Below are 144,179 nucleotides of genomic sequence, written 5' to 3'. Positions count from 1 at the left end.
CAGTGAGACAATTTTCGCAACAATGATGCCTAAATAGATTACATTCAGAGGCACTCGTCCCTTCAACAGTAGTCCATAATTCTAGCATTATTCCGGATTAGCGAGGACTACGGTAACGACGAGAAACGAATGTGTATGACTTCTGCAAGTTGTCGTCTGCAAAATGCGGGCACTGTCTTCGAGGACGAGAATTACGCTATCCGCGCATAAGTTTAACTGGGCCATGGACGGGCATGCAGATGATCCCAGCCATGCGGCAAGATCGTCGGCGCCGTCTTCCGTAAGCCCATCATTAGGGGAGAAGACGTTCAAGCGCCGTTTAATCCCTCACAGAGCGAAGTAGTGCGCGGCGCCTAAGTACTTCGTATGCAAATCGACCGGAGAACGTCCATCCAAGCCAGCCGCGTCTGCCAGTGGCACGCGAAGACTTTATTAATAGTCCGGCACTCTGCTTTGAAAAAGCCCACTCGACTACTGACCGATATTTCCCCACGAAATCCCGGTCGCCGCGATGAGAATATACTACGCTAGCTCCGTCGGGAAGCTGATACGATGAGCGAGACTCGAGATGATAACAGCTGCACGGGGACGCATTGGCACGAACTCTAGCCGCCGCGGAGTTTTAAAAACTCGGTCCTCACCACGCGGTATCTTCTGGTTTCGTGTAACTGTCTCACCGAATCTGGCTTCGCTTAACAAAGGTGTTAGACAACCAATTTAATCAACGATCACTGGCGTATAAGTACACAGTGGCGATAGACGTTCGTAAGAACCGTGCACACGTTTCAAGAGCGTTATCTTCCAATCTGATCCATCAACCACAACGAAAACCAGCACTGGGGTTGGTCGTACATAAATATCACGAAATTTGACCCGTTATTGACAATTGCAGCGACGCGCTTTGCATAACTGCGGTATAATGACAAAAAAAAAATGCGTTTCGTACGTTCGTCTCCCCGTATCTTTCATCCATCTGTTCTCTGGAAAGTGACAGTAATAGCGCATACTTTATAACATTGGCTATTATAACCGCAGCCTGCGACTCAACCCCATTTGTCTGTTGCGCTGTCTTACACGATGTCTCACGCCCGAAAATGCCACAGACGCGTTATTAGTTATTTTTTAAGTATAAACAAAACACTTAAACACCGATGAGGTGTTAACCATGGCTCTCTGTTGAGCTGACTTAGGAGGGAACATTGCAAATGTTTTTCGCGAACGCGAGACACTCATCGCGATAGAAGGCGCACTCCAGAAACAAAACGTCAAGGGCAAACACTTCTCGAGCAGCACCGCCACATGCGTGCGTAAGTACCAAGAGCACGCTTCCTTTGTTTAGAATCACTTTCTCTCTTTACGATTTTTTTCTTTCTTTTAGCAGCGCATGCGATGAGGGAGAGAAGCATTCAGCGAGGAGTTCGCCGTGAGTCAGCCAGCGTGTCCGGTTTGTGGCGGACGGTCTATAGCTTGCCTCGCCCAAATACAACGCGCCGCCGGCGAGGCTCTGAAAGAGCAGCAGCAACACGTTACGCCTTCGATGCGAGCACTTCGTGACACCCGGCCGCCTGTACGGCTCATAAAAGCAACCGCGCCTGAGACATCGTATAGACTCCGCGATCTACTAACGCGACCGATCGAAGCGAAAGAAGAAGCCGATCAAACTAGCCGTCACCTTCTTCCTGCGCCGTCTCTTCAATCTAATTCTCATCTTTGAGTTTTACTCTCATTCGGTTTAACGGACTCACTGACATCACTCACGTCGATGATATCTACATGAGTTCTACTTTTTCGTTTAGTTGGTTTCGCCTGTTTTTTTGTTTTGTTTTGTTTTTTCTCCGGTACAGGCGTCGCGCTATTTCGTCGTCTGCCAGCGTGGTAACCGAGAAAAGCAGACGACGCCCCAAAAGCAGAAGACTTTATCGTCGTCTGCGCGGTGAAAAAGCAGACGACCAAAAGCAGACGACTTTTTATCTCTTCGGGTCCCGCAGGCGACGAAACACATGGCCAGTGCAGCTGACAACTCGCAATTTGGACGCCAAGACGCGCAAGCTGGGCTGCCGCTGGCGCGAATCCAAGGCGTGTGTACCAAAGCGAAGCGACGTGCGCTGGCGTCGTCGCCGCTAACGCTGGTGCGTGTCCACCGTCAAGCGCAGAGCGCCCAAGGAAAATGAAACGTGTGTGGTCGCTGCTCACCGGGCGCTTTCCGGAGCCGTCGTGTCCAAGAAGAGCCTGTGGTGGCCCTCGTGCTGTTGTTGGCTACCAGGTTCGGCCATCGTCGTTTCGTAAACCGCTCGTCGAGCCCGAGACACTCCTCCTAATCGAGGCGACCCTTCCCAAAGCAGCACCGCACGTCGTCCACTTCCTATTCTACCTTGGCGCCGAAAGGTTTCGAGCGCTTGAGCGCCGGATCCACCGACAACGACGCGCGCTGCCGCAACTCTCCGCTAGATAGAGGTTTCCCTCTCGTCCTCGAGGCGGCGCCACCACCGCCCGCTGCTGCCACCCCCACCATCGTCGCTCGAAGGCGTCGTCTGCTCGCGAATCGGGGGGCGCCTCTGCGGGCGGCTCTTCTTCAACAGACCCCGGGCCGCACACTTAACTTGGGAAGCGCAGCTAATGACGAGGTGTGCGGCACATTAGGCTTGTTAGCAAAAGAGCGGTGCCGGTAGGAGCAAATCAATCGATTTTGTGTGCGTGTGTGTCGTAAGACTAAGGTCAGCGGAGAAGAAACAAGGGAGGTGAAAGTGGCTTCTGCAACCTACGTAGCAGACGACTCACGGCAGCGGCGGCGGCGGCGGCTGACCTGTTTTTTTCTAGAGGCGCTGGAATCGGCTCAAGGGCGCGTTCGTTTCTTGTGGGACGGCTTGAATGCGGCTCGCCAGGCGCCGTTATTGTGTATAGAACTGTATTGTGTCTAGAAATAATCTCATGGGTGGCGACAATGGAAAAGAAACCTGCCATGAGTAACTACTTAAGAGGAAAAAACGAAATCAGGAAAGAAACCATTTATGACAACTCAAACGGAAGCTCATTACCTTTCGAAGTGAGATCAGGACACCTTAGAACAGGCACCTATAGAGCGACATATAAGAACGAAGAAGCATGTGCTCGCTGCGGTTAAGCTAGGGAAACGATGGAGCATGTTTTATTACAATGTGACGACAAATGCCCAGCAGTCGATTTAGGCTCCACTGGACTCCTTGAAGATCTTGTGTTCAGAGAGAGCAGGGGTAAAGTAAGCATGTCCGCACTAGAGATTAGTAAGAGGCGATTGGTAGATTGGTGGAAGAAAAATAGGGAAACGACAAAAAACGGAGACGTACACAAAGTTCACAATAGTGGATCAGAAAATTTGGTCATGGGAATTCATCGTGCGTTTTTTTTTCTTTTTTAACCTAGATATGACATTAAACAGTATAACAGCAAGACGTTGATGGCGCAATCCACCACCCCGTTCCAAAAGGGGACGCTCATAACATCCATCCATCCATCTATGCTGTAAATGCGCGAAGTCTGCCGCAGACTTCATTGTTGGTTCTTGCTGTGTTCACGTCTTCTTCGGGTCGAAAGGATAGATCGACAGACGAGCATACTTTACAATGTCCTTAGCTAAATCTTATTACTAAGCCATACGACACGCTGCCGTCGTAAACGTTGGCTACTTGCAGTTTCTGCTTGAGCAAGTTAGGTGAGCACCGATGAGATCGACGTTCAAGATAATTATTTTGCTTGGCGATCATTTATCTCCTTTACTGCGCACACATGGGGTTGTTAGGAGCTCAGTAGGCTTGCGAGCAATGCTATTAATGCTATTTTAGATTTCGAATTACCGAAAAATTCCTTTCTCAATTTTAGGAACTTTCCGATTTAACGAAATAATTCGAGCGTCGTCATCCCTTCATTAAATGAAGTTTCAACTGTGTATATATATATATATATATATATATATATATATATATATATATATATATATATATATATATATATATATATATATATATATATATATACTTCCAATTTGTTTTCAGCCTCGATAACCATGTAGTTCCAATGCTTAGTTATGATTCGCTAACTAATAAATTAGGCGATATCGTAATAAGTTCTGATGGCGTGTTAAACCTAATCTTGAATCTCGACACTAAAAAGTGTACCGGTTCAGATGGTATCCCGAATTCTTCCCTTGTAAGATACTCCCTATGGACAGCTCAGTACCTTACTGCATTCTTCCAGAAATCCTTAGACTCGGGTGAAATACCAACTAAATGGAAGAGAGTCAAAGTGCTGCCTTTGTATAAATCAGGGGATGAACAACTTCTACCTTCAGGCCGATATCTCTCACACCGCAGTCACGAAACATGTCATAGCACATTATTCCCAAACATATGATCGAATGCCTTACCTCTAATGACGTTCTAACATCTGCCCAGTATGGTTTCCGTCGTGGTTATGGCACTGTAACGCAATTAGTCCATTTTATTCATGACATCGCTTCTAACCTAGACATAGGTTAGAAGTGGATGTCATCTTTATTGATTTCTCTAAAGCTTTTGACTCTATGACTCATATTAAACTACTGGTAAAATTAAACGCCATATTGAATAATCCCTGTCTTGTTTCTTGGATAGCCAGTTTTCTTCGTTGTCGCACACAATTCGTTTCTTTTAACCGAGTGGAATCAACTCCTGACGACGTTACGTCAGGCTTTTCTCAGGGATCCGTATTAGGTTGTTTATTATTGCTAATGTACATCAATGATTTAACTCGTAGAACCTCAAATAAAATCACACTTTATGCGTAGGAGTGCGTATCATACTACTCTATTAACCTCATTGGTGACCACCACCGTCTTGCCTAATCCCTATGTTTTTCTATGCTTGCTGCAAAACGTGGCAAATGGACATCAACTGTAGTAAAACAGTCGTGATGTCATTTGCCAATGGTCAGAGCCCCCTCTCGATCGATTATTCTCTGGATAACATTCAACTTAAAAGTGTGTGTCAATATAAATACTTGGGTCTCCACTCTAACAGAACCTATTTCTTGGCCTAACATATTGAATATGTAGACGGGAAAGATCTGAAAAATTTAGGTTTCGCTCCTCGAATAGGCAGGACATGTGTCGAGTGAACTCTAGGACAACACTTTGCCATGGGGTGAACGAAGTTTAACTCACGGATCCCGGACCTCAAGAAGTTGAGACGTAATGTAAACGCATTCCTCTCCCATTTACCGCTAAATCGGCACTGATATTTTTGTTGTAATATTGTTTACGGACGCTTACCTAGCATGTTCTCGCAGACCGATGTTCAACTACCTACCACAGTGAAATGAAAAAAAAAAAAGAGCGGCAGTATGTTTCACTCCTGTAATACGTAAAGACGAAAGCCTGCTGCAAACGTGGGGATGTATTAAGTTGTACGGTAGGAGTGGTCACACTTTTTCAAGACATAACGCTACGCAGTGAGAAGTCAACGTATGGCGCTGTAGGTCGACCTCCTCAACGACACATGCAAGCACCCTATGCACTATACCTAAAGGTTCTCTCGGTTTCTTTTTTGTTCGCTCTTTCCTTCCTTCTTTTGCTTCTTTGTTCGTTCTCTCTTTCGTTCTTTCTTTCGTTTCTTCGTTCATATTCAGCCATTGCACCTTTTCTTGCTTACAGGGATATGAGCCATTCCTGATGATGATATTTTTGCTTCCCTGGAGCCATGGAAACGGGCCACTTAAGGCTCTCGCCTCAATGAGTAAAGCATGACGTAAAGCATGCTGTTGTGGTCGTTCGAATATTCTGATGTCCGAGAATAGGTCACCCTCTATCAGTGACTGTCCTCGGCCGCGGCTCTGGACAGCGCGTTATCGCTGTTGCATGCCGAGGCACCGTCTTATCAAATGTACGGGCGTTGTAACACTCATTATCGCGGCAGTTATCGTTCATGGATTACGCCTCATATTGCCTGCAGCGAAATAATGGTCGTCCCACTAGAGGTAAAAAAAACAATGCGCGTCGCGACACAAATTATCTTTAACGTTCCTACATAACACATTCGACGGAAGATGTGCTGTTTTCCGGTGGTCCCTACAGCAATTTAAATGACGTTCGTTCAAGCTAGCTAAACGGATGCTAAGGAGCAACTTACAACAGGTTGCAGTCTATATTTTGTACCTGACGATCGCGATCACCATTGAATTTTTCGCTTGTAATCTGCCATTTGATGTTTTTTGGCAGTCTATAGTCACGAGTCCATGAGTCGCCATTCGTTTCACGTCGAATGGCATTCATTTGACGTCAAACGAACGGCACGTCGCCATTCGTTTCACTCAGTGCAGGCTTCGTGCAGGACGAATGCACAGCGTTCCTCGCACTCGTAGGAGAGGCATAGCGCAGCGTTCCTGCAGGAGGTGCCGTGCCGGTTCTCCACGAACAAGAACTGGCATTGAACTGGCGGAAACCATGTCCTCCGAGATTGGCGCTTACCGGCTGATTTTCCAGCCGGCGCGCGAATATCTCTGAGGCCATACGGGAACCACAGCGTTTCATGCAATAGTTACTGTAGTAAGATACAACTTTTAAAAAAAACTGCAGTTGGAAACCAAGGCACAGGGACCACGCGGTCTTTTTACCCCGCCAGCCAACCACAGAAGCAAACAAATCGTCCTCAAGCGACCATTTTAAAATGGGGTCGTGCTTGCTGCCTCCGAAGCGTCTGCTGTTCTTGAAGAGTATTTTCATCAGCGGAAGCGATGAAGTGTGCAACAGATATAGACAACGTGTACGGAGTGTGAACATTTCACTCTTCAAAAGTCCGCGGCACAGTTCGTTTCACTGCTGACAACTTTTTACTCATGCAACTTCACTTCCAACTGAAGTGAATCTTGACAATAAATACTTGCAGCGAAGCGTTTTATTTCAGTTTAATAAGAAATTAGGCTTCCACCGTTCCACTATCGCAGACGAGTGAAAACGCATAAAATTACACACCTGCAATTTTATTTTTGTGGTTACCGTTTTATTTAAGTTACAGAGAAAGTTTGAAGTACGAGCCATTTGCAGCCTCGCGCAGGAACAGTGGCTGGCGGTTATGAAGGCGTGGGCGGGGTTTCACTGCAGACTCATGTTGTGCCAGACTATAGAGGGAACTCCGGGACTAGCGTCTATGGGAGCTGCAAGCGAGGTGGGTCAGCCGGCGTGGGAATGACGGGTAGCACACGAATTTGCCTCAACTTCGTCCTTCTGGCTTCAGACGGCTTCGTGACTCTGTAATCTCGTCATTTTCAACGAAGCAGTGTGTAATAAACTACTGAACAAAGATCGATCATTTTGACATTGTTTGACGGCAGGATTCGAACAGCGGACCTCTAGCACCGAAGCCCGCTATCGAAACCATTGCGGGGTGGACGCATGCATCAATAAGCGGTATAAAACGCCCTTGCGAACTCGTCGCAGGCTGGCCAGAGAGCTGAGACGCCTGGCACGTTTCGATTCGGCAACCTCGACAGGCTGAACCGGCGCAATTAGTAGCGATTGTGCGTGTTCAGTTTTCCGCACTTAGAAAAGTATTCGATAGCTCTAACATTTAGGACAGTGAAGACAGGCAAAGCGCAATAAACAAAGCCACAAGAACGTCTGAATCCGCAAACGTGGAGATCGGACAAATCCATGTACTTCCCCATCCTTACCATGGTGGCTGAACGACAGCCAGCGCCAGGGTTCTTTCCAGTAATTATTGTAGGAAACTCTATGGCGAGAACTAGTTCTCGAAGTGCAGGGTGAATTGAATGGACCGCAAGATATTCGGTGAGACACGTGATTTCAAGAAGCGAGTGAAACAGAACAAGTACCCCATCTGGCGAAAGACGTCCAGTAGCATATGCCTCCAGATCGCTCACGGAAACAGAGCAGAGGTATTCACAAATCGAAAAGGAAGCGTTGGCTTTGACCTGGGTAGCATAACGCTTCGGCGAATTTCTGAGAGGTCTCACGCTTTCATTTGAGACGGACCACAAGCTCCTCCTTCCCCTACTGGGTCGCGATCCTCTCGATTCTCTTCCACCAAGAATCCAAATGTTCATAATGCGTCTTATGCGGTACTCGTTCACACTCACACACGTCCCGGGTAAAACCATCGCTACAGTGGACACTCTTTCTCGAGCCAGTGTGATGAACACGGGACTGTCTCGGGGAACTGTCCGAATGTGACACGTGACCTCTAGTGCCCCTGCTGAACATGCTTGTCTACAGGTCACACTATCGACTGGGCAAGTACACGTGTTATAGCCAAGGCAATAAAAAAAAAGAAAGTTCCCGTCACGCCTGCATATAGAATCCCTGCACGTTCAGATGATGGCGCATACGCTGAATGGAAGTGACAGGACACTAATTAATTCCGACGATGTACGTTCACTGCTTCTGTCAGGTACTGAAGCGAACGTAACTACGCTGTGCCTTTATCACTGTTTTTCTTAACGTGATGTTTTTTTTAACGTGAGGAACTTCGCTCGCACTCCTGCTCACACAACTTACTTAGTGCTGCCTTAATGAACGTGGTTGCTATGTCTCTCTTAATCAATTTAGCATGAGCATGAATGCTAGCGAAGTTTTTTAAATCAAATAACGCGATTACAGAACGCAGGTTTTCCCCGTTCTGTCATCACTTCAGTATGCGAAGCCATCTTGCGGAAAGAAAAAAAGAATGAGTTCCAAACCATCGCAGAAAGAAAAGAATAAAGACAAGAGACCAGCGCACGTGGTGCCATACTTGCACAAGTTGTCACACAATCTAAAGGAAGTTTCCCATATGCATAAGGTTAATTTGCTTTTCAGTGCCCCGTGCAAGCTTTCGTCGATATGTAATCGTATGAAAACGAGCGAAAGACCCCTGTGCACCACAAATGAGAAATATCGTTTCACTGTTATCTATCAGATACCGCTGAGCTCTGGAAAAATATATATAGGTCAAACGGGACAGTGTTTCAATGAAAGAGCTCGTCAGCACAGCAGTAATCTCAAGAATGGCTATGGGAGTCATATATCAGGACATTGTAACAAGTGCCCCTGCACTCCCATATTTGAAAAAAAGAAAAGTGCATTCATAGGGAAATGGAAAGGTAAGAGGGAAAGGGAAATAATAGATTCGTATTACATTAGAAAGGAAGGAGATAATTGTGTAAGCACTCCCTCTCCTGCCTTGCCGGGAAAAGAAATAGCTCTTTTGCATGGAATATTGTGACGTTGCTCATTTGCAGGTGTGTTTGCGACTGGCGTACGCATGCCTATGGGGCAAAATGGTATAAAATGGCTGGAGAATTTCAAATAAATTTCCAGTTGGCAGTCAGCTCTTGTTTGGGGTATTTGTTTCGTCGTGTGCTTGTTTTTATTCGCGCTGTTCCACCTCAGTTCTATATACACGCAAGACGCCGCGTTTCTATACCACAAAGCCAGCCTTCGTGCATACCATTAGCAGCCAGCGATTCCCGCTAAACATTACGGTTACATACGCTGCAGTTGCCGGTAAGAATGAGCAGCAATCGGGGATCTTTGAATGCTATCGCGTTCCACTCTTAAAGGCGAAGCTTAAACGTCGTTCAATTCTTTTTTTAATTGTGAACGAGGCTCCCTCGAGCGCTAGCTGAAATGTCATTAAATATCAGTTCTTTCTTGGTCGGTGCACCAGTCTCCGTCATTTCAACAGTTCAAGGAACACTCACATGATATTTTAAACGTGTCATTTTGGTTTACTCTTGTTTAGTTTGTTTTTCTGTAAAATATTTAGAGGACGCCTAAAGTTCGCCTTTAAGAGTGGAGCGCGATAGGATTCAAAGATCCCTAGCTGCTTTTCATGCTTCCCGGCAACTGCAGCTTATGTAGTCGCAACGTTTACTGGGAGTAGTAGTAGTAGTATAAAACTAACGCGGGCGGCGAATGCTATGCACGAAGCCAAGCTTTCTGGTAGAAACGCGGCCTCTGGCGTGGGTCGATCTTCCGTTCTTGTTTCGCACTTTTAATACTTCAGTCTGAGAAGAGCTAACATAAAGGATATGCGCTGTCGGTGTTTTTTTTTCCATTAAATTTGTTTATGGGTCGCCGTTCACAAAATTCCGAGGAATAACTTTGTAAAGAATTTAAGACAAGGTGAGAGCAACTTTGGTGGTGGATGGGTGGTTGGGTATTCGTGATTCAAAATTTGGTCCAAAATTACTTTTCCGAGGTGACGTCCGACGCTGGGCGGCGGACGCCGACGCCGGATTTTCTGCGACACGGAGTCCTTAACGCTGTCGCGTTAATTTAAGTTCTCGACCTCGAAATCCCTGGAAAAACAAATACGCGCAAGCCCTGCGGTGTCCTAAATAATTTAGTCTAGTAGCTTTTCTACTAGCCACTACTGGTTTCGCTTCCCAGGAGATGACTTGTGTAACGCAGAAGATGGTCACGTGGGAGCGGGACGTGCCGACATTTTTTTTTGGCACTCACTCCAACTCACTCGGTCGCCTACTACGCTGCTACATCGTGCGGCGCAAACAGTGGCAGCACAGAAGACGGCCGAGCCAGCCACATCTAGCGCTAGAAGGTCGCGATGCCCCGCTACCACGTGACAGCCTTCCGCGTCATGACGCAAGTCATTTCCTGGGAAGCGAAATCAAAACTGGCTCCTAGAAAAGCTAATAGAGTAAATTACTTAGGACGTTCTACTTCTTGCCAGTGTTATTGAGCAGGCTTCCGGTGTATGGGACCTTCATATAACGCAAAAAGAAAATGGAACGTATACAATGTTATCTCGGTACTCCTTTAAAAGCGTTTCACCCATTGAATCATGTTTAGTTTCACGCTCATTATCTGAGATAATAATCACGCCTAAAGAGAGCGCATGATTCCCTGTTAAGCGTGACTCTCGAAACATGGCCTTCTTAATATATTGCAAGGAGGGCATCATGTGCTGCGCGGAAGTAGTGTGTTCTTTTACTTTTATTTTTTCTGTGACCTAATTTCATAGTACTGACGTGTGTAGAGTGCTAAGTTATTGAGAGAGAAAACAGCGCCTAACAAGAGCTATATATATATATATATATATATATATATATATATATATATATATATATATATATATATATATATATATATATACATAAAAGGCAACCAATGTGGGGTTTTCGACGACGTACCTATAAATTAGGTGAATTATTTCGCTCCGCAAAAGGCAGAGCAGCAAGTTGTCGTCACAGTGAACCGGCATCCCAATTGGTTGAAGGGAACCAGTCGTTTATAGTGTAATGACTGAGCAAGGCAGCTTCTTCGTAGTGAGGACAGGCCTGGACATGTCCACAGCAGATGGTCTGCCATGGCTGGCTCAGCCCGTGTCAGCAATTGAAACGCGCGATACGCCGAGCACGCCACTGCTTGGCAATATTTTTGCGCCACCGGCGAGTGGTACCGGGGATCACGAACGGATGAATTTTTTGCATCCCCTGAAAGCGAGAGTGATTGCGACGCATTGCGACACGCATTCGGGCCACCTCAGTGATCACCAGCGCTCACCGGTGACGAAATTAAGTTCCGGCCGCAACGGCGGTCTGAGCATCGCGTTTCAATCGCTGAGCCCTGCACGTGCTCAAATTTCTTTTCTTTTTTCACAATTTCGCACTCAACTGTGGCATTGCGTAGTCCATTCCTCGTTTCTTTTTCATTTTTTTTCCCTCGAGTAATTCTCATCACCCATGGCACCTTAACCGACATCGAAGTTAAATGGTGTAGCGGGAAGCACACGCTTCCGGCCTGTCCAGTTAATTTCCCAGGCTTAATTAAGTCTAGTCACGCTTACACGACTGCATCTCTCACAGAAAATGGACTTAGTACATGCGCAACAGCACAGAGTGGTGTGCGAGCGCCGTTTCGATTCTAGTAATTAATAGTGAAACCAATTATTCGGTGGCCATGACATTCTGAGCCATAGTACGAGGGTTCCTGTGCCGGTCAAGGCGACTCCGGTTAGGAGGAGGTGTAATGGAAGAAGAAATACGAAGAAAGAAAAAAAGAAAATAAAGACAACGGTCGTATTTTCTGCTTTGGGAGCACTTCGCTTAAACGCCTGCTATAGCACCAGTGTTGATTTGAGAAGATACACACAACCCAATCGATCAATCGATGAAATATTACATGAACATTAAAGAGCTTAAGCTGTATTTGCAAATTATGCTTTTGCACAAGCTAATGGGCCACGCATGACGTGAGAGGAAGGTAAGTATGCCAGGAAGAACAAAAAATGCAAAAAGAGAAAATATAGCTGCCGAAGTCATGCAGGTTGCCGTGATGAAACGAAATTCCGCAGCTTTACTAGAGTCTAGCTAGTTGTATATCGATAAGGAAGCAGTACTTTGCGTACTAGAGGAACCAAAGGTTTCTACCTAGCAAGTTGCGACAACTCTCCCGGTGCCAAAACTGACCAAATACGGGAAAATAACCCGAAATCCCTGATGTCGCCACCAGCATGGAAGTGCCTGCGTTTATTTGAAGATAAGGGAGTCGGAACTTCATTTCATCCACTAGAGTAACCAACCTTTCTACCGCAAGAAGAAAGAAAACGGAGCTTTGAAAATATTTCACCAATCTAAGATTACTTAGCGTCGTTCTTTAATGTCTCGTAAAGAACCCCTGCGTATCAATATTACTCCGGAAGCAGCTCAATAAATGATTGGACGTCCCACGGTGCTTCTGTGTTCGGCGACGTTAAGCCTCATCAATCACAATCAAGTATAAGCTACCAAAATATATGACACAGTATCGAGCAAGCACCTAAGCTGAATTATAAAAGCGTTGCAGTTACCTACTTTTTTTTTCGTATATTCCGAAAATGGTCACACTGTTGCTAAGAAGGGGGAAAAAGTAATTACTTCTTTTCTTTTTTGGAGTTTGAAGCTTATTCTGGCTCTGCAACTTCCCGCAGTGCGAGATCTAGAATGCGTTTGATTACCACACGGCCTTCCTAGATATTCTTCTTTCTTTCTTTGGTGGTATTTATTACAGGGCACAAATGACTGACACGACAAAATTGCAGTCTTCTCCCACTTGCATGGAGGCAAAAAAAAAAGAAAATAAAACTACGAAGAGTATTAGCAAGTTCCTCCTCCCCATTTGTAGCATGCTCCTTAGGCGACAAGCAAACACAGCCATGGATTTAAATCAGGGAAGGACAAACACTTAAAAAAAAATAGCAGTGTTACGCGACCTTGCGCAAACACAGTCCACTTTCTAACGAAGCTGTTTCTTTTGAGCAGTTGTAACAGCAATTTCAGTTGCCTGTAATTGAACCTATGTACTTTAAAACGTTGCCCGCATATATGACTGATTGGTTTGAAACCTTGTCCGCATATGATGTTTTCGTGCACTTGTTAAGCATTTTTTTTTTACAAATTCGGTACTTCATTCACATACGTTTTACTTAGTGGTAGCGTTGGGCATATTTCCCCCTCTCCTCGCCTCCGTTTTCTCTAAATCTAATATGAGTTACGTTCATAGTTCTCCAAAGGCAGCGATGTAATATTCGCGTTGTTCGTAAAACACACACATAACACTTTAGATCGCTCGCATATTTAATTACTCCACATACTCTGCGCTTCCCATAGACATTACGCATAGCCCGCCGCTAATATTAAAGAAATACAGACGAGGGGTCCTGTTTAGTTCACCGTGGGCACCGAGAAAACTTACCACCGAACCTCGTACAACGCATAGCATAAACAAACAGAAAAAAAGAACGAGGGTTAGGTAATTATTTCCTACGCTTCTGATCCGGGCCAGGAACGCTAATGTTTCTCCACGCATTACTACTCTGGGTCCTTTTCCAAAGCAAGCAAAGTCGGGCTATCTCTCGATAAACTTGGTTTAACCGCGTTCAACGACGGTAATTCCTTTTTGGCGAAGGCTGTATTTCATCCCCAACCGTTTACCATGGCACGTGAACTTGCAATAGCGTTCGCCCCAATTTAGCTCAATTAATTTAGGTGGAAATCGTAGCTCTGCCAGGGCATCGAGCTAACTTCCGCGCCGCACGTAATATACATTCCTAACACTACGGAGCACTTGCATGCGTAATTTATTCCAAAAGACAGCAAACAACCCGCTGACTTTGAAGTTTGCCTACACATCACCCGTAACGTGGCCCTTACACTCACCAAACGTAAACAAGGTGCCTCATTTAGTCCTCCGAGGACACCAAGGAAGCGCATGTTGAGAAAAATAGAAAAAAAGAAAAAGGTCGTGTAACGCATAACAATACCAAAAAGAGAACGAAGGTTGCATAAATATCTGAAACGGTCTTAAGTAGGCCAGAAACGTTATAATTTCGCTGCACATTACACTTGAGATGCGGCCAATCGCCACCAAATTTAAACCTAAAATTAAAACAACCAAATTACTGGTTTTTCCGCGCCAAAGCCACGATCTGATTATGAGGCACGCCATAGTGGGGGACTCCGAAAATTTGGACCACCTGGGGTTCTTTGACGTGCACCTAAATCAAAGTACACCGGTGTGTTCGCATTTCGGCCCCATTGAAATGCCGCCGCCGTGACCGGGATTCGATCCCGCGACCTCGTGCTTAGCAAACATAACCTTGGTGTAACGTAGACCTATTGCGGGACACTAGAAAAAAACGTAAATTGGCCATATTACGCATTCGTACACTTGCGAAAGGGGTGGCCTTCACGAAATCTTACTCGTTTCGCTTTGTAATGGCCTACAACGCTCTCTGCAATGCCTGTCTTTGCGAGGAGACGCTGGAACACATTCTGTGCGACTGTCCTGAATATAATGTTCAGCGACAGTCCCTGGCATCCGTTCTAGCGCACCTTGACAATAGACCATTGTCAGTTGCAACTATTTTCACATATTGCCGACAGAAGACATCGCAGCTGAAGGCGACGAAGGCACTACTTCGGTTTATGAAGGAGACAGGCTTGTACAAGCGGCTGTGACAGTTATGTGACGTACCGTGCATGAGTGACAGACTGTAACTAACGATGTGTGTGCCGTGTTATGTGCTCGCTATCTCTTCTCCCCATCTTTCATCCCCCCATCCCGCTCCCATGTGTAGGGTAGCACACCGGTTAGGCTAAACTGGTTAACCTCCCTGCCTGCCTTCTCCACTTCTTCCTTCCTTGCTAAAGGCTTCTTTTTTTTTTTTCTTTTTACGAAATTGTGTTTGTTCCACATGCATTTACCTTCCAATACCGATTTACATTAGTTGTCCACATAGTCGTTTTGCGAAGTTTGACGCTGGTGGAACTTGTAGTTATGCCATAGGACATCGGGATAATCATTGCGCCGTTCGTGAAACACGCTGACAACGCTTCGGTGCATCTGCGTGCGTAAGTTATGGCACAGGCCACAATTAACCCACACACTTTGAACGTTGCCTACGCCTTACCTACAACGTTCTTCTTTCCGGTAAATGTGAAGGAGGAGAAGGAGCAGAAGGGAAAAGTAAGTGTGCATGAATAAAAACAAGAAAGAGAGAGAGAAAAACTGTGGAGAGAGAGAGGTGGGGATATAAGGAAGGCAGGGATGTTAACCACTCAAGAGTCTGGTTGGCTGCCCTACGCTGGGGTGAGGTAGAAGGGGAAGAGAGAGAGGATATATATATATATATATATATATATATATATATATATATATAGAGAGAGAGAGAGAGAGAGAGAGAGAGAGAGAGAGAGGGGGCATAGAGACGTGCATGGACACTCATTCAGTCAAAGCCACCCATACAAACCAGACGCTCTCAGAAAGCACAAAAGTGCCTTCAGGGCCTTCTGAGCCGATCATCGGTGGGCACAATGCTCTAGTACTGTCTGTCCACTGAGAGGACGATCATCTAGTGGATCAACTGTGGAAACACCTATTACAGTCGCATATCTAGATCACTTTGCCTCAAAAAAGCCTCAATAGCCTTATTGTCCTGACGCGCAGACTATTTCGGTCGTGCGGCCCAAAAATAATACCTTTAAAAAGCAGCCGTTTGTCAAATGCGATGCGTGCCCAAACTACAGCCACTGATTTCGTCTCTCGCGAATACAGCAGCCACCCACAGCTTTCACTTGGCCGTATAGTGTTGCTAAGAAACATGCGACGCGTGGAAGTATTCGATGAGACTGAATACTCAACAGTTCTTTTTTCCTTAATGCGACGAGCAAAAAGAGAACAAGGCAAAAGCGGCAGCAACGTTTTGACAAGTGGACTTGTCTTTTTCAGGAAAAAGCCTTGAAAAAGACAAGTTCACTTGTCGAAACTTCGGCCCCCGCTTTTACCTTCTTCTCGTCTTGCTCGTCGTCTTGAATTTTCAGCTCCCGCCTTCCCCGTGTTTTCACTTCTGTTCCTTAATGGAATATTAAATTAATTGCTGGAGGCGCGGTAGCACAATTCTACTTCCTGAGCTCGATTGCTGGATGTAAGAGACGGACAATTTTTATACGAGAAATTGAAATTATAATCGATTAATTACCGTACTTTCTCTTGCGACTCATTAGTTCAGCGGCAGGTGTTGCAAATTATCTATTGCAGCCGGCAAGATTGCAAGGCGCTATCGCTTGGAACGAGCATTGCACCAGTTCTAAGATATGTGTTTGCAAAAAGTCACATCACACACACTGGCGTTCAGGGTATTCTCGCGCTTCAACGCATAAAACGTATTTTTTTTATAGTAAGTGGAACAACCCTGCATTTTTATCGCAATATATGAGAGCGCTTATCTCAGAACTGGTTTCAAAATTCCCTCCGAGTGGATGTGCCTTGATAGCCCACTGACCTCAATTTCGCAAATCGGCATACGGGCCTTAAGTTAATTTGCTAAAAAAGATGTTGATTAGTGAAGCTTTTTTTACCGTTTCAATCACATCTTTGTTTTATTTCTTGCACTAGTAATGTCCCCTTGGTCTAGTAATCAAGCTCAATGAGTAGATTCGGGCTATATGCCACCGCCAATCGTTAGAAATTCAGGTAACTCAAGAAACAAGTAAATAAGACCGTGGTAGTTTAGCGGCTGCGACAGTCTGCTGTTGAGCACGAAGTAACATTTTTTGAGACCAGGCCCCGGTGGTCGCATTTCGATGGCGCGAAATGCAAGAACCGCTCGTGTTCTTCGATTCTGGTGCACGTTGAAGAATACGAAATCCACTACACCCCACTACACAGCGTCTCTCAAAGCCCCAGTGTTGAAATCAATCAAACAAAAGGGGAGGGGGGGGGGGAGGACAGACACCTGGTAAACGTGGTAGTAGTACATAAACGCATCACGTTCGAATTAGACCATGTCGAGTAATTTTTTGCGCAGAAAATCCGGCAGGACCCATCTCAGGATGGTGCTCCTCGACGTTAATGCGATTAGCACTCAAGCAATATATAGCGACATACCCGTATTGCCGTATCCGAAATGCCTCATGTGCGAGTCGTCTACTGCACGGGGGCTCCTCCGCGCGCTTTTCTTTGCACACGCTGTGTCGTCCGGCGGCGTGGTCGCAAAGTTCGTGCGAAGTCTCCCCCCCCCCCCATTCTTTTGCGTGGCCTCCGAGATGCGTGGTGCGGTGGTGCTTGATAACGCTGAGCATCAATTTTTAGCTGGCCGCGGACATTCGTGGCGCAGACAATAAAAAAAAAACGTTAAAAATGTGCATTCGTAAAGAGCAGCGCTAAAAGCGTCGGGCTGCTGTGCTTGAGTATAAACCGTGTGACGCGGCCCCGATTCCGCCAAGCACCTAATAAACTTGTAATAAACTTAATTAACATGTGACTCCATACCCCGTCTCAGTTAGTGGACGCACTATCACCTACGGAAATAATCGTCGATTCTCAGATGTAATAGTCGACTGAAATCTTTCCTGGTGTCCTCATTGCAGGTACCTGAAGAAAAGGAAACCATCGTCTATTGCCCAGGTGCTGCGATTTATGCGCGGGAAAACATGGGGCACAGCTCTGCGCCACATGCTTCAGTTGTACAGAGCTCTATTCCTAGGGTATCTACGCTACAGCCTTCCAGTGTTGTCCAGCACGTGCAAGTCAAATATTCGCTGATTGAAGAGCTTACAGAGCCAAATAATGCGCACCAGTTTAGGACTTCCTCGGTGTGCGTCAACAGCTGCAACAATCGTGCTCGCCAGACATCATCCCATCCAAACACACGTTGCTGTGGATTGTCTCAGGACGCATATCCGTCATCTGTCCCGCCTCCCCGATCGTCACTTGGCTGAGGTTTTTTTAGCGCACGAAAAGGGACGAAGACAGTGGCAAGACGCGGACATAGCGCTGTGTCGGAGTGTTGCCACTGTCTTCGTCCCTTTTCGTGCGCTAAAAAACCTCAGTTATGGAATAGCAGCACGCCCTAGCCTACGCTATTTCACGTCACTTGGCGTTCTTGCCATCGCAGAGACCTCGTGCCACGTTTTCTGAAGTTATCATCCCCCACACAGATTGTCTCCCATCAGGATACACACCAGTTGCAAGGCATTCATTCCCCTTGTGACATCTCCAATAGCCTCAGGTGCGCCCAAGAACTCCGGGTGTAAAGAAGAAGGCCAACCACCCAAAAATAGCTCTGAAACAAATGGTGCTGCTATTAATTAATAAGACGTACGGGGATCGAATACACGCGTATACCGATGGTTCGGACTCATCTATCAGCTATTCAGGTGCCGTTGTCATTACGACTGAGAAAACTACAATAAAAATTCAAACTGTCACACGTGACAACATTAACGGCGGCAAAGCTTGCTGCCTTGCGTGATGCTGTCAAACGCCTCCGGCAAGAGACACTTCAGAAATGGGTGATCTCTGGCGACTCTAAGGCTGCACTTCAGAGTCTGAATTTTGCCCTGCATCACCAGACTCATGAGCAGCTGACATATGATATGAGAGAAAACAACTATCGAGCCATCGCTAAGGGGCGTGAAATTATATTTCAGTGGCTACCTGTACATACCAGCATTGCTGGTAATGACATCACCGACAAAGCAGCCCGGTCTGCCCATCTGGAAGCCCGACCAGTTCCAATCCCATCATGCAGAATCGACGCTGCAAGAAAGCTTCATATCGCGGCTAAAGCTATGACACACAAACACTAGCCCTTTGAGCATGCCAAATTGCTTGCGATATGTTCTACTCCTTCCTTCTATCGTCATCGTCACCCATCATGCACCTCTTCCCTCTTTCTTTCCCTCTTCCCCTTCCCCCAATGCCGAGTAGCTGGCTAGAGGGATATACCTCAGGCCGACCTCTCAGCATTTCATATCATTAAACTTCTCTCTCTCTCTCTCTCTCATTCTCCCAACCTCCCGAGGTGTCATCTTGATAGGCTGGATCCATCCCAAAAGCTACAAGTGTCATCGAAGGTTTCCTGCTCTGAGACGACAGTATTGTGCCACCTCTGGCCCGAGGTGACATTTACGAAGGTCTACTCATCCCGCAATGGAAATGGGGACATGCGCATGTGCGACTCTTGTGGAACTACGGAAACGATTGAACACATCCTCTGCCTCTGTCCCCAGTACGACGTCGAACGGGAAGCTCTCCGGACAGCACTGAACCGGCTGAATTCCAGGCCATTTTCGGCAACTGAAGACCCTTGGACCATGACAGTATGTGTCGATGGCACAGAACACCACGAAAGCGCTCTTGAAATACCTCAAGTCGACAGGTCTTGGGAACCGCGTGAAGACTCGGTGCGAACCTTTAAATGTGCGCGAAATCTTGCTCTCTCTTCATCCCTATAGCCATTTTCCCGGTGCAGGGCAGCAAACCGGAAGCGCGTCTGGTTAACCTCCCTGCCTTTCCTCTCTTATCACTCTCTCTTTAATATATATATATACATTGAAAAGCGGCGCCAGACGGCCAGATAGATCCAAATTAGCATAAGTATTCTAAGAGCGCTATTCGCGTCAAAATGAATTCGGTGTTCCGGCTCATGTACTGCTCACGACCGCACGTTGAAGGCAGAGTGCGGTTCACAGCGCTTCCCCGTACGCACTCAGCTCGAAGCTGCGGTCCTCCCCCCTCCGGGCAAATGAGGCGGCCGCGGCCTCATTTGCGCGAGACGCCGAAGAGAGACGGCCAGAGCGCGTACAACGCAACTAGACCCTCTCGGAGATCAAAAGGAGCCGATGCTGGGGCGGGGTACATGCGCACCGTATTGCCACGTCCCCCCCTCTAGTAATGAAGGAGGCGCGGATCTCTCCCAATCTGATCAGCGATCCACTGGCCGCCGAGCTAGACGCAGGCCTCCCGCCGACACACCACCACTGGTCGCACGCGATGATAGACGGCCACGACACAGACTCGAGAAGTCTGCAGCAAAGAATGAACAAGGGCTCTCGCCGCAACTGCGAACGCCAACAACGGAATTATGCGCGCGCCAGTCTACCGACGATATACATATAACAAGGCCTTCTGGTCACTCGCCGATGAAGATTTTTTGTGTGTGTGTGTGTGTGTGTGTGTACTAGAATGCTGCTTTCCCTAAGTGGCCACGTCGTCTCCAGTGACCCCTATATTCCCGAAAACGTGCAGTTGGCTATCATATCATGTTGTAGCCACTTTGGTCCGCAGAACTTGCGCTGTCTGATCACCCTCGAAAAAAAAAAAGGAGTATTTCTAGGCCGTATCTAGACGGTGCTGCATAGCCTGCACTGCATGCATAGCCGTAAGCATCCCCATGCTTACGGCTAACGGCTATTACAGCCGATTGGAAACATCTGCAATGGCGATGTACTTATCTCTGCATTTGTTGGCATGTCTATATATATATATCCGTATGTCTGTCTATCCATATCCATTTGTGTGTGTGTGTGTGTGTGTGTGTGTGTGTGTGTGTGCGTGTGTGTGTGTGTGTGTGTGTGTGTGTGTGTGTGTGTGTGTGTGTGTGTGTGTGTGTGTGTGTGTGTGTGTGTGTGCGTGTGTGTGTGTGTGCGTGTGTGTGCGCGTGTGTGTGTGGGGGGGGGTGTAACAAGGAGAGCCGCCCACCAGCATTGCATGAACACGAGGCATAGGAAACACAGTCCCCGGCGTTACTGCTGACGACAACCGGCGCGAACAACCAGAGGTTCCGAATAGCTAGCTAGACAGCCCTACACGAAGAGACTCAAGCGGTCGGGAGGAAGCGCTGCCGTTCATCAAAGCAACGCTTTGTCCTGTCCGCTTTGTTGTCCTTCGTCTCGCCTCGCAGCGCGAAATTTATTGCGACGCGTGAACTAGCTCTATTGCCGTAGGCGGAATCGTATTCGTGTACGGACTGGTATGCATTGTGGCAGTGTGCGCTTGCACGCTTGTACGCTTGGTGAATAAAGGTCGACGCCAATGCACGAGAGAGAGAGAGAGAGAGAGAGAGAAAGGAACACAGGAAGGCAAGGACGTTAACCAGTCAATAGTCTGGTTGGCTACCCTACGCTGGGGGATGGGAGAAGGGGAAGAGAGAGAAGGGAGAGCACGGGTGTCAATTAGGCCTTGGAGTTCTCGGCTGAAAAAAAAGGAAACAAAAGAAAAAAATAGGAACACTCGGGAAGGAAGGACTGCCCCTGATTGATAAATATAAGGAAAGTCGAGAGAAAATGACAATTTCTATTTATTGTCCAAGAGAAAGATGGAGAGGGAGAAACAAAGAAAGAAAGGATAGGCAAGGTTTAATTCTGGTCTCATTGATTCTAACCTATTTTCAACTGACGGTTAATTTCTTTTGCATTTTGCATAACATATTCTATTACATTTAGCTATCCGAACTTTGACAACTTCCCAAATGGGTCATATGTACCTTTCACACATAAGGCGCTACTACTACTGCTAATTAAGGCCGTACCCATTTGGCTACCACGATATGAATATGAAGAACACGGTATAATGGGGAACTCCGGATCACTTTTGACCATCCGGGGCTCTTAATCACGCGTCTAAATCCTAGTGCACGAGCATATTAGCATTTCGCTCCCGTCGAACCTGGGATGTCGATCTTAGCAGCGTAAAGCCGAAGCCACGAAGCTACCGTCGTGGGTTCACAGTCATGTTTCGACAGTAAAAAGGTTCGCATGCACAATGTAAAAAAGAAGAAGAAAAAGAAAATGTAAGAGCGAGTGGACACAGAATCAAACATACATCAGCAATTTCGTTTCGTAGTAGTGAGAGAATTGAGAGCGGTACTTCGTCTGTTTATGAAACCGAGATATCATCTGTATTTCTTATGTCTCTTTTTGCTGTATGTTGCATAATGCCGCTGCTGACTGTTTTGTACAAACGTAGCTGCACGCCTTCGTCAAGCTGCCTCTACGGAGAGCAGCTTTTACCTACAGCTTCCTTCATCTATGTGATTATTATTATTATTATTATTATTATTATTATTATTATTATTATTATTATTATTATTATTATTATTATTATTATTATTATTATTATTATTCAAGCGGCGTAAGAAACGGCGTAAGCACGCCGAACGGCAACGGGAATATGGGTGTCGCCCAGAGGAACAGCACCGACGGGAATCAGAGCATGAAACAGATGGGAGGAGGCATGCAGAAGCAGATCGGTAACGACGTTATCGAGCGACACTCAATAAACGTCGCGCTAAGGCCATTAAAGAATGGAACGTGGAAGAAAACCGCGAACAGACAGCTCAGCTTCGCCAAGACGAAGAGAAGCAACGTAAAGTGGCCGGTGATAAGTACTTCAAGGTCTCAACTTCGTAGATGACCGATTTGGTTCTTCTTGCTCAGTGTGTGACAGACTGTGGTTTCGATCGGACGTGAGTAACGTGTCAAACATTGCACAGAACGCAGCGAAAGAAGATTGTAATCCGGTGTAATCCGTGTAATCTAGTGTAATCCCGGAATCGGATTGTGCTTGGAACGTCACGATGTGGTCAGATCAGAATAGACCTGATAAGCAACTGAAACGCTACAAGAATTCTGAGAATTGTCTGATACTGCGTAAGCGCTTTTTTAGCTCCCGAAAAGCGATGGGTAGACGTGCATAAGCTAGCTAAATAAGTAAGTAAAAGCGACGTAGGAGCCGAGTTAAAGAATGCTTGCTTACGCATTGGAATTTCTGTAGCATTTCTTTTTCCCCACTAATACTCTAAACGCCTCTTGCTTCTGGTTTGCTCGAGCGACTCTAACTGAAGTGCTGTCCGTACACGTATCTACACCTTCTCTCTCCCTTCTTTCTCTTCCCCTTCTCCCATCCCCCAGTGTAGAGTAGCCAACCAGACTATTGACTGGTTAACATCCCTGCCTTTCCTGAACTCTCCTCTCTCTCTCTCTCCCTCTCTTGCTTATCTCGACTGCTGAGTGTTTGATGCCCTTCCATCCACTTTAAATCCAAGCTCTTCCGGAAGGTGCACGTTACCTACAGGTCTCACCGGGCGAACACCTCATTCCATAAGGATGTGCCGAGTGGTGCCCAGATTTTCGCTACAGCAGACACATGCTTCATGTTGTTGAGAGTATCTACTACGCTATGCCTTGGTTATTAGGCAACCAGCTCGATCCTCAAATACCAAGACACTGCCCTTTGTGTTATGGAACGGTAGGCTGTGCATCAGCAGCCGTAGCTGCTACCTCGCGGTAGCTGCTAGGTTTCACGTATGTTGTTCCTATAGACCATTGACGGACCAGGCAAGCGGCATGACCATGCGCGATTTCATGGGGTATCGGCCTGCGTTCTCTCTTTTTTTTTTTCTTTTTTGCGAGAGATGGGGGCCAACTCAGCCAATGTGCGATTCTGTCTGTACATGCATTTAGTATTCGTATGCATCCTATCGTGCGCATGCATTTATATCATGCCCTCCATTGTTGTACATGAAATGACGTAAGCGTTTCTTTCATATATTGCGCCACAGTCATTTATTCAACTTTGGGTTGAAATGTACAAAATGTGGCCACCCAGTAATGGCCAAGATAGCCAGGAGTATCAGCGAAAAAGAATGATGCAGATCCATTATACAATTGTTGGAGTCGACATTGGGCGAAGCTCTCATACAAGGGCAAATTAAAATCTATACAACAAACTTCAGTGTCTACAACGGTCCTTATTTTCATCCGATGTAACACTGACTCTTATGCAATGTTTGCTTATGAACCGCACATATCGCAACCTTAATGCCATTCAATGCATGCATAGGTCCGTAAACTCACTCGAATCAGCTCATGGACCGATCAGTTAGGCTGAGTTTGTATGAACACTCCTGAGTAGAAGTTTGGTGAATGCGAACTCGAGTAAGCTCGGGTGGGCAGAATTTGGTGAGCCTGCACACACATGAATTTAAACTGGCATGGCGCTCTTTGGCCATACTTGGCCCTTGCGCCAATAAAAACCACACATTCATTTATTCACATGAATTTACATCACATCATGTGATGGATCAGTCGGGGAGCTGCATCCCACAAACTAACAAAAGAAATATTCAAATACACAAATATGATAGTTTCTTTTGTATATCTTACAAGTTGCACGATACTTCAATTACAGAGGTAGTAATGACAGCGTATGGTTATATGAGTTTATGCAGTAATAAATTTCATTTCAAACTCACGGGAAACTTCGCTTATCTCTTGTTGGGCGTGGCTTAGTCCTCGTGGTACGTCTTCGCACTTGATTAGCTGTGGACCTGCAATATCCGTTCGCTCTTGAAAGGATGCTATCCTTCGCAGGAAGGGATGCAACTGGCTGACTTCAACGGATGATTTTGATGGATTAGCTTTTGTTTAATGTGTCGTCCACTATATAGAGAAACCATTGGTGTTTGCCTGCTTTCCACAGGGTTGCGTGTGTTTTACAGGAGGTAGAGGGAGAGAAGCAAGGAAAGACAGGGATGTTTACGGCGAAGCGATTTCTTGGAGTATTGTGATATGCTGCAGCCAGCATCAATGAAATAATTTCAATGCACCGAAGTAAGTGCAATACGCAATTGCCTTTTAAAGTGAGGCGTAATACAGCTGCAGCAAGGATGCGCAGTCTGGAACACATGGAAGGTTTATTTATTTCTGGGCAGGAAAAGAAATGATACATCAGGAAAAAAGAAAATAAAACAGTTTAAATGATACTTGTCGCGCCTTAATGCTTTGATAGCAAATTGACGATGCTGCTTATTAGTCAAAGCGTTAAATATGCTATTGTAAAACAAATCGTTACAAAATATAGTTTGCCCGTTCGCTTTGCGAGCTTTTTAAGCTGTCGCGTCTCGCAGCGGAAGTAACCGAATCTTTAAGTGAGATGATTCACGGGGCACAATACGCGCGAAAGCCGAAACTAACAGGCTACAACTACACGGTCGCGCGTACGGGGCAGTGTTGGAGCGTCGGATGCTACGCTGTCGTGTCACATCCCATCGACACAGCCGTCCGACCGTAGTCGCATATTCCTTAAACTGCTCTTTCCGCAAAACCATACCGCGCTACAGCCGTGACGGTTTTCGTATACCACTAGCGAACTGCACGCAACAAACCAGAAAATTGGGAAAACATCTGAACGTCACGTCTTCTCGTGAGGGACACCACGCACTATTTACAACTCGCAGGGCGCGCGAATAAGCAGAAGGGCACGCGAAACTACGTACTATGAGCGCTCTAATCCAACGTAAAAGAAAGAAAAAGAAAATCGGTCGACTATATCAACTTATAGCGTGTCAATAAACGCATAGAACAGAACCGAATCTGCACTACGAACTTTCATATGCACTGTTCGCGTGTCGGTGCTGACGTTTACGTACAGTTTGCTCAATCGACGGCTGTGCTCAATAAACAGCAGTTTCCCGGATTGGTTTGGACGACACACACTTCCCAACAGCCTCCGTAACCGAAACAACAAACCGCGAAATAGCCGTCGCCGCAATCTCGACAGTTCTCGTCCCCTCCTTGTCTTTAATTTTAGTTTTGTCATTTAGATTGGTCATCGCACCGATGACCAATCGGTTGCTCGCAGTCGTCCGTATGCGGAGAGGAGAGAGTGGAGGGAGGTGGGATTCTTCGACGGCAATTTTCGTCGCTTGCGACGGAAAGCGAACTTCTTGTACTAAGAAAAAAAAAGTGGTACCACGTGAAACGGGCTTAACGCCTTCTCTACGAAATTCATAGAGCGGGACACGGGTGCACACAGACTTAAAAACAATAAAGTTCAACAAAAAAAATTTTACAGCGATAACGAAGCCTAAAGGCCGAAACGCGGTAGTTACGTAAATGTTTCGTCCAACGAGAATCAATTAGAGGCGCCGCCGACTTCGGCAATTGGTGTCTCCGCAGAACCGATGTTGTTCACCCGCACTGGCAACACACTACTCTAGAATAACACCCGGGGGATTCGAAGAAATTGTTTGTTTGTTTGTTTTTTTCGCATGAGTACACGCGTCGGTATACCTGCTATACTGAAGTACTAAATCGCCAAACAGACGACACAAGAAGCGACACGTACGCTTCTTGTGTCGTCTGCTTGGCGCTTCAGTAATTCAGTCAGTGACATGTGCCAACTAGCCCAACAAAAAGTTCTGCTGGTATACCTGCTGTCGGGAGGTGATACAGGGACGAGCACGCGTCTATACACGGACGTGGAGTCCTCGCAAAACAACTCCGCATATACACTTTGTCTCTAGTGCGCAACAGCTGGCGGTGCAGCTATAGGAGCGTGCCTGTATAGCGTGTAGTGCTGCATATGTATGCCGCAGTCTCCCGGGGGTTGTCTCGCTTCTGGGCGTTCGCTTCCCAACACGCACTGTGGCGTCTGGTATGACACTAAACAGTCGCCCATTGTGTAGCAGAAAAAATAAATAAACTGTTGGTTGCATTGGAAAGTAAGCGCGCAGTAGAAATCGGTTCACGGTTGTTTTTTTTTTTTTTCAAATGTCGCATAGCAATGCTGAAGAGCCTGTGAGAGACGTGCTTTAACAAGGTATCTTGCTTTTTTTTTGCTTTGTTCCTTTCCTTTTATTTTGCTTCTTTTTCCTTTTTGTGGTCTGCCCGATTTTCACGTGTATTGTTCATCTGAGTTTAAATTATGGGCGCCTGTGAAAAAAATAAAAAAAGAAAGCACTTGGAGGACGCATAAGCTTCGCCTTCGAGAGTGGAACGCAATAGCATTCAAAGATGCCCGACTGTTTCTCACGCTTACAGGCAACTGCAGCTTACGTAACCGTGACGTTTAACGGGTAACACTGGCGGCGAACGCTATTCAAGAAGGCGAGCTTTCTGGCAGAAACGCGGTCCCTTACGTGGACCGCTCCCGGAGGTAGTGCTCAGCCGCGCCAAGAAATTACATCGTTTTCAGGTTTCCACAATTGTTTCGCACTTTTAATATTTAAGGTCTGAGAATATTTAACATAAAAGGCATCCGCTGTTTTGTTTCATGACACTTGTTTTTGAGTTGTCACTTTTAACATTCCGAGGAATGACCTTGTCAAGAATATCATACGAAGGAGGAAGGAGAAAAGCAGAAGGCAGGGAGGTTAACCAGAATAACGTCCGGTTGGAATATCATACGAAGCCAACAAACGCAGACACCAAGGACAACATAGGGGAAATTACTTGTGCGTAATAAATGAAATAAAGAAACGACAAATTAATGGAAATTAAAGCGGGTGAAAAAACAACTGTGATTCGGACTCGACGGCGTGCCACTGCGAAGACGTGCAGCGTATTTAACGCAGCCGCGGTACACGGCCACGTGGGGAAAAAGCAGGAAACGCACACAGCGCTGTGTGTGTGTGTGTGCCTGTTCTTCCTCTTTGCCCTCTTGCCACAGTGTAGGGTAGCCAACCAGACTATTGACTGGTTAACATCATCTGCCTTCCTGTGTTCCTCTCTTTGTTCTCTTGTACTATAGTCGCGCTACACCGAACACGTTCCCAATTTCGTCGCACTGCATAACGTCGCTTAAATGTAAACGTACAAAAAGAAAATAAAAAAACTACGAAGACGCACTCGAGAACGATTTTAACGATCGCCGGAGCAGTGCCGTACCTGGCACCGGAAGCGCGGGATCCCCGTAAAACTTGCGGTCGCTCCACTGTTGTTGTTGTTGTTGTTGTTGCTTGCATTCTTTTTTCGTGTTCTCGCTTCGCGGGCCGCAGCAGTCACGCCATCTCCCACTTTGACGTCGTCCTAAATGAACCTGCGGGAAAAACCTCGACTAGATGCCGCTGTTGCCGTGCAGGAGCCCGGAAGGGCCCGGCGGAAGTTTAGGGACCGGAATTTGCGGCCCGGAAGTTTCCCCCGCGGGAGCTGGCTTGGAATCAACGAAAGTGCTCTATTCAAGAGGCGCGACCTTGCAGGTTCTTTTTTAACGACCAGGCGCGCTGGGAGTACCTGCTACACGTCCGGCGACTGTGTGACGGAACCCGGCCGCGAGGCGGGCGACATTTCGCTGCCTGAATTGAACACAACAACATCACATTGTTGTTGTCGTTGTCGTCGTCGTTGTCGCCGTTGTTGTCGTTGTTGTTAATGCATCGGTTTACACACGGCGCATTATACAGTCTTTTAAACTACAGGGATTTTTTTATATATAAAGAGGCAATAAGTACATGGTCTTGTTGCAGAGGGCTTGTAAGTTGAGGCGGGGGTACTTTGCTGTCATTGACCGGTGATTTCGCGGACCAAGTAACGAAAATTCGTTAATTACCTTTTCTTCCTCGGAAGTTGATTAGGATGGAGGTCTAACGCAGATTCGCGTTCCCAGAACTGAAGGAACACAGCGTCGTGGCCTGACACGGCTGCGCCAAGCCTGTCCGCCTATAAGAGCGAACGGCTCATGGAACTTCTTACAATAATTACTAGAGAGAACTTTGGCGCTGAGGAAGCTCAGCCACCATGGGAACGATGCTCTATCTATGTGATCGTTAGCCCATGGATGTGTCTCGTCTTCGCACTTGTGGCTTCAGACGTTCTTGTGGCTTTAATTACTGCGCTTTATCGTACCTATATCGGCCTGAATCTCGAAGCAATCATAGTTTTTCTTTTTTCTTAATGCAGATGGCGTTAACACTCCGCGCGCATGCGCATTCGTTGCAAATTGTGGCGCTTATAACCCAGCGTTTTGTTGAATATGATCAGCTTGCAAAATCACAAATCCGTTCGAAGCCAGTAGGACGATGTTCAGTCAAGTTCACGTATACTATAACCATCCTTTCCAACGCTGTCTCAACCGCCTTGCTCGCAGCACCCCTCAGGTGTGCGCTAACTCCAGAGTTCCTTCTGTAGTAAGTTTCGCAGGAAACTCTACGAAAGGGTCGGTAGCCATTTCTGACCCATTTGCTCCTTAACATGGATGGAGTACACTGTTCTGAACATTTGCCCAAGTTGAACCCATATATCGTCGAATTTGCCATCTTTTCAATTCCGTTTCGCCCACAAGGCTGCTACGGTCTCTGTGATTCGTTAAAGATGCCACCATTGCATAAATTTACAATATGACGGAATTCAACAAAGTCCAGAACAGCATATTCCCTTGAAGTGAATGGTTCAAGCATCAATCTTGCTTTGAACTAGTTGGTCCCGCTCATGTCGAATGGGCACGCGTCCTTTTGCTCGTGTTAGTGTGTTCGTTATTTCGTGCCACCTTATTTCTCCACCCCCCCCCGCCCACTCTCATCGCCCCACTCACGCCCCGCCCCCTCCCCGCCCACTCTCTTCAAGAAGTTAATCGTGTCGTACATTTTCGGCACCCTTCATCTCACCTCGGCAGCTAAGTTCGCACGTTATCTCGGAAATGTTAGAGCTGGTTCTCACTTTCGGCGTACGAAAGCCTAGCTTACGTTAACACGTACGCAAGCCGCTTGCCCTGCCACTGGCTTGGATTGTAGTGGCTTCAGGCGGAAAACCCTCTTTCCCTCAGTGTTAGCTCGCCCCTCGAAACAGATAAAAATTGATTTTTTTCCAGGAAAAATTCTCAGTGACGTTATTGCACCTTACGCAATACTTCGGATTGTATATCGATATTTCTATTGTGACGTTTTTTTTATCCTTCTCCTTTGAATGTTTGCATTTCATATCAATACCAGATTAACAAATCTACTCCTGTCTGGTTCACATGTTGGCCTGCAGTGTTGTGTTAACAAAAAATAAATAAATAAAACGCTCATTGACATACTCAAACACAGGAACTCGAAAGGCTAATTTTCTTTTTAGAATCTTAGGACAGTTTACGTGACAAATTATGAGAACAGTGTTATTTTATGCGCCTCCGTTTTCTTAGAAATCCTGAAGATCGCGCTTAATTCCATAAATTTATAATTAAATTTCAACGCTCAACCGAGGCAATATTGAAACCGAGAGGACCATAAACGCAGCCCGGCTATTACGTCGGATGGAACCGTCCCGTGACGAGGTTCCTGACGAAGTTTAAATGACGACCCGCCATGGCAGATGCTTGTCAGGCAAGAGAGAGAGACAGAGGAAAGGGGAAAGGCAGGGAAGTTAACCAGAGGAGAAGATCCGGTTTGCTACCCTACGCTGGGGAGAGAGGGGAGGGGGAGGTAAAGTGATAACAACGTAGATATAAAGAAATGAAGATGAAGTAGAAATGAAGATGCAGTTGAAATGAAATGAAGTAGAAAAAAGAAATAAAGATGACTTGCCAAGCAAAGCGGCAAGTCATCTTACGGGCACGAGTGAACTATTTCCAAACATCGTCACACACTTCGTCACGAGACATTTTCGTCTGACATTATAGCGGGGCTGCCGTAGTGGCGCTCTGGAACGCTCGGTTTGAATATTGCCTGGATGGAGTGCTGAAACTCGTTGATGAATATCTAGAATTAGTGTGATTCGGGAAATTAAAAAAAAATAGAAGTCTCGATAACCTGACTGCCTTTAAATTTGTCACATAAAGAATGTCCCTATAAGGCGCTAATGAGAAAGTTCATAATTTTTAATTAAATATATATGCTGGGATTTCTTCTTGCCAATACCTCAATTTGATTATGAGGCACGCCATAATGCAGGACTCCTGATTTCTTTCATCATCTTGGAACCGTTAACATGCATTCAATGCACGGTACACGAGCGTTTTTTTACGTCATCAGAACGCGTCCGCAGCGTCAGGGATCGAACCCACGACCTCGAGCAAAGCAGCGACTGGATAGCAAATTAGCGGACAGCCATACGAAGTAGGGAAAGTAGTTTTATTGGCCGTATAAACTCGTAAACGTAGGCGTACTAACTACATTAACAAGCATGGTGTCACGCGCGCGCAAGCCAACATGAACGCATCTCACTCGATGACCGCGGAAACTCGCTGTCAAAACGCTGCAGCGAGGAAACGCGGCAGCAGCAGCGAGCGAAGTGACCTTCGTGCAGCTGCTCGCATCAACGCGAACTACACCTTCAAAACACACTGCAGCGCGGACTCTGTACCCATCGCAGATGGGTTTCAAGATACGCCCGGGACGCCCGGAGTAGAACGCTCCCCCCCCCCTCCCGAAGAGTTGCGCGCGACGGAAGGCGGCGCGCTTCCTCCCCGCTTTCCGCCGTTGCGTGCGCGAGATTGAGCCGCGATCGCGAGCTCACCCCCCAAGCTTTCACTCGCACGTACAGCATACGGCGCTCGATGATGATTTTATCGCCCTTGGACTTCACACGAAACCTCACGGTTACGCCAATTCGAAGACAAGAAGTGCGCCAGGAGTGTACATATTGCTACGGTATGGGCCGGTCGAGGAGAAGAGGAAGAAGACGTTAGCTGGTGCAGCCTCGGGACGCCATCTTGACTTTACCATCAATCTCGCTCCTTAAATAAAGCCGGTTCAACATTAACCATAACAGTTTTGTGGTGCAGGTGCGGTGTACTTCGACCAAGACGACGGAGCTGCTGCAGCAAGTACCACGCCGGAGCCGAGCCTCGCTCGACTGCGTCCAACACCACTTGAGATCCCGATGTCCCACAGCGGCAACCAACAGCCTTCTCTGGCTGCTCCAGTGCGAACAACCGGCGCCTGGATGCATCAGATGGAGCCCCGCCCTTTCTCTGGAAAATTCGGCGAGGACGTGGGGGAATGGCTCACCCACTACAAGCTTGTGAGCAAGTACAACGGCTGAAACTCCACGGCTCAGGTCGACAATGTGGTTCTGTTCCTTACAGACACTGCGCTAGTGTAGTTCGAGAACCATCAAGATACGTTAACAACGTGGGACAGCTGCGTTACTCACCTCACAGAGTGCTTTGGCAATTCCACCACGAAAAGGAAGCGAGCGGAGCAGACATTGCTTCAGCGCGCTCAAGTCCCAGGTGAGACCTTTACTACGTACATAGAGGCTATCCTGAAGCTTTGCAAGACGATCAATCCTCGAATGTCCGAAGAGGACAAGGTTGGACACCTTCTCAAAGGCATAGCCGAGGATGTTTACAATTATTTAATTGGAAAGGAGAGTCTCGCCTCGGTCGCCGACCTCATCAAGCATTGCCGCACATTTGAGGCCTTGAAGCTGCGCCATATCACGCCAAAGTTCGGCAGGTTAGCAAATGTCACAACGGTGGCAAGCGTTGACGAAAACGACTACAGTTTTCAATTTGACCTTGCGGCAACTATAAGACAAATTGTCCGCGAAGAACTTGAGCGACACACCAAAGGGGCAGATGTCGAACAGCCTGGTTGCGCTTCCAACCAACCTCAAGAACATGCATCTGCTGTGTCCGCATTGTCTGCCATGCCAGACATTCCAGGCTGTCGAGTCGATCAGCTGCGACAGCACCGACGTACCTTTCCCGACGACATGATGCACGATCAACGAACTCGTCGAGCTACCACCATGAATCGGAATTCGGAAGATCGCGTTTATTATACGCAGCGTCCAAGGGTTGACCTCGAGGCTTACAACGTCGGTCGCGCATCGCCTGTGTGTCACAGCTGTGGCCCCTCAGGACACATTGCTCGTTTTTGTCGCCGGCGCCGACAGACAACAACATATGGCCGACCACCAACTGGGCCTAATTTTGAACGTGACATTTATGACGACCGTTGGCCGACAGACCCTGATACTGCAAACACCACAGGCGTGCCACCCCGGAATATCTTCCGTCAATATAGTAGAAGAAGTGGCTCGCCAGCTTCAGACCGCAGCCTGACGCCCCCAACCAGTCGCCAACGCCGTTCACCGTCACCACGGCGACGTGCTGCGTCACCACCGCCGTCGGGAAACTAGCCGGCGCGGCCGATGGAGGTAAGGTCGCCGGACAGTCTGCGCCTCTGCGAAATACTCGTCTGCTTATTATGATGGTGAAGAACAAAGTGCGTGTGTTAATTGATAGTATACGTGCAACAGCATTAGTGGATACTGGTGCTACCGCTTCCGTCATGAGTGTGACTTTCAAAGAGAGGCTGGGTCGGAAAGTTATGTTCCCGTGGAATGATGGTGTGACGTTTCGTGGTGTCAGTGGAGAGTGCCTAGTTCCTCTTGGTATTTGTGTTGAAAGTGTTTTATTCGGAGGAGATCTTAAAACAGAATTTCTCGTACTACCGCGGTGCACTCGCGATGTGATTCTCGGGATTGACTTTCGTCAGGATTTTGGTGCATCCGTTAACTGTGGCACAGGCGAAATTACTTTGAATAGCGCGCTTCTCGCCACGCTTGCCGACACATCCCTACCAGTGAAAAACTATTGTGTTGTTTCCAACGATTTGCTGCTACCGCCTTGGTCGCTGTCACGTATCCCTGTCAACTTCGCTGCTGCCGACCTTTAATCGTTTGACGCGCAAGTCCAGCCACTTACGTCGAGCTACGCAAAGAAAGATGTACTTGTACCACGCTCTGTCGTGAGAGTAGTGAATGGCGCCTCAAATTTGTGGACTTTCAATTGTTCTTGCGCCCCTGCTGTTCTCTCGCGCGATATGAAGCTCGCTGAATTCGACGAGATTACTTACAGCTCCATTACAGTTCTAAGCGAGGAGGAGCAGTCTCATACTAGCGATCCTCACCAAAGCACTTCTGAAGAGCAGATCCTACGAATGATCGACAAGGCACTGCCCTCACATGAGCGCCACGCTCTCGCGCAAGTTTTGTGGGAACATCTTTCTGTGTTCGATTTCACAGAAGGCGACAAGCAGGCTTCACTCCCGCGTTCTGGTGCTCGCCACAGAATTGACACCGGATCTGCGCACCCCATTCGGCAAAAGCCTTACCGCGTTTCTTCAACAGAGAGGACAGTTATTGCTGAACAGTTGAAAGACATGCTACGGAAAAGTGTTGTTCAAGAGCCCTCTAGTCCATGGGCAGCACCAGTAACCTTAGTAAAGAAGAAGGATGGATCGTGGCGGTTTTGCGTCGATTGCAGGAAACTGAATGCGGTCATCAAAAAGGATGTGTATCCGCTTCCTAGAATTGATGATGTCATCGATTGTCTACATTCCGCTGCCTACTTTTCATCACTGGATTTGCGATCAGGGTATTGGCAGATACCCATGCACCCAGACGATAAGGAGAAAACGGCCTTCGTGACACCAGACGGTCTTTATGAATTTAACGTTATGCCGTTCGGCCTTTGTAACGCGCCAGCAACATTCGAACGATTCATGGATACTATCCTCCGAGGACTTAAATGGGAAATTTGTTTGTGCTACCTCGATGATGTGGGGATTTTTGGCAGCACATTGAGTGAGCATAACAGCCGTCTCATTCTTGGTCTGTATTGAACAAGCCGGCTTGATCCTAAATTCCAAGAAATGTCGTTTCGGAGAAATTAAGGCGTTAGTACTTGGGCATCTGGTCGACAAAAACGGTGTGAGGCCAGATCCAAAGAAGACTATGGCAGTCAGCTCCTTCGAAGCACCGAAGTCAGTGCGGGAGTTGAGGAGTTTCTTGGGCCTGTGCTCGTATTTTCGTCGCTTCGTCCCAAGATTCGCCGACGTGGTGTACCCCCTAACATGTCGTCTCCAAAAAGCCGTCCCTTTCAACTGGACATCGGCTTGCGACGACGCGTTCCGCCAGCTAAAATTTCTACTAACGTCAGGGCCCATATTGCGTCACTTCGATGCATCCGCACCTACGGAAGTGCACGCTGATGCCAGTGGCATCTGCATCGGTGCCGTACTAGTGCAACGTCATCAAGGAGCTGAACACGTTGTGGCTTATGCTGGTCGCTCTTTGACTAAGGCGAAATGAAATTACACTGTCACCGAGCAAGAATGCTTGGCGCTGTTTTCGCTGTCCAAAAATTTCGACCCTATATCTACGGACGCCCGTTCACTATCATTAATAATAATAATAATATTTGGGGTTTTACGTGCCAAAACCACTTTCTGATTATGAGGCACGCCGTAGTGGAGGACTCCGGAAATTTTGACCACCTGGGGTTCTTTAACGTGCACCTAAATCTAAGCACACGGGTGTTTTCGCATTTCGCCCCCATCGAAATGCGGCCGCCGTGGCCGGGATTCGATCCCGCGACCTCGTGCTCAGCAGCCCAACACCATAGCCACTGAGCAACCACGGCGGGTATTCACTATCATTACTGACCACCACGCGTTGTGCTGGTTGGTGAATCTCCGTGACCCGAGTGGACGACTGGCACGTTGGGCTCTTCGACTGCAGGAGTACGACTTCGTTATTTCCTACAAGTCCGGGCGTCGCTACGCAGATGCGGACTGTCTCTCCCGCCTTCCTCTAACGACGACGGAGTGTGACGGAGACAATTTTGATGACTGTTTCGCTCCCATTTCTTCTGCATTCCCAGAATCGATGACTTTCAAAGCAGAGCAGGAAAATGATATTAGTTTGGAACCTCTATTTGTAGCCGCATCGCGTCCTGGAGCCACCGGTCGATTTTGTGTCCGTGACGGCCTGCTTTACAAGACCAATTATTCGGCTAAAGGCGCACGCTTCCTTCTGGTGATGCCGCAGGGTCTGCGAACGGACATACTGAGAGCCATGCACGACGATGTGACCTCTGGCCATCTAGGATTTATCAGAACTTTGAACCGGACACAGGAGCGTTATTACTGGCCCAGAATGCGGGACACAGTCAAGCACTACGTCGCCAGCTGCGAACAATGTCAACGCTACAAGCGCCCTACGACCACTCCGCCAGGTCTTCTCCAACCTCTGCCGCCGCCTCGCCTGCCATTTGAACAAGTGGGTATCGATCTTCTGGGCCCATTTCCCCGATCATCTAACGACAACCGATGGGTGATCGTATGTGTCGACCATCTGACCCGTTACGCGGAAACGGCGGCCATGCCATCTTCAATAGCTGCGTCCGTTGCAACGTTTTTGCTTCAATTCATTATTCGTCGACATGGTCCCTCTCGTGTCATCATTAGCGATCGAGGTCGTCAATTCGTTGCGGACGCCGTAGAAGAACTGCTTCGTCTCTGCAGTTCGCAGTTCCGTCATTCAACGCCTTATCACCCTCAGACAAATGGGCTTGTAGAACGTACGAACAGAACTCTAACTAACATGCTGGCCATGTACGTATCTTCCGATCACAAGGACTGGGATGACGTACTCCCCTTCATCACCTATGCTTATAATACTGCAAAGCATGAGACGACCGATTACAGTCCTTTCTATCTCCTTTACGCACGTTCACCGCTAAGCTGCATTGACACTATACTACCGTTTGACTTTCACAGCGAGTACTCTGTTGCCAAGACGCTTTATCTTGCCGAAGAAGCCCGGCTTATCGCTCGTCTTCGTACTGTGGCATCGCAATACCGATCGAAAGAGCGCTATGACAGACGACACCAGTCTGTCTCGTACGCCAAAGGAGACTTTGTGTGGTTGTGGACTACGGAACGTAAACGCGGCTTATGCGAAAAGTTTTTACCCCAGTACACGTGCCCATTCGTCATTGTAGATCGCTTGAGTGACTTGACGTACGTGGTGGCACGCTTGACGTCGGCTGGTCGTCGGTCTAGCCGGACCCAGTTAGTACATGTTGCCCGTCTTAAGCGGTTTCACCCTACGCTTTCCGAGTGATTTGGACTTGCCCAAGCGGGCATCGTCTGGCAACCGGGGATTGCTACGGCATGAGCCGGGCGAGAGGAAGAGGAAGAAGACGTTAGCTGGTGCAACCTCGGGACGCCATCTTGACTTTACCATCAATCTCGTCCCTTAAATAAAGCCGGTTTAACATTAACCGTAACAATATAATTGCTATCGCAGTAAAGGTATGCCCGCTTCACCCACAACTCCTCTACAAAAACTTTCAGCCCATACACGTTATTTTTTTCATTTTAAAAAGAAATCTGTGAAGCCAAAAGAAAAAAAAAGAACGACCTCTACTTATAAAAATGCGTGCGTGCCTTCTTCTTAAGAAAGTTGCATAAGTGGCCTGGGGCACCTAAGGGCCTTAATTAACCGTTCGAAGTCCGGGCGCTGGTAGGTCCGCATTCCCTACCTGGAAGCACTTCCTCTCGAGTGGCTTTTGTCTCTCTACACAGTCTTATACAGCGCCTACGTCATTACCTAATTAAAACTTTCCCGGGAATCCGTGGAAGCCCTAATGGCCTGAATGCGGCACCTTTTATTCACCTAAATATGAGTTATGCTGGAATGAGAGAGAGAGAGAGAGAGAGAGAGATAAAGAGAGAGAGGACGGGATGAAAAAAAGCGCTTATAAAAATTTCAGTTGTTGAAATATTGAACTTTCCCAAGCAAATACGAATACTCTAGAAATACTTACGCTTGAATATTGAGTCGAATATCTTTCCCACTTCTAAGCAAAATGAAACGTAAAGATTGAGTGAAATTTTCAAGGTAAAATAAAAGTAAACAAGGTGTATTTACATTATTTGATAGACGTATGTAGCGTCGTTCGGAACTGGAAGATTTATCAGCTGTGACGACCGTAAATGAGAAATGATCGCATCAGTTGTCTACCGAGCCATGACAATGATAGTAATACCAGAAGGGAACGGTAAGCCGCCAGAAGCACGCAGATCTGCTCCTTGAAGATGAGTCTGATACGTACAGTGCCACGCACTTTTTGAAAGGAGTGTAAGCAGTCTTGAGACTGGTCAAACGATTTCCTTCGCCTATATCCAGAAAACATGCAAATTTTTATATAGGCTTGCTCAAAACGAAGTAACGAAGTATTTTTTTTTTTACGTAGAATGGCTGGAAATTACTGAGCAGAAGTCGTCTGCCCCCGTGCGTTCGCTCAGGAACTGCAGCTTCTGCAAGATAACCGCCGGCTCTCAGGCCGCACAATCATTCGGAACAGTTCTTACTTGCGACGTTGGTCCCTCTTTCTCGGGACTCCAGTAGGTCTCGTTAATTTCCATATGCACAGAAACGAATATTAGGCAGTTGCGAATGAAGTTCTCGAACTGAATACACATGGGAATAGCAAGAACGGTTCGATTCGTGTTCGAAATTTTGAATATTGCTGGACCCAGATTTAAAGTAAACAAAATTAAAGCAACCCCTGCCGTGCTTCCGTTGAGGTCCCCATATTAAATGGGTTGCGTTAGCCTTCGCAGCCAGTTAGGCCTCTGGCAGGTTTCCAAACCTATCAGCATAATAGCGAGCTGAGCAAGTTGGCTTCTCTGCAAAGCTTCTGCGCGATGCGGCAGCTCCGTGCGCAAGTTTGTACTCCGCACCGTTATAGATAGACTAGCTAGACGAAAGGCCCTCCAAAGACATTTCGCTGAACAAGGTCTCATTGGTATCATAACCTCGCCCACCGCAGCTGCCGTGGAGGCCACAAGGTACTGCGATTCCTGGAGGACATGTGGGAGCGATGAACACATTTTGAGAATACATCGGCGTCAGAAAGCTCTTTGCACCTCGCACACGTTTAGTCGTCATCTGCGACTCTGTAAGGAATCGTAAAGTAGTGTAAAATATTTTTTTCTAGCGTTATCCAAGCCGCAGCAACCGTTCCAGAGCGCCCGAAAGTCTCTCGGCTACGAGCGCCGTCGTGCGGAGAGGGAGCGAACCACGCCCACAGGTGAACTTAACGCTCTCTCCGTCCAAGTGGTACAGCCGAAGCAACAAAACTCGCAATCCTGAAGGCCATGGGCACAGCATAGAATGTTTAAAATAAGTTTATCAGAGAGTACCAGGGCGCCAGCATCTACGCGGGCTGCACGCATGGTCACTCAACCCGCATGACCCTAGACACATGATATCTTTTACACTAGGCGGTTTTTCTCTCTTCGTTGGAAGCAAATAAGCGCGCCATGTTTACTTGACTAGAAGCATCTCACACTTGGTGTCTCTTACGATTATTTACGACTCCCTAATTGGCATCTGACAATTGGGACAACAATACAAAAGTTAGTCAATTATTTTCCATTAAATGATTGAACGTAAGAAACAAAAATGCTTGCGGTTTCTCGACTGGACTCCGAATAACATGCACGTGATTTTACTCGTGCTATTTTACGAGCTCCGTTTTTATTAGCCTTTCTTTAAAGCTCCGTGCACGACAGCTGCGACCCTGTACAATTGCTGAAGTGAAGCGCTTCTTAGATGGGCGGTCGCTTTCGATCCCACTGGTTTGTGAACTGATGTAAAGCGTGATAAAAACAACGTAATGCTTCCGACGTGTTCTTCCACAATGTTATTACTAGAGCTCAGTAGTGTTTTCACTCACTCACTCACTCACTCACTCACTCACTCACTCACTCACTCACTCACTCACTCACTCACTCACTCACTCACTCACTCACTCACTCACTCACTCACTCACTCACTCACTCACTCCACAATGTTACTTTTTTTTCGACTACTTACAGCCTGAAGAACGACACGTCTACCTTCTTCTTCTTTTTAGTCTTTCTGTACATGTGAGGAGCACAGTCGAGTGCTAGGTATGAAATAAATTGAAGTTGTTCCCCTGTCATTATTATTCGGTGATGCAAATGAACGTCAGCCAGTTCAACCTGTTAAATTCTCGCTCCGGTGTTAAGCAGTAACTGAACCATTTTCTCATTACTAAAACAAAACTACTATTTCTACTACTACTACAAAACAAAACTCCTACTTAAATTCAGAAGGACGCAACGAGCTATGGAATGAAGAATGGTAGGTGTAACGTTAAGGGATAAGAAAAGACCAGATTGGGTGAGGGAACAAACGCGAGTTAATGGCATCTTAGTTGAAATCAAGAAAAATAAATGGGGCATGGGCGGGACATGTGATGAGGAGGAAAGATAACTGATGGTCATCAGGCGTTACGGACTGGATTCCAAGGAAAGGGAAGCGTAGCAGGGGGCGGCAGAAAGTTAGGTGGGCAGATGAGATTAAGAAGTTTGCAGGGACACCATGGCCACAATTAGTACATGACCGGTGTATTTGGAGAAGTATGGGAGAGGCCTTTGCCCTGCAGTGGGCGTAACCAGGCTGATTATTATTATTATTATTATTATTATTATTATTATTATTATTATTATTATTATTATTATTATTATTATTATTATTATTATTATTATTATTATGAAAACAAAACTATGAACGAAAAAATAAGTTCCAGAACGAAAATCTCATTTTATGAAGTGTGATGCGTTTCTTACGAGCTAAACCTCTCTAATAGTGCTGTTTCCATTTGAACCCTCAGGCTTCTACAGGGGGGAGACAAAGGGGAGAAAAGACAGTGTGGTTAGCCAGTGTAATTAGCACCGGATAGCTACCCTGTACAGGGGAAAGGGGTAAAGGGAATAAAAGGAGAAAGAAGAAGAAGAGGGAAATAAAGGAAACTGGAGGAAAGGCTTCTACAAGTAGCAAACTGCGTACAGTCAAATTCCTTTATAACGCAGGGCTCGGGACCTCCAAATTCCTTCGTTATACAGGTGCCTTCGTTGTAAAGGTCGCCCACCGTACGGTTCTCAGCAGAGAGAATGTGGAAGTCATTCAACAAAATAAAATGCTTATTTAACATATATTAAAGCGAGACACACTAAAATAAGTCTCACTTTTTTGCTCACACTTAGTCTGACATAATGTGCAACTGCAGCCAAACATTTTAGCATCTAAGGTTCACAGCACACTTGCTCAGCGGCGAAAAGCAGGAGCTGCTGGCAAAGTAATGCTGGTGACTGTCGAATCGCCTCCCTTACCGTCAAACTTCTTGGTTCGTTTACAGGATCTCCATCACTGTTGCCTTCTTTGACAATCGCGTCCTTTCCGCCCTAGATGGCGCTGAAGACGTAGTGGGTCTTCGGTTAGGATTACGTCATCGCGTCGTCATCAACTGCGACTTTCCATCAGCCGTCGCACCCCCTGACGTGTTACAAGTAGCGTACGAGTAGAGATATTCCCTGCAGTAGTGCAGCAGGGTTGATTGTGACGTCAACACACTCTTCAAGTGCGTCGCTAACGAAGCGTTACTGCTAGCGCTGAGATATCACTTCAGTGAGATCTGTAGAGGGCAGGGGTGGCAACGCTACGTGTTATTCGTGGTGAAGCAGCAGTCGAAGCCATTGCAATCATGGGGTTTTCGCAAGATGAATGTGTCGCCGCGCAGCAAAACAACGAGCAACTTCAACACCTAAAGGAGAATACCAAGTGGACCTGCGGCATTTTCCGAGCAAGGACGACGCACTCCTCCACTTGTGACGTGTCCATTGGTCGTTATCGCCCTTTCGTTCCGCATCATCTCAGACGCCGAATACTTGAACATTTACATTCTCTCGCTCACACTGGAATCAATGTCGATCTTCCGGCATGGGCACACACTTGTCTGGCTTGCCAAAGAGCGAAGATACATCGCCATATCCGAAGTCCCCAACAGTAATTCATCCCGCCCAGTGAATGTTTCCAGAAGGGTCACATTCATTTCATCGGATCTCTTCCTCCATCAAAACAAAATCTTTATGCCTTAACCATGGTCGACCGCTTTATTCGACGGCATGACGTCACATGACTCCCAGATATCGCAGCACAAACTGTCGTAGAGGCTCTTACAAGCACATGGTTATCACTATTCGGCGCCCCATCCGAGATTACAACTTACAGAGGTCGACAGTTCGAGAGTTCACTCTTCCGACAACTTACTCACCGCCTCGGAATACACACACAACACAAGGCGGCACTCAGGGCCAATGACGACTCGGCAAACTGGGTTGATGTCCTTGCAGTAGTACTTCTCGGTCTCCGTGCTGCTTTTAAGGAGCACTTGCAGAGTTCCCCGGCCCAGTTCCTTTGTGGCACCGCCCTGCGTCTTACGGCCGAATTCGTCCAGCCTCTCCGTCTCTGCAACCTGGGATGCACCCTCACTACTCCAACGAACGGCAACACTCGTTCACCGCGCTTCGACCCGTCCAGCTTCTCCAAAAGACCGCAGCACCCTTCACCTTCAAGAACATGAATACGACTGCCCATGTTTTTCCACGGACCAACGCCACTCGGCGGTGACTGGCACCTCCATATGCGGAACCCTATCTTGTTTCAGACCGCAAGCCCAAACACCTCACAATTAACGTCAGTGACAAGCCAACAGTCGTTTCCGCTGACAAACTCAAACCTGCCTCCATCGACAACACCACCATTCACAGTATTGCCATTGCCTCATCTTCTCCACTTCCTACTCCCTCGCCGTCACTGTCTCCAGCCCCTCGGCGTTACAATCGGATTCACTGGCAAGCATGATTCCATCTCTCCAAGCGCGGGCCCCTCTGGCGCAGCCTGGGCCACGAAGCACGCGGTGCCAGCAAAGGAAGAAGAGAGGGGAGAGGCGCGAACTTGTCGTTCGAAAGAAAATGAAAATCAGTCTGAAGGGTTAGCCTTGCAAGAAAGTCGCGTCTTAGGTCTTGCCGGTTCATCGCCAGCGACAATGCAAAACGCTCACATCGGAGAATACAGGTAGAACCAACTACAGAAGTACAAGAAAATTACTTCTTAAAAGCAAGACACAAAACTAAACGGACGACGTCAGTTAGAACATCAAATGCCCCTGCCACAGAGGTCAAAACAATTGCAAATAGTTGCGCGTTTATTTAGCAGTATCTTGGTCAGCGAAACAAATGGGCTCAGGGCTTCTCAACATTTATTTGCGTTGGATATACCAACTACCGACTCGTATGGCGCTTCAAACTGCCACAGCGTGGACGTGATGAGCGGTAAGTCTTCGTCAAAGCTGGTTTCTCCACAAAAGTAGGCACGAAGCGGAGAAGCCTACTTCATGCCGTTGACATGGTTTCAACTTTTAATCTTCCAATGCACTAGGAGTGTCAAAGTGCTAAAAAGTATATGTTGTGTGTGAAGTATGAAGCAGGTCGCGTGGCACAGAGGGAATGGTAGAGATTAGAGTGTGTGTGTATATATATATATATATATATATATATATATATATATATATATATATATATATATATATTGAAATACCACGCTCGAGCAAAAACGCAAATACCACGCTCGATGCAAAAACGAAATGCAATATATATATATATATATATATATATATATATATATATATATATAGCGCGTCACCCGCGCTTGCTGCCAAAACGCAGTACGCCACCTGAGTGGAAGCACAAGTATGCGCAAGTAAGACGAGTATTGATGTAAACTTGCGTCCACAATTTGTGATTGTAGTTCACCGGGTGTTTCTTTATTAGTATTACTTAGCCCATGCCGATATGTTTTTAAATATCACCTGTAGAACGCGTAATTTAACTTTTTCATTTAGATTACTCAATGAGGCGTACATTATTTATTTATTTATTTATTTATTTATTTATTTATTTATTTATTTACTCCGTTTACCCTACAGGCTCGGAGGAGCATAGGGTAGGGGAGGGGGTGGTACGGAAATATACAGAGAAACAAGAAAGTTTGGAGAAACAAGAAAGTTTGTACATTGTAAAAAAGGACACTGGTAAACATTGGAAAAAATACATATAAAGTAAAGGGAATACTATACAAAACAAAGTCGAAAAACGTTACAAAGGCGAATACAGTACAAAGTCGTACAACATAGTCAAGCGAACATGTGAAGTTCTAAAAGTTCACGAAATTTGGCAGGACCTTTTATTTACGCCCGAAACAATATTATTTGGAAGGCTATTCCATAGTGCGATGGCGCGCGGTAATGCAGTGTTACTTTCACGAGAAATCGAGTTGCATAAACGAGTAATTAATAAGAAGGATATAATTAAAGTTTTTAATTCATATCGCTATGGCCCGTATAATTTACGAATTCTAGCCGGTGAGCTCGCAATAGAGCGAATTTTCAGTGTGGACGCCAGCTTCCAGATAATTCCCAAAGTTTGTGACAAAATACATAGGCGTTCCAGTTACTTTTGCGCTTCAATGCAGAAAACGGCGCTTTGTTAAAAAAAATGTCACAGTTTCGCCCGAAAGGCAACTCATCTATTGCGTTAACAAGTTACTAGACAGACATGCACATGAAATAATGATAGTAGTTTAAGCGGCCGTATAAGCTCGTAAGTGTTCGCTTACTCACTAAATTAACAAGCATGGTGTCACGCGCGCACAGCCAGACATAAACACATCTCACTCTATGAGCGCGGACACCTGTCAAAACGCTGGCATGAGGAAGAGTGGCAGCTGCAGCGAGCGAACTGAGCTTCGCGTTGCCTCTCGCTTCAGCGCGAACTAAGCGGCGCGCACGCAGCGCACACGAAGCTATCAGCCCTCTGTGCACCTAGACTCTGTACTCATCGAAGCGTGGCCCGCGCGGGAACGCTTCCTCGGCAACGGCAACCTCCTCTCCCCGGTGCTTTGCGTGCGGTGGAAGACGGCACGCACTCCCCTCCCCCCTTCCTCTCTTCTGCGCGCGACAGCGAGCCACCATCCTTGGCTCACCCTCGCACGTTTTCGCTCACACATACAGCATACGGCGCGCGGTGTTGTTTCACTTGGGCCTGGGTGTTTCACATCTTCCTTTCATCCTTGTCTTTTGACGCGCTATAAGCCTCGCGAAATAAATTGTAGCATTGCCATTTGTTGGGCGTGTTGATAAATAGCGCATTGAGTTTTCGTCTCCCTTCCGTCCTTGTTTGCTGGCGCTAAATATGCCTTCAAGTCTCACGATTCCACTTGTACATTATATAGAACATCACGGCGACACCGACGGCGGAAATGCGCCTGGGGTGTTCCTATAATTGATATCACAATAAAAGTCTGGGGTGTCCGTAAGTTTGATATAGCAGTTAGAGTATTTACGGCAAGTTTCACGGCGCACATCTGGAGACCAGTGTGAGCCTTAGAATTCGTCCCAAGTGGATATGCCTTGCAATGTGGCCGGCAACAGTTCACATATTGTCATGTGTGCCACAAAGAAAGTAATTGAAGGGTTAACTAGCAGTTGTTTGTTTGTTAGTCAATCATGCATTTCGATTTCTCCTGCGAGTAATGTCTGCCGCTTCGGGTAATCTAGCTAAAGGAAGGTACAGTTACGCTGTCTGCCACACAGGTTTTTTTTTAATTCTGTATGGCATAAATCTCCCCCCCCCCTCCACTCCCGTATGAAGTAGTATAACGAGACCCGTTTGTGCGTTGTGAGAATGGAGCAGCACGCCTCGCCCATTGAGCGCTGCCTAATCCTTCCGACAAAGCTCCCAATCAGTCGGCGTCATGAGTAGGGTGATTACAGGCGGGCAATGGAGTATCATTTGTTCTGCTTCTCTATTCTGGTTGTCTGGCGCGACCCGTACAATAACATTCGCCGCGCTGCGTGGAATTAGGAGAGACGGAATACAGTTGCGCACGCGCGCAATTTGCAACCATAGCGCAAGGTAGCAAGCTTCGCGGACGTCCGAATGACCAACCTGCATTTCATTTCTGCTCTCTGGCTACTTTGTGAAAAGCCCTAATGAGATGCGCATTTACACCTTTTTTTTTTCTTTCTTTCCCCCAGTCTGCGCAAATTTACTGGTACAGAGTAGAACATGCACGAAGCCCTTGGGAATAGGCCGTACATTTCGAGACGACCGTTTCGTAATCCACACGCATTCCCCGAGAGGGCAAACGAAACGGACGAACGGAAGGAAGGAAGGACCGGAAGACGTTTCCTCCGTCGTTTCCGGTCTTTCGGCTCTCACCGCCGGAAGTGAGCTCCTCGTCACCGCCGCCTTAAAGCAAACACTGGAAGGGGTGCTTGCGTTTACACGCAGTCAAAAAATAAAAAAGAGGGGGAGAGGGAAAGAGAGAGAAGGAAGACAGAAATCGTTTACGTCGCAAAAGGCGCATACATATATTTACGAGGCACACACGCCCCGAAAGCCGATCCGAAGGCGCAACGCTCTAGACGGCGTCCCTGCGACATCCTCGCGTGTAAGTACACATGCCGGCGCGCCATGTTGCAGCCGGTTGCAATTCGGCGCGGCTCGTTTCCTGACTGAGGACCGCTGGCCGCTGTACGGTGCCGAGCAGTGCCTCCTCATGAATTTCTCAGGCGGGCGCCTATTTGCGAAGTTGCGTCGCACCTCATCAAAGCTTCAGAGGCCTGTTGCAACGACTTCCTTTTCGCCGTAGCGTACAATGCGAGAGTGCGCAGAAGTGAGAACCGGCTTTGCTCGCGCCTGCCATGCGGCGCTGCATTAGACATGGATGACGCAATGAACACCGCGACGCGCTCTGAGGGGGCGCTTGTAGTCTTGCGCCCAGGCGTGAAAATACTTCGTCTGTTCCGTCCGACCCGGTATTCATTCTTCTGCGTGTTTGTATTCCGCCACTGTGATGCGAAAGAATGAAAATAAAAGCAGACGTATAGCTCATGCTTAGTCCAACTTCGGTCGTCGTTCACTGAGCGGATGGCCAGGCATGACTCGTCGGTGTCAAATTGCTCCAGGACTGCGCAATAACCAAATATGGCAGAAGGACAGACGCGGGTAATGGTTACCAGTGACGCAACTCTGTTCTGCAAGGGAAAACTGTCGTCCACCCAAAGTCGTTCCGAGGGCTCCCTTGTGGGAACCGAAACGGCTTTTAATTGTTCACCAAATGTTGCTTTAGTTCTTGGTCGGGTGCTCAAATTTTTTTTTACCAGATACAGATGTGTTGAGAGCAAGATGGTGGTTACTCAGCACTTTGGTCCTCTCTGAAGCGCAGCGCCTCATTCTTGCTGCGACTTGGAAGAAGCTCCCGGTTGGGCCGCCAACGAAAAGTGATTAAAAAAAAAAGTTGGCGGTATGCAATTTCCACGCATTAACACCCACATTTCCCTTCGTTATTGAGAAATGCCGGCGCACGGATCGGTGAGGAGACAAATAGTGAGCTCCCGGGTTTCCATGTCTCAACACGCGCAATCGCAAGCCTGATGCGTGGCACGATCTCGGACGCGTGCTTGTGCACAGATTTCGCCTAACTCGGATTCTCAAACCTCGGTCGCCGGTGACAGCTCGCATCGTCAATAAAGCAACTGGTTACATGTAATTCGTTACTGTAAAAATAAGTAACTGAATTACAGTCAACGTTACCGTGTAAACAAAGTAATCGCAAAAAGCCCCCCCCCCCCCAAATAAAGAAAAAAATATTGATGGCAAGTAATTCCTTACATGTAATTCGTTGCGTACACATCTGGTGCTAACCTACGAACATGATTTATTTAACTTTGCAGCTTCTTAAATTGACTTGCCCGTTCACACTGTGGGCGTCACGCCAAGCGACGAACGCGGCTGTTTGAAATGCAGTTCGCGCAGGACTGATACTCTATGGAGAGGCTTGTACACCTCTATATGGCTTGTACATATCAAGGAACACAGCATGGTTAAGGACCACGTGCATGAACTCTCTTACTATTCTTGTACCCAAGAAAACATACAAACACACAACACGATGAATTAGAAACTCTGTTTCGCAAGTCTGTTAGCGAGCTCAGGAAACACGAAACATGGAAGACACAAAAAGGAAACAAAGCACACCGTTTGAGTTCATGATGTCAGACGACGGAGTTCCAAGCAGCGCGTCCTCTCTCTTCTACTTTTCCTCGCCGCGTTTTCTCTTTTCACAGACACACTCAAAAGATTTAGCCCTTGTCTTCACAAGCCTGTAAACGGCTTCGTGACTTTGTTAACTCATTTATTACAGAGCACTGTTAACACAGTGCTCTGTAATAAATAATTATTTAAACATTATCATAATTGTCCAACCCCTTCAGTCACGGCGTACACGTTTGTGGACGCGACTTATTGTTGTCATTGCTCTACAGTAGTTGCAAGGAATAGACAACGAACATTAAGCTTTGAGTAAATTGATCATTGTGCTTCGCTAAAGTACATCTATTTCACGTCTGAGTGAAATGTATCGCTTTAGACGACAGCTTTGGTGAAGGCACTACCGTTTCTGACGGGATGTTTGCAGTGGGACGGTTCGTGTATGTAACTGCGAAAGATTTTTTTTCCTCTTGTAGTGTACTGCTTGCACTCAATAAGTAGCCACTGCATGTAATTCGAGCGGGTGATTCAATATTTTTAATGAAACGCAGCATGACTGATGCTACAATAAATGAAAATTTAATTACTATGTAATAGTGATGAGTCTCTATAACATGTAGAGTCATTCTCATCCCACCTTGACTTGCTTTCCACGCAGTCTCCAGCACCTTGGCAAATAACTGTGTAAATTTTACAAATTTATCGACAGCCGATCGCAATTAGTGACTGATGGGGCTAAAGGCCGGATTCGAACACAAAACCTCTAGCAAATAGGCCCGATATTGAAACCATTACGCCACGGACGCATGCATCGACAACGGGCATAGGACAAGGGGCATAGGGGCATAGGATGAATTTCTCGCGGGCGAACCAGCGGGTTTCGACTTGACCATTTCGACAGGCTGAACCACTGCGATTAGCAGCGATTGCGTGCGCCGATAGTCTGGTACACTTAGGAAATTGTAGGTTACTCTGAAATTTAAGATAATGAAGGCAGGCAAAGCGTAACAAGCAAAGCCACAAGAACGTCTGAATCCGGAAGTACAGAGATCCGACAAATCCATGTAACACCCATCCTTCCTATGGTGGCTGAACGACTGCCAGGGATCCCTCAGTTAACTATTGCGGGACACGCTATGCGTGCATGGGCCTCAGAGATCTCCGGCGTAGGGCAACGTGCCCGCGCCATTAGTTCCACTAGCTACACTTATTCATAAGGTGATTCACGAACAGTGTATACCCAAGTTCGATTCTTATCCGGGTGAGATTTCTATGAATGAATGAAGTAACTTTATTTTGGTCCAGAGAAGACGCAGGGGAGATCCCGCGCCACCCGGCTAGTCCCACGTAGGGACCGCCAAGCCGAGCTTGACGGCCCGATCGCGGGCACTCTGGACGGCCAGGGTTTGGTCGTTGAGTTCGGGGCTGCCCAAGAGCGCAGCCCACCTATCCTCGCTGAAGGAGGAGCCGATGGCTTCACACTCCCACAACACATGGTCCAATGTTGCCCTTAGTCCACAGGCAGGGCAGTCCGCACTGGGATATCTTTCGGGGTATATGGCATGAAAAACCGCGAGGTTAGGGTACGCACGGGCTTGTAAAAGTCGAAGGGTAACCGCCCGCGCCCTACATAAGGCGGGGTGCGGGAGGGGGAAGACCCGTCTTGACAGATAGTAGTGCGTAGTGATCTCATTAAACGTAAGCAAGGGTTCCCCGCGGGGCTGAGGGACTGCTGAGGCGGCGCGGTCAGTCAGTCCTCGCGCGGCCTCGTGTGCGCCCTCGTTAGGGTTAGAGGGAGAACCCTCAATCGACCCCAAGTGAGCGGGAAACCAAAATAAAGAATGCGGAGAGATACTTTTGGCGCTTTGGAGAATGCGGAGGGCCTGGGGGGAGACCATGCCGGTTTGGTAGGCCTTAATGGCTGCCTTGGAATCACTATATATTGCCTCTCTGCGACCATCGAGCACAGCCAGCGCGATTGCAAACTGTTCGGCTACCACGGGCCTTGAAGTGCGTACCGTAGCGCAGCAAGTGAGACTTGAATTGGAGTCTACGATGGAGACGGCGAATGCCTCTTGTTGGACATATGCCGCGGCATCCACGAAGCTTGCCTCAATGTGGTTATTGCGGACATGCTCGAGTAGAGCTCTACCCCTGGCCCGACGTCTGCCGACGTTGTTTGCGGGGTGCATATTGCGGGGCAGGGGCGCGATGTGCAGTTGAGACCTGATGTCGCTGGGAATCCGCATGGCGTCAGGGCACTGGTCGACAGGATTGAGGCCCATCTCGTCGAGTATCTTGCGGCCCGTCGGGGTGCCGGATAGCCTGAGCAGCTGTGAGTGCTCTTGTGCCTCGATAATCTCTTCGAGCGTGTTGTGGACTCCGAGCTTCAACAGATTTTCGGTTTGGGTGCTTGCAGGCAAGCCGAGGGCAAGCTTAAAAACCTTTCTGATGAGTGAATTGAGCTTGTTCCTCTCAGCCACATGCCAATTATGCATGGCCGCCGAGTATGAAAGGTGGCAGAGAACAAAAGCATGTATAATGCGGATGAGATTTTCTTCCTTGATTCCCCGGTGCCTGTTGGCGATCCTCCGAATGAGGCCGAGAGCACTCTCCGTCTTGGCGGTGATCTTTCTGAGTGCGGTTCCATTGGAACCGTTAGACTCGATATACATCCCAGATTTCTATTTTCGACGCAGGGCGATACCGTGCGTGTCCACGATAGCACGCAGAAACAAATGAAGAGGATTGTCTAAGCAAGTGAATAGCTGCCAAATGTTTTGGTGTAGCAGTGAACGATAATTTATTCCCAGATAATCAATAGCGATAGTTCCACCGGAGCCACAGCCATCGCGCAACCTGCCAAGGGAGTTATTCACGAACCGCTTCTCAAAGTATAGCTGATAAAGCAGTAGTCGAAGATGGCTGCCGACACTGGGCTTCGCAGTGCTGCCCTCGCTCATCCGGTCCAGTCGTCGCTGCCGTTCCACACCCCTCTCGGCAGCACAACGTTGTCGAACCTCTTCGAATGTAGAGGAACTCGCTCTGCCAATTATTCGCCGAGGATCAGTTCTGGCGGCTTTCCTTTTTCTTCCTTTATTTTTTAAACGCCCCTAGGCACGCCGTGGCGATCGCCGAGGAACCGTCTCAACCCGAGCACGGCGTGTCATTGCAAACCCCCCTCCCCTCCCCCGGTGACTTTCGTTCCGCTGCCCCATCGAGACCCTCCGCATCCCCATACGCCCCTCCTCTCTTGGAGTGATGTGACTCGGTTAGATACGGGGAAAACCCGTCACCGTAGGCGAAGGGCGGTATTCGGTTTGAAACACTGCCGACGTCGCGTAAACCGCTATTCTCAGTAAAGCGGCGCGGACCGAGATACCAGAATCGGTCTCTTAAAGAACGAAACTGTTCTAATCATACTATAGACCTCGGCATCTTCGTCCGCTTCTTAATTGAGATATCTCGATATGCCGCAGCGATGGCAATTCGAGAGCGATTGCAAAAGAAGCGTCCACAGCTCGCACGCGAGTGAGTAATTAGCTAGGAGCGCTTCCGCCATGGGCGCTACAGTTGTGTACGGCAATTCTTTTAGAGCCTACGCTCCGTTCATTGTTTGTAGGTTCATAAACGCGTGAGCGAAAAGAAAATGCGGAAGTGGAGTGGCTTACACTACTGGTAATCAGTCGCTTTTGTTTTCGTCGCAGGCGAAGGTGTCGTTCGCCGAACGAAGGCGAGCCAAGGGCAAGGAGCTTACCTTGGCCGAAGCACGGGTGGAGAACGAGGCTTGTCAAAGCATTCTAGTCGAAACGACAACACTTGGCTGAGGCACTTCCCTTTGGTGACAAAGTTCGGGCCGAAACGCTGGCACCAGGCTGGGGCATTCTCCTCTGTTCATTTGGCGCACCAAAACAAAGTTTCTTTGCAGCACTGCGCTCCAGTGATGCGCTGGATTTGCGTACTTTATTTTTCTATTGCGAACTAAGTGCCTATCTTCGACGCGGTAAAGGTAGTGCCCAATCATAGCAAATAGGCAAGTGCGTGGTTACACGCCGTCCTAGATGCAGGCACCGTGACAGGAACGCTATAGAGATGAACTGCGCACGCACGAGGAACACCACAGCATGCAGGAACAGTGGTTCCGCCGCGTTGTTTGCTATATAGTCCATTTTATCTGCGCTGCGGTAGCGGTGTGTTCGTGACACCAAGAAAACGCCACTCACGCTTTTTTGACAATCAAGTTAGCTAAGAAAGAAGTATTTTGCCGCATATTGTAGTACAGGCATATATGTTCGTGGCGTTTTGAGATATAAGGAACGCAGCCCGTGCGTACAACTCATGTATGCTGCTTTCTTGTTGTATATACTTAGCAGTAATATAAAGTTCGCTTGTCAAACATTCTAACTGTACAGCAAAACTGGTACTATAGCTGGAGAGTTCTAATTTTTGTAGGCTATTGTAACTACCGTTGTTGAAGGGTGGCGAACCGGAAGTCTTTCGGGAGCTGTCCGTAAACGTGCTCTCAATTCTTTGACAGATAAATGCACTTTTGCGCGCCAACGACCGCTCTTATCTGCCGCAATCCATCGGAAGTTTACCTACAATATGTGAGATCTTCTCAGCTATATATTGACAAGGAACCTAAAACGCCGAGCAGCTTTTGAAGCGAATCTCCCTCACGTATATTACGTAAGGCACGGCGCGGTAGCAAACGACAAGGTGGGGGGTAGCTCTCGCTGCGGTCCATGAGCCTGCGCTGTGCGTACCGGTTGGCGCAACCAAGGTCCTAGAATGTAACGCATAGCGTTTCTTACAAAATTTACTAGAGGGAATTCGGGCACTGGTACCTAGGAGAGCTGCGACTATAGGGTGGTTCACCCGGCATGGGATTGACGGTTATTAGTAGGTGGAACTGCCTAAACTTTCCATTGCGACTTCAAACGGCTTTTGCAGCTTTGAAAATGAATCATTTTCAACAAAACATTGTGCTACAAATGCCGTAATTGTCAATTATGATACGTGTTCGAGGACACTTATTGACATCACGCGTTTAGAAAGAAAGCGAAAAAAAATTGGCAGTTTCGCCCGAAGATAGAAGCTTTAATAGCAAAACAGCCAGGCTTAGCTTTACATTGAAGCTCATTTAGAGTGTGCTCTAGCGGACACGCGGAGGCGACGTGTTAGCGCGACGCAGCTCGCGAAGTAACTGCTGCGGCAGAAACAGCGCCCTGGAAGTTTACAGCATGGTTAGCTCTGTGTTTGGTTGAACTCTGCGTCAACATGTGGCTGCACCGTGCAGGCCGCTCGCGCCTTCGCCCATCCGGCAAAACGCCCAGTCCGCCTGCGTCCAGAGGAATACCGGAGGCTCTAGGACTCTATTGATTTGCTAAATTCCCCGCTTAATTTAGCGATTTCGCGAATCTAACTGATGGTGCGCCAAGAGGTGACCCAGACAAGCCACAGTATCCGCGATCGTTGGTTCAGTGCAATCACATTTCTAGAAAAAGTTTTGCATGCAGCCCCCCAAAAAACATTACAGCAGAACTCATCTCGCGATTACTGTCAATGGTAATGCGGTTGGCATTCGAGCAATGAAGTGCGATATCGCGATGTCGTATTTCTAAAGGCAAGTTTATTTAACACCTGTAATTTTCATTGTGAGATTCCCGTTGCTTTGGCTACATGCGACGTAATCCGGTATCTTCCCACGTTGCTATAACACTCACTTGCCATTGTCGCTCATGAGCATGGCGGCATTACGACTAATGTATGACGCCGACGCGCTGACCACTACGAAATGACGAAAGAATGACGTCGATGGAACAAAAAAAGGCGGTATGAAGACAACGTCGTGGCGACAATGTGATGACCATTCTTAAATGTTGACAATGGTTTGATGACGGTATCACAACAACCGGATGACGATGCCGGAATGACGACGATGGCAACGCGATGACGGTTTGAACGCGACGCTATGACAACGAATGCATGATATAGTGACTTCCTGACGACGACATGACAATGGCGGCATAATTACGATTCATTGACAATAGCCTAATTACGACAGAATGACGTTGGACTGACGTCGATAGAGCGATGAAGGAGGTATGAAAACAACGGGTTGACGTCACTGCAAGGATGAGGGTGGTAAAAACGACAGCGTGACTGTGACGGCACGACAACGGTATGACGACGACTGTACCACGACGATAACGTGATGACTGCCTGACGAAAGTCGGATGTTCAAGTTAGAATGACGGCCACGGACCGACCACTACAGCATCACGACGATATTAAAGCGAATGAATGACGACGAAATGACGATAATGGCATGACAACGGTATGAGGACAACGGGATGACTACGAGTGCATGACAACAACGCTGTGACAACGCCGGCACGACGATAGTCGGATACGAAGCTGGGCTGACGAAGATGCACGACCGCGATGGCGTGATAACGACTGCCTGACGATTACGCAATGGTGCCGATGGCATAACCATGGTAGCGCGCAATCAAGATTGAACGAAGACAGCATAATTGCGATAGTGACGAAGAAGGAGTATGTCGATGGAACCATCAAGGCGGTGTACGGCGACGGCGTCATGACGATAATGGGAGGGCGTAGCCGAAGGAATGACGATAGTAAAACGACAGCAAGACGACGGTGACATGGTAATGGTATGACGGTTACTGTGTGACAAGGATCGTGTGACGTTAACTACATGCCTAAAGTCGGATGATGCAGTCAGAATGATGACGATGGAACGACACCGACGGTATCACGACCGGGGGATGACAACGAATGCATGACCACGACTGAATTACGACGAAACAATGACGGCGATGCCATGACAACGGTATGCGAAGAATCGGATGACGACGAGTGAAGGACGACAATGACGTAACGACTGTATCACGAAGCCTGTATGATGACGATAGCCTGATGGCGACGGGATGACGATAGCGGCATGGCGAGAGGTTACTGACCAAGCTGGAATGGCGATGATGCAACGACCGCAACGGCAAATAGTGATAGTGATGGCATCACCATCACTATCACTTACCTGTTCGTCCAAGCTATTTAACATGACCCACTGGGTCAGCGTCGAACGCGTGACGAAGACGGCATGAGGAGAGTCAGCTGACAAGGCTGAAACGACCCCGACGTAACGACCACGTAGTGGCACAAACTGCCAGTCAACTTCAGCCACTCTGTCGGCGTAAGAGGCTAGATACATAGGCCCAAAACGCCTTAAGTACGCAAATGACGCTAATCGCATTAAACTGTAGTAAACATGTTAGCTCTACACAAGACGCGTTTACCAATTCGGTCATTCCTCATTGCCAAACAATACAAGAAACGCATACCACGCAAGTGTGCGACCAAAAAATTCCGCAAAGGCACTTGATTCCTTACATGTGGGAATGCGAAAGCATTATACCGTTTGTATACTTCGGAACGTCACGAAAGCGCCCGGTTTATACACTCGTGACGTGGCGCCACCTCCTCCCCATTGGCTGCGCCGTCACGTGCCCAATGACACACGCACCAAATCACACCTTTAGTCAGCCAGATGGCTGCCACGTGACGTGTGCAACGACGCACGCACTATGGATACATTTAGTCAGCCAGAACAGTAGAGCCGCCGTGGAGCCAGGGAAGTGGGCTCGTCTTGTACCTCGGAGGCTAGGGTTCGCTTCCCACCCAGACTGAACAATACCAAATTCTCTTTTCAAAGCCATTAATTTACTTTGTTTAGAGGAACCTCCTTGCGAAATTTGACGTCTATGCGAGCACTTTTTGACGTGTTTTTACTCTTTGCGTTGTCGGCCATTTTTGGTAGCATTTTTCGGTCACGCCGAGGGATTTTCGCGTGACGGGGCATACAGTGTTTTTGCATTAAAACACTAATGCATTACACGTTCTTGATAAGATATTCTACTACGAGGCGTGGCACCATGCCGCGGATTTTGTTGCTATCAGTGTTTCGTGGGACATGCAAACGTGAATAAATAAATTATGTGAGTTCAATGAAAAAAAAAGGCAACGTATATGTTGAAGGGTTTGCAGGTCTCCTTCGAGCTAAAACATAACGTAAAGCGCGAAGGACAAGGACTGCGAGAGACGATATACACAGCGCTGTGTATGTCGTCTCTCGCAGTCCTTGTCCTTCGCGCTGTACGTTATTTTTGATCATGAATTACCAACTAGCCCAAGCAACCACCCTAGCTCCTTCGAGCACTGCAATACAACTCAAGTAAAATCCCATAATCTTGGATTGTAGCGCGAAGCGACACGGACAGAGAGTAGAAGCAGACAGGACGAGCGCTCGTCATGTCTGCTCGTGTCAGCGGGTAAGAAAACAGCTAGGATCGCGACGAACCTTCTAGACGAATTGAGAACCAAAATGGTGGTCCGCCAAATTTGGTGGTAAATAGCGGCAGTACTTTTGCAGATGTCGCTATCCTAATACAGCGCTCTAGAGCGCATGTGCCTATAAATTAAGGCTCCCTGAGAGTGAAACGTGGGAGCATACCGGCTACATGCACGCTCTGAGCGTGGGCGTATCGGCGGTTGTAATACTGTCTGTCGTAACACTGTTTCAGTGCTAATCTGCAGTAACCCAATCGACATACATCCTGAGGTGCTTTCTGCCAGGGTTTTCGCTTTGTTGAAGGAATAATGCGCTTGAAGGCGTATGTGTTGCCGCGAGCATAATTAGGCATACAGGGCCGTTACTCCCGTGAGCAAAAGTATACGGACCAGGGATTGCGCGATAAAACTCATTTCCACCTCTGTCTGTGAATGCAACTTGAAGTTAAAGTCTGCAGTCCAAACTTGGCATTACGGATTTTCTAATACGCCCGTTAGTTTCCACTTGTGCGCGCTAATTACGAAGAAATTCTGTTTTTTCGGCGACCCTGTGGTCCGTATACTTTTGCCCACGGGCGTACACATAAGCCGATTAGTCATACGGGTTGCTGTCTCCAGCGGCGCGAGCGCTAGCGCGGAAAGGCGACTGCCATCCTCCTCTCCCGCCACCTCAGCCTTCTACCGCAGCCACTACTCCCTGAGGGCCGCGGAGACGTCCGGAAAAATGACTGCATGTCTTTTACTGTCCGGGCTCAAAGCGCCACAGACACGACAGAAAAAGCTTTGAAGGCCTGCCAGTACACTTATTAGGCATGTCGGTGCTCGTACTGTGATGAGACGGCGGGTGCACGCGCGTGTAATTTAGGAATACTTACTGTGTCCCGTGAGAATCGCCCTTTCTTACGCTTAAGCTTCACCGCAATACTTCGCGTATATTTCGCCGTGTAACATATCTATATTGAGGCGAAGCTGACTTTCGGGAACCGGCGTTATGCAACGCGGCGTGCTTTACGAGCTTCGAAGTCAATCGCGAGGATTACAAAGGCGGAGCCGGTGCGATTGCTGATAGCGGCGAATTGTTTGATGAAAAAACGCGGCACAGAACGGCAAGAAGCTTAATAGGGAACGTTGAAGCAGCTCGACCTAGCATTGCCGCGGTGGCGGCTACGACTGCCAGCGGATTTGCGTGCGAGAGCACCGATTCGAGGCGGCGAGATAATCAAAATGGCGGCAGTAGTGGTTTTTTGGTGGTTTTGATTAATGCCGTTTCCGACCTGCGGCCAGGGCAAAAAGTCCGAAAAATCGGACGGCGAAGGTTTCCTGCGTCCGAAATTTTAGACGTTCTCATACACTGCCGTCCGAATTATCGGGCACGTTCAAAAAATCGTGTGTTCGGAAAATCGGTCGTTGACTGTACACTGGAAACGCCTCCAGCCGACGATACGGCGTCAAAGACGATTCATTGCGATTCCTTTTACTCGAGCCAGCATTAGCGCGACTTTTGTTCCCTTTCAATAAAATTACAGCTAATTTTCCCTGATATAAGCCCAAATGGCCCGAGTTTTCCCTATTTCCAGGCTATGCAAAATCCCTGGGAATTCCCGATTTTCCTGATTGATAGGCACCCTGAATAATAATAAGCCACGAGCGCACACCGAAACTCGGTTTCCCGGGAGCACGCGCACTTTGCATAGGCGGCGGAAGACCGACCGCCATGATAACGGTACAAGCCTGAAGGACCAAAAGAAAGCCATTCACTTTGTTATTCTAGAACACTACTGCTCTTGCTGCACTTAGGGTGCTTTGGCATTTGTCAGTATCTTGTTTTTTAAGGTTTAGAGAGTTTGGACCCACACTTGAACCACACAAATGACACGCCAGGAACGTCACGTCATTGCTTTTTGAAATGACACTGAAGAGCATTCCTAAATAAAATTTTAATCATGAAATATATTTTTTCAAGACTCTGCTTACATGTATTAGAAAACAGTTCATTACTAGAAAGTGAAGACAAAGTTTTCTTGCACTTGTTTTTCTTTTTTTAATTTTGCGGTAAAGCCGCGCAGCGCTTCGTGTCATTGCTACGTCACTATTAGCTATTCGTCACGCATTTGGGACCGCCTTTGGCACAGGAAAAGTTCCCGAAACTTGCTTGACGGTGTGCTGGGTTGCACAGTCTGCAACATGACACCCTCCTTCACCAATAGACAGCAAGAAGCAGAGACGCCGTTGATGCCATGGGTGCAGGCAGTCAACTTCGAGATGACGTGACCACCGATAATGTTGATATCAGCATCAGCATTGAAAAGGGGCTGTGGTACCATGGCCCCAAGCTTGTTCTATAAAGCTTTCTCGCGCATTTGAATATTCAAATATCCTTGTACCTACTTTAGGCTCCCGTCTTTTACTTTGGCGCCCCCTGCGGGTCATCAACTCCCACCGCGCGCAGTAACACTGGCGCCTGAGAGTCCCCAGAAGTGTTGTTTACGAATCTAGCGTAACTTATACCCCTGTCAAGCGGGAAAGTACACTTACGGAAAGTGCACTCGGTTTTAAGTGCACTTTCCCAAATCTAAACGGCACAAGCCGAGTGTACTCGCCGAAGAATGCACTCCGGTCGGAGTGCGTTCACGGAACGCACTTTGCTGGTCGAGTACGCAGCCTCGCCGCCAGCGGTTTCAATGGTACAAATTGTAATGCACAGAAAAAGGACACATAAGTTCATTCTAGCTGTTGAACAGCTTTTAACAATATAATCAGGGCGTAACTCGCTGATATTCTGTTCTAGAAGGATCAAACGCCACCTTGTCGCATGCCACCATCTTGGCCGGCCTTGCAACACTCTTATGATAAAAATACTGTCGTTTTTTGTTGAGCAAATATAGATTACAATTGTTTTTTTTTATTTATAGTACGACTAAAGCAATCGCCTTTTAGAAGTTTTTTTTTTTTATCTACATCTTCAATAAACATGGTTTCAGTCTGTCGCCATTTTTTTTTTTTTTTAGTGTGAGTGCACTCTGCTCTACCGTTTAGCACCACATAGCCTAAAGTGTCACTCAAAGGCCTCGAAGTGCACTCCGCGTAAGTGCACTTAACTTGCCCACTTGACAGGGGCATTACTGTTCGAGCTTAGTGTCCATTAAAAGAAGCAAGCCAAGTCGAAATCGGCTCCATGGATTTCGACTTGGCTCCATGGACCATGGATACCAAACACGATTTATCGTTTCCCGTTTACTGACAGACTACACTACTGTCCACTGTTAAAGGGAACACAAAGTTAGTATTTCGCCACTAGAGCTGAATTAAGACATAAAGGTACGCCAAATAGATGTTAATGCAAAGATATCAGCCCAATGCACACTCAGGCTTTTCTTTTTCTCTGTTAGTAAAGTTGAAGTGTTTCAGTTATACTGCCTTTTTCTCCTTCCCAGCTGGGTGTTCTCTCAAGGAATGGTCCGCGCTGTACGTAAGTCGTTTGCAAAGGAAGAATGCAGGGGCAAATGCACAACCGCCCAATTCAAAAGAGTGTTTGCTGACGCGCTGAGCAGTTACGTTTGCATATTTCTGCGATACACTGACACCACAACAGAGGCCAACTCCTCTGAGTATTGACGTCTATTGGGAAAGCGAAGCACACAGTGGGCGTAGCAAGAATATTTTTCTTTTTTTGAGAGGGGGATGCACGCATTTGACCAGAAGGAAAAGGGGAGGCAAAGCTAATACTAACACCGAAATTTCGGAGGTGGAGGGCACGTGCCAAATGTGCCCGGCCCTAACCCCCCCCCCCCCCCCCCCCATCTTTCTACGCCACTGGAGAGCAGGTCCGGTACGGTTTTCATGGGCGGAGCTCGCACTGAATTCTAAGGTTGTCACCGAGAAGAAAACACCCCACGGTAAAGCTTCGTTTTATGGCTGCTTGGTTTATACCAGCAACAAAACTGACAGAACCACACGTATAGTGAAGACAAGACAACGTAGGGAAAGCTTTAGAGATGTGTTTTTATTACTCCTCCAAGCCGAGAGTACCACTCTAAATAATTAGCCTCGGGCTGCTTAGGCTCTAAACCGAATAAACAATCGATCGTCGAATCACCACATCAAAGGCCACACAATAGGAAAACACCTTGATGTTGCACTATAGCAAGTCTCCACACTAAGAAAAGCATCTGAATACAATGCGCTCACCAGTGATGACATTCAGACACTTGCAGAAAGACGGTGCTCACACGCACGCATAGCAATCGCCTCAATTCAAAACCAGTGCCACACAATTTCCAAAACACTTTCAAGGATACAAACACCCCAAGGCAATCAAGAGTCAATTGAATGAGTGTGCTTACATGGTGGATGTTGCTTACATATGTACTTGATTTCACCTTATAGCAACTGGGTTTTTGCACAGAATAATAAATCTTCACTTCTACAATTTATGACTTGTGTGCAAGTTCACAACCCGAATTTACAAGAGCGCTCACATTTGGCAGGCTTCAATTTGTTGGCCGTGTGAAAAAAAGGAGAGAAATTCCTAAATTACAAATACATTCATCCGGTGAACAGTTTAAACCAGGCATTTGGGATCAGCGGTGAAAATAAAGGATAATCAGGTTGGCGCAGAATTCCCAAAGCCTTTAGTTCACAAGAACAATTTGTCAGTGGCCAGCGGCTTTTAATCTTAAAAAGTTATTTGCCAAATGAAGTTCCTACGAAGTGCTGTGCCGTGTGAGATTGCTCTCCGAATTCAGGCCCACATCCTTAAATGCACAACCGGGATATCTAAGGTGTGATTTCACAAATTTTTGGCATTGCGTTGACAAAACCAACACGGTGGCATTGCACAGAGAACAACCGTCCATGCCGCGAGAAGCAGATGGCAAACACACTTCCATGCACGACGAAAGCGACCTCGAAAAACTTGCTCATCACAACCTGTCTGCGACCATTGTTGCTTCTTCACACACATAAAAAAGTGAAAAATGAACGACAGCCAAAAACCGAGTGACCTAATCTACAGTGGCCTGCTTATTCGCGGCACATTGCGCACTAGAAAAAAAAAAAGCAAGAACAAAAACAATATTCGAAATGTGGGTTAAAATGCAACAACTAAATAACATGTGCATAGCTATGCATATAGACTATATAACAAATAAAACAAGCCTCTCTGTATGTACAATCTACACGTGAACAGAACAAGGTGCACGGTAAAATGCGTTGCGTCAGTTGTTCTAAAAACAAGTACAGCTGCGTTATAGCGCAATGCATCACACCGGGGACTATTTTTCACTATAAGAACTTTCTGCCCTATCAGAAGTCCTGTTTCCCACTACAACACGAACAGGAAAAAGAAACTCCAACACATACACAACCTAAACATATCTCTTCATAGCTGTGTTTTGTAACAAAATACTATGTACACGAGCAGCCCCTCACTTTACATTATTCAGCCTACCTACAAGTCTCTCGCAGAACGACTTGAAAATACACCCTTAATGAACTTTTAAGGTCAGGTTCCCCCAAACAGCAGCAAAAGTTCCTTCACTGGAAAAGTTTAGCAAACAGGCAATGCACTAACACAGAAGTATACCGGAATAGCAGAAGCCTTATTGAGGAGCAGCAGTGATGCTAGCGCCATCTTCCAACGTTGCACTCAACGATAACATGCCACAGACCTTTTGTGTAGCCTGAAATATTTCTACCGAAAGCAAGCTCCAAAAATACCTTTGTTAGAATTAGGTCGCTGTTGGCACGCTTACGTAGACAGATATGTGGAATGCCATTGGTCAATGCAATAAAAGAATCGCACGCTTTTGTTGAACACTGTGTCGCTAGCTGGAGCCACCAATACTGCTGTTCACTTGTACGTCTCATGGTAGTCATCCCGTAAACGTTTATTCTAGTAAGCAGACACTGTGCCAGAACTCTCTATTATGGTTGGCATGACCTTTCCAGAATGCGTTGGCTATGCCTTGGTGCTTGGTGGTCCGGTTATCAATACATTTGCCTTATGAAGTTTCATTTTGTACTGGAGCAGAGACTGGATAAACCACTGAATTGCACAGCACCAGGTAGTTGGCCACGTGCGCTACTATATATACAAATGAAAACCACATGGCAAAATGTGAATTTCAACAGTAAAACTGCAGTACTGTTCAGTGACTGTGAAGTTGCTGTTAGGGGCAGTTTTTAGCTACAGCCTCCTTTACTTTTTTGATGGGGAACGAAATGTCACTGTAATACAAGGGAGAGTGAATTACCCCTGACACATAAGCTACCGATAAATTCTTTTTTCCTTTCTTTTGTATGTAATTGAACCATCCCATTCGTGTTCTAGTCATCCACGATAGTACAGCAGCTTATTCAATGCACCAGCTGAGTCAGCATCTTCACACGAGCAATGTACTGATGCACAGTTGTCCAATTAATAGCACCGCACGAGCGTCGACAGGCCAGCAAGTCAACGCTTTCTAACAGTGCAACGCGACAAGATCCGCAAGCTCTCTTGCTGATCTTGCCACTTTGCGCTGTCAGAAGGCACTGATTGGCCGGGCAGCTAGCGCTCATGCGGTACTGTTAAAGAATCAGTGGACTTTATTCTTGTGTAGAGCCAATTATATGCAAAGTGGGATTCTGCTAAAAAGAAACACTTGCACTGCACGTAATTTTCATCCTACAGAGATGGCTTGCCACTACCACGTAGAAGTTTTTGCTGTGCAAGGATGTTGACCTCGAGGTTAGGCAAAAGGGTGCCCTATTGTAACAGACAAAAGAAAAAAAAAAGAGCTAGACTATAGCAGCAACCAGGACACTGGGATGTAGGCTATATATGTATACATATTTTTTTATCACAGACCGCAGCCTCAAATCAAGTCTTGACTATTGCTGCCGCTTGAGGCATAGAACTGAACTCCCAACTCTAAAGCTCTTGTAGCAATTTTGTAGTGGCACAGGCAAAGCTGCCACATAAAAATTATTCTCTTCCCCTCAATTGGATATACTTTATATTATATATTGTATATATATATATATTTAATTTCTAATAGACCCTGCACCTTCAATGCTATTTAAAAATGGCTCAAGGCATAAAGATATGCAGGCAGCTATAAGAACAGCCTGAAAAGCCAGCACATTTGCTACTCCTATCTTAACGCATGAGTGTTGATGGATTGCACAACACATCACAGATGCACACAAACACACACAAAGTTAGAAGCCAAGTGAAACGAACAAACTTTACAAAAAATTTTTTTTCAGGAAGCCCGTGAGAACATGCCTGTTAAATTCTTGCCGACATCAACTCAATGCTTCAATGTACATTAAAAATGCAATGTCAAGCGTACAGGAATGATGCTAAATAAATAAAGTAATGAGGCTTCCTCATCAGCTGCCTACGCACCAATGTAAAAAATAATTTACATCTGAACAGGCCCCAGTAAGAATACGTTAGCCCGAGCCACTATAAGAAGTGTAACTTTAACATACTGTTTTGCAGTTTCCTGGCAAAATTGTGTTGTCCTGTCAGTTAAAAAAAAAGGAACAAAAGAAAAACAGATACGTCAGCTTTATGAACATGTATGGCCTAACGTAAGAGTCAAACGTCTTCTCAATGTCCATGTTCCGACAGTAGCCCTTTCCAGAGAAAGAATATACATGCTATTGCCGAGCAAAACTAGTAGGATATATACCAGACTGCCATTTCCCTGACAAGTTTCAGACAAGCAGTGAGCCACGGAAAGTGCGCCTGCGTTGCGTGTGAACTCTCTTAATCCCAAGAAGTGCTGCGTTTTTCCTTTTTCTGCTGTTAAACGCACACGCACGACTGATCACCACATTGCTTTGGTCCTCTGAACAAGAAAAGCTCATGTGAAACAGTGTTGCAATCCTAACGAGACTGTGAAACATGTAGGGAGATGCGCACTTCGGCAGCAAAGGCTCACACGTATTCACAACGGTAAAAATGAGTGCTCAGTCAACTCGTCAGCTTATTTCTTGTAATCATGATCACAATGCGATTTGGAGGGTCTTCCTTCCCCACACTCGGCATTCGTGCTACTCCGACAGAAGTAGCAACTGAACTTGTCTAACACACATGCAGGAACCCACCAATGAGATGACGCTAGAGGTGCAAACCTTCACTCTCCAGTGCGTTTTGACGAAATATGGCTCATAAATCGCATAAGCCCGTCGCTGATGCTGGCGTGGTATACAGATAAGGACAGGCATTGACCATCAATTTGGCAATGTTGAGAAAGTGCTGCAAGTCAATCTGCATTTGCAAAGAAAAGCCATCTGTTTAAAAGCCTCGATTGCAAATTTATGGTTCGTAAGTCGCAGAAGTGTGTCACTGCAGTGTGGCGACTGCACAAATAATGACTGGCCATAACCCTCTGCTCGGCAATGTCGAGGAAGTCTCACACCAAATCGATCTGCTTTCGTGAATGCAGCCGTTCGCTTGCGTCAAGCTTCTACGCCCTTCTCATTTACAACCAGCCACCAAGTGCATGTAAAGAAAGCATAAATTTTCCACTTAGTCCAAGATCGTCAGTCAGAATGACATTAAACAAAGAGCAGGGCCGAATCGAAACTAGCACTGCACTTGGCTTTCAGAATAGCTAGCTTGCAAATGACAAGTACTGTCAAGAAAAAAAAAAGAGTATGACGCCGTTAAGAATGTTGAGAGATCTTTCACACTGAACCCGCTTTGCTATTTGCATGCAACTGCAAGTGGCCCATGCACTTACAAGGACTGTGGATAAAGCAACGGATCTCTTAGTTGGAATGTGGCATTCAAGCTGGACTGCAAATTCTGGAGAAAGTTTAGAGTAACACAAGCCAGATCACTGGCGGGACCCCCATTGTATGCTAAGACAGTTACACACTTCCGACACATTTAGGACAGGGACAGGCAGCAGTATTACGAGCAATAATTCACGAATGGTACACAGAGAAAATGTGGATTTCAGCCCCTCCACATTCCTTCTGGAAGCTGCTTCACCGACTGACCTTTTCTGCTGACATGTATACAGTAGGTAGACCATATGAAGGGGAACCCTGAGCAAAGGTTAGTAAATGGCGAAAAGCTTAGAGACACCCTAAACATTCACACGGTTGGTTAACATTCCTTTTCAAACGATTATCGTCGTGCGTCCACGAGTACAAGAGTAGCCAAGCGTGGCATCTCTAGCCCTGTTGGTTGCACTACATTGCTCATAAGCAAACACGCTATGATCACATATGGTACACCTAAAGATAACAATGTGTACATATCTGCGCATAAAAACAAAAAAAGCACAAACTCGCAGATCTATGGTGATGAAAGATGAGAAACGCTGAACACCTTTAGAACTAACGAGACCAGATAATTCAAACTATGCGCACAATGTTCAACAGTCAGCTATGCAAACGACTAAATTGGTGCAAATGTAACTGTGTGTATGCGTGTTCGCAAAGTAAGTTATATTCCTAGCTTCGTTGCACGTGCAAACAAGAAAGAAAAGAAAAATAACTGCCACTAAGCGACAGTCCTTTGTGTCTTTGCTATACTACTGACAAACATCTCAGCTGTGAGTGCAATTTGTGACTATGCCCGAGTTCTTGGGGCTTGAAAAGCCAGGCCAAGACTACGTGCCCTTCATTACTTTGTAACAGATGCATGCCTATAATTGCTATCTTTGTCAAGTTATAAACACCTAAATAGCTCTTTCTGGCAGTATACGACACACACCGCTCCCGGAACTGTCAATGGATGGATGAAACGACGAGACCAGTGCTACGGCTGCGGTAGTGTAGTGATGAATGAAACTTGTGGTGAGGCTCAGCCTTAAATGCCAATGCTAAGTTGTAGGTTAGGCACACCCTGTTGGAAAAAGACGACACAGAATGTCCCAAAATGCGATGAAAGCTTTCCCTGTGAGCTGGATATCGTGCAGTGACAGTTTTCTACCATGAGAGAACTGTCCTTACAAAGCAACAGGACATCGAGCTAACCACAGAACTGACTGTCGCAATGGCCTTCAGCTCTCTTCAACACGAGCAGCACATCATCTAACATCACGTCCTTCTGTCGTCACGTCGATGAAAATCTCGCCGCAGAAAGTTCAGTCAGTATGACAACTGTGTATTCCTAAGTTCAACGGAAATTTGTCCGCGCCGAAAAAAAATTTCGGTTGCGTGTCCGACAGGCTTGCGTGCACGTGTACGACTCACTCCTGACTGACCTGGCTGACACCAAGTTTACAAGGACTACCAGTAATGCCGGCACAGATACCTAGCGACAACAGCGCACTAACAGCCGCACCATACAGACCAGAAGTAAACAAGGTTAGGGTGGCTGCCACCTGACAAGCAAGCACTGTATGCACATAATCACAACCAAAAAAAAAAGTGAGCAAGAAAGTAGGATTGAACAGCACAATATGTTTCTTTGTACCAGGTAGTAACAGAGCTGCCAGCAACAGTGAATTATAATGGTATCCTTGACTGGCCACTTCAAAGCATGCCGGTAGGACCACACAGTAATGTGAGACAGCTATATTTCCAAGATAAGCAGACTCTAACGCTGATAATTGGCTCTTACTTTCTATTTTGTTATTCTCTGCATATCATTTGGTCCAGGATGCTTCCTTTTTCATGCTTATTGCCAGCTAAAGGCTTCCATGAATGTTTTTACAAAATCCGTGCTTGTATATGGACTCACTGCACATGTAATGTAGAAGATGTGGGTTCAGCTTCAAACTGAGGCAACTTGTCTTTTTGTCCTCTTTCCTTTTCCTTATTTTTTTTTACAGTTACTTTTATTTTTTTCAGTTACGGTTATGGTTGGTACTTTTCTTGCATGGTGATCATTAAACAGCACTCAAAAAGATGAGCACAAAGAAAAGGTAGACGTAACATGCGCTGTTATTTCACTTATGGACACCTTTCTTTGTCCTCGTCTTTTTTGAGCACTTTTACAATTTCCATGCCACTTTACCAACCTGCTATACTTAATGCACCTGTCAGTTTACTTTTCTTATTGCTGATATTTTGTCTCACGAAGAAAGACTACCTAAAAATTATATTGCCCATCTAGACATGTAATATAACTATATTTTTCACATTACACTAACGACAGCAATTTGCACTCATACTGTTGGTCACTATCCTTGTAACTATGAGGCATCCGCCTCACACTACTGTGTCCGATAATTGTATTGTTCAGTTCAATTGTATGATTACACCTCAGCAGCCTAAGGCCCCATCAGGCAAAGTGGTTACACTGTTGGCCCCAGCTCCCCAGGACATTTTTGTTAACGTCCCAATGAATTTTTACTTATAATAGGAACAAGCATCGCCCTGCAATAAAACCCAGTTGCTGCCTCACAAAACTAGAGAAATAATGCCGGAGTGCTTGGGAATGATCAGTCAGAGATGTCACAAGAGAGTAATGGAATTCCAGTCACAATACAGCACACACCATGGGCATGACCTGCACTGTACCGAGACCAGATTTCATGTTATCTACAACTCTCTGTTGCTACATCGCTTTTAACCATGGACCCTGCAGGAAAAGCAAACTGCACAGACTATAGTTAAAAGCATACAGGGCTGTTCACTTTAGATTCCATTCAAACAACCATAAAGATATTAACAGTGATGCCACAGTCATACTAATCTTTGCCAAAGTACACGCTACAAGAAAAACAAAGATGCATAAAAAAATTTGCTTAATGTTAGGCACCAAACAGGCCCTTTTCAGAAACTTCAAGTCAGCTTTCTAGCACCACAAGGCTATTCAGCATGGAAGAAATGGTCCCCACTGACATTTTAGCGCTGCCAAGCCTTTCCCATGGTGTGGATGAGTCCTACTCATTACGACGTGTTGACCCAATAAGCCAAATTTTTGTCCATGCTAGCCATGTTGAAAAATCAATAAGCGCCAGTAGAAAATTGGAGTGTCTCCTATACGCAAATTTGACTTTAAAATGTGGCTCCATGGCAATTCAGGGTGAACTGCTGTGAAGTGGGCGCATAAGTACGCGTTTCTTCTCCATCTTCCTTGCCTTTGTCTAAGGCTGCAATAATGGTGATGGGTCACACGCAGGAGCAAGTTATGCATTTGCAAAAATACAATAGGGCTGACGACTTGAGCTTGTCACAGGTCGACGTACAGCTTGCAGCGCGTGCCAGTGATGAGAATGAGCCTGAAATATCTATTGCCACGAAATGTCTTTATGGCTCTAAATAATTTTTTGTGTAACAGCTTATTGCTGCCCTTTGCTGACTGGGAACGTGTTTGCCCATGCCAAAGCTCAGCCCTCTACGAGATAAATGTGCATTAACGTCAACTTTCAACTTCGCTGTTCCCTGAATAACGCAGTGCGGGATTTCCTAAATGTAACATGCAGTTATGCAAAAAAGCCAGTGGCACTACCAACCGCTCAAGATTGTCGAATGTTTTTTGTTTTTTTTTTACTAGCATGCCAGAAGTACTCTCGGAAATTTTCTTTTAAAAAGCCCCTTCTTGAACTAAACAGAGTGATGTTGTTTAGCAGAGATAAGTAATTGCTATATACTGACAATTTTCTTGATATAAATTTCAACGCCATATCTTTTGGCAAGGAAAAGACTTGACAGACACACACACACAAAAAAAATGAAAGAGCCATAAAGCCACCATCCCAACAAATGCAGCGCTTCCACATTTTCCAGACGGCATTGCCAGGAATGGCCACTTCCCCACTATGTGAAACAGGCTGATGGTATTTTTTCACAAACAGCAGGAGAACTTTACTGCCATGCCTCGTGCCCTAAACAGAGCAGTCAACATATTGTTTATGCTGCATACATAGCTACTGCTACTGCAATTTGCCTTGTGAAATATCTGTTTGCAATGCAGTAAAAAACGTGCCTTTTAAGACTTGGATGGCGTTTTTAATTACAGGAATCATAGCCACATTTAGGGCATCCAGCTATGCAAGAAAGCCAAATCAACAGTTTTGAAAAGGGCCTATCATGAATGCCAAAAACACACCTAACAAGAGTTTTTATCACATCCATATGCAAGTGTTGCAGCATAGATATGGACACAACTACACAAAATTCTTGCACCTCCATGCATGCTTGCACCGTGCAAAAGAAGATGACAATGCTGGTCACAGGAGTTGCCGCAATCCCAAGACAATATGAAAGACTGGTATAAAAAACTACTAGCATCATAGAAAATCTTCTAGGTTAATTGTGAAACTCCTTGGTTCTTCGTGAGTGGTTTTCTTTTGATTCTACGAGCAGTAACCTGACTACGAATGGAAGCGCTGTCGTCACTGTGTGCAGTAAGAAAGAACCTCGAGCCTGTGCAACGTCGAGCAGATGTCGAGCAGACGGCCAGCAGACGCCGAGCAGACGCCCCCAACTCATTTTATGCCTTATTGCTGCAACAACCAAGCTAAACTTAGCTGATGATTATGATGAGAGGACGACATTCCTGTCAACAAAGTACTAGGGGGAACACTGGGAAGGGGGAGACAAAACTGTTATGGGTGCGTTCTGAGGAGTAAGCATTCACAACCTTGTTGCATATTTCTCTATACTCATTCCACGAATATACGAATGACTCTGGGGAACTGTATAAAAGAAAACTCTCGGGCAACTAAAGAATACAACAACTTGCGAGAAGTATATATATATATATATAACACATTCTGAAAAAGGGAACAAGGAGGGAGGCGGGGGGGGGGGGGGGTTCAAGGCAAAACGACAGGTTCTCGCAGCTTAACATGAAGAGGGAGGGCTCTTCAAGACATTGAAGGGAAAAAGGGGCTAAACAAGACTAGACAAATGACGTCGTCGTAGGCTGCTCACACTGTTTCCAGAAGACGCGGTGGCCACGTGCATTTTTCGTTGTGTGGAAAGTCAGTGCCAACCGTCTCTCATTTATCAACATTGCAGAGTTGCTGCAACCGGAGTCCAGACCATGCACACACACACACATTGTCCTCACCTTCAGTGAGTGCAGCCACAGCTGCCTTGTCGTTGCCGTAGGCTTGCTTCAAATGCAGTGTTTACTGTGCTGTCGTTACAGTCAGCTTCCAACCGATGCAAGGCTGACTATCCTGCCGTTGCAGCTGACAGTCCCATCTTGCAACCAGCTTCATTCAGAGGCAACGCTGTCTTTGCAGTCAGCTTCCTTAGGATGTAATGACCATCATGTCCTACCACATGACTGCCTGTTGTTGCAGACCGCTTCTTTCTGATGCAATCTTTACACGCTAAGTGTTTTCAACTGGTGCAACTGCCATGGAGCAATGCAAGGGGTTGTGGCGCTTGTTGCGGCAGGTTTTCATTACTCAACCTAACTGTGTTACGCGGCTGCTTAGCGACCAGCCCACGCACAGCTGGTCAGACAGAAGTGATTGTCCAGAACGCTTCTTTAAGAGACGCAGGTGTTCCGGCATCTTCGGCTGTGGAAGTAGCCTTGTTCTCTCGGCCAATGACATCCTGTAAAACATAAGGGTTCAAGCTTCAGCTAGATGATAAAAAAAAACATGCTTAAAAGTGAGGCTAGAAAAGAAACACTAATTCAGGTTCAGGTTAGCAGATTATTTCCTTAAGACTCCAGCTCCCAGATTTAGTTGAAAAGCTTCATTTGAAATTAGCATTGCAAAAAAGGCCAAACTTTTCTTTCTAGAATTTCCAGCATAGAACACAGATGGCAATGACACAAGTCTGACACAGCCTTGTTTGGAAGCTCTTCAACAAAGAGAATTATGTGGTGGTGAGATTTGAACCATGGTGCCTCAGTACAGTAGCCAGACAGTCTTCCCATTAGGCCTCTAATACAGGCATGGAACAAATAACTATCAACCTTACCCCTCTCCGTCCCCTGCAGCAGCTAGTGCCCCTTTGAGACTATCGACACACACGTCACATTTCTAAGCAACAATTTGCTTTTCAAATCGAGACCACCTGTGCCCGTGGCAGCTTTCTCCATGACGAGAACTTGGCGCTGCTGCGGAGGAGATGCAGAAGAAGTGGCCCGTCGAGCAAATGATGCGTAGATCAGCCATGAAGAAAGAGCACAGTGAGAGGGCAACCGGTCAGAGTAACGAGAGGCTGAATGCTTCCCTTAACCTGGCTTTAACCCAAGTTGTACCTGGCGCAGATTTTATGTGCCAGCTTCTTTATTGACAATTCAATCCTCCCATCAATGCGCTACTGGTCCGAAGGCATGTATTTGAGTTTGAATTTATTCAACCACATGGCAGTTACATAAAAGAGCACATGGACGTGTTTAGGTGTGATGGGAAAAAAGCTGCATTTAAAAGCTTGACTGGCCCCATCACCCGGAAAACAACAAAATTACAGCAGAGAGCGACAACACAAAAGGAATACACATGTGGCCCGTCACAGCAAAGCGCGAAATAAAACTCTGACATGTATAAAAAAACGTTAAACAACAAAGCAATAGATAATTGTATGACATTAATTAACCACCACAAAAGTGACCTCATATTACAGGAATAGGACAAATTATGTAAACTTTCAATTGTTAATTTCCATTTGTCCAGTAAACTCGGAAGGCAGAAATGTAATGTTTGCAGGCCGTAATTAGTACAAGGACATGGTACATACCAATTCTCTGTATGTCGGGTGAGGCGACTGGCCGGATTTGGTTGCAAGTCGGCCAGCATATGTGAGAGGGTACGTCCTCTGCCTATTTCTGATTTAAAAGTTGACAAGAGCTTGTGTTCATAATAACTGTTCACTCTTAAAATTCTACACTTTATAAGTAATGAAGCAGTGTGCGCGTCCTGCGATACACCTTCAATACACCTCAGGGCATTTCTTTGCAGCATGACCAGATTGTTTAATGACGCTTTAGAGCCTGTGGACCAAACCAGATGACAATAGTGTAAATAACAAGAAAAGAGAGCATTGTATAATAATAGATTTTGTTTTACAGGTGACATATTGTGACACCAACGCAACACACCTAAACTCTGCAAAGCTTATGCCTTATGTGTTTCGTATGGTGATTCCATGCCATATGTTCATGGAAGAGAACACCGAGAGTTTTAACAGTTTGGGAAAATTCAATTTCATTATTGTTAAGGGTTAGCTTGAGAGTCGTTTCGTATAATTTGGATTTCGCACAGAACAGTACAGCCTTGGTTTTAGAGCAGTTGATTTGTAGTGAATTTGCTATAGTCCATGCATATATTTTATTTAGCACTTCACTTGCAGACACGACGAGGTCATAAGCCATTTTATCGGAAAAAAAAATACACCAGTATGATCCGCGTAGATTGCATAATCTACAGGGCTGTCGATTTTTACAATATCGTTGGATTATCGTTGGAATCAATATCGCCGGATTAGATCCCGTGACCTTGCGCTTAGCAGCACAACACCAAAGCCGCTAAGGCACCACGACAGGTAATCATTTTTTCATTTTTTTTTCCTTGCCATGCCCAAAAGTGTAGATATGTGGTGGACAGTGTTAGACTTTCGATACAAGATTGCACACACAGAGAAACTGCATTGCTGACAGGAGAAGTGAATACAGCAGAGTGTTCAGCCATCTCTTTCTCTGTCCGTCTGTCTCTTTGCGTGCATGCATGCATGTAGGCATGTCTGTCCATGCATCATGTCCACTCGGGACGGTAGTGCCACAAGCGCTTAGTGTCAGGTTACTGAAGTCTTTCAATGACCACAGAGTATGCTGTGTAGCAGCAATACAACATCTCCAAATTAACTGAGCTCGAGAAATTTGAAAGCCGTCGACTCGACTAGCTGTTGAAAAGCGGCCGTTCAACCCGGGTGTTATCAAGACAAACACAAACTTAAGCTACCGCCATCAAAGACACCAGAAGCACCACACCGACCTGTTCATAGTCGAAGCTGGGGTTGAGGCTCCGAGCTGACCTCGACGACCGTGTCACACGTGGCGACAGGATCCGGCGGTTAAGCGTCTCGGGTGACAGAGGCACGGGCGCACGATTCAGCGTCTGGCTCTGAAAGACTGTGCCATTGACAGACACGAATGAGTTCTCGTCACCGTTCATGGGTGAGCAGCCGCCACGACCGCCATGGCTGGGCAGCGTCTGCTCCAGGTCGTCGACCTCCGGGAACTTGCAGGGCCACTTCGACGACGAGGCCACGCCTGCTGGCTGCGAGAACTTTGCCGCCAGGAGCGCCACTCTTCCGGTTCTCGTCGCAGAGGCATCCACGTCTGCAGCTGACTTTGCAGGTATGGTGTCGTAACCGGTCCATGGCTTTGTCATCATCGTCGCCGTAGGGGAACTGGCTCGCGGCGCCGATGTTTCCGTTGCCGAATTCCGCCCACTGCTGCCCCCTGCCTTCTTGGGTGACCACTTTGTCGGAGATGTGCTGAGGTAAGTGGGGCGCGGCCGGAAGCTGCTGCCACGAGTCGCCCTGGTCGGCGAGCTCTTCGTTGGCGATGTCTTTGGTGGTGGACTGAGGCGGTTCAGCTTTTCTGTCGGGATGTCGGCACTACGTCCAGATGACAGCGACAGGGAACAACTCTCGACGGGGCTTGGTCTGTCAGGAAATATGTTGGCAAAAAGAAGAACTTCAGTTTTAAGCTTCTCTAATGGAATCAATCACTATTACCTGCCCATGTAGCACCCTAGCATAGGCAGCAGCCACACGAAGCACTTAAGTACCAATAAGGAATCAACAAAAGTCACCTTGCTTATGTTAAACAAAGGTGTGTAAATCTCTAAAATTTCCAATGCAAAAAAAAAATTTCGCCTTCATGTTGCCACTGCCATCTTGTCCCGACAATAGCAACGATGGCTGCTCGGATGGTAGACTGTGGCAATGCTTCGAATGGGGTTTTAGTTCCGCATACAATTGTAATTCATAGGCAATATTTGGACTCATCTACTTAGAAATAAAACTCGTGCGCTAGAATTGAGTAAATGTAAATGCACTTACCAACATGCCATAGTTTCTCTAAAGTCACTTGACAAGGATTACCATTCAAAGTGGTCAAAAACCACGAAGCAGAAAAGTGCAAGCGCAGCTGTCTACTCTTACTGCCCGTGCTACGCCTGTTTGCTTACAAACAAGCACCTGATCTAATGATTACATTGCAGAAGCACTGGAATAAATTATGTAAATCAAATATTTTAAATAAAGCCATTGGTCGGTTTGGTTAGTTGGGGTTTAATGGCACAAAGGCAACTAAGACCATGCTGTGCCAGTCACAAGACAAAAGGAAATGCAAGGTTGGAGCCGGTAAGCCTGCATTGCATTATAGTTCGTGTAAATAACCAGTTGTCTCTAAAAAGTGGAGCAGGTTAGTAAATGGCACTAGCGGGTCACCTGCCAGTAACAGGGCAGGGTGTAAAGGTATATGTAAATTATATAGGCTGTGCAAAAGCTTCCGCCGCTTTGTTTCAAAGTGTGGACGTGTCATAAGGATATATAATAATGTAAGAGGTTGATTGCATTTTTTGCGAGTCGGCGGGTTTTCTTTTTGGAGGAGAAAGCTGTGTGTTAAATGTGTGTGTCCAAACCGAAGTCGACACAGGATCACCTCAGAACCGTTGCTGGCGAGTGCACGACTTCCACTCAGCAATTACGGGTTTAGTAAGATGTAGCTTGTTGCTTATACAATGGTCCCATTCTTTTTGCCATTTTGATATCAAGGCCTTCCTAATCACAGTGATACTATCCTTATATGGAAGCGTTGTGTTTGTTATGTATTTGTGCCCTGCCATTGATGCACACCTATCAGCTGCTTCATTACCCAGTATACCAACATGGCTTGGTACCTAGCAAAACCTAAGTGACCTGCTGTATTTGCTAAATGTTACCATGTTTAAAATATCCCCTTTCAGGGGTTCACATTCCGATTTCATGTGAAGAGCCTTCAGCGTGCTTAACGAATCAGTGTATATGATTGTGTTTTTGTGTTTTTCAGTGATGATCTTTTTAACGACAGTTCATGTTGCATAGACGTCAGCTGTGTAGACAGAGGCGTGCTGTGGCAAACGAATACCATATTTATTCGAATCCAGGCTGATAGTGTTTTTAAAATAATCATATTCCAAACTCTAGGGTCGGCTTAGATTCGAGGATTTTAAAAAACGCGCCAGTTTTTCATCGAAACTGCTAAATATGGTGCATAGCTAGCGCCATCTAGAAAAGTCAGCATCGCAGCCGCTACTAGCCGTGCCAGTAGCCAACTGTACATAAGCGAGGTCGTCATTTTGACCTGTGTCGTGTCGGCCGTACCGGTGTGCGGCGTGGTGTTATCACGATGGCACCAAGCAGGAGATACCACTACAGTGCAGCTTTCAAGCGAAAAGTTGTGACAGCCGCAGAGGCATCGTCGAACCTTCAAGTCGCGCGGGACTTCGGCGTCGACGAGAAAAACGTCCGTCGTTGGAGGGGACAACGACAGCAGCTTCTTGCGTGTGCCGCAACGAGGATGGCATTTAGCAGACCAAAGAAAGGTCGTCACCATGAAATGGAGACAGTTTTGGCCAACTTTGTTCGGACGCAGAGAGCAGCTGCCCTTCCAGTGACAACAGAAGCGCTCCATGCGAAAGCTAGGGAACTTTCGAGGGAGCGAGGCCTAACGCCAAAGGATTTCAAAGCCAGCCGGGGCTGGCTTCAGAAATTCATGAAGCGCTTTGGCTTCAGCCTCCGACGTTGCACTTCAATCACCCAGAAGCTTCCAAGTGATTTCGAAGAAAAGCTGGTAGATTTTCAGCGCTACGTGCTGCGAAAGAGAGAAGTGGCAGGCTACAACCTTGGGCAAATCGGCAACGCCGACCAGGCGGCTGTGTATTTTGATATGCCAGTGGTGTACACCGTGAATGAAAAGGGTGCCAACGAGGTGAACATGCGCTCTGTGGGCTACGAGAAGCAGCGCGCAACTGTGTTGCTGTGCTGCACAGCTGATGGACATAAACTCCCTCCTTATACGATATCTAAAAGGAAGACACTGCCTGCTCGAGAAACTTTCCCAAGAAATGTCATTGTGCGGGCAGATGAGAACGGGTGGATGACGGGTGCGATGGTGGAAGAGTGGGTTAAGATTGTGCGGCAACGGCGTTCAGGAGCCCTTTTGACAATGAGCTCGCTCCTTATCGTCGACTCTTACTGTGGGTACTTGACCGACAAAGTGAAGGCTGCGCTCGCCCAAGCAAACACAGACCTTGCTGTCATACCGGGCGCCATGACGGGCCAGTTGCAGCCACTTGATGTCTGCATCAACAAACCTTTCAAGGATCGTCTGCGGAAATATTACACAGACTGGTTGACTGACAAAGACCACATGCTAACGACAACAGGCCGCATCAAACGTGCATCGCTATCGCAGCTGGCGGGCTGGGTAGCTGCAGCGTGGGACGACATCCCAGGTACTTTGATTGTGTGCGCCTTTAAAAAGTGCAGCATATCTAATGCGCTTGACAGTACCGAAAATAGTGCACTGTTTGAAGGTAACAGTGACAAGGAACACAGCGCCGAGTCTAGCAGCGACGATGACGTTGAATGAGCTCAGCACGTTCAGATTCAATAAATGCTGTTTGCATTTTGTGAACGCTGTCCTCGCTTTTTTTGTTCGGCCTACATTCAAGGTAATATTTTTTTGTTGTTGTTGTTGGCTTCGGACTTTAGGGGGTCGGCTTAGAAGTGGGGTCGGCCTAGATTCGAGTAAATATGGTACTTCTTTCCGAATGTTCTGTTACGGACCCCACACCTACGTGTTCTTTTGTTTTAGAGCCATCAGTGTAAAATTTCAGATAATATTGATATTTGTCCTGAAGAGCACGGAATTCTTGTATAATGTGTTTGTGTGGGCTGTCTTTCTTCTTTAAATGTGTCAATGTCCAGTCACATAACGGTGCGAAATCGTACCACGGGGGGCAAACGTTGTGGTTTTTCGGCAATCAGAGGACTTCATGAGGAATGTCATAATCCCGACAGTATTGCTCATACCGCAGGAAAAGTGGCCTAACCATGTTCGGTTGATTTGTGTAGTGTAAGCGTGAGCTGCATTGTGTGAGGATGTGGTAGCATATGTGTTGCCGTAATGACTGAATTCTGAGTACATAAGAAAAATTGAGTAATGCTATGTGCTGCTGTAAGGAGGGTTCATTACACTCAACGTATAAACTTTGAATAGGTGATGTTCTGTAAGCACCACTTGCCAGTCGCAGTCCCAGGTTATGTACTGGATCAAGTCATTGGATGTAGGACTGTCTGGCTGAGCCATAAACCACGCAGCCGTAGTCTAAAAGGCTATGCACAAGAGACCGGTAAATATGTAAAAGACACGTTTGATCGGAACCCTAGTGCTTATGAGATAAAACTCTGAGGATATTCAATGCTTTATTTGCCTTAATCTTTAGTGCTTTAATGTGGGCTAGGAAGTTTAGTTTTTTGTCAAAGATTACTCCCAAGAATTTACATTCTTGTTTTACCGGCAGCGCGACATCGTTCAATTTTAAATCCGGGTCTAAGTACAACCCTCGTTCTTGCGAGAAAAGCACTGTAACAGTTTTCTGAGTAGAGAAGCGGAAGCCATTTTTCTCAGCCCACTCCATTAGTTTATTTATTGCCATTTGGAGCTGCCTCTCACATGTTGGTAAATTTGAGGCGCGGCACGCTATATACAGATCATCGACGTATATGGGGTGCCTAATAGAGGGGGAATGACTTTGTTAACAGAGTTCATTTTTACTATAAAGAGCGTTGTGCTTAGTACGCAACCTTGTGGCACGCCGTTTTCCTGGATAAATGTGCATGAGAGCACAGTGCTTAGACGAATTCGGAATGCTCTGCTGGACATAAAATCAGCGAGGCAGTTTAGCATTTTGCCACGGATTCCTAACCCAGCGAGGTCACAGAAGATTCCGAATCTCCACATGGTGTCATACGCTTTTTCTAGATCGAAGAATACTGCCAGGCAGTGCTGTTTGTGTAAAAGCTTCATGCGTTTCATGTTCAAGTCAGACGAGGTGGTCCGTCGTTAAACACCCTTTTTTATACCTGCACTGATGAAAATCAATGAAGTTCCGTATATCAAACGTGAATGTTAATCTCGAATTTACTATGCTTTCACATGGTTTTGCCAAACAGCTTGTCAGCGCAATGGGTCAAAAGCTGCTTGGGGATGAGGGGGATTTACCTGTGTTTTTTAAAAAAAGCACAACTACTGTGTTTTTACAACTCTTTGGCATGCTTCCAGATTCAAATACTTTGTTAAAAAATTTAAGGAGAGCCTCTATGGATGCTTGGGATAGGTGTGCAAGCATGGAATAATGGATCCGGTCAGGTGTTTTTGCCAACACAGAGAGCCCTGTTAAGTTCTTGTAACGTAAATGGAACATTGTATTCATCCCTTGACATACAAGCAGTTGGTAGTTTCTCCTTTTCTGCCGACAGTTTGTATATCAAGAACGTGTTTGAACAATTAGCCGAGCTAGAGACGTAGAAATGTTCCCCAAGTATATTCGCTTGTTCTTGTAGTGTTGTCTGAGTGCCTCAAGGTGTAAGTATGGGTATCGTGTATGACGAGTAGTCCCCCTTAAACTTCCTGACCTATTCCCACATCCTTTTGGAAGTGACGGTGCTATTAATTGTAGATATATATTTCTGCCAAGACAATTTTTCCGCCTGTCTCCGAACATATCGAGCTTTCGCTTTGGCTTGTTCGAAATTCAGAAAGTTGTTATGTGCTGGGTATCTGCGTAAGATTATCCGGGCCTTATTTTGCTGCTTTTTTGCTACGGTGCATTCATATGTCCACCAGGGATTCAGCTTTTTCCGAACAACGCCAGAAAATTGCAGAATGGCGTTTTCAGCTGCAGAAATAATGCAACTGGTAAACTTTTCATTAATTTCCTCAATGCTTAGTTCTGTTAAAATAAGTTCCTCCAGCCTGGCACCTTCTGTAAAAACAGCCTGGTCTGCCGTTTGTAACTTCCAGTGGCGCTGTTTGTGGGATATAATGGGTAGTGTTGATGTAAGGTGGATTAAAGCAGGTAGATGATCACTGCCATATGAAGTCTCCAGTACATCCCGTTTAAAATCGGTAAAAATGTCGGGAGAGCAAAATGCTAAATCAGGGCAGCTTAAATTGCGTGAACTCGGTGAAAAATGTGTTGGTGCACCTGAATTCAAAAGACAGATGTTGTTTGTCAAAATAACATCTTCGATAAGTTTTCCTCTTTGGTCATTCTTATCGCTGCCCCGGAATTCGAAATCCCGAAGGTAACGCCGGAAGAAGTAAAGAAAGCCTTAGGAGATATGCAAAGGGGGAAGGCAGCTGGGGAGGATCAGGTAACAGCAGATTTGTTGAAGGATGGTGGACAGATTGTTCTAGAGAAACTGGCCACCCTGTATACGCAATGCCTCATGACCTCGAGCGTACCGGAATCTTGGAAGAACGCTAACATAATCCTAATCCATAAGAAAGGGGACGCCAAAGATTTGAAAAATTATAGACCGATCAGCTTACTGTCCGTTGCCTACAAAGTATTTACTAAAGTAATTGCAAATAGAATGGGGAACACCTTAGACTTCTGTCAACCAAAGGACCAGGCAGGATTCCGTAAAGGCTACTCAACAATAGACCATATTCACACTATCAATCAAGTGATAGAGAAATGTGCAGAATATAACCAACCCTTATATATAGCTTTCATTGATTACGAGAAAGTGTTTGATTCAGTCGAAACCTCGGCAGTCATGGAGGCATTACGGAATCAGGGTGTAGATGAGCCATATGTAAAAATACTGGAAGATATCTATAGTGGCTCCACAGCCACCGTAGTCCTCCATAAAGCAAGCAACAAAGTCTCAATAAAGAAAGGCGTCAGGCAGGGAGATACGATATCTCCAATGCAAGGGAAGGGAAGCGTAGCAGGGGGCGGCAGAAAGTTAGGTGGGCGGATGAGATTAAGAAGTTTGCAGGGACGGCATGGCCACAATTAGTACATGACCGGGGTTGTTGGAGAAGTATGGGAGAGGCCTTTGCCCTGCAGTGGGCGTAACCAGGCTGATGATGATGATGATGATGATGATCGCTGCCCCAAAGAGTGCAATGAGCATTAAAATCTCCAACTAAAACAAAAGGCTCCGGCAGCTGGCCAATTCAATTTTCCATGTCTCGAGTTGTGAAATGGCTATGGGGACGGATGTACAACGAATAGATGGTGACAGTCTTCAAAGATAAAACGGTGACAGCTACTGCCTTGAACGTGGTATTTAATGAAACATTCCGTGTGGGGATGCTGCCTTGGATGACAATAGCGACACCTCCTGATTGACGGCTGGAGTGCTAGCGGTCCTTTCTTATGACAGTAAAACCTTTAAGAAAATGAGTATGATTGGGTCCTAGGTTCGTTTCTTGGAGGCCGAATGCTACTGGTGATAACTTATTCATAATGTATTTGATGTCACCTAGATTGTGAATTAGGCCTCTGCAATTCCAATGAATGATGAAAGCCGTCTTATTGGAATCGAAAAAAAGAATTTACTTATGTGTGTGAGCTTACAGGTTGTAGGTGACATGTATTTAAAAGCTGATTACTCTTATGAAGGGTGGTAACCGTTCAGGTTACCTGTCTCCTTTTCACTGGAGTTGCAATATGTTTGTCCTTCTGGGAGCACTCCAAGGAGCGCGGGTCTTTTGGCGTCAATGACGGCGGGGTTTTAGGATCGACCTCCATCGGCTTTTCCGAGGCACTAGATGATCGAGAGCCAGGCGCCGAGACGTGCGTCTCGGGCCGTGGGGTTCCTCTCAACTTCGGGCCCTGCAGCACTGGCTGCAGCCAACAAGGGGGCGGTTGGGGTTTCTACGGAAGTACCAGACGTGGACCCTGTAGACTCCCTAAACAGGTGTGGCGCTGCCCCCTGCCGCTTCGCACTGGCATAGCTTACTTGAGGTAAGTGCCCTAACCTTTTCCACGCTTCATAGAATGAAATCTTTTCCTTTACAGTTATTGCGATTTCTTTTTCTCTTTTCCAGCAAGGGCCGCTCCGTGAGTAAGCTGCATGATCGCCCTTGCAATTGACACATTGTGCGGGGGCATTGCAGTTGTCAGATGGATGGTCGTTGGCACTACACTTTGCGCATGTTCCTTTGCCTCTGCACGATTGAGATGCATGCCAGAGCCTCTGGCACTTGAAACACCGCCTCGGGTTTGGTATGTACAGTCTGACGTTGATTTTCAAATATCCTGCGTCGAGTGAACTAGGGACAGTGCTACTACCAAATGTCAAAATCACATGTTTCGTAGAGATCTGTTGGTCATTTCGTTGTAGTGTGATTCTCTGAACCTTAATTATGTTTTGCTCCTGAAATCCTTAGAGGAGCACTTCGTCGCTGAGGTTTAACTCCCCTACTAGTGTTGAGTGAGCGGTGTGGAGTGATAGTTACTTTGATGTCAGCGATATTGGTGAGTTCGCCGAGCTTTTCTAGTTGATCTTTCTTGGTCCGTTCAAGGAGGAGGTCTCCGTTAGCCATCTTTGAGGCCTTGTAACCAGGTCCAATTGTGTTTGCTAGGCATTTCGAAACAATGAATGGTGACAGTTTTTTAACGGTGGTGTTGCCTTCACTGTGAAGAACATGGTATTTCGGAAATGTGTCTTCGCTTGGCTTTAAAGAGAACTGGAAAGTTGCTTCGGTGCTACCTCTTTTCAGAGGACGATCTGAAAATCGCGGGAATGCTTCTGCCATTGGATGGTTTCAAAATTGGCCGGCGTTGCTAGCCACCCACCACCGAGCCCAACAAGGGGACATACAGGTTCCTAGAAACCTGCAGACGCCAGCTATAACCACGACCCTTATAACCTAATGTATGTACCCAAGGTTGAATATATTACACACGGTTAACCCTTGCCGCCAGGAAATACGGAAGTAATAAGAAGTGAAGAGAAGACAGGAAAGATGGAAAAGTGGGAGAGAAAGACGGAGACTGGTGGGGAGGACAGGAAAAGGCGACTGCCGATTTTCTCCAGGTGGGTCAGTCTGGAGGTACCGTCTACGTGAAGCCGAGGCCGAAGAGGTGTGTTGCCTCCACCGGGGGGCCGTAAAGGTCCAAACACCCGGCATCGGCTCAACCCCCAGGATCCCCTTTTCCCCAAACACGGCTAAGCCGTGCACAATTAGACGCGAGAGGGTCCAACCCCCGTGTGCTCAGGTACGTGGTGTCGCAACACACCAAACGCCTGCTGACGCAGACGCCCCTGCGGGGTAAAGCCATTGGCAGGAAGTCACTTTCTTTGTGCACATAAACTTACGTTATGTCGGAAGATGCCGAGCTATCCATCAAACTTGTCTTTACAGCAGACGGGGAAAAGTCAGTACCAAGTTCCCGGAGGGAAGGAGGAGACGCCGGCGAAAGCGCACCGGGGTCAGTGTCGAAGCTGTCACTCGGGGACGAGGCCTGCTGTAACGGCTCGCCGCGCACGGACGGGTTACTGGTGCTCCTCAACGGCGAACTGCGTGCCAGGTGTTGGTGGCTCCGGCTTGTCGGCAGCGGAGTCCTCGTGAACCAGTGGCCCGGAGAAACTGAGCGCGTCACGCGTGACGTCGCCGGCTGCCTCCGGTAGAACAGCAGGTAGGCATCGCGCGCGGCCAGATCTTCGTCCAAGGCTCGACGGACCCTGGCGTCGTCGAACAAGTACCACTGTTCATCCACGGGATTCTTGCAGCAAGCTGCAACAGCAACAATGGATCAGGAACCACAAGGTAAAATGAACATACAGCACGGCCCACTTTTAAAGAAACACAGCAGAGACACACTTAAGTAGGTTTAGACAAATAAGTGTTCTTTTCAAAACTCCATATCTGTCAATTTTATGGTAACAGGTTGATTATGATAACAGGTTGAAGAAATGAAGGTCAAATTCCCATTTTCTGAGTTAGATGCCGAACTCCCCGGCCCGGTACGTCAATGTGACGTCATGCATATCAATGTATTTGTTCCTATTTGTGTCTTTGTGGTTTAGCAAAAGCTTTTGAACCTTGCTAAGTAGTCTTTGACTCTCTTAGGCCACAACGTAATCCATATTAACAAATAAAACATTGACTATGCCCCAGCAGATGACGTCTAAATCCATGACATCATGGCCGGCTCGTGTGGCAAATTCAAGGGGGCATCGCCACCCGTCTATCGCATCTGCATCTTTTCTGGCTAATCAATCCTCCTCCCAAATAACAGTGGCTTTTAAGTCTTTGTAGAAGGGTAATATACTAATACAGCGCAAACGATTTTACTTTTTAGTCTCCCTTTAACTCTTCCATGCATGATGATTAGCATTGATGACTATTCTTATTTTTCCCTTTTCCCTCATCTTCGTTACAGTAGAACCTTGTTCATAGGAAGTTTAGGAGAAAAAAGAATGCAAGGGAAAACATACTAACTGGGAGAACATACGATCCAAGTCACTAAATAGTTTGGCGGACTCAACTGTAGTTGGCACCTATGTAATGCAAAGCATTGTGCATTGCTTCATCACGTGAGTATGAAGCAAGAGTCCTCACGAAATCGCAAATCTCATTGCAACGCCATAGGTCCATACCCTTGCCTCGTTCGGGTGTAGCACATAGACTAATTGCGCCTGTTTCTATGCCTGTGAGCTGACAATATATGTTCAGGCTTTCTGCAGGAAGTTGCTTTTTTCTCACGCAGATCAGATGTGTGCATACTCGGTCAGCAAACAAGGGCACACAAGCCATTTCGCTGGCACTTGCACATTGCAGCACCTATCATCTTGCTCGAGGTCATGATTAATACGCTGTAACCACATTGACAGCATCTTACGTGAAGGGAGAAAAAAAAAGAACACCGGACTCTCAGCTCACCACTGCTAAGCAAAGCACAGTGGTGTGCCCGCGAACAGCCACTCTGCTATGCATTTCGTTGCAACTAGCCTTTAATGTCAAAAAGCTTGTGAAGCATTACAGGCTGGTATACAGTCACTCATACTCACTCACCAACATATTTACCAGCTATGTGTTCACTCATAATTACACACACTCGCTTGTGTTCCTACAAACGTCCACTCATGCTCACCAACACTTACTCGCATTCGTCGTCACTTCCATGCACACTTACTGGCACCCACTCACATAAATACATCCGTTCACACTTGCAAACAGTCATTCCATGTTCATACTAACGATCGCTCAAAGTCACTGTCACCGACTTTCCCATTGCACTCACACTGACGCACAAAGTTAATACAACCAATCCTAGAGGAAAAGCTCCCCACAGCGCCCTTGCATTGAAATCATAACCACAAGGGTGCAGCCATGTTTCCGCTCAGCGCTGGCGCAGACGACAAGAGTGCAGACGACAGGATGCGATTAAGACAAGATGCGCGACCAATGCAACCTCAAGCCTCCCTCAGTAAAAAGTCAACGCCCACTTTTTTGAACTTCCTATGGGCCGCGAAAATGGCCGAAAAATCGGGCAGCCCGAAAAAAATGAATGCACGCCTTTTTGCCCCAAAGGGCTCAAATTGCCACAAAACGTCCGAAATAGCTCTGAAGGCCTGCCGGTAGACTTATTAAGAGTAATGGTGCTCGTACTGTGACAGGAGATGGCTGGTGCGCGCGTGTGTAATTTAGGAATACATACTGTGTCCCACGACCAGGGTGTCTGCCAGGTTGACATTTCCAAAATTCCCCGAGTTTTCCAGGTTTTCCTTGAGAGCCTTTGCAAAATTCCCAGAGTGATACAGAACTTTGTTTTACATCAAGACAGGCTCACACCATGCCGCCCGACGCTGTCACTCTCTAGTAAGCATGCTAAAAAATAAAAAAACAACTTAATCCAGTTTGAATAGTAAGGAGTATCACTTATTTTATTCAAAAAAGAAATCAGAAGGGAGGGGTTAGTAAAATGCATAGCGAATAAAATATCTTTGAAAAATAAATGGTAAAACTCATTGCAAATCGAGTCGAACATTCTCAAAGACAAAAAAAAAGGTGCAGAAACAAATGTTTTCGAATATAAGCTATGTTTATCAATTGATAGCAAGCTCATTGGTATGAGGCCCGAACATTGTCCCAAGTGAGATTCTCTCGACGGCTGGTGTGTCAACCCCAACTGTCCTGACATACTCTCAGCCCACTCACAATGCCTCGGTGTTACGTTTCACTGCTTTAAAGAGTTTGTGTTGGTTTGGATGAGGGGCCCCTGCATCACGGCATCAGCCAAGACTGTTCTGAGCTCAAGCACCTTGAAAAAAGCCGGCGGCTCGCCTCATTTCCCATTCATTCCTCTAAGCATAGGTCCTTTCTGTTCTCGTCCTCCTTCCACCGCACATTCACCCCACAGACCATTTGAAGCATCCTTCTTCATCAGTTGTACAGTCAATGTAAGATTTTTCAGACTCCCTAGGCGACGCAAAAACGTCCGTAAAATTGGGCAGTTCGAAAAAACGAATGCATGTATTTTACCACTGTTGAGGGCTCAAAACACCACAGGCACATCCAAAAAGGCCCACCAATACATTTATTAGGCATAGCAGTGCTCGTACTGTGACAGGAGATGGCGGGTAGGTGTGTGTATAATTAAGGAATAGATACAATTATTCATAGGGGACCTTGATCATGAGAAGGAAATTCACGGAATAAAATTGGGTTGGAGCGCATATGTCAGACATACTCAGATTCTTACTGGAAACTTACCATTATCACTAAAAAAAAAGGTGTACCATCAGTGCATTCTACTAGTACTAACATAAACTTAGTACCATATTTACTCATATAACGATTGCACATTTTTGTCCAAAAAATTGACGCAAATTCAGGAGTGCGATTATTACGCGGGTTAAATTTACCACGAAAGCAAAAATTTTTGTTTTCATCCCGCATTTTCTGCGGGATGACAACAGGTCAACAAGCAGGTGGCTGCCGCTGTAACAGTGCGGGTCACCAAAACAAAAATGGCAGTTGGCGGAGCAAGGCGAACACACTGAACATAATTTTTTTTTCTTCTCGTGAGTATATTACGCGCATTGAGACAGTTTTTTCCATATCAGTAATGAATAACATCGTTAATATCGGCAAGTTTGCAACAATAACGTAGCCATGTCCACTTTGAGGGGACAGAAAGAGATATGGGTGCGCTTAGCTGCCAGTGACATAGGAACTGCGGCATTTGTCTTCACTACTATCCTCATACGGCACGTTTCCGCTAAGGGTGGGCGAATATCTTAGCTGTGTTACAAGCGTCGGAGTATGAATAGGGTACACTTCTAACGTATCAGTGTAAATGTGGCCACTATCGTTGCCGCTCGCGGTTTGTTGCGTGCCCACGAGTGCAGACGAGAAGAATCGAAAAGTGCCTTTGTTTGTTGTTGTTGTTGGCCAAAACCATTATGAAGCCTACAAGTAATAAAGCCCAGGCAAGTTTGGCTGTAGCTTTCTTTTTATGGAAGTGCGGAAAGTGATGAAAGGAATGAAATGGGGCATCTGCTTAAGAATGTTTGGTGCGTGCAGACCACTTGGTAAATCTTCAAGAGTTGTTCGCGTAACATTCGACAGATGGTAACCGTGATCGTCATAAGCTAGACTTGGCATACGACATAATGCTGTGACAAGTTTGGGGTGCGATCTTTACACGGGACAGAAAAGAAATCAAATTTTGATGACAAAATTCAGGGGTGCGATCATTACGTGAGTGCGATTATTGCATGAGTAAATACAGTATGCCTATGTTCATTCTTTTGCTTTTGTCTTTTATGAAAGCAGTGTTTGTTTTTGTATCAGTGTTTGCTACTATGTTTGCCTTGCTGCATCGCGATGCCCACCAATGTGATTGATTATCATTCTTTTATAAATGCAGTGTTCGTTTTTGTATCTGTGTTTGCTATCATGCTTGCTTTGATGTATCTTGATACCCACCAAAGGCACTTCACCACTCCTGCCTTGGTTACCGAATGGCAGCTGGCAGTATTGAATAAATAAAAAAACAATATGGGGCAGAAACTTGGAGATTGACAAAAAAAGCTTGAGAATGAGTTAAGGACCACGCAAAGAGCAACGGAACGAAGAATGTTAGGCGTGGCGCTAAGAGACAGGAAGAGAGCAGTGTGGATCAGAGAGCAAACGGGCATAGCCGATATTTTAATTGACATTAAGAGAAAGAAATGGAGCTGGGCAAGTCACGTAATGTGTAGGTTAGATAACCGGTCTACCATACGGATTGCAGAATGGGTGCCAAGAGAAGGGAAATGCAATCGAGGAAAACAGTAAGTGGGGTGAGGAAATTAAGAAATTCGCAGGCGCAAGTTGGAATCGGATGGCGCAGCACAGGGTTAATTGGAGATCAAAGCGAAAGGCCTTCATCCTGGAGTGGACACTTAAAATAGGTTGGTGATGACTGTGTCCCGTGACAATTGCCCCTTCCTACGCTTGTTATGCTTCGCCGCAATACTTTTGCATACGCTTCACCGCGCAACATTTCCAAGCTGACTTTCGGGAACGAGCATTATGCAATGCGCTGTGCTTTCCGAGCTTCGAAGCCAATCGCGAGGACCACGAAGATGCGCGTTGGTGCCATTGCTTACAGCAGCAAATTCTTTCAATGAAAAACACTGCGCCGAACGGCAAGAAGCTTAATAGCAAACGTTGAAACAGCTAGGCCTAACATTTACCGCAGTGGCGAGGTAATCAAAACGGCGGCAGTGGTAGCTTCGATTAATGCCATTCTGATGCCACTCCTCCAGCTGACGACATGGTGTCAAAAGACCTATTCGTTACGATCCGTCTCTGTTACGCGAGCCAGCGTTACCACGACTTTCGTTCCCTTTGAATAAAGTTACACGTAACTGTCCCTGATAGAATCACAAATTCCCAGAGTTTTTCCAGAGTATTTCCAGACTATTCAAAATTCCTGAGAATTCCCGGTTTTCCCAGTTGGTAGACACTCTGCATGACAACTGCCTCTTCCTACTCTTGGTATGCTTCACTGCACTACTTCGCATATGCTTCACCGCGTAACACTTCTCTATTGAGACGAAGCTGACCTTTGGGAACCGGCATTATGCAATGCGTCATGCTTTTCGAGCTTTGAAGTCATTGGCGAGGATTACAAAGGTGGAGATGGCGCCATTGCTAACAGTGGTGAATTGTTTCAATGAAAAACATGGCACCGAAATGCAATAAGCTTGGTAGAGAGCGTCAAAGTAGCTAGGCCTAGCATTACAATGGTGGTGGCTACGGCTGCCAGTGGACCTGCTTGCGAGAGCGCCTGTTCGAGGCGGCAAGATAATCAAAATTGTGGTGGTGGTGGCTTTGATCAATGCCATTTTGGACCTGTGGTCCTGGCAAAAAGTCCGTAAAATCGGACAGCGAAGCGTTTTTGGGTCCGAAATTTCATACATTCTTATATGTTTACCCTGTGGCAACACAATCTGGGCATATTGCTGTGCAGCCTCCGACTTATCATCTGGCCCAGCATAACACGGCTACACACTGCACTGCGTTACCGATAAAACACAGTGCCACCACTGCGTCACCCGAGGTATGCGTCACCGATGGTGGCTACAAAAACAGGCTGCCCGGCTGGGAAGAGTTGCTTTTTTCCATCCGCTACCGAGACGAGCGTAGTGTTGGTATGCTCGTCCGCTCCCATCACTAGTCGAATAAACAGTTGTTATGTCATTATGTTCGGATTCGTCCTTCAGCAGGCACGACATCCCACAACTCTATGGGGTACCGTGACGGTCCAGCGAAGAGGTCTGTATCATCAGGCATGTCCGAAAAATCGGGCGTCCGGAAAATCGGTCATTTATTGCAGTGGCAGCATCTAGTTTAGGTGCCTGCAAACACATCCTTGCATGCATCATAAATCTTTCTTGAAAAGATATGGAAAGAGTGTTACACATCGGCCGTACGTATGTGACTGACTATATTTTCTGATTCTGATAGCTTCTGACTATATTCAGTTTTAGGAAAATTACAGGTAGCAACATGGTGAGTTGTTTGCAGTTGCCACTTTTGCCGACCCCCCCCCCTTTCTTTTCCTCTGGAGCCAGCATAGTAATTACGTCCGCCAACCAGCAGTCGCCCCTGTTTATGCTCCCCATCCGCTCAGGCCCTTCACTACTCACTCTCTATTTCAGGCCTGTATAATCAGTGTGGAGCGTGAGTGAAGCGTACTCGCGAGTGAGTATGCCCATCTATGCATGGCACTGGACTAACCTGTATAGTGGCCCCCCTGCAGTCCTGTCCCATGATGGCTGCAGAAGGCGTACAGGTCGTAGAGGGCGCTGCTCGACCCCGATGCACCTTGGCAGAGGTGACTGCTGAGGTCCAGGTCTTGAAAGGGAATCTCGACTCGCGTCGCCAGCTTGCTGTGCCGGCCTCCATTCTGTGCGAGGTGAAAGATGGGGCTAATGAACAAGTTATATTATTGTAAAGTATCCCTTGTATAGATTGCCTGCAAGTAGCTAACAAGCATTTTTGTAGAAGGGTAACTTTAACTCATTATTGCAGCTCAATTCATTCTTCCTTTTAGTGTTCCTATAATGAATTGTTGAGTGTTCATTCTGTTTACAAAACAGCTAAGCCGCAAAACACCCGATGCTTTTAAAATGAAGCAGAACTGTGCATCACTTGGCAACGGTCGAGTTTTCAGGCCTCGACGCAACCGGTCTTTTGGCCAAACAGCACACCTAACTTTTTTTAACGCACTCTCACCTGATGGAAGCGCTTGAGGTGTATGACCAAGATCTCGGGGCAGAACCAGAGCCCCAGCTGCGCGAACCCTTGCTGCCGACTGTCGCACTGGGGACACAGCCAGGCCTCTTCCGGTTCCAGCTGGAACGAGACGGACACAGAAGTTGCAATTATGCAGCTTGGTAGCAAGGGGTGGGACTTTGCCACGTGTCACGTCTACAGCTCACAAAATATTGACTCATGCGTGTTTTGTCCTCATAAGTTATGATCACTTGAAAGTTAAAAAGCCTAAAGAACTCTCACAATCATTTATAAACCGAAAATGTTCCTCTGCTGCTAAACTGGGCAAAGCAAACGAGAAGAAAAGCAAGAGCACTGCAGACATTCCTCATGCATGTTTATTGCTAGAGACGACAAGTACTTGTGCAGGAAGATGGTTCTATTCCAGGGATTTATGTGGTATAAATGTCTAAAAAGAAAGATACTTAGTGTTACATGGTTCAGCTTTAGCTTTGTACTTATGATCGATGTAGTATGACACACATGGCAGATGAGCATCAGGGCATGTGGAAAAGCGGTAGCACCGGTGACTGAAAACCAGAGCAGGAAAGTTACCTTGCCTCACGTTGCAGTTTGCAAACATGCCAACTGTGAGATTTCTGGATCGTTTACAGTTTCCAGTCATGTGGTGGTGAGGTGAGCGGTGGGAGGCCGGGGAGTACATGCGAAGGTACTAAATGACTGCACTAACATTGCGCTAACTTTTTTAATGTGTTTGCCTTTGGATTGTTGACAGCTTAAACGACTGACAGGCGACACTCGAGATATGTCTTTATTGCCCCTGGACAAAAGCTGCCAGCCTTCCCTGAAAAGGCCCGACTCGCCTGCTGTCTGCATGCTAACGAGTAGCTTCACCGCGCAGCAATAACTTCGGTCATCATTCACTTAGGCTTAACTTTTTTTTTCTGTACAACTGCACTGGCAGAAGGCACTTGCGATTATCTGCCTTATCTCTTCAAGAATGTAGGCAAGGTACCATTCGCAACTTGTTAGTGCCTGGCCGTGAGCATTCCGACCAATTTCTGAGCAAAATATTGGTTCAGGCTATTCATTAATTTATAGCACTTGAATATGTAGTTGCCAGCACAGGACAGACAAAACACTGAACGATGGGCACTAGCATTAACTTACAACTGACGTTAAGGTCAGACAATGAGTTGATACACGCAGGAACATGGAAAACAAAACAAAACGGAGGGAAATCAAACATGGGAGTGTGCTAACCACGGCAGTGTGCAACGTGAAGTGCATAAATGGATTGACAGCATATACGGAGCAGACGAAAAACAAGGACAAAAACAGAAACAGACACATGCGTGCATAACTATGCTTTTGTCCTCATTTTTCAGTCAAGAAGTCACCAATCACCCAAACCACCATACACATGGACAGGTTTATTTACTGCGTCAAGAACGCAGTGCACTGAATTTTACTGTCCTGTGGCATAGAGTAAATTGGACAAACCGAGCTGTGTTTAAATTAACATGTGGAAGGGCATAACAGGAAAGTGCAAAAGGAAGGCGAAGGCCACCTTGTGTCTTATTGGGCCAATTCTGGGTGAGGCCCAAATACAGTCGCCGACCGTTTATTTGGACCTCACGGGGACTGCGGAAATGTCCGAATAAACAGGTGTCCGAAAAAGCAGATGAAAAAAATGAAATCCTTTATTTTCACGCACTTATTCCAGCTTGGCAGTAGGCTTGAAGAAATTGTGAATGTGCTGTTTGACGCTGTTCCATTTACGCGCAATCAGGTAAGCCTGAATCTTGGATAGGGTCGTACGGTCACTATAGGCAGCTGAAAGCACAGTCACTGCTTGTACACGCTCCGCATGCGACGGCAGCATGGCACATGGTGCGTCATTTTCCGACTCAGAGTCATCGTCTGGTGGTGCAGCAGAAACCTGACGAATGATATCGCCGTCGTCGAGTTCTGCTCATGTCAGTACAGCAGTGTCAGCACCTGTGAAACTGTCAAATGAGACGGTGTCTGGAATCGCAATGCAACCACTGCGCAGGTCTCGGCAGAACATTTTCCGCGTCAGTAGGGAGCACATCGGAAGGCGACAAATCTTAGGCCTCCCGGCATCCGCTTACCGGCATTCCCCAGCGCAGTCTGCGCGGGCACTGTCGGCGCCATTAGACACTTGACGCTATATTTCCGCATGCCGCGTTGGATCACCGGAACCTCGACACAGCACACAAAGCAAACATTACCATGCCGACACCGGTCGCACAAATGAAAAACGTGGCCTACTCGCAGCGTCGTGCGTGAAGAAACAAATCAGCTGCTGGAGTGTCTTGACATGGCTTACAAAACTGAAACCGGAACTGCTGTAGAGCAACTCTATCGAACCAGGCAGAAACGATGATGATGAGAGGGGATTTGCAGTAGCGCCACTTCGTGGGGCAGCAAGGAAGCTCCGTTCAAAACAAAAATGGCATTCAGCAAGTCAAACCATGCCCCGGTCAGAGTCGGTGCATGGTGCTCTCGACTGAGTTGGCTCAAGGAGCGTCCGAAAAATCCGACGGGAGGTTGCAAGGTGTCCGAACTTTCGGCATTTGTTATACATTATGCTCTGTGGGGAGAATGGCGGTACCACAAAGCAGACCGAATAATCGAGCATGTCCGAATTTTTGGAGTCCAGAAAATCAGTCAGCGACTATATTGACATACAGTGCTTGTGTTTCATGAAAGAAATTGCTACGCACACGAGATCGTCAAGGCAGCAGCAACACTGAGTGATGATTATGAGTGCACGAGTTTGACATCTGCTTCTTTATTGAAGAAAGAATTTGATTTTGTACATGATATGGCAAATACAGTTAAACCTCAATATAACAAAGTCGGTAAAATTGGCAATTTGCTTCATCGCAATTTCTTTACATTGAAGTTCAACTTCTTCTGCAAATAAGTACAGTTGCCAAAGCATTTTCTTGAGTGCATAACTTGAGAGCGTCTGGCATTTACCAGTCAAAAGCAAGTGCTTGTGTTTATCATTCTGCGTTTTGTCATCCCTCTTATATTCAGTGCTAAAAATCTAATACCAGTGTCAAAAGTACACTTCTGATCGCGATCGGGGCCGATCCAGACCGAATTTCTTAATCGCGATCAGCAACGGTCACTTACATGGTTCAGCGTTTCGGATCGAGTTCTTATCGTCTGCTGATCATCGGCAACTCTCAGCGCTGCATAATGCCTTGGCTACAAATTCAGAAGTGCGAAATATGGTTAAATTTGCACAGTATTTCAATTTTACAGGTTCCTATTGCTGACAAAAAGGTTTTTAAACATTCTTTTATTGAGCTGCCTTCACTTTTTGTTTTTAGCGTTGTTCAGAATACTGCACTAGAGGGTGCGGACGTCCACCTGCAATCGCGTCCGGATCCAGATCCCACAAGATTGCAATCACAGATGACCGTGTAGAAACATTTGATCCGGATCAACCTCAATCCGGATCGGCCCCAATCGCGATCAGAAGTGTATGTGTGACACCAGTACAGGCATTACAGACCCATTTTCATTATTGTAGTAATGTACGCGATTGAGCTAGTTGGCATTGATCAGGGTAGTTGATGCTGATTAACCTACAGGCAAGGATGTTAGCAATTCTCCCTTCCCTATTCCTTCCCCCTTACATGGTGGAAAGGTAAGCAAAATGCTAGACTGCAATAGATGCTGTAAAACCCGATTAGCTTAAGCAGGCTAGGTGACTATCTGTTGCCACCATAGATTGTCCCACAAAAATTACTATAGGGTACGCAGGCACTAGTGTCTATTGCGGGGTGGTCTGCAGGCATGGCGCTTCAGCCAGCGCGGAAATGATGGCTAGCACTTGGGTTTGCCTATAGTTCATCCTTCTGGCTTCAAACGGCTTTGTTACTTTGGAGATGATCCATCTTCAACAAAATAACACGCTATGAAGGCAACAATTTGAATTAATTCTGCATGTGAGCAGTCTCATTGTCTTCTTAGTTTAGAAATGTGGGACTGCTTCAAAATTTAAGCTGATAAAGGCAGATAACTCGCACCAAGTAAAACCGCAAGAACGCCTGAAGCCGCACGAGGACCAGACAAGTCCCTGCACTAACCATCGTTACCATGGTAGCTGAAAAATCGCAGTGCCCGAATTCCCTCCAGCAATTTTTGTAGGAAACTCTACGGTTGCCAACCTTTTTTGAAAGGGATGCCAATAGAAAAAGTCCTCCCCATCCCCATCCTGCTTATTTGCGGTTTCTCCCACCATCGTGTTACGGCAAGTGCATTTGATAAGCCGTCGGTGTACCTTTTCCTCCGTGAAGTAAAAGGCAAGACAATCCGAGAGAGACACCGACGGCTCCGGCTCCTGCTGAGTTACGCCGATGTCGTCCACGATGGAATCTTCAGCCAGGAACAGCCTGAAAAATAGGCAGCAAAAAAGTTACAGCTAGCGTGTCGACAGTCAGCTGTTTCGTAGAGTAACATGGTTGTGTCCAGTTTTGGGAAGACAAGTCATTGTATTGTTCCGAGTGTTCGTAGCAGCTTGAACTAGGGATAAAACCTAGCAGATTACTATTGCCCTAGCAGATGAATCGTCAATAAATTGATAAAGAGACAAAGTGTTAAACCTAAACACGAGGTGTTCCTTGATATGCGGCACGCTTTTTTTTTTGAACAAGCTGTGGTATATAGGCTCCTACTGTTTACTGCTGATAGGCTTATGTGGATAGGTGGATATCAGTAGCAAGAATCATTTCAGTGATAATTTGATAATTAACTAAAATACGTCAATTAACTTTTCTACTACTAGCCTCAGGGTTCAGGTTGTAATTGCAAAATTGAAGCCAAAGAGTAGTGAAGAGCAGAAATCCTAAAGCTAGCCCTACTTTCTAGGTATCTGTCCCCAAAACCTGCTAAAAAAAACTGCCTCAGTATTACAGCTAAGATCGTCCCTTAATTGTTGGAGGCACACTTTCAGAAAACTGTTAATATAAAATGCTCATGCATTTTGTAGCACATTTTAAGGTCACAAAGGGCACATATTAGCAGCCAAGCAAATAAATGACCCAAAAATGGTCGCTTTTCAACCAAAGTGATAATCTGTGATCAGCTTGGTCCCGCAAGAGACCTCTGCGAATCGCCGGTGCGACTGAGCCCCAAGAGTGGCCATTCTGTTATTGCCAAAGGCCTTCTGCAATAACAAACAAATACAGCCTATAAATACAACTCTATTTACTATTCCTTTTTTGTGTCCCTTTAGAGAAAGCAGCGGGCGCTTTTAACATTGACAACGTTGTCACCAGGGTAGCGACAAGTATGGTGCGTGCAATAACCGAGTACGACAGCTGGCGAGAACGGCATGGCAAAGTGCAGCAATACTTGCTTGTTTCGAGACCCAAAGAACTTCCTGGTAAGGAAGACGAGAGTCATGGTTATCAGCAAGAGAACCACCACAGAAGGCAGACTGAAACATTCTTTAACACATTTACTCTACGGGTTAGTTCTCACGGCACATGTTCGGTACACATTTTCAACAGCCAGCATGTTGTAGAGTGAAACTTACTTATTCAAACGAGCAGAAAAGAGCTTGCAAGTTCAATACAGTGTTTAATTCAGTACAGATGTTTTCATATGCAATTACTAAAAACATTTCTGACCTAGCTTTTCCTTTGTATGAGTTATTTATTTATAGCTACTGAAACCAGAATGTGGGGTTTTAGCAGGATGCACTTACATTTTCTAGGGTGCATTTGCGTTTTCTTCTTTGAGAGAACTCGTTTTACTGGTTGAGGCAGCGATCGCGAATGTCCAGACATCAAGGAATAAATTTGTCACAGGCAGCATGCATGGGCTTGCACATTTCACACCAGCTGATGGATAAACCAAAATTTTTAGTTATAGGTAGATTTTCAGAGGGGGCTGTTTTCACGGCAAATCGTCATTGTTGTGGTCATGACAAGTCTCTAGAGCACGACCAGGGCTCTGGGAGTACCCTAGTACCACAGTAGAAGAGAACGCCTTCATGACAAGCGTGGCAATGGTGCATTCATGCAGGAAAGTAAACTTACAGAGCAGTCTTGTGCTGCACGAAGTTTGATTCTATGACGCATGGATGCGACTTTCGTTAGTCAACCCTTTTCAGAAAAATAACGATGGCTGTCTGGTGAGACAGTTTGCCAAGCTGATGGCGGTGTAGTAAATTTTTTTTTAATCAGCACGTACAAGCAGTTTGATTACGTGGCTCTCATTATGAAACCATGCACAAGAGACGGAAGCCCCCAGCATGAGAAGCTAGTACTGTATTTCCATTTTAACCGTGACTGATTGTGCCATTAGTTGAGCAAATGTACAGTGCTAAGGCAATGAAGCGAAACAGTTTAGGGCTAACTAATATGTGTAACTTCTTGTTTCTACTGTCATGAATTTGTGTTACATCGGTGTAATTTTGGCTCTTACACTTAGATCAGAATTCCTACCACCCTTAGCGACCAGATGCATAGTGACGTGATAACCCACTCATGAGTAATTGTGCTTGTTCAGTGTCCTGCTCTAAACTTCCCTCTCGCATTTCATTCCACGAGTAAGCATGATACGAAGAAGGCGCACCCACAAATTAGGAAAAGGGTCTATTCAACCGTAAATTTCGCTAGACACTCATGACAACACAAGGTGTTCGAAAGCATCCAAAACTCACCGGTCGGCGACCTGTGGCTCCCACTGAAGAACCACTCGGAGCAGGGGTGCAGGCGCGAGGTCCCTCGACGCCTCCAGCAGACAGTCCACGAACTCCAGGAAGAGCGGGTGGTCCACGTCCGCCGGAAGGCTCAGGCGCGCGTCCCACACCAGCACATCCAGCCTGTTCACCAAGTCCTGCACCCAACAGAGGGAACTCAGACAAAGAGCACGGACAGGAATATCAGGTAAAACAGTGCAGTGTGTATACAGTCGAACCCGAACACCATATTTGCCCGAATCTGTGCCAGCTTCATTCTGCAGTGGAAATACATAGGCCACTGCTGCTGCTGCTCTTCCTACACATGGTGATGCCAGCCTGAGTTTTAATCCGACCCACCTGAATTCAGAAGGTCGTAAAATGAAAAGTAAGCTTTCCTCGAAACTTTCCTTGCTCACCAAGATTATAGTAAGCAACAACAGTCGCAAAAGACAAATCACATCTATTACCAGTGTCCAGTGAAAGCCATGTATGTCATGCGCCAGCTGACTGTAGGCTGCACTGTATTGACACTGCGTGCTCAGTGCCATTGTTGCCAGCCTCTGCTAAAAGCAAACTTTGAAAACAAACAACGACAGTGAATGCACTGCACGCATTCAATGCTGTCAGAAGGGCGCACCCCCCAGTTACAGTAAACTGAATATAAAGTTCAACTGTGGCAGTAGATACTAATTGGTTAGCTAGATAGTAAATGTTAGCTACTGTGCTGCCTTTTGGTACTGGCATTAGGGGCAGGCCATTTTTTTTTATTTGTGACGGCTTCTGACGACATCCTCAAATTTTGGCTAACCTAGAAGTTTCATAATTCATGTTTAAAAAAAAATTGTGTGGAATAATCTACGATGGCTGTCGCTTCTGGAAAGCTTCTGGAAAGTTACAGTAAAGTCTTCATACAGTTGACTTCCATTAATTAGATCCTGACAGGACCGACTAAACTGGTCAAATTGAACAAAAGGCAGGAGAAGCACTGAAACATGACGTTCATTCACTTGGCAGTATTGCCTCAAAAGTTAGCTTTGCCGCAATACAGGCAAGTCAAGCAGCAAAGCATGTCAAGCCAGAAAAGGTGCCACGGTTACGGGACATGCACATGCGCAGTCTCCGGTCAGACTGCGAGCACTGAGATGCCTAATAAATTTACTGGCAGGCCTTCAGAGTTCTAGCCAGACCCCTGCAATTTTGTTGGCTTTAAACGTCTCCTCGACTTTCTGAATGTTTCAACTTACTGCATTCTTTTCGACTAGCTTTCTCAAAACAGAGGTAGCTTCTCAGTGCATGGCACGTGTGTGCGTGCGCATATAATAAAGCAATGTGTACTAAGTCCCGTTAACAGTCTCACATACGAGACACACATGGAGGGTGCAATGAGGGCTGAAATGGCCACAGCAGCATCAGAAACAGCTCTGAATGGCTGCCAGTATGCTTGATAGGCGTCTAGGTGCTCCTACTGTGACCGGAGACGGCGTGTTCACTTCTGCATAATTAAGACACGTGTAGTACAGCGACATTGGCCCCTTTCCATTCTTGGTATGCTTCGTTCACCTCAATAGATCGCACATGCTTCGCTGTACAACACAGCTGTACTGCAACGAAGCTGACCAGTCAAGTTCGAATTATCCGGCAGAGGCTAATTTTGAGATGGAACAAAAGTTTGGGCCAACAGAAATGTACGAGTGCTGGATGGGACCTTCAGTAGAGATCAATTTAATGGAAAAAGCAAGTTAACTGAAGTGAAATTAACGGAAGCCTACTGTATAAAGAATCTCATAGCACCACTGAAAATCCTTCGTTATTATGAAATACAGTGGTATAGAAATCAGCACATTCACTTTCCCACTAAATTTAACTAGGAGAATCCATTTCCCATTCAGTGCACATACCCAGTAGCCTTATTTAATTGTTATAACCAGGGGTGTGCAAAAACCAAATAGCAGACTTCAAGTCGAACAGCTAATTGAACGAAGAAAGAAAAGCCAAATATTGAATCGTATATCGAATATCAGAAAATTTACCACCCATTTACACTTATAAATTTTGTGCAATAAGCACAGTGCTGCATATGCTCAAGAGGCTACTCCCATTACATAACAAGAATGTAGCTAGCTATCAGTAACTTACGTACCTAGGAATCGACATGTATAGTAAGCACTACTTATATTAAAGGGAACACCCAATTAGTATGACAGCACCGATAACAACTCAGTTCGTATATGAAGGTCTAGAAAATATCTTTTATTGATAGAATTTCGGTCGAATAGAATTCAGCACTTCTTTAAGTCTGAAGCTGAAGAAATAGCGAAGCTGTCCTAAACACCAATGAGGCTTTCAGTTTAATTGTGGGTCATACTGTGTTTAAGGGCAATCTTCTATTGGTTAGAAAATTTTGCTTTCCAGTTTTCTTCCAGGAAAGGAGAGGCTTTTTCCAACTTTATGGCAGGTAGTCTCTGTGAGCTATCAGCTTGTTAAGGCCACTATGCGCAACAGACAAAAGCGGGGAATGCGCATCACATCCCTCAGCCTCGCTCCGTGCGGTCATTGGTGCCGCATACATCGACTGCAGTTGGTGCCAGTCGTAAGAAGTTTTCAAATTGGGAGGCCCACGGCGAGTTCGCACGACACCTAGGCACGATCACAGAAAGTGGTCGCACAACGCTTTCTGAAGGTCGTGCAACCGCCCTGAATAGATGTGCATTGACTCGGTATGAAACCATAACTTTAGTCGCCAACACTTGAAGACGTAGCTCCGATTAGGCCTGACGAGCTAGACAGTGTGGCCAATGGTGTGGCCCATGACAAAAAATTTGCTGCAGGCTGATGTGATAACAGGCTGCAAACCGTCGTGGAAAGCCTGTCACTAATACGTTCCGACAGCATTCTCATCAGTGATCAATGGCGAGATCACGATGCGTGCCTCGGCACCTTCACACGTGCAGCGTCATAGCGCCGGCCACTGCCCGGTCATTATGGACTATGAATATTCAAAAAACTGAATACTAGATACTAGATTGGCAGCCGCTGAAGTGGTGTTCAGGTCCGCAGGTCAGCTGCTACCATGGGCACAAGTGCCAAGTTCGTCCGCGTGCTTGCATGTGGGCAGAGAGCTCCAAACTGCGCGAATCTACGTGCGTGGAAACAACATGCGTATCCGATATGATCAGCATGCCTTCCAGTGGCTAATCAACCTGACCTTCACACATCTTTCTGTGCTTTTCATACGCACTGCTTTTGTTGTTTCCTCTGTCCGATACTGTCAATAATTTCGATCGATCTGGTTGACAGGGTCGAACCTCGTACCGACGCGATCTCATGCCATGGTAACACTGCGTGTGTCAAGGCATCACCACGACCCGGTCATCCACTATGGAATTTCTGAAAAACAGAATACTAGATACAGTCGACGACAGATAATTCGGATTCCACAGGGAACGTAAATAAGCCCAAACTATCAAATGTCCGAAGAAAACAAATGCATCCAAAAAAGATCCGTTTATTTAAGTTTTAAGGCCCCTGTGCAAGGAACAAGTGGTCGATGCGTAGCTGCACGCACTTCCGTTTACGTGCAACCAATGTCTGCCTGTATTCCTGCAAGTTTTGAGTTTTGCTGGACACCGATGCAAGGACTGCAAAGGCTGGAGTCAGATCCACACGTGGAAGGCTCTGGAGCACATGGTACACCATCATTTGAGTCAGAGTCGCTGTTTGACGGAGGGAGAACTTGCTTTATTATTTCGTCATTGCTCAGTTCGACACGTGACGAAACCGCACTGTCGACATCCACAATGTCTTCAAATCTAATAGAGGCAGGAACTGGTACACCGCAAACTAGCAGGTCATCAATGATGTCCCCACTTGAGCTTGTTGTGGTAGGCGGCAGTTCAGCCTCTACAGTTGCGAAGTCAGGCTCATTCGGAGTGCAAGGGCACTGTTGGTGCCATTTGACGCAGCCTGTATTTAACTTCACGAGCAAGACTTCTTGGAGCCAGCAGAGAGCTGTCTGGAACGCAAACTAAACAAACAAGCACAGCATGGTAGAATGCTGTCTACAAGGTAAACTCAACAAATAGAATGGCAATACCAAGCCATGCGCGGGGGTGCCAGAAAGGGATGTGATGATCGTGATGTTGATGGGACCTCATAACTCGGGCAAAACCTCCAAGATCGGCATTTGCAGTGAAATCTCAGAGGCGTACAGCGCCAACCAATGCAAGGCCTCAGAGATTACCATCCAGTGTGTAATCTCTGAGGCCATACTTGTCTCGTCGTGATTGCGAGAAGAGATACTGGGGGTGGCAGAGTTGGCGTACGCTACAGCCATAGACGGAGTCCGGATAATCGAATGTAGAGCTGATGACTGTCTGAAATATCGGTCGTCTTTGCACATTATGTCTATGGGAACCATTGGTGGTGCAGTGAAGCTGTCCGAATTACCCATCATGTCCGGATTATCGGTGTCCGATTTATAGGTCAGCGACTGTATTTGATTTACAAATCAAATGATTCAAATGCTTGCTATTTGATTCAAATCAAATATTCAAGCATTCAGACACCCCTAGTTATAATCGATAATGCAGCATGAAAGTACTGTAGTAAGCTGTTTTTATTACCTAGAATACATAAAAAGATTGATTGCACATCAGCTGCTCCCCCACTGTTATATCCAATACACTGCTAAAGCCGGTCCCGTTTTAATGGGTTCGACTGTGTCTATGACATTACCTTGGGCGTCATGGCACAAAGTGCGGAGGGACATTTTGCTGGGAGTGGAGTGATGTCATCAAGGCTTCTCCTACAAAAGGTTGTGCAACGCAGTGCAACCACAAGATGCATGAGAAAGTCCGTTGATACCATTAATGGCGAGTTGCCGTGGCGACAGAATTCTGGGCCAGTATAAGGTATAGATTCCTTCTGCTCAATCCTATGCCACTCTTTATCATCCACTGTTATTGGCCGGCTGATCCTGTTAATAACACAGCCGGAGGACGCCAGTCTGACAAAGCGCGACAACGAATGGCATTGGCATAGAATAATTACATTGTCCCTGCCCTGTTCTCACTTTCTTGGTGACATCGTAGCTGCACACGAAGCATGGAAGCGTTTGTGCAGCGACTTTTCCTTTGTGCTTTTGCAGTTGTGATTTCGAGATATCCAGAGTCCGGCGCAAGAACTTTTGATATAATAATAATAACAATAATAATAATATTTGGGGTTTTACGTGCCAAAACCACTTTCTGATTATGAGGCACGCCGTAGTGGAGGACTCCGGAAATTTTGACCACCTGGGGTTCTTTAACGTGCACCTAAATCTAAGCACACGGGTGTTTTTGCATTTCGCCCCCATCGAAATGCGGCCGCCGTGGCCGGGATTCGATCCCGCGACCTCGTGCTCAGCAGCCCAACACCATAGCCACTGAGCAACCACGGCGGGTAACTTTTGATATAAGGGGAGGAAGACGTGGAGTTGACTACACTACAGTGGGAATGAATTTCTATGTAACCGATATTTCGAGATATCAGAAATCGAGTAGCGAGTGTTTCACTGTCTTTGCAGGCACAGCATTTCTACCTACAGGATCGGCAGAGTAGCTGAGTGTAATCGTGGAATGCAAACCTATGCTTCTAATGCTTGAATCTGGGAGGGGCACTGTAAATTCTTTTTAAAATTTTTTTTTTTTTTTGCAGTTTCTCACAAACGGTCACTGGTGATACTGGCAGACACCAAACCGACCCCGGCAGCGAGCCCGTAACGACTATCGCTGCAAAATGATCCTTGCCTGGTCTTTCAGCGCCGACTGCCTTGATGTGGGGATTCCCTCGAGCAGCTGCTTCTTCAGCTCCAACACCGAGACTTCCCTGGAAACCCAGGCTGCTCGCGTGGCACCCAGGCTGTAAGGAACATGAAGGCAGAAACGCGCGTCACAATTAAAAGCGATGAGTCAAACAGAGTTGTCAAGTCCGTTCTAGTAAATGGAGCTTCTTGACAACTCGATGCCTTCTACACATTGCACGGTTATCCAAGGTACACAAATGCGACAAGGGGGGGTCAAGGCAAGCTCTGACAACCCTGAGAGCAAGAGACATATTACGATTATGTCATACGACAATGTTCGTAACCTTTTTTTTTTGTGTGTGTGTGTCAAGGCAAGCTCTGACAACCTAGAAAGCGAGAAACATATTACGATTACGTCGTACGACAATGTTCGTAACTTTTTGTGTGTGTGTGTATGTGCGTGTGTGTGTGATAATAGACAGTTTTAGTATAGCGTACGCTATTCCATTGCGTACGCTAAAATATAGCGGGTCGTCACTGCGTGTGCGCTGAACGCTAAACGAAATAGCGGGTATAGCGGGCGTACGCAGCGCAAACGAGTTAGCGTTAGCATTTTTGCATGGTTTGCGGAGTTTGCAGGAAACATGGCGGCGGTCCCGGCTGCCCGCTTCGAATTGAATTTGGTGTTGCTTTTGTAAAATGCACTTCGTTCGTAGCAAATGACTGTATAAACGGCTTTCACTAAGTCTCAGGCCGCTTCGACGACAGAGTATTATGAATAACTTCGTGGTGCTTTCGAGATCGCTTCTCGTTTCGAACGAGTCAAAGCCTAACAAAAGAAACATTCAAGATGTCAGCGCCACCTATCGCAACAGGCACGAAATAGCCACAACGACAGCATATGGCCTCAGAGATCCGAAGATATCGTCGTCCAACTAAAATTGTAGAAAATGTGCGCTGCTTAGCGTACGCTATATTATAGCGTATAGCGTACGCTATAGTTGCGCACGCTAAACTAAAACTGTCTGATGTGGCCAGGCTGTGGCGATGACACTACACATTTAGCAAAAAGTCCGTAAGTAATAATGGGCCTGATGCTTTTCTCAAAGTTTTTTCCTATATTTTATTTGCCAGTAGGTGTCTTCTTCAATAAACTAATTCTTTAGGTTACCTCACACATTGGAGAGTCCGTGGTTGAAATATCAAGACAAAAGAGGTGCGGATTACCTTAAAAATGATATCAAATATCACATTTAAAAACTTTACTTGGCCCAGAAAAACAAGCTTGATGCACCCATATGGCTCACCGGCAAGCTCTTCTGTATGCCTTTATGACACAGTGCCAAATGGAGGCAGATATCCTACTTGGAATAAAATGAGGGCAAGGCGTTGACCTTAGCCTAGGTCCAGAGAGGAATTTTGCCAGGGCAATTGACTGGCTGTTTAGGTTACTGTCATTAAAGCTGTCATTAAGGTGGCTAAAAACTCACTAAATTAAGCAACTTTCTTGTAATTTTGCAGAATAAAAACTAGCTAGATTTACCAGCTCCCTTGCAATTCTACCTGGACTGTTATGTGACCATTAGCCTAAAATGAAATGTTTTACTGCTGGAAGAAGTGCGGTACTATTTCTGTTCCTATCTTCCTAACTTCTTCCATTGCCTGCTATTATCCTGAACTCTTACAATGAATGGCCAATTTATTTTTTTTTTTTTACTGTGGCATTCGTCTTATCATAGACAACACTGTATCTGCGAAGCCACCATGGCCATGTGAATGACCCACCTATGACCCACCTAGCACGGGGCTGATAGTCTGATGTGGCCAACCAAGCACGCTGGCCACTTTCTAATAAATGCGTTTTTTAACCCTTAATAAGATTATTTCTGTAAAACAATGTAGACAATACTTTGAAAGCATTTTTGCTTATACAAAATCTCAGCCACTCGTTGCAAAAGTTATGTTTGAGAGCATTATGCATGAAAATGAGAATTGCAAGAAAACAAAAAGCATCGTCCATGAGCTGAGCTCCCCCTTGGCTAACTTTACAAGACACACGTACAAACCCAGTTTGCCTAGGGCACGGAAGGAGCTAAGTCACTTCCTGGCACGAAACAAATGCTTCACGATCAATTTTTAAGCTAACCTTAATGATCTTGACTGAATGGTTGCCCTTAATATCGCTTCAAATGCTTGAACTGCCCTTGGGCACTGTGGGCTTTCAAGAACGTCAGCCTCCACTGAGATAAAAAGGAATGGCTTACCAAGGACCAGACGTGCCGACCCTCGACCGACACAGGACGAGGATCTGGCTGTCCTTGGGAACGGCTGGGTCCGTGCTCGGAGGAGCCAGCTCCAGGGCGACCAAGCGGGAGTTTGCTGACAAAGCGCTGGCAATCTCGTCGCCCTCGAACAGCAATCCAAACCCTTCTTTGGTCTCTTCCAGCAGGAGTAGCTGCATTTTATGTAGAAGTAACAATTATATAATTCTCGCAATACCCCTCAAGACTTTTGCCCCATTTTTCTCAGCACTGTAAGGTAGCCATTAAGTGCAATATACGATCTCGCAAATCACGCAGGAAACTCTGCAAAGGCACTTTGTGCCTTTGCAACTATTTAGAGGAAATATTGTGCCCTGAAACACATTCCTGACTTCAGAAACCAACATACATAGTTCTCCGTATTCGTAATGACATGCTCCTCTGTAGCTATCAATAGCCATTTTCCACACAAGCATCTCCAGCTGTTGTATTTGACTTCGTGGAGATTTTAGCAAGACAAACAGCTGCAGCATGGAAAAGCAAAATGGACAATGGAAAGACTTCGGACATGTTACGCAGGGAAAGAAATAATTAGAAGAAAGGCAACTGATGTCCTGGAAAATAAAGAGCAGCCACTAACCAAAAAAAATAAGGAAAGGTGGCTTATAAAACGAAATAGGGCTGTAGTTTGCCAGCACATGCCTCCATCTGTAACAGTACAAGCACAAGCTGTCAAGTTTTTGCCACTGACTCTGTCAACCGTTGCAAAAAAAAAGTTAGAGCCCATAGACACAACGTTCTTGAGTGACAACACAGTAAACGTCCCAACTGTGGTAAGTAATGTCTGGCATTGCAAACGGAGCACATATGAAAAGGGTGCCATTTCTCATGCCGTCCTGCATGAAAAAAATTAATTTGCACAAATTTACACAGGCCTTGCACTGATACAAAGCACCCACGGTCATTGCGTAAGTGTTAAGATCTCGGCATTCTGGAGCACTTGGGATTTCACACTCGTAAATACTGTGTTTCCACTACAGCCAGCTACACAAAACCCGTACAGTGCAGTCCAATTATAATAATACCACATATAATTATATATTAGTTACAACAATGAGTCAACTTAGGAGAATCAACTTATGCATTAGGGCTATGGGACAGACAGTCATGTATGATGATATTTTATTCACTACATGTCAGATATAACGATCAAAATTTGCCTTTTAAATGGAGTTTTCCATGTGGAATGTAACCCTTATACTCATTAGCCCACAGTACCTGGACACAACAACACAAGCATGTTGTATAATATGTTATTCAGCAAGGGATCATGATGGGCAAAATTAAACCAGCTTACATTCAGAACATCCTGTACTAATAGGGATAATGCCAAAAATTGGACAATGCCCTATGATAAAGACGACCACTTAAAAACTGAAAATGCACATACCATAACAATGACAGCACCGTTTTGCACAATCATGCAATAACGGAACCCGAATGCGAGAAACAAAACCAATTAGCTTTGTTTTCCTTCCCACATCTGTAGGTGTGTGCAGCACTGGTAAGCTTACTTACTAGTTGCTTACTAGTTACAACTTGCTAGTTGCAGGGCTAAAGGGCATTTCGTGCTTGGCCGCACCATAACACACACTTCAATGGTAAAACTTACTGGAAGGATAACTGATGCTAGTGTCAGTGTGTGCTTTCGGTACAGTGCTTCAGTTGGCACGAGAATGATCAGTACTAGTACACGCACTTGTCTATACTTTGTCCTTATGGATTTGAACAACCTTTCCGTTTTCTTGTTTTGTCCTAATGTTGTCACCTCAAGTTTGCTTTATGACAATGATTAGCCTCATTTACCATTCAATTTCTGTTGTTTACAGAACATTACGCAGAGATATATCCTTCAAAATACCTAATGTAGTCACACGTCATGGATGTTGCTGCCCAAGAGCCATCCAAATATATATTCCATTTCATACCTACATACAGTTAAACCTCGATATAATGAATGTCAATATAATGAAATTCTCATTATAACAAAGGCAAGTGTTTGACATAGCAGTTCTGCGGGCTACTACTACGTCAAACACTTGCCTACTACTACGTCAAACACTTGCCTTTGCTTCGTGTTGTTGACAAATTCGACTTTGCCCTGCCATCTGCTAGCCGCCTGGTTAGCTCAGATGGTAGGGCGGATGCCCCGGAAAGGCGGTGGTCCCAGGTTCGAGTCCCGGACCAGGACGAATTTTTCTTCAACTCTGAGGCTTTCCTTTCGAGGATCCCGTATAGGTTTATTTTGTAGCAATTTCTACGAACGGGTGGATGTCTGATTTTCCCTTTATTAACGAATTTCAAGCTGAATAAATTTTTTCCCCCGCAAATTTTTGTTTTTTTCACTTGCCTGATAATTAAGAAAAATTTTCGGCCCTTTCCGTAATAAAAATTAATTGTCAACTAACTTGCACAAAAGGTCAAATTTCAATATAACAAAGCAAATTTCCCATTTTATCAGCTTTGTTATATTGAGGTTTAACTGCAGCAAGCAGCACTACAGAAGCTATGCAAGTGGTGGAGTCGTAGACATTTAACAGTGTGTGTTTTGCGATACACTTGGCTCCAATTTGCAGTGCCTTTATATGAAATAACTATTCCCCTCTATTACAACTACAACTCGCGTAAATATTTAAGGTTACGCCAAATTACACAATATTTGTGCGCCTCTGTGCTTCCAGTGTACAAATACGCAAGGTTTTGGCCACAGCTTAAGTGGTGCACCATGACTGCAGATACATGTCATTCAACTGGTTCTGTGGTGAATAGGTTCAGATTTGCTACGCCTTCCACGTGACAGATACGCCATATTTTACAGAATAAAAGTACAAGACGTAAATCAAACTACAAGACACCATACCTTATCTTTCTTTCATACCTGACACGCTACTTTTTGGTCCAAGCAGCTAGAGAGGTTCTCTAAGTTTTCACAGCATTGCTTGCTTTGTATCAAATGAAGTAATATGACATGCCTACTCGAAATATTGAGACCTACGCATGCAGTTGGAACTCCATAAGAGAACGAAGGATGCTGTCAACGCAAAACGCTCAAATGCTGCAAAAAAATTTTGCATAACTAGCATGCACCACAGCTAAACGACAAGGAACAATAAAAAGCAGCTGTAATTTACTTCTCAATGAGAGTCATGCCAAATCACTGAAAAAACCATGTGCTTTCTATAACTTCCGCGGTTATTGTGCGACTGAAGTGGCCAGATTTCTCTGGTAATTGAGATTGCAAAACAACACGCGTCACGATCAGAGATTGCAATATCCACTGATTGAGAGTAGTAAGCACATGCCTTGCCATGCACGCCTCGCGCCGGCACGAACGTACAATAACAACGCAGTGGACTACCTGGTCGGGTGGAATGTGGCACTCGGTGGCTATTCGGAGTCGCACTTGCTCCATCGGCGCCCCAAAGTCCATGTGGAAGGCCAGCTTCGTCTTTGGAAAAAAAAAAAAAAGAAGGAAAAGGAAGGTTGAAATTTCCTTTTATCCCGCAATTTATTTCCAGAGCCTGGTGCCCTGCTGCCTGTCAGGCGCAACTCTCCAAGCCCTCCAGGTTCCAACTCGCCTGATCTCTTGTGCTCGCACATTTCCTGCCAGTATTGTAGGCATCTTTAGCGGAGCGTCACTTACGGTTTGCTTCACTCACATTTCATTCACTCGGGTGTGTGAAATGCAAACAGAAATGCGAACCGATGCGGGGGACAACACTGATTTTGCTGTTTCTTTTTAACAAGCGCGTCTTCCAGAGAAACCAGCGACGAGCAGTGAGGTTAGCTGTAAAACGACAATGAAACCCAGTATAGATGCACCCTCACTCTTTGCTCAAACGGCTTCGTAGCAGAGTGTGGGCTGCCTTCTGCATTCAGCCGCCGGCATTGCGTTGAGCACACGCCGCATTAACGCTTTCACAATGCAGCTGTGCGCAACTTGTTCAAGTACACTGGTCTTAGTGGAGCAGATTGTAAAAATATGTTTAAAAAATGTATTAATACTAGCTTAAGTACAGGAACCTCCGTGTAAGATTAACTTCACTGAATTTCCTCGCAAGCTGAATCATCCAGAGCGCTTTCGTTAGTCTCCTGATGCTGGTTGTGTTTATGAATGCTGAGCTTCTGATGAGGTGAACAGATTTGCGAGGTTCGTTATAGTGGTTCTAAAGGAGATCACGTTGGACTGTTTGGAACTGGAAAACGCACTTTCAGCCATGAGCCCCCTTCACAGTTCAGTACAGCAATTAAGCATCCTTGTGCATTAATGACAATACGGGTACGAAAGTGAATAAGCCCGACAGCGACCAAAACAACCAAACGCTTTATTTCTGGAAGCGGTATATGAAGGCATGAGGAATGAATACACATGAAAAGGAGAAAACGATCAGCATGATAGATATCCGACTTATTTTGTCAATAGGGAGAACGATGGAGAGCTGACGCATATGTCCCTGCGTGGGAAGATGCTAAAGGTTTCAGAAACCTTGCGTGCATGCTGCTCACGGCATACTCGAGTAGGGATGTGCGAGTATCAAAATTTTCAAACACGTATGGAATACGAATACTGAGCTTCGAATGTCAAATCGAGTATCGACTAATGGTATGCGCACGCATTTCTTACCAAGTTGGGTTATATTAACACGTTGGAACATCGCAGATACAATGCTAAAGAATTAGACTAGTAAGCCACTATACTAAAAGATTGTGTATTTGGCTTACGTTAACTTGGAAAAATGAGCACTTCCTACTAGCTGTCTGTTCTCTCCAACCTGTGCATTATTATCATCATCAAAGGCCTGCTAACTCGGAGGCATTTGATCCTATGCCAGCCGTCATGCATCGCATTTGCTGTCAAGCAACAAGCTCAGGATTGCGAGCGGTGGTGAAAAAGAGCGCACCCTTGCCATCTGCAAACCTATGCCCCTAGCTAGGCCAGCTTTCCCACAAAGCTTAGACTTCTAGTGGCTAAGTGTGCTTCACAGGCGAAATTTTTCCAGCAGCACAAGATTATAGCAAAATTCAATACTAAATCAGATGCATATTCTTAGGTTAAATTGATACAAACGCTAAGAACCCTGCTTGCTCCTACACAGCTGGCAACATGTTCTATTTGTTTAGAATATTCGTATCCCCAAATGAATATTCGAAAACTTTCGAATGCCTAGTTTTCGAACTGAATGTGAATATTTAAAAAATAATATTTGATAATATTGGAAATATCCATACATTCGCATGCCCCTACTTTTCAACTGTTCTGCATTGTCCAAAGATGGGGAAACACAACCATGCTCGCGTAGGTCACTGACACCATCTTCTTGTTTGAGCAATGAAAAGCACTCGCAAATGAACGGAATCTCATTTGCAACCTCCGTGCAACACTCAAAAACACAACGAGCATGCTTTTTAGAGCAGGACTGTTGGGGATGCATACGTCAGCTCTCCGACCCCCTCCCCATCAACAAAAGAAATAGAAAACCTGTCGTGTCGACCCTTTTTTCCTTTTCATGATTCCTTCCTCGTGCGGTTATGTGCATACCGCTCCTGGAAATAAAGCATTTGATTATTACTCAGCACTTTGCTCTGTGGTTCTCTTGCTGTGTCCTGCATTGCACTGCTTAAAACTGTTGTTCAACAAGAAGTGCCAACCAGCTCTAACGAACTAGCTCTTAACGTACCGAAGAGCTTACTACTGAGCCATCTCACTGCACCGAAGCTGCTTTTCTAGGCAAGGCATAATCCTGACACCATTTTAGAATATAGAGGGTTGTTTTCTTTTTTTTTTTCACATTCTAACAGCTGACCACACCACAGCAGGAGGTAACTTAAAGCCACACTTTATAAGAAAAGCTAGGAAAACATGTGGGAAAAAATTAAAACAAAGACCAAATCCATATCAAGTCAACCTAATACAGTAAAACCCTGTTAATTCGGATCTCACAGGAGCCAAAAAAAGAAAGATGTCTAAATTAACGGAATGTTGAATTATTACGGGTATCAAGAAAGCAATAAACAATACTAGCCTGCCTTTTAATCTAACAGATTGTCCGTGCATCGCAATTTAGCCGGCACATTTGACGCCAGCGAGTGGGCCGCGGTAGAATCGCTCTTCCTCCTTAACAGCTTCTGTCGTACTGCACTAATCAAATCTAAACTACTGCTCGCTACAACTATTGCGGATGAAACTGTGGTCGCTATCGACATGCTCACGGATGGTGGCTACGCAGTTCTGAATGCACACAGCGAACGCGCACTGCGTCAAATGAAACTACCATTTGCCGTAACCGCCGTGGATGAAATTCTGGACGCTATCGATGCGATCATGGATAGCAGCTGATGCAGTTACGAAGGTACGTGGCCAACGCAATGACATTCGCGGCGGTGAATGCAAGGGTAATGGCCAGAGAGCCACAAATAGGCAAGAAGCGTTCCGGCGTTTTTGTCATTCTCATACTGCTTTCGTTGACGACTATGACAATGCAGATTTGGCTGCCTCGTTTTGGTTCGACGCTAGTGCAGCATTTGCTCATTTGTGTCGCACATTTGCAGCGCTCCGTGCTCACTGCAGTGTCAGAGTTATCCAAAATAACAGATGCGGAGCCAAATATGTCCAGATTAATGAGCGTTTGATGCCGATAATGCATACTTTTGCTGGGACCAGAGGATGAGTTTCAATTATCTGATCTTCCAAATTAACGAGGATCAAATTAACGAGGTTTTACCGTAATTGTCATTTGTTAAAAATTTTTCGCTTAAGTGAGGTGTTTGGGGCCACAATCTGGCGACCTTGTCGTTTCGAGGTCACCAGTGACAGTGTCGTTTTCGTTTACCTTTTAAAAACACGACCTGTCCATTTGAGAAGTGAAAAACAGGTTATGGAATCACACACCAAGCATGGCAGTACTAAACACACATGAAATGCCTAATGTGACAGATCACGTGCAGCCCACGCGTTTGGGCACAGAGGCTTTAGAAACGGGAAGAAGCTGGGCATAACGGTTTACGATAACGGGTGCAAACAACTGCAGGCTTCAAGTGATTTTTCAGGAAGCAAGCACAGATAGCAATGGTGAACAAGATGATAACGGCAAGTCGAGAGGTGCGCTACAGTTTGCAAGGTCGCAACAAATTGAAACGTTGAGCTCAACTCGGCAGTCAGTTCAGCTTTCTCGATCTTATTGGTGCATTTTCACTTCTATGCAGCAATTAGTGACATTTCGTTCTCCTTGCTTCAGTGCCCCTAGCATTTCACAGGAGCTTCACGGCTCGCGTTCTGACAGTTAACACGGGGGAGCATGTTTTCGTGATGAGAGGGACACAGTGCGTCACTGCACAAACCTCACATTGACACGTACCGCCACGACTACCATGTGTGGGAAGACAATGGCACACAAGCTGGCAGGGTCTGCACAGCTGTGTTACAATTCGTTCTAGCAAGCAAAGCTGCTTAACCTGAGGTCCTAGAATACGGCTGCTTCTGTGCACCAGTCTATGCAATTGGTACACAAACATGCACAGACATATTTCTCCACCTGGTGTTCAAATTCTGACACAAATACAGTTGATGTGAGTAATGTTCTTCTGAAAACATATTACAACTAAAGAAATCAGTATTTTTATGTGTAATTATCAACGACGGCAAAATATTGACCGCAGCGTTCAAATAATTGATATTGGAATAAAATGCGCCAGGCGCCTCAACGCAGTGGCTTGCCCGTGGGAAATGCCTGAGGATGTTCTATTCCACCTGCTGGGGCATGCGCTCGTGGTCTAAAGGTTAGAGCATCAGACTGCTGTGACAGGGGTCCTCTGTTCAAATTCTGATATTCTACAATATTATTTATGCTTATTTATTAAATATAATATATTCGGTACGTCACCGCGACCAGCGGTCACAGGGGCACATACCCAGCAGCACATATCAGCGCCCGCAGTTACTGCTTCACAATGTTCGCGATCGGCCCACGGTAAGAAGCTGGGAACATACCCGACATGGAAAAGTGGTGGTAATTCACTAAGAAAGACATTGTATTTAAAAAAAAAAAGCACCAGACCTCTGTGGCTCTGGTTCCATTAAGTACTGCAAACAGCAATTATACAACTGCGACTCTCAAAAAATCTTTCTATATGCTTTTCCCTTTGTTTCTTGAGGAACATTTGAAGCCTACGTCACGAATTACACAATTCTTCATTGTAGCGAGACAGGATTCCTGGCCGTATCCCACATACACACTCTACACTTCGCACAAGCATACACAAAAGAGATTTCACGACACCGCTAACTTTGCTGAACATGGACATTTTTACCGATGCGGGAAAACCATTTACCAGAGCAAGTATTATGTGCTCTGTCACACAAAAGCATTCGTGGTGCAGCATTCAGCCAGAAACCCAGCGATGGTTGATTTGACCCCTGCTTGAATATCCTTTTCTTTTCATTGGAAGTCAGGCCGCACACAAAACCAAAGCACGACATACAAATGAATGAACATGATAAGCCCCACATCAAAGCTAATAGCTATGGCATTGACTGATCGACAACACAGTTTGTTCATAATTTCAGGATGCACACTGTAACCTCACAGGATGATTCAAGATGCACGCAGATACAACATTGGGTCAGGTGCACTACTGCTTGCATCATCTAACAGGCGGCGATGTTCCTCCTCCTGTTAAAATTAAATTGCAACATTTGAAACTGCACAAGGGGTCATGAGGGGTGTTGTAGTGGAAGGCCTGGGATTAATTTTGACCATTTAGGGGTCTTTAAAACACACTTAAACCTAAGTGACACGAGAATTTTTACATTTCGCTCCTCTGAAAATGTGGCTGCAGCAGTCTGGGATCAAGCCCTCAACCTTGAGCTCATTAGCAGAGCAACACAGCCGCAGCGGGTGGCCCTGCTGTCTGGAGTAAGGAAAGAAGGTTCGCACCTCGAGAACTGGACACCGTCACCCTGGTTAGCGCCAAACAGTGGATTGCAGGAGGTAACAAAAAAATGGGCTCTCACAGGCGGGGAGTTGCGTGGGACAAAGTGGACGTGACAGAGCCACTGGCTCGCGGCCGGTATGGGCAGCGAGAGACAGACGAATGGGTCGAAGGTGTTGCTCTGCTGGCCACAGCGCGGACATGTCAGCCGAAGACGAAGCTGACCGGCAAACAGCGATGCGACGGGGCTCCCCTGCCATGGTGTTGCCGCGCCGCCGCCTTTCACCGAGGACGATCGGCTCTGAAAGGGTAGCACGACAACCTTAAGCGCACAGTGCAAAGGGTGAAAGCGACTTAACACATTCGCTGCAGCAGCACTATTTGAACTCTCGATTTCTGTGCGTCAGTTGTCATATTTTGCTCTGGTGCATCGTGATTCCCTGGTGAGTCACCGGGGGGTTGTGCTCGTCAAGGTGCAGAGATATGGTGCCACAATGCATCGCACCAGAAGTGACAAGAACAGCCCCGTACAGCTGCACAGTGGGAATAACTGCCGTAACCCCCCTCCTCCCCCCTTGAGCCACGCTGCAATGAACATCTTAAATAGACACCACCACTTGTTGAACATGGTAATAAAAATATTCCAGACTTGTAGACAATGCTGCTGCCAACGTGTGAGCTAAATGTTATTTCATTGCATGCAGCCGGCAACCTACAACCTTTTAACGTGGATCGCTCGCCCCCTCCTGCAGGTTTTCGATGTCCCATTTTCTTTTTTTTTCCGTCCCATACGACGTCAGCGGTGACGTTACATGGGGCACAACAGCTGATAGATGCTATCCACTGTGTACACACATGTGGAACTTTCCAGATTCAGATTGCAAAAACCATAGCAAACAAACATGACATGGTGTAGATGCTGTCAGTTAACAGATAAACATATCAGAAGGGAAGCCATAAAAAGTAAAGAAGTCTTCTAGTCTGCGTCACTTCGTGCTACAAACTGATAATGTGGTACCACAGAAACAAGAACAAAAGAATGGCACAATAGGCAGGGCACTGCTACGTGCGCTAACCCAGCTGAAAGCAACTGATGAGTTGACGGCGAATGGGAAAAATAAATGTTGCCCTGTTCATATCTTCATTCATATTAGATTCTCTTCCAAAATTCCCTGAAAGGCATCGCACTCATTCCACTGTGCTGCTCAGATTTCAAATGAAGCCATTTAAGGGCCTCTTTAAGACAGATAGCGCAAATGTCATTAGAGGGTATTGCAAGAATGTGTGCCAAATGGATGAATCTGTGACGAAGAACAGTAAAAGGCAGCTAAAGAAAAGCTGTAATATTGGTGGTGTTAAGTTGGGGGGACGAATAGAACGAAAAGATCGTAGCACTTTCTTGGGGAAGTAAATTTCTTCTAATGCTCGATAGTTTGTTAATATGAAACTTGGACATTAAGAGCTGAGAATAAATGCAGCAATAAGGTTGAAAATAATTAGTTTGGTAGCACCACCTACCATGTAATTTCAAAGAGGAAGCTAATGAAACCTATCTATTCATCTATAAGGTTGAAAATATTATAGGATACAAACAAAACCTTATCTTGAAGTCATCGGTTTCAGGGATACCGCCACTTTCGCGTGATGTTGCATCCAGCGAGGCGATTCAGTGTAGCTACGAGCGTCTTTGTTGCTGGATCAGCCAATCAGAGTCTACTGAAACTGGTCAATACGGAGTACAGCCCTACTACATACATTAGCAACAAAAAAAAAGCAAGTTTGTATGTAAACTTAGCTGAACGGGTTATAGGTTAAACCATGTAGCAACAGGATCATCTAATTTCTGTATAATGAAGAATCCAGTAGCGTGCCCAGTAATGATTCAATGCACAGCTACGACAGCATGCGTGTGATACAGAACAAATTAATTTACGAGTTTATGAATAGCTATAAAAGCTATAAAGCCTTTCTCCCAAGCTGCTCAGTTGAGTCTACCATAGTACCAGCCCTTGAGACTCCAAACGCGTTCTGCACATATCAAAAGAAACAAAAAGAAATAAGCCACAGCAAACTGCATTTATGGCTTTGATGCGGGCAGTAAATGCGGCAGCATTTGCTACACGTCAACGCAAGCAACCAAGACTCAAAACCGCAATCTCCGACCGAGATAAAGAGCACGCACAGCCATTTCCTGCTGGAGTGCGACGCAGCCACTATCTAGCCACAATGGGGATTCCAACCTGTTGACAGCGGTATCTCTAAATTCCTATCTCTCTCCAAGACAGCTCCTGGCCTGTAGTAAACAAAAGACAGGGTGTGAATGGGGCCAGCAATCGTGAGCACGAGCCTTGTGCCATAAGGCTGTTAATGTGTCATACTTGACAAAAATGTCTCTAACAGAGATGAGGACAATGAAAGTAAGGTTTATAGCTTCACCTACAAGCGTTGGCTCTCAACTAAGTTTATTCCTGAGAAAAAGCAAATACATACATACACTTGACACAGACAAATGAACGAACTTCTATTCGGCAAAGGTAATAAAATATGACAAACTTTGATGAGAATATCTTCAATAAGTTGTTCAATAAGAAAACGAATGCACGATAAACTCAGCAAAGATAAACAAAGATAGATGAATAAATTTCTAGTTGAGAGTCAGTGCATGTTTGTGAACCTACCTTAGTCTTTTAGTCCTTGTCTTTGTCAGCATTGTTCTTGTGAAGTATTAACATATACTAGCTTGACCAAGCTTCCCTGCTACTGCTATTGTTATTGCACGTGGAAGCACCTATTCAACAAAAGTTATCTGCAGTCAACAGATCCTCACAACAAAGCATAGCGTTTCAATGGAAGTCCTCAGCACAAGAGCAGGAAGCCCATTATCGGTGTTGAAAATTCAGCGTGGCTAACAGACAAGGACTGACACAAATGCTTGTGTCAAATGTGTCCTTTTCTTGGTCTTCCTTTAGACTCATACCAACTAGATCTGTATGGCCTACCTACCAGGCGATGCTAAACTTGCGGGCTCTAAGAGACTTTCACGGTAATGCAGTTCAAATATAAGTTGAAACCAACTCAATTGACTTCAAACGCTCCCAACAATTTTTGACATTATCACCACATATGCTCAACAGAGCCACGTGTTTCAGGCTATTTGTTATTCTTGCGTATGATAAACACTTGTGTCTCCAAGTACACAACGATATCTAGTCATAGTTGATGCCTTCAATCACCTGCCGCAATACCGGACGATGAATCATCATCAGACGTCATCATTCTTGATTCCCTGTCACAATATTGTTCACCGCTGTTACTGCCGGAAGTGACATAATTGAGTGACACTACAAAACTACAGTTATGAAGAGCTCCTTGAGCCACGCCCTACAGTGACCCACATTTTCAAGACGAAGCTGGATTTGGTGTCGCTGCCGAGTTGGACCCTATCTCGGCGGACACACTTGTGGGTATATAATGCCACGTGGCACATAAAATTATGTGAAGGTACCCGCGAAGCGACTTATGTTAATCCCTGTATGCTGACTAAGCATGTGCACCTCAGTTCTGCCCAACAAAAAACATAACGTCCTACGTAAAGCCCCAACGTATAATGCCGGCTCACAGGCATCTCCAAAGCACACCGATCTGTTAATGTTTACTGGCTTCTCTGTTTTACTTAACTTTCATTTAGTTAGCCATTACGTATGTGCCACTAGGGGTACGCCTATTCTTGGCCAGCCCGCATGAGTGGGGTGCGACACACAAAGTAGGGAACCCCTAAAGGTCGTTTGACATGTGTCATACTTTTCTGTGCCATGCATCTCTCGTGACCATTCTTCCCTCGACAAGTGTCACACGTTGCTTTCGCACCCGTGACAGCGCGGCGTAAGTGTCTCACAGTGTGCATCCACCCTAGCTGGCATTTTGGCACAGCTTGTGAATGATGCGGCACATAAATACAAAAGATTGTATTAGAATAAAGCTGTGACCTTTGTGGAGGATAAGCATAAATGTTCCACAGATTACTCATTACATGGCGTGAAAGTAAATAACCATTGTATGCATCGCTGTTAGTTGTAAAGCTTTTCATGAACTGCCTTACTTGAGCTTTGCTTCACAAATTCCAGCGTGTGCATTGGATTTGCTCATTCTTTTTTTATTCCAACAACTTTAAAACAAGATGTTGTGCTTGCCGCTGCTTCGTTCGCACTGCAGCCTAGTAATAAGAATGCATTCTTTGGTCGGCGTTATGCAGGAGGACACTTGGAATTGTTTGTTCACACGGTTCTTTCCAACTTATCGTTCGCAACAAGTTGCCAAAACTGATACAGGACATCAAATCTCTAATGACAAGGTGTGCATGCAACAACAGTTTGTAATGTTTTTTTTGAACAAACCAGACAGCAAGGAAGTCAAGTATTTCACTGTATAATGCAGGCCAAAAAAATGCTGTCATTTCTGGCAAATTTGAGTACAGGCAATACAGCAGCACGCAGGAATTTTTTTCTTCTAAAACACGAATAGCTTTCTTCAGCTTTCTCGCCTGTTCTCATGGTCGGTGGATGGCAGTAAGAGGTCGGAACAACAATGCTGATGCGGAGGGCATATGTGCTTGTGTTACGGGGTGAGTTTGTTGCCAAAGACTAAATGACGTCGCTCTTTGAGATGCATAAGCTGTCCACCTATGCTACTGTTAAAGATGCGCTGGTTAACAGCCCTCTTCTGTATGGAATTACACAATGAAACTACAAACGCTACCTAAATGTCCTCACAGGAACAAATATATATTACCAAGCTCACCATTCTTTTAATAAATCGAATAGCTTTCTTGAAGCATTCGACTATTTGCTTGCATTGGCAATCGTCATCGATGGTTGCTGCACAAATTTTTTAACACATCAGAACAAAGCACAGGTCACTGCCTCTTGCTATGTTCTAAATCTCATACTCATGCTGAGCTATCCATATAAGGATGCTCTTTTCCCAAATGCCAGCAACGTACTGGCACAGAGCACGTTGCACCCAGTCGCAACAGCTGTTCCAACATTGCTGCATGAATCACTCTCTCTTAACACCTGTCAAGGCCACTGCGGCATAACTTCCCCTCCCAATCACACTAGCTGCATGGTGGCTGTTTCGAATGCCTGTCAAAGCGGCAAGCAACTTCAGTGGAACCATCCAAAATTATGACACCGGACAACGCTTGATGACACACATAATTTTTTTGCTGATTACGCTATTGAAATGCTGAAAGCATTACTCATTCAAAAGGCTTTGTCATAAAGGATACAGCCTTGCAGAACGAGTACAATCCGTGTCTTTTTGCCGAGTAAGAAACGGGAGCGCAATCTTTGCTCGAGCAAGCACTGAGAGAAAAATTAATTACTACATAATTAGTTATGTTTTGCTTTCCCAAAGCTTCACTTGATGCAACGATCACGAGACTTGAAAAGTGTGGAAGCAAGGATTTTTCCAGACCACATGGTTTTCCATAGCAGAAGGTGATCGTTCATTCAACTGGCCCTTTCCAGCTCTCTGGATCCACACCTTACATTCGGCTGTTCAAAAGCAAGTGCTCTGAATACATTCCCATAGTTTCATTCCAGAGTGCCCCACTCCTGCTCAGAACGCACAGAGCCCCTCTCACCTTGTTAGCTTGCAGCGCAGTCAGAAACTGACAAAGTTCCGGTTACCAGGCTATTCAAATTACTCTGGCAGAAGATGAAGATTTGGCTCGGACATGCTTTCTCCGACTCTAATCTCGAGAGGCCTCTGCATCGCTGTAGACGAAATGGAAGCGTGGTAGGAACCGGCCGAATGAACCATTAGTCGATGCATGCAAGTGTTTTTGCATCCCACCCCCCACTGAATTGCACCAGTCGTGACTGGAAATTGAATCCACGATGTGCTCGGCCACCCCACTGCAGCAGGTAGTAACAAGGCTGTGATTGCCAATTAAGGAAACTTTTCTCCGAGTGCTGTTGAAACAAACGTGAACAAAATCCATCGTTAATCGTTTGACAGGGCTTTACAGTGAGAGGTTGGTTAAGTACTAAAAAATATTTCTGAAACTGCAGAAACTCTGCCGCATGCATCTCGCATGTAAAAGTATGACACTTAGCGTATGCTAAGGTTGGGAAGCACTTATAGGTTAACACGATACTATGTTGGTCTACAAACGGCAGACCTGGCATCATCGACGTTAGTGTGACATTGAGATACGGATCAAACTTTCTCACATTATGTAGCAATAATGCTAAAGATGATGATGCTCATTAAAAAGAAAATTAAGGATGCTGTGTGCTTTTGTTCTGACTTTCCGTGTCGCTGTGGCAGCTGCAGCGGAAACAGGAACGGAGCAAGCCAACGTGTCATGATATCATAACGCATCCACATACTCATTACCAAAACTTAATTTGTTTCATTGAAACGAACATTGTAAGTAAATTATTTAGAGTGCTCCGATTTTTGACAGCTTTCTTTTTTAGAGATAGAAAGGTGTTGTACTATGATTTAACAGAAACAAAAAGAAAAACAAGAGCACACAAAAAAGCAAGTCGGGGATGTCAAATGAGTATACGTCTAAAGCCAGAGTGCAGAACATAATGAGATTTCTTGAACTGGCACTGAAATTAACCGAGCATAACTGAGTGGAAATTTAAAAAAAACATAGCAGACATGAATGATAATACAGCTACAAATAATTAGATACTCATCTTTTTTTTTTCACAAGGATGGTAAAAAAAAAAAAGACAATTGCGTAATAAACTGCACAACTGGCCGCCCTTCCCCATGGTAATGATTCGTGTTTGGTATGCCGGTCAAAACCAACAGCAGCTTCGCACCGGAAGATTGTGAAACTTCTTTGCACAAGCTCGGGTATTTGGCTCGACAAAGACAGAAAAAAAGAATGCAGTCCCACAGTCTAGTTTGTCTTTCCAATTGACTCGGCCACAGGAATGCTAGCTTTGTGCGAACAGGAGCTGGCACAAACAAGGACAACGCAAGCCTAGAAAAAATACTTCAGTAAGCATTACGACAATAAATGTGAGGAGGAGACAGCATGTAGAGATGTGAACAGTTGAAAAACGAAAAACGAAATGGGAATAAAAGTATCTTGCTCCGGTTCTTCTTTCGAGCAACTGAAAAAGTGGCCAGAATTTCCAGCTCCCCAATGTAACAACGTAAAATTTAAACGATATTTTGTGCAGAAAAACGACCAATACCAAAAACTGAAACCATGCAGTTGATCTGCACAGTTCGTTTTACACGCTTTGTTTGTTTATATTTTTGTGTTTTTATTTTATGTGTACACTGTAGAAGATTTGTTCTGATACCACATTATCTGTGGCAGATCAGTCCAATCATGTATTTCTAGTCAACAATAATGTATGCTGACAATCTGTTCGTTTCCTTTACTGACATAGCATACAGAATCCCCCTGCTACAAATATTTTTAGTGGACAGTGTGAAAAAGGAAAAAAAAAGAAGGAACAGTTTTTTCAAGGTCAGTCAAAATTTTCAAACTTTTTGCATCTTTGGAGTGAAGGGAAAAACCAATGAGAAATGTGCTCAAAGGGGCCAAGAATGTGCGAGTTAAATGTTATTCCGCTGCACAAACTTGTAGCTTTCAAGGCATCTTCTGTTATGCCCCGCCTATGATGTCACGGGCCAGCGCAGCAGCCCACTAATGCAAGCTACCAGGTTATTGTTTACGACTGTGAGTCACACCACAGCAAAATCTCGCACACACATACGTGCATTTTCAATTTTCTAGCAAACAGAGGAACCAACGTGTCCTGTCACTGCTCCTTCGTCACTCTCGGCCGTCCTTTTCAGATGCCAACATTGAACGACTGGCAAAAGTGCACGGCAGAAAGAAGAAAAAATTGAAGTTAGAACTCAACTTCAGTTGACGTCAACGTGATGCCAAGCATTCACGGTTTGGTAGAGATGGTTCTTACAAATAATTAAACTATTCTGATGCGAACGAGTGGCAAACCAATGAAGAGTCCTGCACATTGTGTTTGCTGCTGTTGTAATGCCCCCCCCCATAGTGAACCAAGTTTTCATAAAACAAGTTCACTGAACCGTTGCATATAGCCAGTGGCACATATCATCAAGAACAGCCCTCACTTTAGACTGCAATACCTTTGGGATTGGCCTACATATTTATACCGGTGTCAGACAGTCACTTTCGATCATGGTTGAGCCAGATCTGGATAGAAATTCTCGACCGCAACTGGCTCCCTTCTGCAGATTAAGCAAGGAAGCCAATCGTGACCGTGAAATTCCATCCAGACAGGACTCGATCCCGATCAAAAGTGCGCCATTTGACACTCATATTAGACCGCGCTATTTTCATGACCAACCCACAAAAATGGCGACATACATGGTACAGAAAACTGGATCGAACGTGTCCAGAATGGTTTGCATTAGACGTGAAAAAGGAGCAGTAGGCTGCACGCTCATAAGGGCACCACACCAGCTGAGAGGAAACGTCCTAGAAAGGAATGACAGAAAGCAAACATTGTGCTCTGTACATCTGTTGTTATCAGACGGTTTTCAAACATTTCTGTGAGGGTAATTCGTTGGAAAGCGTCGCACTCTCTCGAGGCGTCCGTGTTGCTCTGGTCTGAAAGAAATGGGCTTGCGGTATCTCTTCAGGCCACAACGGCAGTGTTGAGAGCTGTGTGAATTTACTGCAATGAAGACTTTTGCCTTCTCTTCCCTAAGAGAGAGCACAACCTGCCAAACAACACGTACCGGGCGCACAGCGATGATTACTGTTGCCAAAATTAATGGTAGTTTGGGCCCCACGTCAGCTAACACCAAACTTTGTCTGCTTGCGGAGCACATGGTAGACACACTGGAGCAAGAGGACAGAGTTGAAGTCTGCTGACGTTTTTTTCTCAATGCGCTAAACCACTATCGACCATTTGCATAGCATTAACTACAGACTGTTGTAGTTGCTACTTATGTGCTGTGTAGTGGGGGAAACTGTTCAGCTAGGAAGTTAATTCGGTTGTGCAAGTCAGGGTGTATTTGCAGTGATTGAAGAATAGACAGTACAGTTGGCCGCAAAAGCATACAGACCGCAGGAATTTGAGAAAGCCAAGTATAAACGCCGCTTTGGGACACAACTAGGTATCTCGATATTGCTAGCCTATGTAAACAGCATGAGTTGACTTGCTACAATGAGAAACTCGCTTGGGAATTCAGCATTTTGTCATCTGTCGCCCTATGTAATCTTTCACAGTTAAGTGTGCATAGCCCCTTTTGCAATGCGTGGTGACTGTGTCAAATAGCTTTTTTTCCTCGAGCCATTGTTCCCTAGTTCAGTGTTCATAGTTATCAGGCTTGGCTATCAGATCAGAAACGGCCAGCACATTCTCAAAAGCTCTAAACCGTCTCATATTTTCAGATGCTACATCTTAATTTTGTTCTCAAATCAAGGGCAACTTGTCTTTTTCCTTCCCTTACTTTCGATGCACGTATTATCTACGTTTAGTACGCCGATTCTTGCGTCATAGTGTTCTTTTTTTTGCACCAGTCCACTTGTTTTTCTATTGGGTGTGGTATCCACTCCTGTAGCCCCTGTTCATAGGCAACAGTACGAGTAAATGAAACACAAACCAGTGCCATAAGGGAGGAAAACCACGACACATCACGGTACGGCTTACGTAGCCGCTACGGACAAAATCAATAGAAAGAAATAAATTATACACACAAAGCGTCACGCGTGTGTCATTCGTTTCTTTCTGTTTCGCTTGTCCGCAACGCGCTACGTAATCTGCACCAATGACACATCAAGGGGCCCACAACAGCAACGTCATCACGGGGTTGTCACACGGCCAAGACAGACGCCAACCGGGAGACGCGAAACGCTCCTGAACATCATCGACTTCGCCCGCCGCCAAAAGCTGCGAATCAAGGAACTGCGCGTACCTTGGAACGCTTCAGCGATCCGCGCCTCGACCGAGAGGCCGTGTTGGTCGACGCCGAACTTCCACCACCACCCGACGTCGTCGCGTCGTCGGCGAGCAACTCCTCGTGAACTTTATCCAAGAGCCACATGAGGAACTCCTGCGCGTCGTGCTGTTCGCTGCCTTGATACTGGCTGCCGTGCTTCTCGACGCAAGCCTTGAAGCGCGCCGCGAAGTCGCCCTCCGTCCGGCACGACCACAAGGCGCCCAGTACGTGCGCCAACTGTTCGGTGACGCGCGCCGAAGGCGACGCGAAGCCGCCGCCGCGACCCCTGGCTCGGCCCAGGTCCTCGCGGTAGCTGCCGGAGACCAGGTACTCGGCGAAGGCGTCCGTGTTGCTCAGGCACTGGAGCACGGCGTTCATGAAGCAGGTGTTGCCTTCGTTTCGAATCCCGGCCACGGCGGGAACCGCGGTCCGAGACAGGGACGACCCGGCGGCGCCGTCCTGGTGTTTCTTGCCTCCGTTGCCCGCGAAGAACGTGTCATCCCCGCCGCCGGGGTCCCCGCCCACGGCCCGGGTCCGAAGGTCCCTCAGCGAACCGCTTCGAGAGGGAGCGGGGTACTTGACGCCCCCGTTCCACGACGACTCCGCCGACGATGTCCCGCCTCGCTGGTGGTGACCGACGTGAGGCGTGAAGAAGCGCTTCACCATCTGATCGAAGAGGCTGGGACGCTTGCGACGGCCCGGAGTCGTCGCGACGGCGGCGGGCGTCGGGTCCTCGAGCGATCGCAGGCTCCGGTACTGCAGCTGCTTTTTGCTGCCGCCGCTGCCACCGCCTCCCATCCATCGGGGAATCGTGAAGAAGGATCCGGGGTGATGACTGCCTCCGCCGCTGCGCCGACGCGACGACGAAGGCGGTGAGGAATTCGAAGAATGCATAGCGTAGTAGCTGCGGTCGTCGGCGGCGCCGATGACAGCGACATGGGAAGGTGCGCGAGCGCGTCGACTGCCTTGACAAGCGGCCTGGCGTCGGCTCTCGCTCTCCAAGGAACGCGCCGACGAACCAGCGCTGGGCGGTACTGGTAAACAGCCGCCGCCGACCTTCGAGATCGGCAAACACTGCCAAGCGCGCGGTTTCACACAGTTGCTACACGGGCGTCCGCCCTGGACGACCACGAACACTCACTGCCGCTTGACCCTGCACAACAACAACAAAATCAAACGTCGCCACCGCCTACTCTTCCTGGCTGGCAGAAAAAAACAGCTGGTGGTGGTGTAACAGTGTGGCGAGGAGGACGTCTACGACGTTGTAGGGGACGGTGAGTCGTCGGCGATCACACACACCACAGAGCACAATCAAAACACGAGCTGCTACTCGAAGGTGCGGCCCGACCGCGACGACGTGTTGACAGAGTACCGATGGAGCCGCGGAAACAGCGTCGCCGGATCGCCACAGCTACAGCGAGGCAGCGGATGCGCGGAATTCATTGTTCCCTCGCTACGTCGGACCGGGGTAAACACCACTCGCCGAGGCGAAAAAAAGAAAACTGCGCAGTGGCGCGAGTGGCGCACACACACACAAACACATACACGCACGGGACGGGCGCTCACGCACGCGTGACGCGTCGTCCGTCCGCCTCGGCACGAAACAAACGACGACGGCCGAAAGCTAGCGGTGACGCGCAGTCCTTTTTTTCCTCGGTGGGCCACGGGCCCGTGCGCATCCGTCTCTTTTTCGTCGGGGCCAGTCTGGTGCAGCGTTTCTTGGGTGCGCGTTATGTAGGTTACCGGGAGAGTCGCAATCGCTCGGTGCCCCGTCTCGTAGGAGGAGTCCTCTCTCCGTCGTTTGCTTGCCTCAATGTCACATTGCACGCGGCTAGGGGAACGAGAAGCGCGTCAAGGAAACAGAACATACCACGACCGGCTTTATTACTCGCGACCTGCTCACTACGCCGGCTCCTATGGCGGCGCGTGTCCGCGCAAATACCACGTGACTGTTCAGGAGGGACGGCGCGCCGCAACAGGTGGCGCCACAACTTACCCTCATTTCGGCAGCGCCCGCCGTGCGCTTCTGTTAAATTCAGTACGCTTGCGTTCTCGTGTTGCCGGTAGGCCGAGTTAAACCGCATCGTTTTTTAAGCACGCACCGCAAAGGCGTGTTAATATTTATAAGATGCAATAATCGTGGACAGCTTTCTGTATACAGTGGTAGTTAAGAGGAAGCTTTAGCTCGGGCCCAACTCCGACGCGGCCTATTCAAATACATGTAAAACTCAAAAACGTTTTTATGAGATAACCCCTGGACCGATTTTGATGAAGTTTGTCGCATTTGAAAGAGAAAGTTAAATTCTAGTGACTGTTGGAAGCGGAATTTCGATTAAGGGCTTGAATTTTCTTAAAACGATTTTCAAATATTTGACCGTTTGAAAAAAATAGAATCACGAAGTTTAGAAATTCATAGCTTTGCATCAAGAACTGATATCGCGGTTCTGTAAACGACATTCATTAGATCATCCAAAGCGGACAAATTCAAAATATCATTTTACATCTTACGTGAATTTGTTACGTTGGTTACAACGGTTTTGCAAAAGTTGTATTTCCATATGATTAAATTTTTTTATATTCATATGTAACAGATCAATTTTGTCCGCTTTAGATGTACTATTAGATGCAATTCACAGAATTGTATTATCAATTTTAGTGGTTAAGTTACAGAGTTGTAAACTTGATAGTTTCGTTTTTTGAAAATTTCTGATTTTTGCCAATTTTTAATAAAAAATTGACAATCTAACTCAAAAATTCGGAACCAACAGTCACTATATTTTAAGTTTGTCCTTTAAATGCAACAAACCTCGTCAAATTTGGTGCAGTGGTTGCCGAGAAAAACGAATTCTCCTTTTACATGTATTTAGATAGGAGCACTCGAGCTAAAGCTTCCTCTTTAAGAGCGCGAGCTGTCAGCTAACACGCTTAAGTCTCTGGCTCATGAGCGTGCGAGAACAGCGCAGAAGCAGGCGTCTCGCGCTCGTAGCAATTCCCCTGCATGGCCACAAAAAGCTGTACCCGACTAACGGCTGATAGCGGTAATATTTTTCTTTCTCAGCGCAGCAGTTTTGCAGCTAAACAAGCTCAAAGAGCGGTTGTAGTGGTGGGCGCGGCTCTGGTGCTACTCGAGAGGCTTTTTTGCGCGTACAGCTGCACAATCTCAACATGATTGCTTCTGCTCTGTACCTAGCAGCATCCCAGGGCGAAGCCGCGCTACTTTCCGCCAATTTACGGCAAAAAGCGCGCCATGCACACTTACTCATTTTCAGGAGCATTCACCCGATTGTTAATCATTTCAAGACGCACTCTACATGAAAAATGAATAAAACCAGACTAGAAAAGCTTGTTTGCCAGACACAATAGCCGGTCGTGGCCAGAACTTTATTTCAGGTCAGCCAGATCCTTACACTTTTAGGACCTTTCGAGATTCCGGTTTGGCATTAATTAATTTCCGTTTGGCGTGCTCTTCTGTGAGATCAGAGGCAAAATTAGACAAAAATGGCCTCATAAACTTGTGGACAATCAGCTTTAGCAGTGCCCTTCTGTGAGGCTCTGTGGTGTCCTTCGAGCACACAAACAGCGGATTTTTTGTGAGTGACGGCAGCACTAGGTCTGCAAACTTCTTAAGCGGCGTTGGCCCCCTAACAAGCACAGGAGCCACACTTGATGCAGCACCTTCCAGGCGGCTGACGAACCCTACGAAAGCTAAGGTAGGGTACGATAGCCCTCCCCGGTCCATGCCTACTATGATGGCAGTAGTGGTAGACTGAGAAGCTGATGCCCTCAAATTACTCAGGCAGCCCTCACATGCAATGCAATCTTGCACGGCTCTGACCAAGAAGCCAGCAATCATTGCCAGTGTGCTGGCTCGAAGGCTTCGAAACTGCCCACGAAATGTTCAGGCTCTCAGCAGTAATTGCGTTCTTGGCACATATGCGGGCAGCAATCAGAACAGCCGGAAACACGGTGTTCAGACGCGCACAAAAACACAACCAGGAAGCCGCCACTGCTACCGCTACGCCAGCCCGCACTCGGCGTGGGGGTAAGTTGTAGCGCCACGGAGAGCAGCGGCGGTCGGGCGAACTAAGAATGAACTAAACAAGCAGTAAGAAATCGGGGGCTACGGAGGCGGCGCCGGTGAACAGGTCGCCAAGTAATAAAGCCGGTCGTGGAACATACACACAACGGGCGACGGGGTTACCATTACGCGCAGAGCGCGACGTTAGACCGTCCTGCGCCCTGGCGAGTGCCAGGCGAAGTTGCCACTTGACAAAAATAGGCGCTGTTACACTGCGACCAAGCCGATCCACCAATATTTAAACAGCATTTAGAAAATTGTGCCCTGCGGTTATGGGGTTTGTTTTTGTTGCTGTCAAATATTAGGCAAGTATGTCTGTTCTTTTTAGTTTCGGTTTCGTTTCTCTTGCGCGCGCTTTTTTGGTTTTGTTTCTCAATGCTGCGAAAGGGTTCAAAGCAGTTTAGCCGTGGAGACCAATTGTTTTTGCTAAATGTCGGCTTCTTTTTCAATTTGTTCCAATCGGAGCGTGGTGTTAGACCATCGCGACTAAATTTGTAGGCTGCGAGAATCTTTAACTGATGCTGCCCGATTCCGTTTAAACGCTCTACCAAGTACATATACTAATAGAAAGCACAATTTAAAAAAAATATGTAAAACAGTTGGAAGGGTGGATTTGGGACTGCGAAGAAGAGATGACGGATGACCTTTGCAACTAATTCAAATGACTGCTAATATTACATACGTACTACTGTAAGTCAATCGCTCGACCTGTTCGAATAAAACTGGTAGCAGGATGGATGGATGGATGGATGGATGGATGTTATGGGCGTCCCCTTTGGAACGCGGTGGTGGGTTGCCCCACCAAGCTCTTGCTATTATACTGTCTAATGCCCTACCTAGGTTAAACAATGAAAAAAGAAAAAAGCACTATGAGCTACCACGCCCCAATTTTCTAATCCCCTATTGCGAACTGTGCTTTTGTACATCTCCGTCTTTTGTCGTTTCGCTACTTTTCTTTCACCAATCCTCGAATCGCCTCTTACTAATGCCTATCGCGGACATCTTTGCTTTACCACTGCTACAGTGGCTAGAATAGAGAAGTGTGATGAACGCGCCAGCTCGCGCGTGGCGCTTTGGAAGGAAACTTCCAGGGGCCACTGCTGCTGCTCCCGCTGAACCCAAGGGCTTCAAGGAGGCCAGTGGTGCCTAAATCGACCACTGGGTAGACGTCTTCACATTCTAATAAAACATGCTCCACAGTTTCCCTAGCTTTACCGCAGCAAGCACATGCTTCTTGCTCCTTCTTATATCTCGCTTTATAGGTGCGTGTTCTGAGGCATCCCGATCTCGCTTCGAAAAGTAATGAGCTTCCCTTTGAGTTATCATAAAGTGTTTCTTTCCTTGTTTCGTTTTTTCCTCTTAAGTAGTTACTCATGGCAGGTTTCCTTTTCATTGCCGCCACCCATGAGATTATTTCAGCCTCTCTGACTTTCCGCTTGACCGTCTTTGTTGCTGTGTTGCCCACCTTACAGGCCACACGCTTGCTGGTAAGCTTCCTAGTTCTTTTCCTCCACTGTAAATCAATGTTTTTCCTGTACAGATACCTGAACACTCTCCCAGCCCATTTACTTTCTTCCATATTCCTCAGGCGTTCTTCATACTCAATTTTACTGCGAGCTTCCCTCACTTCAAAGCTAGTCCAGCCCATATCACCCTGCACAGCTTCATTTTTAGTCTTCCCGTGAGCGCCCAATGCGAGGCGACCCACTGACCTTTGGTTCCCATCGAGTCATAATTGTACCCCTGATTTAAAGCAAAGAACCGCATTTCCAAAAAGTAAGTCCTGGAACCATCACACCTTTCCACATACTTCGGAGGTCCTCGTACCTATTGTATCCCCATGGCGCTCTGTGCTTTATTATGGCTGCATTTCTCTTCCCCTTCACTGTTATTGTTTTTTTCCTGTGTTTCCATATATCTATGACCCTAATTCACCCATATACAAAGGTATTTATATTCTGTTACCCGAGGTATTTCCTGGCCCTGTATCTCCACTGTCTGTTCACTGTTTTCATTGAATACCATAACAGCTGATTTTCTAACACTAAATTTAAAACCTAAATTGTTGCCTTCCTGTCCACAGATATTAGCCAGACGTTGCAAATCACTTTGCTTGTTAGCTAGCAACACAATGTCATCCGCATAAAATAAACCTGGGAGCTGCTGCTCTACTATATACTGTACCCGCCTGTTTGTATGAGAGATTAAACCCGATATTACTTCCTTCTAGCGCCCTCTCCATCCTCACCATGTACATCATAAACAGCAGCGGGGATAAAGGGCACCCCTGCCTCAGTCCCTTGTTCATATGAACTTTCTTCTCGCTCCTCATCCCTTCCCATTTAGCAGTAGCAGTTGCGTTGTATGGCAAAGCCATCTTGTGAAACTTTGTTTAACCACAAGAGTTTCACAATGTAATCGTTTTAGCGTTGCATTAGTGTTGCCTGCGCGAATGGGAGAACAGACAAAGAGAGAGAGAAGGAACACCTGTACGCATAAAACGCTTCTGCGTCAGCAGTTAAGCAGAAGGGGGTCATTGCAATTATTAGCTTAAGCAGCTACAGCTGAACTTAGCGTCACAAAGTAGTGACATTATACGGGGCGATCATTTCTCAATCTTATGGAATTTTTAAAAAAGTGCCCGCTGCAGATACCATAATTCTAGTCTTAAGCTCGATTCCTCACAGAGGCAGACATACAAAAAAAAATCGAAACACACTTTCATCTGATTAACAACAATACCCTCATTAACTTCCCAGTTCATTACTTTACGCCACATATTGGAATTTACGAATTGTAGTCGGGGAGATTGTCGGGGGTATTCATTCGGAATGAATTTCTAGAATGATACCAGGTTGGAGATGTGCGCCATAAAACTATGCCTTTTGACGAATACGCTCTTTTATGCGTTGAAGCACAAAATTAGCTGGAACACCCGAGTATTTCGTCTCGCAATTCGGAAAATAATGTCTGGAAATCGGTCTAATCCTGGAAATTAAAGTGAATGCCTCGTGCAAACTTATAGGCTACAATCCGTAGATTGCATTATGCGCCGAAGAGTTATTAACTACAATGTTAATTTGTCATTTTTTGCTAATTATAGCAGAATATGTGTTTCGATGTCTCGTAAAGTGCGCCTCTTTGAATAATCCAGCTCGACCACAAGAATCATATACCTGCCACCCAGACCGTTCTTAAATATTCCGTAAAAGTTAAACAATGATCACCCTGTAGAATTGTAAATAAATACAAAAAAATTAAACCTCTGATTTTGTGACAGTATAGATATTAACAAAGGTCTGTGACAGGGCTTTTCATTAGCGCCTTTTCTTCTTTTGTGATCTATATTAAGAAAAGGAAGTTACAGGGAGCCGTAAAATCGTTTAACCTCTCACGTAAAAAAAAAAAAAAATGTGGGGCAGCGGTAGAGCAATGGCTATGCTTAGTGTATGCAAACAGCATCGTTTTATCAACCATCATCATCATCATCATAATCACCGGTTACACACCGATACAGCCGAAATGGTAATGAACGTATGTGTTGCTAGACTTTTGGCGCCCAGAAATCACTGACACAAAAGAGGGAAAAGAGGGTGAAGGCGGGAGAAGTTGGAAGAGACACAAAAGAGATAATTAGAGAAGCACAAGCGCGCTTGTGCTTGCGTTATTGTTTTTGTGTCCGTGGCTTCTGCGCGCTAAAAAAAAAGAACAAGAAAAAAACTTTTGTCGCACAGCACCAACTATCTCCCTCTGTCAGATATTTGTTCTGCGCTGAGCGCGAGACCGGGACGGGTGCGTTTCAATGGGGGCGGAATTAAAAAAAAAAAAAAAGAGCCTCGTATGCACTGTGCATCGGACCCCAGATGGTCAAAATTAATCTGGAGTCTCCCACAACGACGTGTCTCGCAGTTGCATCGTAATTTTAGAACATAAAACAACCATGTTCTTTCTTTTTTTTTTTTGACGGTTTGCTCATATCTGTGCACACAAGAGTGAGAAGCTGGTGTGTTTACATTATGTGTGGAAAAAATAAGAAAAAATCGGGTCGCGTGGTTTTTTTTAATGGCAATGCCGTTCAGGTTGTTTCAATGCAGGATCGCCGATCACCTACAATAAATGAATGCAAATATGCGCGGGCGTGGATAAATGAGGGAACAATGTAAGCCTGAGGACCCACGAAGATGCACTGAAAGCAGAAGGCAATAAAGATGCCGCTATATTGAAACACAGAGCATGAGGGCGGTGTTATAAGTACGAAGTAGTTAGAGGAAAATAAAATGGGTAATAGTTTCACGGTTTACATCCACAAGCATTGAGCAATGTCTAAAAACATAAATATTACTGAGCGCTCACAGTAAACCAAATAAGAGTAAGCACCAAGTGCCCGCGTAATATACTACGAATAAAGCGGTAGAAGGAGACATGGAATGCCCATCTTTCGGGGTTAGGGAAGCACAAAGTACAATATATTATAAGACGAAACAGAGACACTTGGAGGACAGCAGACTGGTAGCAAGGGTGTTTTAATGCGAAAGCATCACATATGGCTCATGAGGTGGAAAATCCGGCGTTGACGTGATTACGCGATGGTCCAAAAGGACTAAGAACCACCGCCCTTTGGTGAGAGTCTAGCCCTCGACCTTACGCGGGAGTGGAACTCACGACCTATGGTGTTAATTAAGGCGAAGTTAACTGAGCCACAGTTAATTCATCATCATCATCAGCCTATTTATGTCCACTGCAGGACGAAGGCCTCTCTCTGCGATCTCCAATTACCCCTGTCCTGCGCCAACCGATTCCAACTAGCACCAGCAAATTTTCTAATTTCGTCGCACTACCTAGTCTTCTGCCGTCCTCTACTGCGGTTTACTTCCCTTGGTACCCATTCTGTCACCATAATGGTCCAACGGTTATCTAATCTGCGCTTTACATGACCTGCCCAGCGCCATTTTTTCTCTTAATGTCCATTAGAATATCGTCTATACCCGTTTGCTCTCTGATCCAAACCGCTTCCTTTCTATCTCTTAAAGTTATGCCTAGCATTCTTCGTTTCATTGCTCTTTGCGCGGTCCTCAAGCTTCTTTGTCAGTCTCCAAGTCTCTGCGCCATATGTCAGCACCGGTAAAATGCACTGATTGTATACTTTCCTTTTCAATGATAATGGCAAACTCCCAGTCAGGAGCTGAAGATGTCTGCCGTATGCGATCCACCCCATGTTTATTCTTCTGTGAATTTCCTTCAGTAATATTAGCGATATCATTACTAACATGGATGAGATAGTTCAAGTGGCTGAGGAGTTCTATAAAGATTTGTACAGTACCAGTGGCACCCACGACGATATTGGAAGAGAGAATAGTCTAGAGGAATTTGAAATCCCACAAGTAACGTCGGAAGAAGCAAAGAAAGCCTTGGGAGCTATGCAAAGGGGGAAGGCAGCTGGGGAGGATCAGGTAGCAGCAGATTTGTTGAAGGATGGTGGGCAGATTGTTGTAGAAAAACTCGCCACCCTCTATACGCAATGCCTCCTGACTTCGAGCGTACTGGAATCTTGGAAGAACGCTAACATAATCCTAATCCATAAGAAAGGGGACGCCAAAGACTTGAAAAATTATAGACCGATCAGCTTACTGTCCGTTGCCTACAAAGTATTTACTAAGGTAATCGCAAATAAAATCAGGAACACCTTAGACTTCCGTCAACCAAAGGACCAGGCAGGATTCCGTAGAGGCTACTCAACAATAGACCATATTCATACTATCAATCAGGTGATAGAAAAATGTGCGGCACATAACCAACCCTTATATATAGCTTTCATTGCTTACGAGAAAGCGTTTGATTCAGTCGAAACCTCAGCAGCCATGGAGGCATTGCGGAATCAGGGTGTAGACGAGCCGTATGTAAAGGTACTGAAATATATCTATAGCGGCTCCACAGCCGCCGTAGTCCTCCATAAAGAAAGCAACAAAATCCCAATAAAGAAAGGCGTCAGGCAGGGAGATACGATCTCTCCAATGCTGTTCACAGCGTGTTTACAAGAGATATTCAGAGACCTGAATTGGGAAGAATCAGGAATAAAAGCTGATGGAGAATACCTCAGTACCTTGCGATTCGCTGATGATATTGCCTTGCTTAGTAACTCAGGGGACCAACTGCAATGCATGATCACTGACCTGGAGAAGCAAAGCAGAAGGGTGGGTCTAAAAATTAATCTGCAGAAAACTAAAGTAATGTTTAGCAGTCTCGGAAGAGAACAGCAGTTTACAATAGGTAGTGAGGCACTGGAAGTGGTAAGGGAATACATCTACTTAGGACAGGTAGTGAGCGCAGATCTGGATCATGAGACTGAAATAATCAGAAGAATAAGAATAGGCTGGTGTGCGTTTGGCAGGCATTCTGAGATCATGAACAGCAGCTTGCCATTATCCCTAAAGAGAAAAGTATATAACAGCTGTGTCTTACAAGTACTCATGTACGGTGCAGAAACCTGGAGGCTTAGGAAAAGGGTTCTACTTAAATTGAGGACGACGCAACGAGCTATGGAAAGAAGAATGATAGGTGTAACGTTAAGGAATAAGAAAAGAGCAGATTGGGTGAGGGAACAAACGCGAGTTAATGACATCTTAGTTGAAATCAAGAAAAAGAAATGGACATGGGCAGGACATCTAATGAGGAGGGAAGATAACCGACGGTCATTAAGGGTTACAGAATGGATTCCAAGGGAAGGGAAGCGTAGCAGGGGACGGCAGAAAGTTAGGTGGGCGGATGAGATTAAGAAGTTTGCAGGGACAACATGGCCACAATTAGTACATGACTGGGGTATTTGGAGAAGTATGGGAGAGGCCTTTGCCATGCAGTGGGCGTAACCAGGCTGATGATGATGATGATGATGATGATGATGATGATGGTGATGATGATGAATTTGCTTCTCATAGTCAGGGATCCCTGTGATTAGTTGACCTAGGTAAACGTACTCCTTCACACACTCTAGAGGCAGACTTGCGATCTTGAACTCTTGTTCCTTTGCCCGGTTATTTATCATTATCTTTGTCTTCTGCATATTAATCTTCAGCCCCACTCTTGCACTTTCCCTGCTAAGGTCCTCAATCTTTTGTTGTAACTCGTCCGCAGTGTTGCTGAATACAACGATGTCATCAGCAAACCGAAGGTTACTGAGATATTCGCCGTCGATCCTTACTCCTCAACCTTCCCAGTTTAATAGCTTGAATACTTCTTCCAAGCACGCAGTGAATAGCCTTGGAAAGATTGTGTCTCCTTGTCTGACCCCTTTCTTCATAGGTATCTTCCTACTTTTCTTGTGTAGAATTAAGGTGGCTGTGGAATCTCTGTAGATATTTTCCACGGTATTTATGTAAGCGGTCTGTACTCCTTGATTACGCAATGCCTCTATGACTGCTGGTATCTCCACTGAATCAAATGCTTTTTCGTAATCTATGAAAGCCACATTGATAGGCTTATTTTATTCTGCGGATTTCTCGAAAACCTGAATAATGACATGGATGTGATCCAATGAAGAGTATCCTTTCCTGAAGCCACCCTGCTCCCTTGGTTGACTAAAGTCCAATGTTGCCCTTATTCTATTGGAGAATATTTTGGTAAATATTTTATATAACATTGGTAGTAAGCTAATGGGCCTATAATATTTCAGTTCTTTAACGTCGCCCTTTTTGTGGATCAGTATCATTTTTGCATGCTTCCATTTTTCTGGGGCCCTCGCAGTCGATAGACACTTCGTATAAAGAGCCGCCAGTTTTCCTAGCAATATGTCTCCTCCATCTTGGAATAAATCGACTGTTATTCCATCCTCTCCTGCCGCTTTTTCCCGTTTCATGCCTTGAAATGCCCTTCTGATCTCATCTCTAGTTATAAGAGGCGTTTCTGTATACTGTTAATTATTGTTTCGAATAGAGTACTCCTGAGTCCCCTGGGTATGGTACATGTCAGTATAGAATTATTCCCCTGCTTTTATTATACCTTCGAGATTGCTGATGATATTACCCTGCTTATCTTTTAGTGCATACATCTTGGTTTGTCCTATGCCAAGTTTCATTTTTACTGATTTCAGGCTGCGTCCATTTTCTACGGCTTCTTCAGCCTTTCTCACGATATAATTTCCAATATCGCTTATTTTCGCTTTGTTGATCAGTTTTGACAGATCGCGAATTCTATCTTATCTCTTGAGTTGGACACTTTCATTGTTTTTTGTTTCTTTATTACGTGCTTTGTTACTTGGGAGAGCTTGCCAACTGGTTGACTTGGTGCCTTGCCTCCCACTTCCATTGCTGCCTCTGAAGCCAGCCTCGTTACGGCTTCATTCATTGCCTCTATGCCATCATAATCATCTCTCTGTTCTAAGGCTGCATATTTGTTTGCAATTACCAGCCTAAATTTGTCTGCTTTCACCCGTACTGCCTCTAAGTTGACCTGTTTCTCTTGACCAATTTTACTCTTTCTCTGTTCAAATTGAGGTAAATCCTGGCCCTCACTAACCTATGATCACTGCACTTTACCCTACCTATCACTTCTACATCCTGCATTATGCTGGTATCGGCAGAAAGTATGAAATTAATTTCATTTCTTGTTTTACCATTAGGGATTTTCCAGGTCCCTTTACTGTTGCTACCTTTTCTGAAAAAAGTGTCCATTATTCTCAGCTTATTCCTTTCTGCGAATTCTACCAGCATCTCTCCTCTATAGCGTTTCTAGAATCGACACTGTAGTTGCCAATTGCCTGTTCACTCGCCTGCTTTCCCCCCACTTTTGCATTGAAGTCACCCATTACTTCAGTATACTGAGTTTGAACTTTTCTCATCGCTAATTCAACATCTTCATAAAACTGATCTACTTCCTCATCGTTGTGACTGGACGTCGGAGTGTTGGTTTGTACTACCTTTAATCTATACCTCTTATTGAGTGTGATTACGACTACTACTACCCTCTCGTTGATGCTGTAGACTTCATCATTGTGGCCCGCTATGCCCTTATATATTAGGAATCCTATCCCATGTTGCTTCTTATCCGGGAGACCTCTATAGCAGGGGAGATGGCCGCTATTCAGCAATGTGTAAGCTTCACCAGTTCTTATAATCTCACTAAGGCCGATAATATCCCAAACAATGCCTGATAGATATTCTAAGAGTCCTGCTAAGCTAGCTTCACGCGGGTGGGTTCGGGTGTTAAATGTTGCAAGGGTCAGTTTCTATTGGCAGCCTGTCCGCATCCAGAGATTCTCAGCACCGTCTGCTGCGTTTCAAGTCTGGCCGCCGCCTTGGTCAGCTGCTCCACAGCCGCTGGGGACTGAGGGCCATTGGTTAATTGAAGATATAATTAGGGAGGTTGTGGCAGAATACTGCACCAGGGAGGCCAATTCCTGTTCTGGTGAAGGCGTGTCTTTGTTCAAGCTCAATGGGCCTTCCTAATTTGGTTGTACCTGGATTAGTGTAGCCCCACTGCTACCACCGCGGTCGCAATACAATTCTCGGGAATACAAACGAAAATAAGCAAGAAAGAATAACTGCAGATGCAGACGAAAGGGATGGACGCATATACGATCGTTCTGACGGGCTGAAAATCTATCACAGCTACTGTTATGAAAGGCGAAACTGTGCAGTCTTTAGTTTTTGCTGCAGCCGTAATCTTCTTTCTCACATAAAGACGCATTAGTGCGTCTGTTGCTTTTTCTCATTGTTGTAAATACACATTGTTCAAATGGCCCTTACACGTCTGTAGATAATTGTTGCATCTTGTGAAGTAAATTATTTCTTGTGTGTTTGGGCATGTACTGGATGAAACCAGAGGATATTTTGGGTCTTTCGTGCCTAAACTGCCATTTGATAATGAGGCACAGCATAGTGCAGTAGGCATGTTTTGGCATGTGATGGACGAAACCACAGCAATTCTGGGTTTTTATGTGCCAAAACTGCAATTTGGTAATGAGGCACACAGTCTTGCGGTAACCTTGATGTTTGGGTACGTACTGGCTTAAACTAGATCATATTCTGGGTTTTTACGTGTCTAAACTGCCATTTGATAATGAGGCACAGCGTAGTGCCGTAGGCATCACGTTTTGGCATGTGCCGGATCAAACCAGAGCAGCTTCAGGGTTTTTACGTGCCAGAACTACAATTTGGTAATGAGGAACAGAGTCCTGCGACAACCTTGATGTTTTCGCACGTGCTTGACAAAAGCAGAACAGATTCTCGCTTTTTACGTGCCAAAACTACTACTTCTAATGAGTCGCACAGTCGTAGGGCAGCTCTGATGTTTGGGAACGTGCTCGTTTACTTGTGGTTCTCGCGTATAATTAAACCTTTCCTTGGCATGTAACATTGCATCAAATCAACGGCTGTCATAATTGTGCTCGATTGTTTTTGCTAAATATTGACGTGTCTAGCTCAGGTGACTAAAACACCTGCGCCTTCCTTTCATTAACCGGCGTGTCGTTCAATTTCAGAAATTTCTGGACTGAGCTTGGTTGCTGGCTCGGAACTACTAAAATGGCTGCCAAGGAACATGGAGCGCAGCAAGGTGGAAAAAATGGCTCCTGACAGAACGGTTTGGCAGTGGAATTGCATGAACACGTTATTCAGATCTTCCGCACGTTCACTATTAGTATAGCGGCACTGTGTAACCGCTGACGTAGCGTGGCATACATTTTGCGCCAGTACTTCGTGAAATCAGCATTATTTGGCCTTTCTCAAGGTCTCACTGCAACGATGTCGGGATGTCCGCTAGCGCTGATTTTCGCGCATGCCTGGATGACACTTTTGTGGTAAGTGATAAACATATGCCCATATCTTTGTGTTTGGGTTTCTTTCAGAGTTTACCATGTCAACAGCTACTGTTATGAAAGGTGAAACTGTACAGCCTTCAGCTTTATCTACAACAGTAATCTTTTTTTTTCACATAATCCTTTTTCTTACATTTAATTACGATAAAGTTAACTGAGGCACTCGAATCTTTGACCTTTGTTGGGAGTCGAGCCCTGGACCTTTGGTGGCAGTCGAAGCCACGACCTTGCGTAGCGCGCACCTTGTGACGAACATCGTTGGTCGTGTGACTCTCGCGTCGTTTCTGTTGACGTGGCCGCTCGAGTCACGTGACTCCGCCAGTGGCGCCACCGGACGTCGCCACAATGCTTTTGTATTCATCCACGTAGGGTTACTGAAGTTCCACTTGAATTTTTTTTTTTAGTATTCGCATAAACCAAACGTGGATTACCAGTGGTGGCAAAGAACAGGAAAACTGGCCAGTAAGTACATATGCAGGCAGACGGGCAGTGAAGCTCAAAACAGCGTAAAGCTTAAAGTTAGATAGGCAGAGTGCGAGCAGTGGTTCGAGAAGATGGCAAATAAGACAATAATGAAAATCTAAAATATAAGCGAAGAACGAGATCGAGAAGGATACTTTCTACGATAAGTCGAGGGCCACCGCACGTCTTGTCGAAACTAGGGCAGGTTGTCTAAGAACGCGAAGTTGTCAAAGAACAAACATCACTTACAACGTATACGAGGACAAGGGACCAAAAGAACGACGAAGACAAGCGCTGACTTCCAACTGCTTTTTTGTTTTGAGTAACAGGCATGTATACTGAGACACCAAGACAAAAGCGCCCCCCCACAAAGCATCAAACCGACATGAGTAAGCATTCAAAATTCAAAGGAACAATGACCGCCGCCCAAGATGAACGAGAGCGCATGTGCGACCTCAGAAAAACCAGTTCTGTATCTTTGGGCTGCTAAGCACAAGGTCGCGGGATCGAATCCCGGCCACGGTGGCCGCATTTCGATGGGGGCGGAATGCGAAAACACCCGTGTACTTAGATTTAGGTGCACGTTAAAGAACTCCAGGCGGTCGAAATTTCTGGTGCCCCCCACTACGGCGTGCCTCAGAAAATGGAGAGTGGCCGCCAGTCCCGTACATCCGCGTACAGCGCAGGACGCTGTGGTTCTAGACCCACTGCGCCCACCGCGGAAAGCTAGAAAAACACATAAGCACAGCAGAGAAGTGGCTGCGTCAGGTGGCTCGACTGATGACTGTAGAAGTGTCATTCAAAATACACGGAATTATTCTCCTGCCGGCGCCGTTTTCTCCACTTCCTTTTTAAACGAATAGATGTTGATCCATAAGTATTTTCATAAACAATGGTTAAATTTGTTACTTTTCGTTTTTCCTTCCTGTTTGGCTGTTGCCTTGGCTCTCTCTCTCTCTCTCTTAGTTGATCACTTAATTTCTCAACTCCTTGCGACTCCTGTTTCCAGTTGCCAATTTCGCACGGAAAGTGCTGTACAATTAGGGAAAACCAGATGAGGCAACGGGTGACAGTCACATTGCTTATAGGTTTAAGGATTATTGCATGGTTTGTTGATGGACGCTGCCTCGCATTATTTTATTTTCCACCTTATCTAACCCATGTCGGTACGGTTCCGAGGATCTGCCAGCGTCGCGGCGAGCCAGGGTCTTAAACGCAGTTGTTAAACGCAGTTGTTAAACGCAGTTGGTGTTTTCTGCCGCCGCAACACGTTCCGCGAGCATACAGACCACCTGACCACGAACCGAATCCCTTTCCTGGTCCCGGATGGGTTAAAACAAAAAATGGTTGAACTAACGAAGCAACAGCGATGCGCGTGGCCGTTGAATAGATGGTGACAAATGAACGCATCTGGAGTTAATCGCGCGGGCACCGAATCGATGCGAAAACTGACCTTCGCACCGCAGGAGATGCCGATAACTACCGCCACCCAAAAAAAAAGTGAAAAAGGCAGCAAAATGTTGGCCGCCTAACAGCTGTGAAGTCTAAACTTTTATTTGGCGGAGCTGTAGAAAGGTGCGTGAGGAGTGGTGACGTGGGCGGTGAGATGGGGGGGGGGGGCAGCCACCTCCCCTCCCCTGGGCACGTGCCTGATGTAATCATACGTTTACTATATACATATTTGGAGTTGAAATTAAAGCGTATCTAATCATTTTAAAATTGCATATACAATTTAAAACGTACGTTGTGGGTTGAGGTAGCACATATGGCACTGCCCCGTTATTAAGGGAAATTCAGTCACCATCATCATAACCATCGTCATCATCTTACGAGCGCTTTTCCAGTATTCCGCAAAATCCCGCATGTATTGGATAGGGTAGAACCCTAAAGAGCGGCGGTGAAAAGAATCAAAAAGAATAAAAAAAGTAAACAGTACAATGTCTTACTATATATATACTATACTATATACTATACTTACTATATATATATATATATATATATATATATATATATATATATATATATATATATATATATATATATATATATATATATATACGGCACTAAAAGTTACAACGACAACAATAAACAGCGAGGAGTGCAGGTTGCGTAGAAACTGGTCCAGTTTTCGGCTGAAAAAAAAAGAACAATAAGTATAAAATGTTATACCGAAGCAAATAAAATGGCTAACCCTAAACGGCACACGGCAGCTATATATGTGTGCATAGTACAAGCATGTTGCACTCACGACCGCCACCGCGTGGCCACATCACGCAACTATTACAAACCGTCAACTATAGCAGCCACAACCAATTCCACGCCCGCAGGAAGTAGGAAAGTGAAGTTGCGGCCACTGGAGCTTGCTCTCGAACAGAGGGAGTGCTATAAATATAAAGGTGCGTAGGAGCTCAAACTGTGTGAGGACCCGCAGGAGAGATAGCGCGCGATCAAAGTACAAAATAGACGCCCTGTTTTCTACTGTAGTTTATTTTCCACTCATTCGGTTTGGTTCGCTACGCTCGTTTTCTTTCTTTTCTTTATCTCTCTCTCTCTCTCTTTTTTTTTCAATCCCCACCTCTCCGCATTTTTCTCCGGTCTTTGTACACGTAGGGCGCCCTTTGAAGCGATGGCATGGGCTCTTTTCTTTTCTGTTTTCTTTTTTAATTCTCGCTCGCACTATAGTGTGCTTGTGTGGCTTCAGCACGTACGCGTGGCACCGTACGCAGCTGTCGTAAAATGTGCTACGCACGTCGCTTGATGAGACGTGGGCAGTACAAAGGAGTTTATTACCAAACCCGACGGTTTCAACAGAGGCTCACGAAAAAAATGAAAGCGCACCCAAAGTGAGTCCAACACCACCTGTATATGTACAAAATCCGTATAAGTATAGAGCAAACGTAGCTTCCTTGCATGATAGGACCAGAATAAGAAAGCGTTTAAAAAAAGCGAATAAGAAAAAAAAAGAACTAAAATTAAAATTTGATTCGACGAACTATGGGAGTGCGTGTGAGTTATATATATACATCTGCTAATTTTTGTGTTCTGCAGTGCCCTTTCAATTTTTCTTTTTTTGTTCTTGTAGATGTCATGTGGTTGCCAGAGTCCAAACGCATACGTATAGCTTGATTTGCTTTCTGATGTCGGCTGCGTTATTCATTCCTCTCTCGATTTTCCTTTCAAGTACACTTATTTGCCTTTAATTGATTATTTTATCATTAATTATTACAACGGATTGAGCACCCTTCAGTAGAAACACCTAGAGAAGAGTTTGTCATAGCGTGGAGTGAAACTGTGATTCATTTCAAATTGAGGTGGGATTCGGAAAAAATTTTATTTTCTTCAAAGGCCGGAAACACTGCTGGGCTCGGTGAAAAAACGCAGACCGTGGATAGCATACGCTGCTGTGAACATCTCAGCCAAATTTTGCAGTCCTGGAACGTGGAGCTCACAAGCAGAGCGCAAAGTAATCTTTTTCTCAAACGCTCCCTTTTCAAACAAAGCCTTCTCCTCTCCCTTTTCAAAGCTGCTGGCGGCTGCCATATTTCGTCATATAGCAGGTTCCCTTGGACGGCTGCTATTGGTCGATAGCTGGCATCAATCAAGAAAGGTGGGTGGATCAGTGCGCTTCTTCCTACAGTTACTATATGTGTACTTGTTGAGTGAGTGAGTGAGTGAGTGAGTGAGTGAGTGAGTGAGTGAGTGAGTGAGTGAGTGAGTGAGTGAGTGAGTGAGTGAGTGAGTGAGTGAGTGAGTGAGTGAGTGAGTGAGTGAGTGAGTGAGTGAGTGAGTGAGTGAGTGAGTGAGTGAGTGAGTGAAGAAACCTTGTTGCAGGTCCGGCGAGGATGCGAACTCGTCGCGCACCCGGCTAGTCCCAGTGAAGCGGGCTGAATTAAGTAAGCGAAAATCAGCATTTCGAAATTTCTGTACCAATTACGAACTTCCGGAAGACGTCGACTGTCGTCTGCTCACGCTCGGCCACGGCAGCCCGCGTAGGAAGTAAAACTTTGGCCATGCACACTGCTTATCGGCGTCGTAACCGTCAGGTCTCGCTGATTTCGACTAGCCTTTCGAACCCTCAACAAGGCTCGAACCACGCCATACTTATACATAGTATGCATGTACGTCATTCAAGGATACTCTGCGACTTCCGATTTACGGCGGCGCCATGTTGGGGAACCTATAGGCCTATGCGCGCGCCTGTTAATAAGGTTCCCCAAGATGGCGGAAGCAGACGATAGCAGCGGATGTGACGTCACGTGCGTACTATGTATAGGCCAGACCACACCCTACGCTTGCCAGTGCACGATCACTCCTTGCCATTACTGGCCAGATGCCTTGGCAGATTTCGTTTCATAATGAGCTATTGACAGCGCTTCAAAAATGCGCAGCTTGGATGCGGCTGCGATCCTTCGGTCGAGGTAGTGCGGGACAAAGCCTGTCCGCACCAAGTTGCACGGCCAGACTGTAGCACATTAGCGCGAGCGCACACTCCAACCCGCAAACGTTGCGCAATACAGTTAGCCACTACAGCTGCATGTAGCCACGGTGCATGTAGCTGCGCCTGCTACGCAGCGTAGATACCAAGGCCGCCGTGGGGTGCCATGGCGTGTCCGCTCGCTGAGGGGAAAGAGGGAGAGATAGACAGAAGAAAGGGGAAAGGCAAGGAGGTTAACCAGATGGGAAGATCCGGTTTGCAACCCTACGCTGGGGAGAGAGGGGAGTGGAAGGTAAAGTGATAGCTGAGGAAATATGAGATGATAGCTGAGGAAATATGAGATGGCTGGCTGGTTGGTTGGTTGGTTGGCTGGCTGGCTGGCTGGCTGGCTGGCTGGCTGGCTGGCTGGCTGGCTGGCTAGCTGGCTTGGTTTGGCTTGGTTGGCCGGTCGGTCGGTCGGTCGGTTGGTTGGTTCCATAAATCCAAGCGCTTCTGGAAGGTGCACGCTACCAACGAGTCTCACTGGGTGAATACCTTGGCATACCGAACAACTTCAAGGCGCGGTCTAGAGTGTCTAAAAGGAATCTTCAGCTGGGCGAGCAAAATATTCCCGCGAGCATCAGCCCTAGTGTTATGGCGGTAACCCATATGCGGTACCCGCCGTGGTTGCTCAGTGGCTATGGTGTTAGGCTGCTGAGCACGAGGTCGCGGGATCGAATCCTGGCCACGGCGGCCGCATTTCGATGGGGGCGAAATGCGAAAACACCCGTGTACTTAGATTTACGTGCACGTTAAAGAACCCCAGGTGGTCAAATTTCCGGAGTCCCCCACTACG

The 144,179-nt window shown here is 46.0% G+C and overlaps 2 protein-coding genes across 4 annotated transcripts in view; both read right to left on the bottom strand.

The window, feature by feature from the left end:
• Positions 1–2,429, bottom strand: part of LOC142590225 (BAI1-associated protein 3-like) — a 517,523-nt gene extending 515,094 nt beyond the window's left edge. For all 3 annotated transcript variants that reach the window (XM_075702152.1, XM_075702153.1, XM_075702154.1), the window contains exon 1: positions 2,194–2,429. In XM_075702152.1, coding sequence (XP_075558267.1) covers positions 2,194–2,273 — 80 coding nt within the window. In that variant the 5' untranslated portion in view covers positions 2,274–2,429. The remainder of the gene's footprint in view (positions 1–2,193) is intronic.
• A 57,700-nt stretch (positions 2,430–60,129) lies between these two features.
• On the bottom strand, positions 60,130–125,426 carry Usp15-31 (Ubiquitin specific protease 15/31). Its single transcript, XM_075702150.1, has 12 exons — positions 123,539–125,426; positions 113,676–113,894; positions 108,024–108,113; positions 104,609–104,799; positions 102,349–102,460; positions 96,539–96,714; positions 94,151–94,262; positions 89,827–89,946; positions 89,329–89,497; positions 82,410–82,827; positions 73,007–73,682; positions 60,130–70,619 (listed from the first exon to the last, which is right to left on the bottom strand). Exons 1-12 carry the CDS (start codon positions 124,454–124,456, stop codon positions 70,521–70,523), a joined length of 3,300 nt encoding a protein of 1,099 aa, XP_075558265.1. The 5' UTR covers positions 124,457–125,426; the 3' UTR covers positions 60,130–70,520.
• Positions 125,427–144,179: the final 18,753 nt, after the last annotated feature.

The sequence above is a fragment of the Dermacentor variabilis genome, chromosome 8, assembly GCF_050947875.1.
Source record: "Dermacentor variabilis isolate Ectoservices chromosome 8, ASM5094787v1, whole genome shotgun sequence".
Taxonomy (NCBI): domain Eukaryota; kingdom Metazoa; phylum Arthropoda; class Arachnida; order Ixodida; family Ixodidae; genus Dermacentor; species Dermacentor variabilis.
Note: the sequence above shows the minus strand (reverse complement) of the source record. Positions and strands in the feature narration are given on the sequence as shown.

Coding starts and splice junctions, on each gene's coding strand:
- Usp15-31 (XM_075702150.1), bottom strand. CDS start 124,456: ATGCATTCTTCGAATTCCTCACCGCCTTCGTCGTCGCGTCGGCGCAGC. Junction 89,498..89,826: donor ACCTCAAGCGCTTCCATCAG/GTGAGAGTGCGT, acceptor CACCTCGCACAG/AATGGAGGCCGGCACAGCAA. Junction 82,828..89,328: donor GCAGGGGGGCCACTATACAG/GTTAGTCCAGTG, acceptor TTGCTGTTGCAG/CTTGCTGCAAGAATCCCGTG.